General features: G+C 41.5%; 12 protein-coding genes and 3 long non-coding RNA genes across 23 annotated transcripts; 6 read left to right on the top strand and 9 right to left on the bottom strand.

Annotated features, from left to right (window-relative positions):
• Positions 1 to 1,224: 1,224 nt before the first annotated feature.
• LOC121176794 (up-regulator of cell proliferation-like) lies at positions 1,225 to 24,369 on the bottom strand. Of its 3 annotated transcripts, XM_041030877.1 has the most exons (8): positions 24,264 to 24,369; positions 22,505 to 22,565; positions 22,339 to 22,417; positions 21,901 to 22,173; positions 21,286 to 21,543; positions 17,460 to 20,495; positions 16,066 to 16,072; positions 1,225 to 1,384 (listed from the first exon to the last, which is right to left on the bottom strand). In XM_041030877.1, the coding sequence occupies exons 2-8, from the start codon at positions 22,514 to 22,516 to the stop codon at positions 1,360 to 1,362; spliced, it is 3,690 nt and encodes a 1,229-aa protein (XP_040886811.1). In that variant the 5' UTR covers positions 22,517 to 22,565; positions 24,264 to 24,369; the 3' UTR covers positions 1,225 to 1,359. The 3 variants fall into 3 exon arrangements, with proteins under 3 accessions (XP_040886811.1, XP_040886809.1, XP_040886810.1); XM_041030875.1 differs by lacking the exon at positions 1,225 to 1,384 and having other exon boundaries at positions 15,033 to 20,495; XM_041030876.1 differs by lacking the exon at positions 1,225 to 1,384 and having other exon boundaries at positions 15,033 to 20,495; positions 22,378 to 22,417.
• On the bottom strand, positions 11,399 to 12,773 carry LOC121176803. Its single transcript, XR_005893072.1, has 3 exons — positions 12,714 to 12,773; positions 11,649 to 11,709; positions 11,399 to 11,507 (listed from the first exon to the last, which is right to left on the bottom strand). It is a non-coding gene; the product is annotated as an uncharacterized LOC121176803 (long non-coding RNA).
• Positions 24,370 to 26,556: 2,187 nt separating the features above from the next.
• On the bottom strand, positions 26,557 to 35,393 carry LOC121176800 (interferon-induced very large GTPase 1-like). The gene is made up of 6 exons (XM_041030883.1): positions 35,280 to 35,393; positions 34,084 to 34,144; positions 33,825 to 33,942; positions 33,491 to 33,697; positions 31,861 to 32,070; positions 26,557 to 31,800 (listed from the first exon to the last, which is right to left on the bottom strand). The coding sequence occupies exons 2-6, from the start codon at positions 34,087 to 34,089 to the stop codon at positions 27,404 to 27,406; spliced, it is 4,938 nt and encodes a 1,645-aa protein (XP_040886817.1). The 5' UTR covers positions 34,090 to 34,144; positions 35,280 to 35,393; the 3' UTR covers positions 26,557 to 27,403.
• Positions 35,394 to 37,569: 2,176 nt separating this feature from the next.
• LOC121176797 (up-regulator of cell proliferation-like) lies at positions 37,570 to 44,894 on the bottom strand. The gene is made up of 4 exons (XM_041030879.1): positions 44,832 to 44,894; positions 44,327 to 44,389; positions 44,126 to 44,216; positions 37,570 to 43,063 (listed from the first exon to the last, which is right to left on the bottom strand). Exons 2-4 carry the CDS (start codon positions 44,330 to 44,332, stop codon positions 38,382 to 38,384), a joined length of 4,779 nt encoding a protein of 1,592 aa, XP_040886813.1. The 5' UTR covers positions 44,333 to 44,389; positions 44,832 to 44,894; the 3' UTR covers positions 37,570 to 38,381.
• A 523-nt stretch (positions 44,895 to 45,417) lies between these two features.
• On the top strand, positions 45,418 to 47,442 carry pop7 (POP7 homolog, ribonuclease P/MRP subunit). Its single transcript, XM_041030882.1, has 2 exons — positions 45,418 to 45,553; positions 46,501 to 47,442. Exon 2 carries the CDS (start codon positions 46,559 to 46,561, stop codon positions 47,012 to 47,014), a length of 456 nt encoding a protein of 151 aa, XP_040886816.1. The 5' UTR covers positions 45,418 to 45,553; positions 46,501 to 46,558; the 3' UTR covers positions 47,015 to 47,442.
• An 884-nt stretch (positions 47,443 to 48,326) lies between these two features.
• Positions 48,327 to 55,432, bottom strand: epoa (erythropoietin a). Of its 2 annotated transcripts, none has more exons than XM_041030880.1 (5): positions 55,354 to 55,432; positions 50,657 to 50,787; positions 50,475 to 50,561; positions 50,095 to 50,259; positions 48,327 to 49,522 (listed from the first exon to the last, which is right to left on the bottom strand). In XM_041030880.1, the coding sequence occupies exons 1-5, from the start codon at positions 55,430 to 55,432 to the stop codon at positions 49,370 to 49,372; spliced, it is 615 nt and encodes a 204-aa protein (XP_040886814.1). In that variant the 3' UTR covers positions 48,327 to 49,369. The 2 variants fall into 2 exon arrangements, with proteins under 2 accessions (XP_040886814.1, XP_040886815.1); XM_041030881.1 differs by lacking the exon at positions 55,354 to 55,432 and adding an exon at positions 54,890 to 55,015.
• On the top strand, positions 55,351 to 57,288 carry LOC121176804. The gene is made up of 4 exons (XR_005893073.1): positions 55,351 to 55,476; positions 56,315 to 56,411; positions 56,763 to 56,958; positions 57,232 to 57,288. It is a non-coding gene; the product is annotated as an uncharacterized LOC121176804 (long non-coding RNA).
• A 2,532-nt stretch (positions 57,289 to 59,820) lies between these two features.
• On the top strand, positions 59,821 to 61,456 carry LOC121177199. The gene is made up of 3 exons (XR_005893190.1): positions 59,821 to 60,090; positions 60,284 to 60,410; positions 60,931 to 61,456. It is a non-coding gene; the product is annotated as an uncharacterized LOC121177199 (long non-coding RNA).
• Positions 61,457 to 62,505: 1,049 nt separating this feature from the next.
• On the bottom strand, positions 62,506 to 64,716 carry LOC121177501 (zona pellucida sperm-binding protein 3-like). The gene is made up of 8 exons (XM_041031827.1): positions 64,453 to 64,716; positions 64,095 to 64,222; positions 63,833 to 63,936; positions 63,549 to 63,726; positions 63,346 to 63,466; positions 63,014 to 63,105; positions 62,754 to 62,869; positions 62,506 to 62,594 (listed from the first exon to the last, which is right to left on the bottom strand). Exons 1-8 carry the CDS (start codon positions 64,714 to 64,716, stop codon positions 62,506 to 62,508), a joined length of 1,092 nt encoding a protein of 363 aa, XP_040887761.1.
• A 328-nt stretch (positions 64,717 to 65,044) lies between these two features.
• Positions 65,045 to 66,131, top strand: ufsp1 (UFM1-specific peptidase 1 (non-functional)). Its single transcript, XM_041031236.1, has 2 exons — positions 65,045 to 65,145; positions 65,242 to 66,131. Exon 2 carries the CDS (start codon positions 65,248 to 65,250, stop codon positions 66,004 to 66,006), a length of 759 nt encoding a protein of 252 aa, XP_040887170.1. The 5' UTR covers positions 65,045 to 65,145; positions 65,242 to 65,247; the 3' UTR covers positions 66,007 to 66,131.
• A 730-nt stretch (positions 66,132 to 66,861) lies between these two features.
• On the bottom strand, positions 66,862 to 68,341 carry si:dkey-85k7.10 (endonuclease domain-containing 1 protein). Its single transcript, XM_041031235.1, has 2 exons — positions 67,907 to 68,341; positions 66,862 to 67,541 (listed from the first exon to the last, which is right to left on the bottom strand). The coding sequence occupies exons 1-2, from the start codon at positions 68,228 to 68,230 to the stop codon at positions 66,960 to 66,962; spliced, it is 906 nt and encodes a 301-aa protein (XP_040887169.1). The 5' UTR covers positions 68,231 to 68,341; the 3' UTR covers positions 66,862 to 66,959.
• Positions 68,342 to 69,405: 1,064 nt separating this feature from the next.
• Positions 69,406 to 70,528, bottom strand: LOC121177500 (endonuclease domain-containing 1 protein-like). Its single transcript, XM_041031826.1, has 2 exons — positions 70,180 to 70,528; positions 69,406 to 69,999 (listed from the first exon to the last, which is right to left on the bottom strand). Exons 1-2 carry the CDS (start codon positions 70,471 to 70,473, stop codon positions 69,406 to 69,408), a joined length of 888 nt encoding a protein of 295 aa, XP_040887760.1. The 5' UTR covers positions 70,474 to 70,528.
• A 1,331-nt stretch (positions 70,529 to 71,859) lies between these two features.
• On the bottom strand, positions 71,860 to 73,072 carry si:dkey-85k7.11 (endonuclease domain-containing 1 protein). Its single transcript, XM_041031825.1, has 2 exons — positions 72,779 to 73,072; positions 71,860 to 72,483 (listed from the first exon to the last, which is right to left on the bottom strand). The coding sequence occupies exons 1-2, from the start codon at positions 73,070 to 73,072 to the stop codon at positions 71,860 to 71,862; spliced, it is 918 nt and encodes a 305-aa protein (XP_040887759.1).
• A 2,487-nt stretch (positions 73,073 to 75,559) lies between these two features.
• On the top strand, positions 75,560 to 96,242 carry gigyf1a (GRB10 interacting GYF protein 1a). 3 transcript variants are annotated; one of them, XM_041030831.1, is made up of 26 exons: positions 75,560 to 75,790; positions 79,703 to 80,341; positions 80,433 to 80,496; positions 82,712 to 82,841; positions 83,082 to 83,177; positions 83,369 to 83,486; positions 84,166 to 84,274; positions 84,709 to 84,908; positions 85,550 to 85,779; positions 85,974 to 86,094; positions 86,259 to 86,444; positions 86,791 to 86,945; positions 87,128 to 87,293; positions 87,501 to 87,667; positions 87,955 to 88,055; positions 88,199 to 88,299; positions 88,405 to 88,478; positions 88,690 to 88,827; positions 89,135 to 89,353; positions 89,488 to 89,705; positions 89,872 to 90,029; positions 90,207 to 90,370; positions 91,091 to 91,135; positions 91,343 to 91,487; positions 92,226 to 95,512; positions 95,651 to 96,242. In XM_041030831.1, exons 3-25 carry the CDS (start codon positions 80,462 to 80,464, stop codon positions 92,291 to 92,293), a joined length of 3,144 nt encoding a protein of 1,047 aa, XP_040886765.1. In that variant the 5' UTR covers positions 75,560 to 75,790; positions 79,703 to 80,341; positions 80,433 to 80,461; the 3' UTR covers positions 92,294 to 95,512; positions 95,651 to 96,242. The 3 variants fall into 3 exon arrangements, with proteins under 3 accessions (XP_040886765.1, XP_040886764.1, XP_040886763.1); XM_041030830.1 differs by having other exon boundaries at positions 87,501 to 87,724; positions 88,205 to 88,299; XM_041030829.1 differs by having other exon boundaries at positions 87,501 to 87,724.
• Positions 96,243 to 98,272: 2,030 nt separating this feature from the next.
• wrap53 (WD repeat containing, antisense to TP53) lies at positions 98,273 to 110,845 on the top strand. 4 transcript variants are annotated; one of them, XM_041031382.1, is made up of 11 exons: positions 98,273 to 98,459; positions 98,943 to 99,401; positions 99,570 to 99,753; positions 100,594 to 100,689; positions 101,157 to 101,265; positions 102,292 to 102,380; positions 104,569 to 104,792; positions 106,085 to 106,296; positions 107,803 to 107,906; positions 108,154 to 108,297; positions 109,080 to 110,845. In XM_041031382.1, exons 2-11 carry the CDS (start codon positions 99,113 to 99,115, stop codon positions 109,303 to 109,305), a joined length of 1,677 nt encoding a protein of 558 aa, XP_040887316.1. In that variant the 5' UTR covers positions 98,273 to 98,459; positions 98,943 to 99,112; the 3' UTR covers positions 109,306 to 110,845. The 4 variants fall into 4 exon arrangements, with proteins under 4 accessions (XP_040887316.1, XP_040887315.1, XP_040887317.1 ...); XM_041031381.1 differs by having other exon boundaries at positions 98,938 to 99,401; XM_041031383.1 differs by lacking the exon at positions 98,273 to 98,459 and adding an exon at positions 98,554 to 98,633 and having other exon boundaries at positions 98,938 to 99,401.
• Positions 110,846 to 117,277: the final 6,432 nt, after the last annotated feature.

Here is a 117,277-nt window from a genome sequence, read left to right as displayed (position 1 = left end):
CAGGAATATCAGCAGGCTGTGCATCAAATTCTTCTGCAAACTCCCTGTTGAACCTTGTCAGTATATATTTCCAGTAGTCTGATGCCTGAAGGCTTATGTCTGGAGGAATTTTCCAGTCTGGGAAGATTTTAGTGTAATCCTTGTAAGGGTGAGGTTCATAGTTTGTAGCATGACATTGAAAATGTTTCTCACTGATCACAGAGGATGAGCAAATGTCAGTGACAAGTTTTTTTGTGTCAAGCCTCCTGTATGTACCGAGAGCCTGAGGCCGATGCAGTGAAGCCCAGTGCTCAGTATGGGCTTTTCCTCCTGCCTCACAGGGCACTGCACAGAACGGACACTGTTTACCACATCCAATCACTCTGGTGAAAAGCTCGTTCTGGGGATTCACATGGAGATTTCTTAGTTTCACCTGGATGTTTGTTTTTTTAAACTTCTCCCTAAGAGCTGCTGCCATCTCCTTCACACACTCTGTGATCCAGTGTGCAAACTGTTCCTGGTTTGCGTTGTTCAGGATCATGAAAGCACCAAGATCATCCTGGGGAATGACCAGTTTATCTCCAAGTTCCTGACAGACATGTTCAACAAATGTCTTCAACTTGTCACTCTTTTCTGTATTAGCTTTGTTGATAGCATCATTTATACTTGTGATACTTGACTGAAGATGTCGATTCTGAAACTCAGATGTCATTGAACTGTCTGAAAGGTGTTTTACTATTCGCTCATGTATCCATTCCCTGACATAATGCTCGTAGTTCCGAAAATAATTCACATACTTTTCAGAGTCATCCTTTGAGAGCAAATCCAGTAAAACTGAATACTGGAAAAACATTCTTGTGCTGAATTCTTTTCTTGTCAGCATTTCACCAATGATATCAGGACCCAGGCAACGGTTGACAAAGTCTTCAACTGCAGGCTTCAAGCATCGGTCTGTGAATTCTTTTGCTTTCTTCTGGCACTGGTCTCGTTCATAGAACACGTCTTTAAAATCCGCACGAAACTTTTCTTTGTTTTCAGTCAGACATCTGTAAGGATCATTCACATGTAGGAAATCTTTGTGCATTTCCTGAAAGTGTCTGGCTGCAAATCCACAGATGCGCTGTTTCAGAGAAACTTCGAACTTGATGTCTGTCTTAACATCCTGATTGTTTTGCAGCCTTTCATCAATGTAGTGTAGGATCTCCAAGATGTAGGTGTCATGATAATTGTTTTTTCTTTCCATTTTTTCTGTCACACACTCTGTACAGCTAGTAATGATGCTGTCAGCCATGTTTTCTACAGACGTTACACGATCTTCAATGTTAAAAAGTTTCCTCATAGAGTGTGTAAATCGTCCGACGACTCCTTTAGCTTTATACTTTAAAGGCACCTGTCCACAATCTTTCAGGCTTTGTTGACTCAGCAGTTCACATGCATGACTCCCCTTACGTGACAGGTTTTCTCTCAGGTGGAAGGAAACACTGCTGAAAACATCTGTTGGTTGCTGTTTAATAAAAGACAGTTTCTTCACTGTTTCATTCCACATCTTATCAAATTCTCTGTCCAGCTCTTTGTCGGTCATCTCAACTTCTTTTTTCCGACATTCATCAATCAGTGCACACACTGCTTTTTCGATTTCTTCTGTGTGATTTCTCTTGATTCTTTCGAGTTCTGTCATTCCCTGTTTGATTTCAGCTGCTGCTCTGAGCTGATTGAGTACAGAGCTCTCCATCTCTTGACGAAGGCTCTTTGCACTATTGGCAAAGTCCTCTCTGTATTTTTCAACCAGATAGACATGACCCCCTGTTTGCTTGAAGTACTGTGTCAGATTGTCAAGAAGTTTCTTCTCCCATTTAGTCAGCTCTGTGCAGGCTTCTCTTTTCAAACATGTGACAAGTTCTGTCAGGTCAGCTATTTTAGATTTCGCAGCAACTGTACCAAAATTTGAAATTCTTGTTTCAGCATTGGTAACCCATCTGAACATGTCTTTTTTGAATTCCCATTCCCATCTGTTGAATTCTGTGCAGAGCCTCATGTATGCATCGGCCACCAGACTGTTTCTGAAGCTGAAGATGAAGTTTTCATGCTTTACTGCATTCCACAGGCTTGTTATCCACTCTTTAAACTCCAAGATGTCATTAGCAGATGATGCAGAATTTCCAAGTAGTTGGATGATGTTTTTCTTGAACTCATATACAGCTTCACTGTACCCTGCATTGACTGGTGCCATTGGTGGGTTTCCATTCCAGAGTCCAGGAATGTACCAGTTCCCAGTGTCTGGACTGTACTCCATCACATCAGTGAAACTCTTGTTCTCCTCTTTCTTTTCCATTTTGGCTGCTGCCTGCGTCATTTCATTTAACTGCTGCAAGAGCAGTTCCCTGTCTCTTAAGTTCTTTTCATGGGCTGAAACATCCGACACATTCTGGTGAACAAACTGACATTTAGGCTTTTTGCCCACCTCTTTCATCCTGAGAAAAGCATGCACAACTATCTGTAGGATGTCCTTCATTTCTGTTGAATTCTCCATCGCAATATTGATGATGGTGATATCACTCAGCCCCACAACAAGTGTTGCGAGTTCATTGTCATGCTCATGGCTATCATCCAGTTGTGCAAGCTCAGGTGACTTTAAGCCCTCAGTGTCAATGATCACCATGAAGTCACAGTTGAGAACCTTTCTGACGTCTTCATTGATCCTGATCAGCAACATAAAAGCACCTCGAGTGCATCGACCACTGCTGACTGCAAACTGCACTCCAAACATGGTGTTAAGGAGAGTGGACTTTCCTGTGCTCTGAACTCCAAGAACTGTGACCACCAGTATCTTGCTCTTTGGAGACACCAAGTCACTGAGCTGAGACAGAACGTCACTCACCCATGTGAGAGGTATGTTGGATGCATCTCCATCTACAAGCTCAAGGGGAAATCCATCAAGCAACAATCCTGCACACAGTCTGGGCAGATGTTGTAACTGTTGACGTGACGAGTGTGTCTCTGGAAGGTAAACTGAGGCTTCATAGATTTGACCCATTTCACGGAAGAAGTGTTCAGTTCCCAATGATCCGTTGGAAAGTTGTTTGTCAATGTCTTTGATCTCGTCTTTATTCTCAGAATTCTTGCATTTTTCTTTGTACTGCTCCCTGAGGCCAGACAGTTTTTCTCGAGACAGGTTATCGAGGTTGATTCGCATCCATTTCAGGAAATAACACCTCTCTATCCCTGGGCTTGATATTGCATTGATAAAGCATATCATTGCATTTGATATGTCATAAGAGTTCTGTTTGCTCCGAAGTTTTTCTTTCTGTCTCCGAAGATCACTTTTGTAGTTTTCTATGTTTTCAGATCCAACTTTTCGAAGTCGAAATTCTTCCTTCTCTAAGCTCGTCAGTTCTTTCCATATTTGGCCTTGCAGGGGAAGCTGAGCCTCTTTGAATTGAAGGGTGTTTTGAATTTCTGCAGTAATATCATCTGCATGTTTCTTGGCAGTCTGGCACTCTGGACAGTCCTCATCAACCAGGATTCCCAGTTCATGGGCAATGTCCGCCATCTGTTCAATGGGCATCTTCATCTTTGGGTTCTCAACCACATCCCTCACTATCTTCCTCAAACTTTTGACAAAGTCTGCATCATTTTTCTCCTTAGTCTTGAGAATAATATTGTTGTTGGTCAAACCCAACTTAGTTGCTTCCGTCTTTAGAGCATCCAAACTGAAGGTCTTACTCTGATGGTTACCCACCAAGAAGATCTGTGCCTTATGGTGCTGGTTGGTCAGTAGTCTGCACTCAGATTTTAGATCATCAAAAAACACAAAAACTGCTGCAGATGTTTGACACAAAAAACAAAATTGTGTTTCAAATGAAGCAATGTCTCCACGAAGGTTAGCTATAGCTACTGGCTCACTGAAAATGTCCATGTTTTTGTTTCCACAAGAGAGGTACCAGGTAATTTCAGTCAGTCCATCAGATATTTTTCTCTGACTGTTACCACCCTCCATGTTGCTGTGAACAAAAGTGTCATGGTACTGCTCAGAATTGCTCAGAAGCTTATTGAGAATCTCTGACTTGGACAAAGAGCACTCACCCAGTCTCACAAAAGAGATCATTGGAAGTTCAGAGAGAACAATTCTGTCTTCAATAAAGCCCTTTGACTGTGAGAGTGACTGAGGTCTGTACTTTTTAACAATGTCTCTCATGGCCCAAAGCATGAGTGTGCACTGCTGTGTGTCACAATTAGGAAGCAGCAGAGGCACAGAGAATTGACACATAGACATTTTCAGTGCTATTTCCTGCTGTACAAAAGCATCAGAACACAGAAAGAGAGCAGTGATTATGTCGAGGGGGTTTAGAATGTCACCTGAGTTTGGACAGCAGAGCAGATTATCAATATCTAACTTTGTATCCTCTGACAGATCACCATCACATTCTGATGTACATTTCACATTCCTGGCTGTCACATTAACCATCATTAGTTTCTTCAGAAAATACAATGGGAGATCTGAGTTACACCTGGCAGGTTCGTCAGTGATGGTCCTCTTATCGATCTGAAGTATTTTGCTCAGGGATAGCTTCTCTGTGTAGTGCTGCTCCAAGCCCAGATCCTCCAGAAAGCTCTCTTGTTTCTCTGTGGACATGAAAACAATATTGATTTATCCAGTCTCTCGTAATTCACATCTGGTGATGCTTTGGCACTGCCCTTTTTTTGTACTTTGCTTAGTGGCTCCACCACCTGAGGCTCTTTGGTGTGTATGTCTTTGAGGGAGTGTCAGTGCATAGCTGTAGCCTTTTGTTCATTGCAGTTAACGTTAAAGTTTATCAGCCCTAAATATCTTGTTAAGTTCACAGTTATCAGTGGTTCATGTGTTGTGGATACTGCTGGTGCAAGAAAAATACATCTCTATGTATAATGATGTTTTTCAGCACTTTTTAGATTTGCTAACTCTACCAGTTTCTATGTGTTAGAGGCAGAAACTGGGGCTACAGTCTGCTTTTCATCCTTGGTGTGGTCACTGCTACTCCAGTCAAAGTGCAACATAGACCTTGGAGTTTCGCATATTTCATCACGGTTGGTGAGAGGTGAGAGAATTCATCTGAACTGAATCCAGAATTTCTTTTTGAACTCCTTGTGCTTTTGATCAGCTGTGTCAGGAAACAATTTCTGGCATTACATCATCTTTTCTAATTTCAGCAGCTTTTACTCTTGGTATATTTCACTTAGTTAATGGTATCACAAAAAATATCCTTCAGTGCAAACCCACTATAGTCCTGAGAAGATCTCATCAGGAAAACCAACTCACCTATAATATCAAATCATTCACTTACATCAGCTTCATCTTTCTATTTTTACATTGAGGTCTGTGTTTGCAACCATTCCCTGAGTCAGTGCATCTGCAATTTTAGAAGAATGTGTGACTTTTTGCTTCATTTTTTAATGAGATGTTTTTCCTCTGCTTACTTGTGTGTGCCGATGTTACTTCAGGTGTGTTTATACTTTCATTCTTCTCTTCTGAAGCCTCGGAGGAGGTTTGCATCTCTGGCCCTGGGTCCTTTGCCTCTTGCACAATTTCTTGCTCCTTGCAATGAGTCAGAATGTAGCTCTGCACTTCACCAGCAGGGGTCTCCAAATACTGAGACACTGTCTCGCTGCTGACTTCATAGACTGTCATCATCACAGGAGGGCAGGGAACTGTGGAAATAACAATAATAATGTTGATAATGATGATAATGATGATTTTACTTAAAACTACACATCATTTAGTTTCTTTCTGATAAACAATTGATTGCATAAAACTGACCTTTATCACCTGCATCAGTCTGTTGACAGTCACCCTTGCTGTCAAACCATGGAGTGGATGTAGGTTCCTCTACTTCCTCACAGTGAAGCTCAACAAATGAGTCTTCATCACTCACTCCCTTAATAAATGAGAAAAACAGACATTTGCAAATGTGATGAATCAATTTATAATCCCACACACATTATGTATACACATACAGTATTCCCACTGCATTTTGATTTTTATGTATCCTTCTGAGATGTATAAACAAGCTGTTTACCTCCATTGTGGGTTCACTCTGCTGTCCCACACTTGGTCCAGATTGTTCAAACAGCTTCTCACTGAAAGTAATGACAGACACGTTTATAAGGATTGATCCATCAAATACTATAAATATCCCACAAAGTTGTCCAGTGCAGTTATAATACAGCTGCAGTTTAGAGAAACATTCTGCAGACACAAACAAATTAGACAATGTGACACATTACATGATGCATTTATTGTTCATTCCTCCTTTCAAAGGGGAGAAAGAAGGAACGAGCAACAGTTTACAGCCACTGTGAGCAGAACTGCAGCTGCTCTGCCTGGCAATGTCAGCCATTTGTTCAATGCACATCTTCATCTTTGAGGTCTCCACCACATCCCTCATTTTCTTCCTCAAACTTTTGACAAAGTCTGCATCATTTTTCTCCTTAGTCTTGAGAGTAATATTGTTGTTGGTCAAACCCAACTTAGTTGCTTCCGTCTTTAGAGCATCCAAACTGAAGGTCTTGCTCTGATGGTTACCCACCAAGAAGATCTGTGCCTGGTTTGTCAGTAGTCTGCACTCAGTGTTTAGATCATCAAAAAACACAAAACTTGCTGTAGATGTTTGACACAAAAAACTAAATTGTTTTTCAAATGAAGAAATATCTCCACGAAGGTTAGCTATAGCTACTGGCTCACTGAAAATGTTCATGTTTGTGTTTCCACAAGGGAGGTACCAGGTAATTTCAGTCAGTCCATTAGATATTTTTCTTGGACTGTTGCCGCCCTCCATGTTGCTGTGAACAAAAGTGTCATGGTACTGCTGAGAATTGCTCAGAAGCTTATTGAGAATCTCTGACTTGGACAAAGAGCACTCACCCAGTCTCACAAAAGAGATCATTGGAAGTTCAGAGAGAACAATTCTGTCTTCAGTAAAGCCATTTGACTCTGAGAGTGACTGAGGTCTGTACTTTTTAGCAATGTCTCTCATGGCCCAAAGCATGAGTGTGCACTGCTGTGTGTCACAATTAGGAAGCAGCAGAGGCACAGAGAACTGACAGACATTTTCAGTGCTATTTCCTGCTGTAGAAAAGCATCAGAACACAGAAAGAGAGCAGTGATTATGTCGAGAGGGTTTAGAATGTCACCTGAGTTTGGACAGCAGAGCAGATTATCAATATCTAACTTTGTATCCTCTGGCAGATCACCATCACATTCTGATGTACATTTCACATTCCTGGCTGTCACATTAACCATCATTAGTTTCTTCAGAAAATACAATGGGAGATCTGAGTTACACCTGGCAGGTTCATCAGTGATGGTCTTCTCATCGATCTGAAGTATTTTGCTCATGGATAGCTTCTCTGTGTCGTGCTGCTCCAAGCCCAGATCCTCCAGAAAGCTCTCTTGTTTCTCTGTGGACACAAAAACAATATTTATTAATTCAGTCTCTTGTAATTCACATCTGGTGATGCTTTGGCACTGCCCTTTTTTTGTACTTTGCATAGTGGCTCCACTACCTGAGGCTCTTTGGTGTGTATGTCTTTGAGGGAGTGTCAGTACATAGCTGTAGCCTTTTGTTTATTGCAGTTAACTTTACTCTTTATCAGCCCTAAATATCTTGTTAAGTTCACATAGCACAGTTATCAGTGGTTCATGTGTTGTGGATACTGCTGGTGCAAGAAAAATACATCTCTGTGTATAATGAGGTTTTTCAGCACTTTTTAGATTTGCTAACTCTGCCAGTTTCTATGTGTGAGAGGCAAAAATGGGGCTACAGTCTGCTTTTCATCCTTGGTGTGGTCACTGCTACTCCAGTCAAAGTGCAACATAGACCTTGGAGTTTCGCAGATTTCATCACGGTTGGTGAGAGGTGAGAGAATTCATCTGAACTGAATCCAGAATTTCTTTTTGAACTCCTTGTGCTTTTGATCAGCTGTGTCAGGAAACAATTTCTGGCATTACATCATCTTTTCTAATTTCAGCAGCTTTTACTCTTGGTATATTTCACTTTGTTAATGGAATCACGAAAAATATCCTTCAGTGCAAACCCACTATAGTCCTGAGAAGATCTCATCAGGAAAACCAACTCACCTATAATATCAAATCATTCACTTACATCAGCTTCATCTTTCTATTTTTATACTGAGGTCTGTGTTTGCAACCATTCCCTGAGTCAGTGCATCTGCAATTTTAGAAGAATGTGTGACTTTTTGCTTCATTTTTTAATGAGATGTTTTTCCTCTGCTTACTTGTGTGTGCCGATGTTACTTCAGGTGTGTTTATACTTTCATTCTTCTCTTCTGAAGCCTCGGAGGAGGTTTGCACCTCTGGCCCTGGGTCCTTTGCCTCTTGCACAATTTCTCGCTCCTTGCAATGAGTCAGAATGTAGCTCTGCACTGCACCAGCAGGGGTCTCCAAATACTGAGACACTGTCTTGCTGCTGACTTCATAGACTGTCTTCATCACAGTAGGGCAGGGAACTGTGGAAATAACAATAATAATGTTGATAATGATGATTTTACTTAAAACTACACATCATTTAGTTTCTTTCTGGTAAACAATTGATTGCATAAAACTGACCTTTACCACCTGCATCAGTCTGTTGACAGTCACCCTTGCTGTCAAGCCATGGAGTGGATGTAGGTTCCTCTACTTCCTCACAGTGAAGCTCAACAAATGGGTCTTCATCACTCACTCCCTTAATAAATGAGAAAAATAGACATTTGCAAATGTGATGAATCAATTTATAATCCCATACACATTATGTATACACATACAGTATTTCTACTGCATTTTTATTTTTATTTATCTTTCTGAGATGTATAAACAAGCTGTTTACCTCCATTGTGGGTTCACTCTGTCGTCCCACACTTGGTCCAGATTGTTCAAACAGCTTCTCACTGAAAGTAATGACAGACACGTTTATAAGGATTGATCCATCAAATACTATAAATATCCCACAAAGTTGTCCAGTGCAGTTATAATACAGCTGCAGTTTAGAGAAACATTCTGCAGACACAAACAAATTAGACAATGTGACACATTACATGATGCATTTATTGTTCATTCCTCCTTTCAAAGGGGAGAAAGAAGGAACGAGCAACAGTTTACAGCCACTGTGAGCAGAACTGCAGCTGCTCTGCCTGGCAATGTCAGCCATTTGTTCAATGCACATCTTCATCTTTGAGGTCTCCACCACATCTCTCATTTTCTTCCTCAAACTTTTGACAAAGTCTGCATCATTTTTCTCCTTAGTCTTGAGAGTAATATTGTTGTTGGTCAAACCCAACTTAGTTGCTTCCGTCTTTAGAGCATCCAAACTGAAGGTCTTGCTCTGATGGTTACCCACCAAGAAGATCTGTGCCTGGTTTGTCAGTAGTCTGCACTCAGTGTTTAGATCATCAAAAAACACAAAACTTGCTGTAGATGTTTGACACAAAAAACTAAATTGTTTTTCAAATGAAGAAATATCTCCACGAAGGTTAGCTATAGCTACTGGCTCACTGAAAATGTTCATGTTTGTGTTTCCACAAGGGAGGTACCAGGTAATTTCAGTCAGTCCATCAGATATTTTTCTTGGACTGTTGCCGCCCTCCATGTTGCTGTGAACAAAAGTGTCATGGTACTGCTCAGAATTGCTCAGAAGCTTATTGAGAATCTCTGACTTGGACAAAGAGCACTCACCCAGTCTCACAAAAGAGATCATTGGAAGTTCAGAGAGAACAATTCTGTCTTCAGTAAAGCCCTTTGACTCTGAGAGTGACTGAGGTCTGTACTTTTTAGCAATGTCTCTCATGGCCCAAAGCATGAGTGTGCACTGCTGTGTGTCACAATTAGGAAGCAGCAGAGGCACAGAGAACTGACAGACATTTTCAGTGCTATTTCCTGCTGTAGAAAAGCATCAGAACACAGAAAGAGAGCAGTGATTATGTCGAGAGGGTTTAGAATGTCACCTGAGTTTGGACAGCAGAGCAGATTATCAATATCTAACTTTGTATCCTCTGGCAGATCACCATCACATTCTGATGTACATTTCACATTCCTGGCTGTCACATTAACCATCATTAGTTTCTTCAGAAAATACAATGGGAGATCTGAGTTACACCTGGCAGGTTCATCAGTGATGGTCCTCTTATCGATCTGAAGTATTTTGCTCATGGATAGCTTCTCTGTGTCGTGCTGCTCCAAGCCCAGATCCTCCAGAAAGCTCTCTTGTTTCTCTGTGGACACAAAAACAATATTTATTAATTCAGTCTCTTGTAATTCACATCTGGTGATGCTTTGGCACTGCCCTTTTTTTGTACTTTGCTTAGTGGCTTCACCACCTGAGGCTCTTTGGTGTGTATGTCTTTGAGGGAGTGTCAGTACATAGCTGTAGCCTTTTGTTTATTGCAGTTAACTTTACTCTTTATCAGCCCTAAATATCTTGTTAAGTTCACATAGCACAGTTATCAGTGGTTCATGTGTTGTGGATACTGCTGGTGCAAGAAAAATACATCTCTGTGTATAATGAGGTTTTTCAGCACTTTTTAGATTTGCTAACTCTGCCAGTTTCTATGTGTGAGAGGCAAAAATGGGGCTACAGTCTGCTTTTCATCCTTGGTGTGGTCACAGCTACTCCAGTCAAAGTGCAACATAGACCTTGGAGTTTCGCAAATTTCATCACGGTTGGTGAGAGGTGAGAGAATTCATCTGAACTGAATCCAGAATTTCTTTTTGAACTCCTTGTGCTTTTGATCAGCTGTGTCAGGAAACAATTTCTGGCATTACATCATCTTTTCTAATTTCAGCAGCTTTTACTCTTGGTATATTTCACTTTGTTAATGGAATCACGAAAAATATCCTTCAGTGCAAACCCACTATAGTCCTGAGAAGATCTCATCAGGAAAACCAACTCACCTATAATATCAAATCATTCACTTACATCAGCTTCATCTTTCTATTTTTATACTGAGGTCTATGTTTGCAACCATTCACTGAGTCAGTGCATCTGCAATTTTAGAAGAATGTGTGACTTTTTGCTTCATTTTTTAATGAGATGTTTTTCCTCTGCTTACTTGTGTGTGCCGATGTTACTTCAGGTGTGTTTATACTTTCATTCTTCTCTTCTGAAGCCTCTGAGGAGGTTTGCACCTCTGGCCCTGGGTCCTTTGCCTCTTGCACAATTTTTCGCTCCTTGCAATGAGTCAGAATGTAGCTCTGCACTTCACCAGCAGGGGTCTCCAAATACTGAGACACTGTCTCGCTGCTGACTTCATAGACTGTCTTCATCACAGTAGGGCAGGGACCTGTGGAAATAACAATAATAATGTGGACAATGATGATTTTACTTAAAACTACACATCATTTAGTTTCTTTCTGGTAAACAATTGATTGCATAAAACTGACCTTTATCACCTGCATCAGTCTGTTGACAGTCACCCTTGCTGTCAAGCCATGGAGTGGATGTAGGTTCCTCTACTTCCTCACAGTGAAGCTCAACAAATGGGTCTTCATCACTCACTCCCTTAATAAATGAGAAAAATAGACATTTGCAAATGTGATGAATCAATTTATTATCCCACTCACATTATGTATACACATACAGTATTTCCACTGCATTTTGATTTTTATTTATCTTTCTGAGATGTAAAAACAAGCTGTTTACCTCCATTGTGGGTTCACTCTGTCGTCCCACACTTGGTCCAGATTGTTCAGACAGCTTCTCACTGAAAGTAATGACAGACAAGTCAATAAGGATTGATCCATCAAATACTATAAATATCCCACAAAGTTGTCCAGTGCAGTTATAATACAGCTGCAGTTTAGAGAAACATTCTGCAGGTACAAAAGAAATTAGATGATGTGACACATTACATGATGCATTTATTGTTCATTCCTTTTTTCAAAGGGCAGAAAGAAGGAACGAGCAACAGTTTACATCCACTGTGAGCAGAACTGCAGCTGCTCTGCCTGAAGCTGTGGCTGTGGATATGATATTCTCCTATTTTAAACTATGTGTTACTGCCAGAATAACAGCAACAGAAGCAAAACTCAACCCCCACATTACATGAATGTTTTTTTTTTCAAATACGAAACAGTCACATCCTGCCAAGTTGATAACTCAGGAAATGAACCGTTAAACCAAACATGAGCATCAATCACAAACAGCTCCTCTCCACCGTTATCAAGCAGTGTTCTATACCCAGAAAAATATGAGGGTGTTTGTGGATCCTCTTAGTGAAAACCTGACAGTTTCTAATTCTTCTAACAAAGACATGAGAGGTAGAAGAAACACGTGTCACTCTCAGCTGAGCTTGGTTCAGGTCCATCGTACTTCACAGTAATATCCAACAACAATAAAAAAATATATATAATAATAAATAGATATAAATAAATAGAACACTAAAGTCACTGCTATAATGATGACAGAGTTTTCTTTTGCTTCTCTGACAGAATTCATGAATGTATCATGAAATATGTGATACACTTCCTGGGTCTGGTGATATGACATAAGTAATGAATATAAATAACAACATAACTCATCTGTCAATAAAAGTAAAACACTGAAAACAGTAAAACATTTCCCTGTGGCAGGCTCATATTGCCAGGATTGAATAAGAGCTTCTGTGGAGGCCATGAAGGTCCTGTATTATCAGAACACATTAGTCATCACTTGTCCAAATAGAACCTGTATTGTTCACTCACAAAACAAAAGCATTTAGTAACCCACCTTTGCAGAAGAGAGTTTACCCACTGAAATACTGCATTCTTCCATCCAGGAGGTTTTAAGTTACGTGGTGTTTGTAGGTAAAGTATTTGTCCTGTTGCTGTAGAGAAAGCACCAAAGTGCCCCAATGCTGCTCACACCCCTCCTTTTATTCTGCAGGGTGAAGCCACTTTTACTTTTGGTTCAGTGATCACATGGTTTCCGAGAAAAAAGGACTTCTACTTAAAGTCGATCAGATAAATCAACTTGATAAAAGTCACCTCAGACGGCTCAGTGCATTAAGATGCTTTCTTCATTGCATTGTTAGCAAATCTGTGAAGCCACAGAAATCATAGTGTTCATTCCACATTTTCACCATAAAATAAAGCAAAGACCAAGTTTTAATGAAAGGTCATTGTCACATACACATTCACATTTTACCCGGATCTAAGTGAGCAGCGTGTGTGTGTGTGTGTGTGTGCGTGCGTGCGTGCGTGCGTGCGTGCGTGCATGCGTGCGTGTGTGTGTGTGTGCGTGTGTACAGGATGTGCATAAACCATTACATGTGTGGCAGCTAAGACGTTATGTCTCTCTTCAAAGTCAATGATTTCAACTTTATTTGTAGCATAACTGGACAGCTGTAATTTCTGACTGATGAGAGAGAGACACAGGTTGAAGATGTTTATTTTAGCAAAGCCATAATCTTAACTCAAAGCAAATGAAAAATACAGTGAGCTGTCAGTACAGTCAGTGCTGATGGTGTGTGTGTGTGTGTGGATGAGTGAGGTGTGTGATGATAGGCAGTGATGTTAAATGGCATAGGTCAAACAAAGATGTGCAGGAGAGAAGGGCTCTCATTTCTAAGACATTTCTTCTTTGTAGTTCCTGTAAGGCAGAGGAGTCCAAACTGTCCCACAAAGGGACGTGTGGCTGCAGGTTTTTGTTTCAACCAATCAAGAGCACACAGTTTGACCAATCAACTGTCTGAAGACTGAGATCAGTTGATTAAATGAGTAAAGTCTGGTGTGCTGCTGCTTTGGTTGGAACAAAAACCTGCAGCCACACAGATACCTCTGCTGTCAGGTTTTATTCAGGCCCAGGTACGTCTGAAACATGAACTGAAGATCCTGTGCCAGGTCAGCGATGCACTGAGCACCAGATTAACACCCAACAATGGTAAGCATCCACAAATACTGACAAATCACATGTTTAAATGCCGAGCTTTACCTGAGATCACCACACCTACAGACGAGTGAGAAGTTAAAGGAAAAGACCTGAATAAATGAGTGGAGAAACATAACCAATGCAGATGCTTCCACACAGGTGCACTACATGGTACAATGAAGCAGCTAACATCCACTCAATGCCTCCATCCATGAGGGACCAGGGGTCAGTGACTGGTTTGATGAGTATGAAAATGATGTGAATCATATGCTGTGGTCTTTGCAGTCAGCAGATCTCAACCCAGCTGAACAAATATGGCAGCTGTTGGACTGACGTGTTTGTCACCTGTCTGCACTGCAGAGTCTGTCACCCTGCTCAACTCACCCAGGCAGTTATGTAACCCCACCTTTTTGACCCTTTTCCCTCCAAACCACCACAACAAAGAAAGAGCCAGTGTAAGTTCACTTTCTAATCTTATCTGTTATTTTACATAGTTAACATTTCATGTATATGAATGTTTCATGGCTTTTTTTAATGTTTATTTGTATTGCATTACATTAGATTCCTGTGTTTTATACCCTGAAGATAATGGAAATACCAAGATGGTGGATACATGAATGAAGTAAGTTGAAGTAATTTCAGCCTAATTTACTTCATTTATTCAACTCTTTCTTTACATTTTAATTTGATATGTAATTGTATTTATTCTGAGCTTCATGTATTGTGATATCTTTTTTCAGGTGTAGAAAAACTCATCCATCCATTTTTCCACCTGATGATCTGAAAGTGTGACAAATAACTTCCACTTTCAGATTCTGGCTCCTGTGTTGAAATGTGCACTCCACATCAGATGTTCAGTGAGTCAACTCCACCTCCTTCACTGTAGTTTCTTCAGAGACAGTGACACATATACATTGAAATCGTCAGCTTGCTCTCCATTGTGAAGTTGTACCTGTTGTCTTGTTTTCAGATTCTTTGTTTGAATTCAGAGACCTGAGACTTGAGATGAGGAAAAAAACATAGTAAAGAGTTAAATAATGAAACTTTAAAAAATGATTTCAAAATAGTTAAAGGTGATAATGTTTCTGTTTACTGTATGCTGTGATTGTGATCTGGGAAACACTGAAGACATTCACAGCCAGACTGAATATTTAGTTTCTTTATTGAATCAGGGAACAGAATGAATGATGTTAATTCCTTTAGAAGTGTTAGAATTTGGCACCAGATACTTTGGCACCACTTTGTCACATAAACTACATGTTAGACATACAGACTGATCTTTTACTGATTTGAAGATTTCAATATTTTGCAGCAGATATTTCACAGAAGCAACAACAAATGTTTAAACATTTGCTAAACAAGTTTCTGCTCCATTATGATAATACCACATGCACACTGAGTAATATTTTAAAAAGAAATAAAACCATACATTTAGATATTTGATATCAGATACTTCACAGGAACAAAAACAAACATAAAAAACTTCTCTGACACTTTGTTGCTCTGATTATCTGCGTACATCTTTTCAGTGTCAATATAATGACGTTCATCTGTCTCACAAAATCCTCAAATCAAATGTAGATTTAACTTGGCATGTTTCTTACATGTGATCCTAGCATGTACATGCACTCAGAGTATCATGAAGCATTTAAACATGCTCTCATCATCAACATAGAGCTAAAGCTGATTATTTTTATTAAACACATTACATCTCAAACAAAGGTGAGCACTAATGGCAGAGTTTCTCTCATAGTTTCCTATTGTAAGTCACAGTGGTAAAATACAGTATCTCTGCTCTAAATATCATCATCCTTGTTATCTTGTCAACAGCATGTTACTATTTGTGATTTTCTTATATGGCAAATAAAACAAGTAAGATCAAAATATCCTTGAGAGGATAATGAATGAATCAGTGTAATGAGGAGAATGTGCACCTCTGTACCACAGAGCATGTCGTCTCTCACTTGATGCTAAATGACTCTTTGAGACTCTGTTTTGCCTTTTCAGGTGTGATTCCTTTCCAGGATTCAGGAATATCAGCAGGCTGTGCATCAAATTCTTCTGCAAACTCCCTGTTGAACCTTGTCAGTATATATTTCCAGTAGTCTGATGCCTGAAGGCTTATGTCTGGAGGAATTTTCCAGTCTGGAAAAATGTCAGCGTAACACTTGTAGGGGTGCCATTCATTGTTTGTAGCATGACAGCGAAAATGTTTCTCACTGGTCACAAGAGAAGAGCAAATGTCAGTGATAAGGTTTCCTGTGTTATGCCACCTGTATCTACCCAGAGCCTGTGGCCGATGCAGTGAAGCCCAGTGCTCAGTATGGGCTTTTCCTCCTGCCTCACAGGGCACTGCACAGAACGGACACTGTTTACTACATCCAATCACTCTGGTGAAAAGCTCGTTCTGGGGATTCATATGGAGATTTTTTAGTTTCATCTGGATGTTTGTTTTTTTAAACTTCTCCCTAAGATCTGCTGCCATCTCCTTCACACACTCTGTGAGCCAGTGTGCAAACTGTTCCTGGTTTGCTTTGTTCAGGATCATGAAAGCACCAAGATCATCCTGGGGAATGACCAGTTTATCTCCAAGTTCCTGACAGATATGTTCAACAAATGTCTTCAAGTTGTCACTCTGTTCTGCATTAGCTTTGCTGATAGCATCATTTATGCTGTTGATACTTGACTGAAGATGCAGATCCTCAAACTCAGACACTGACCTGTTTGAAAAGTGTTCTACTATTTGCTCATGAATCCATTCCCTTACATAACGCTCGTACTTCTGAAAATAATTCACATACTTTTCAGAGTCATCCTTTAAAAGCAAATCCAGTAAAACTGAATACTGGAAAAACATTCTTGTGCTGAATTCCTGTCTTGTCATCATTTCACCAACGATATCAGGACCCAGGAAACGGTTGACAAAGTCTTCAACTGCAGGCTTCAAGCATCGGTCTGTGAATTCTTTTGCTTTCTTCTGGCACTGGTCTCGTTCATAGAACACGTCTTTAAAATCAGATTGAAACTTTTCTTTGTTTCGAGACAGACACCTGTAAGGATCATTCTCCTGTAGGAAATCTTTGTGCATTTTCTGAAAGTGTCTGGCTGCAAATCCACAGATGTGCTCTTTCAGAGAAACTTCAAACTCGATGTCTGTCTTAACATCCTGATTGTTTTGCAGCCTCTCATCAATAATGTGTAGGATCTCCTCGATGTAGGTATCATGATAATTGGTTTTTCTTTCCAGTTTTTCTATCACAAACTGTGTGCAGCTAGCAATAATGCTGTCAGCCATGTTTTGTACACACATTACGTGATCTTCAAAATTAAAAAAAATTCTCACAGTGTTTTTGATTTGTTTGTGGCGTCTTTTACCTGTATACTTGAAAGGCACCTGTCCACAATCTTTCAGGCTTTGTTGACTCAAGAGTTCACATGCATGACTCCCCTTAGGTGACAGATTCTCTCTCAAGTGGAAGGACACACTGCTGAAGACATCTGTTGGTTGTTTTTTAGAGAAAGACAGTTCATTCACTGTTTCATTCCACATCTTATCAAATTCTCTGTCCAACTCTTGGTCGGTCATCTCAACTCTTTTTTCCCAACATTCCTCAATTAATCCGTGCACTCTCTTTTCTAATTGTTTTGTGTGATTTTCCTTGATTCTCTCAAGTTTTATTATTCCCTGTCTGATGTCTGCTGCTGTTGTGAGCTGCTGAAACAAAGAGCTCTGCATTTCTTGTCGAAAACTTATTGTGCTATTTGAGAATTCCTTCTTGTGTCTTTCAACCAGATTAACATGACCCTCTGTTTGCTTGAAGTACTGTGTCAGATTGTCAAGAAGTTTCTTCTCCCATTTAGTCAGCACTGCGCAGGCTTCTCTTTTCAAATATGTGACAAGTTCTCTCATGTCAGCTTTTTCAGATTTTGCAGCAACTGTACCAAAATTTGAAATTCTTGTTTCAGCATTGGTAACCCATCTGAACATGTCTTTTTTGAATTCCCATTCCCATCTGTTGAATTCTGTGCAGAGCCTCATGTATGCATCAGCCACCAGACTGTTTCTGAAGCTAAAGATGAAGTTTTCATGCTTTACTGCATTCCACAGGCTTGACATCCACTCTTTAAACTCAGAGATGTCATAAGCAGATGATACAGAATTTCCCAGTAGTTGGATGATGTTTTTCTTGAGCTCATATACAGCTTCACTGTACCCTGCATTGACTGGTGCCATTGGTGGGTTTCCATTCCAGAGTCCAGGAATGTACCAGTTCCCAGTGTCTGGACTGTACTCCATCACATCAGTGAAACTCTTGTTCTCCTCTTTCTTTTCCATTTTGGCTGCTGCCTGCGTCATCTCATTTAACTGTTGCAAGAGCAGTTTCCTGTCTCTTAAGTTCTTCTCATGGGCTGAAACATCCGACACATTCTGGTGAACAAACTGACATTTAGGCTTTTTGCCCACCTCTTTCATCCTGAGGAAAGCATGCACAACTATCTGTAGGATGTCCTTCATTTCTGTTGAATTCTCCATTGCAATATTGATGATGGTGATATCACTGAGCCCAACAACAAATGTTGCAAGTTCATTGTCATGCTCATGGCTATCATCCAGTCGTGCAAGCTCAGGTGACTTTAAGCCCTGAGTGTCAATGATCACCATGAAGTCACAGTTGAGAACGTTTCTGACGTCTTCATTGATCCTGATCAGCAACATAAAAGCACCTCGAGTGCATCGACCACTGCTGACTGCAAACTGCACTCCAAACATGGTGTTAAGGAGAGTGGACTTTCCTGTGCTCTGAACTCCAAGAACTGTGACCACCAGTATCTTGCTCTTTGGAGACACCAAGTCACTGAGCTGAGACAGAACATCACTCACCCATCTGAGAGGTATGTTGGATGCATCTCCATCTACAAGCTCAAGGGGAAATCCATCAAGCAACAATCCTGCACACAGTCTGGGCAGATGCTGTAACTGTTGACGTGATGGGTGTGTCTCTGGAAGGTAAACTGAAGCTTCATAGATTTGACCCATTTCACGGAAGAAATGTTCAGTTCCCAATGAGCTGCTGGAAAGTTGTTTGTCAATGTCTTTGATCTTGTCTTTGTTCTCAGAATTCTTGCATTTTTCTTTGTACTGCTCCCTGAGGCCAGACAGTTTTTCTCGAGACAGGTTATCAAGGTTGATTCGCATCCATTTCAGGAAATAACACCTCCCTATTCCTTGGCTTGATATTGCATTTATAAAGCAAATCATTGCATTTGATATGTCATAAGAGTTCTGTTTGCTCCGAAGTTTTTCTTTCTGTCTCTGAAGATCACTCTTGTAATTTTCTATGTTTTCAGATCCAACTTTTCGAAGTCGAAATTCTTCCTCCTCTAAGCTCGTCAGTTCCTTCCATATTTGGCCTGTCAGGGGAAGCTGAGCTTCTTTGTATTGAAGGGTATTCTGAATTTCTGCAGTAATATCATCTGCATTTTTCTTGGCAGTCTGGCACTCTGGACAGTCCTCATCAACCAAGATCCCCAGTTCACGGGCAATGTCCACCATCTGTTCAATGCTCATCTTCATCTTTGGGTTCTCAACTACATCCCTCACTGTCTTTCTCAAACTTTTGACAAAATCTGCATCATTCATGCGCTTAGTCCTGAAAATAATGTTGTTTTTAGCCAAGCCCAATGTTTTTGCTTCCTTCTTTACAGCATCCAAACTCAAGGTCTCATTCAGATGGTTACCCACCAAGAAGATCTGTGCTTTGCAGGATTTGTAAGCAGTAAGCAGCTTGCAGTCAGATTCTGAAGTGTCAAAGAGCACAAAAACTGCTGCAGATGTTTGACACAAAAACGAAAATTGGGTTTCAAATGAAGCAATGTCTCCACGAAGGTTTGCTATCGCTACTGGCTCACTGAAAATGTCCATGTTTTTGTTTCCACAAGGGAGGTACCAGGTAATTTCAGTCAGTCCATCAGATATTTTTCTCTGACTGTTACCACCCTCCATGTTGCTGTGAACAAAAGTGCCATGGTACTGCTCCGAATTGCTCAGAACCTTATTGAGAATCTCTGACTTGGACAAAGAGCACTCACCCAGTCTCACAAAAGAGATCATTGGAAGTTCAGAGAGAACAATTCTGTCTTCAATAAAGCCCTTTGACTGTGAGAGTGACTGAGGTCTGTACTTTTTAACAATGTCTCTCATGGCCCAAAGCATGAGTGTGCACTTCTCTGTGTCACAGTTAGGAAGCAGCAGAGGCACAGAGAACTGACACACAGACATTTTGAGTGTTATTTCCTGCTGTACAAAAGCATCAGAACACAGAAAGAGAGCAGTGATTATGTCGAGGGGGTTTAGAATGTCACCTGAATTTGGACCGTGGAGCAGATTCTCAAAATCTAACTCTATATCCTCTGACAGATCACCATGGTTTGACTCACACTCTGATGTACATTTCACATTCCTGGCTGTCACATTAACCATCATTAGTTTCTTCAAAAAATACCATGGAAGATCTGAGTTACACCTGACAGGTTCATCAGTGATGGTCTTCTCATCGATCTGAAGTATTTTACTCAGGGATAGCTTCTCTGTGTAGTGCTGCTCCAAGCCCAGATCCTCCAGTAAGCTCTCCAGTTGTGTCTCTGTGAACATAAAGAAAATGGTTAGTGTAAAATCAAGATTTTTAATTTACTAAATCCTGCATCCAAACTTAAAGGTTCCCTGTGGATCTTCTGACCCCTTGTACAGCTATGAGGCAGATTTATTTTGAGAGATGGTTCATTATGGAATGTCATTAGTTTTGCAGGTATTTGGTCATGAAGCTAATTAAAATTCAGCCCTGATGATGATGCTAGAGGAAAAGTAAAGGGACACAAATGGCTGTTTAAAATTTTAATTACAATCCATTCAATACCTGTTCAGATATTTCAACCAAAAATCTACAATTTCGACCTGCTGGTGGCGCTAGATGTAAAGTCAGGATCAGCAAAAATGAATGGGATCCTCTGGGAATTTGTAGTTGAGATTTTATTTTTCAGTCTGGACCAAAGTGGTGGACTGATGGTTGGACAGAATCCCTAGAGCCTTGCATTGCATAAATGAAAATAATAAAATATAGAAACAAGCCCGTTGACACATTCTTTTTGTTGTCCTGCTGGTCATACCTTTAATGGACAGCAGGGGGTGTAGTTTTACCCCCCTGAGCTGTTTGTTGCTGAGAGGTCAGGAGGCACCAGGAAATTACAGATGTCAAATTAAAACAATTTGCCTTTGTCTTTTCAATTGCTCTGTTTTGTTGTTGTTGTTTTTTTAAGTAATCCTGTGCTGAGTCAGGGTGTCAGTATAAGCATTTTGCCCTAACTTGACCAACTTTGTGATTTTATTTGGAAAAGTGCTTCATTTTTTTCATAATAACATTTTTCTTTCTCTTACTTGTGTAGGCAGATGTTACAGTTGGTTTGCTTAGTCTTTCATTCTTCAGTGCAGAAACATGGAGGGAGTAACACACCCCTGGCCTCAGGCTGCTGAAGGTAACACTGGTTGTGTCTGTTTTCAGCTCTTCCACAATCTCTCCCTCACTGCAACAGGTCACAGTGTAGCTCTCCACTTCGCCAGCAGGAGCTTCCCACTGCAGAGACAGTGACTCACTGCTGACGTTACAGACTGTTACCCTCACAGGTTGGAGAGGCTCTGTGAGAATAGCAAGAACAAAATGTTTCATTCAAACCTGGAAATGTAATTTCTCTCTGCATGTGTCAACATTTTAAAGTGCTGTGTAACTGCCAGACTTAAAAGGTGTGATAGACAACAAGGCCACAATAAGCAGAGCACAATTGTGCAATGTACAAATACACTTGAGCACCTCTGTATTTTGGCACACACCTTTCTAACAAACTGAGAGCATACCTCTATGTAAGAAGTATATATTCTTATGTTAAGGCTCTGTGGAAGCTTTAATTGTGCTCAGCAACTATTCAGCCAATGCTTTCCTGCACTGATGAGCAATTTGATTTCAGTTCAAGCAGCATTATGTTATTTTCTATTTACCTGTAAAGACGGATACTGAAGCTGCTTTGCTTTGATTTCCATTCTCTGCTGTCCTTGTGATCCTGAAAGTATACTCTGTCCCAGGATTCAGTCCCTCAACATCTACAGTGCTGGAGTCTTCCACGATCACACTGCCTCTCTGTGTGTCACAGGAATAATCTATTTGAAGTTTATACCTGACAGAGGAATCAGTTTGTGCCAAAGGTGCCAAGCCAAGAGAGACAGTCTCACTGCCTGAGTAGAGAACTGTTACTTCTCCTGGTGGAGGAACATCTGCAACCAGAGAAACACGAGTCAGTCTCTGCACATTACAACATGTTTTCATTACAATATGTACAGTTTCCTGACACTTGAATATTGTATTTGTTATTTCTGTGTTTCTGCTAAACAACAGATTGCCTCAGGCTGCACCTCAACACTTGGATCAGTCACACTTACAGTCAGAGTGTCGTGTTACAGGAGATTCTCCTTCCTCACCGTGATGCTCAAGGAAGGCGTCTGGTGCATCATAGAACTCCTTATAATGAGAATAAGGTATGAATCTTTAATGTAACGAGTCCAATCATAAACTGAAAGGACAGTAATGTAATGTACTTGTACTTACCTCTTCCTCCATCGTGGGTTCACTCTGTCATCTTGGTCCACATTATTCAATCTGCTTCTCACTAAATGTAATAAGAAACAAGTTTATACTGTAAGTTTAGAAAACCCTGCAGTCAGAAACACACCAAAAATACAACAGTACTTTGTCTTAAAGGCCACATCAAAACAAAGGGGAAAATTCTGCTGATTCATTCTTTCTCCATTCAAGTGCATACATATCATTTCAACAGAACATCTTACAGTGGAACCCCTGAAACATGATAAAAGACAAGTGCCAGTTATATTTTTTTCAGTGGTGGAAAAAGTATTCAAGTATTCATTTACTTAAGTAGAAGTTATACAACAGTCTAAACAGTTTTTTGCTGGGCCGCTAAAGTAGATGATGAAAAAAATTTCACTGTGATTCTTCAGCGGCTCAGTGATAAATATTTGGCTTTGGCGACTCCTAGTGTCACATTTAAAAAGAAAAGAAGAAGAAAGAGAAAGAAAAACAAACCTCCACCCCCACATTACATGAACTTTTTTTTTTTAATTCGAAACAGCCACATCCTGCCAAGTTGACAACAACTCAAGAAATGAGTCGTTAAAACAAGGTGTGTGATGATAGGCAGTGATGTTGAATGGCATAGATCAAACAATGATGTACAGGAGAGAAGAGCTCTCATTTCTAAGACATTTCTTCTTTGTAGTTCCTGCTTGGTTAGAACAAAAACCTGCAGCCACACGGCCCTTTGTGGAACAGTTTGGACACCTCTGCTGTAAGATTTTTAACAGCTTCTCACTGAAATTAATTATCCATCAAATACTATAAATATCTCACAAAGTTGCAGTTATGATACAGCTCCAGTTTAGAGAAACACTCAGACACAAAGAAATTAGACGATGTGACACATTACATGATGCATGTATTATATATATCATTCCTCTTTTCAAAGGGCAGAAAGAAGGAACGAGCAACAGTTTGCAGCCACTGTCAGCAGAACTGCAGCTGCTCTGCCTGGAGCTGTGGTGCCTGAAGCTGTGACTGTGGATATGATGTTCTCCTATTTTAAACTATATGTTACCGCCAAAAAAAGCAACAGAAGCAAAACTCAACCCCTACATTACATTAATGTTTTTTTTTTCAAATACGAAACAGCCACATCCTGCCAAGTTGATAACTCAGGAAATGAGCCGTTAAACCCAACATGAGCTTCAATTACAAACAGCTCCTCTCTACCGTTATAAAGCAGTGTCCTCAGCCCAGAAAAATACATTTGTTTGCGGATCCTCTTAGAAAAAACCTGACAGTTTCTAATTCTTCTAACAAAGACATGAGAGGTAGAAGAAACACTTGCCACTCTCAGCTGAGCTTGGTTCAGGTCCATCGTACTTCACAGTAATATCCAACAAAAATAAAATATAAAATAAAATAGATTTGTAAATAGAGAACTAAAGTCACTGCTATAATAATGATAGGGTTTTCTTTTGGTTCTCTAACAAAAATCATGAATTTATTATGAAATATGTGATACACTTCCTGGGTCTGCTGATATAACATAAGTAATGATTATGAATAACAACATCCACTCATCTCTCAATAAAAGTAAAACACTGAAAACAGTAAAACATTTCCCTGTGTCAGGCTCATGTTGCCAGGATTGAATAAGACTTGCTGTGAAGGCCATGAAGGCCCTGTATTATCAGAACACATTAGCCACCACTTGTCCAAATAGAACCTGTATTGTTCACTGACAAAACAAAAGCATTTAGTAACCCACCTTTGCAGAAGAGAGTTTACCCATTGAAATTCTGCATTCTTCTGTCCAGGTTTTTTTTTTAAGTTACGCAGTGTTTGTTGGTAAAGTATTTGTCCTGTTGCTGTAGAGAAAGCACCAGACTGACTGAATGCTGTTCACACCCCTCCACTTTCACTTTTGGTTCAGTGATCACATGATTTCCCAGAAACAGTACTTCTACTTAAAGTAGATCAGATAATTCAACTTGATAAAAGTCACCTCAGGCAGCTCAGTGCATTAAAATGCTTTCTTCATTGTATTGTTAGCAAATCAGTGAAGCCACAGAAATCACATAGTGTTCATTCCACATATTCACCATAAAAATAAGCATCAAGTTAAACTCAGGGTTCAAGTTTCACACTGACCTTTCATTACAACTTGATCATTCAAACATATACACAAACATTCATATTTTACAAGGATCTAAATGCGCAATGTGTTTGTGTGTGTGTTGGAAAGAGTACAGGATGTACATATGTGCATGTTATGTCTCTCTTTAAAGTCAATCCTTCAACTTTATTTGAAGCATAACTGGACAGTAGCTGTAATTTCTGACTGATGAGAGGGAGACACAGGTTGAAGATGAAAAAAACAACTAGTTTATTTTAGCAAAACTATAACCTTAACTCAAAGCAAATGAAAAATACAGTGAGCTGTCAGTACAGTCAGTAGTGAGGGTGTGTGTGTGTGTGTGTGTGTGTGTGTGTGTGTGTGTGTGTGTGTGTGTGTGTGTGTGTGTGTGTGTGTGTGTGTGTGTGTGGATGAGTGAGGTGTGTGATGAAAGGCAGTGATGTTGAATGGCATGGATCAAACAAAGATGTGCAGGAGAGAAGAGCTCTCATTTCTAAGACATTTCTTCTTTGTAGTTCCTGTAAGGCAGAGGTGTCCAAACTGTCCCACAAAGGGCCGTGTGGCTGCAGGTTTTTGTTTCAGCCAATCAAGATCACACAGTTTGACCAATCAACTGTCTGAAGACTGAGATCAGTTGATTAAATGAGTCAAGTCTGGTGTGCTGCTGCTTGGTTGGAACAAAAACCTGCAGCTACACGGACACCTCTGCTGTCAGGTTTTATTCAGGCCCAGGTACGTCTGAAACATGAACTGAAGATCCTGTGTCAGGTCAGTGATGCACTGAGCACCAGATTAACACCCAACAATGGTAAGCATCCACAAATACTGACAAATCACATGATTAAATACCGAGCTTTACCTGACATCACCACACCTACAGACGGGTGAGAAGTTAAAGGAAAACACCTGAATAAATGAGTGGAGAAACATAACCAATGCAGATGCTTCCACACAGGTGCACTACATGGTACAATGAAGCAGCTAACATCCACTCAATGCCTCCATCCATGAGGGACCAGGGGTCAGTGATTGGTTTGATGAGTATGAAAATGATGTGAATCATATGCTGTGGTCTTTGCAGTCAGCAGATCTCAACCCAGCTGAACAAATATGGCAGCTGTTGGACTGACGTGTTTGTCACCTGTCTGCACTGCAGAGTCTGTCACCCTGCTCAACTCACCCAGGCAGTTATGTAACCCCACCTTTTTGACCCTTTTCCCTCCAAAGCACCAGAACAAAGAAAGAACCAGTGTAAGTTGACTTTCTAATCTTACCTGTTATTTTATATAGTTATCATTTTATGTATATGAATGTTTAATGACTTTTTTAAATGTTTATTGGTATTGTTTATTGCATTAGATTCCTGTGTTTTATACCCTGAAGATAATGGAAATGGCAAGATGGTGGATACATGAATGAAGTAAGTTGAAGTAATTTCAACCTAATTTACTTCATTTATTCAACTCTTTCTTTACATTTTAATTTGATATGTAAGTGTATTTATTCTGATCTTTATGTATTGTGATATCTCCTTTCAGGTGTAGAAAAACTCATCCATCCATCCAAGTGTGACAAATAACTTCCACTTTCAGATTCTGGCTCCTGTGTTGAAATGTGCGCTCCACATCAGATGTTCAGTGAGTCAACTCCACCTCCTTCACTGTAGTTTCTTCAAAGACAGTGACACATATACATTGAAATCGTCAGCTTGCTCTCCATTGTGAAGTTGTACCTGTTGTCTTGTTTTCAGATTCTTTGTTTGAATTCAGAGATCTGAGACTTGAGATGAAGAAAAGTCATAGAAAAGTGTTAAATAATAAAAACTTTAAAACATGATTTAAAAATAGTTAAAGGTGATAATGTTTCTGTTTACTGTATGCTGTGATTGTGATCTGGGAAACATTGAAGACATTCACAGCCAGACTGAATATTTAGTTTCTTTATTGAATCAGTGAACAGAATGAATGATGTTAATTCCTTTAGAAGTGTTAGAATTTGGCACCAGATACTTTGGCACCACTTTGTCACATAAACTACATGTTAGACATACAGACTGATCTTTTACTGATTTGAAGATTTCAATATTTTGCAGCAGATATTTCACGGAAACAACAACAAATGTTTAAACATTTACTAAACAAGTTTCTGTTCCATTATGATAATACCACATACACACTGAGTAATATTTTAAAAAGAAATAAAACCATAATGTAGATATTTGATATCAGAAACTTAACAGGTACAAAAACAAATAGTAACAGATTGCATATCACATTTAATTTGATAAAAGAAAAACATTTCTCTGACACTTTGTTGCTCTGATTATCTGCGTACATCTTTTCAGTGTCAATATAATGACGTTCATCTGTCTCACAAAATCGTCTAATCAAATGTAGATTTAACTTGGTATGTTTCTTACATGTGATCCTAGCATGTACATGCACTCAGAGTATCATGAAGCATTTAAACGTGCTCTCATCATCAACATAGAGCTAAAGCTGATTATTTTTATTAAACACATTACATCTCAAAGGTGAGCACTAATGGCAGAGTTTCTCTCATAGTTTCCTACTGTAAGTCACAGTGGTAAAATACAGTATCTCTGCTCTAAATATCATCAGCCTTGTTATCTTGTGAACACCATGTTACTCTTTGTGATTTTCTTCTATGGCAAATAGAACAAGTAAGATCAAAATATCCTTGAGAGGATAATGAATGAATCAGTGTAATGAGGAGAATGTGCACCTCTGTACCACAGAGCATGTTGTCTCTCACTTGATGCTAAATGACTCTTTGAGACTCTTTTTTGCCTTTTCAGGTGTGATTCCTTCCCAGGATTCAGGAATATCAGCAGGCTGTGCATTAAATGCTTCTGCAAATTTTTTATTGTGCTTGTTCATCACATATTTCCAGTAGTCTGATGCCTGAAGGCTTATGTCTGGAGGAATTTTCCAGTCTGGGAAGATTTTAGTGTAATCCTTGTAAGGGTGCCATTTATTATTTGTAGCATTGCAGCGAAAACTGGTGTCACTGTTCACTGAGGACGAGCAAATGTCAGTGACAAGTTTTTCTGTCTTATGCCACTTATATGTACCCAGACCCTTTGGTCGATGCAGTGAAGCCCAGTGCTCAGTATGGGCTTTTCCTCCTGCCTCACAGGGCACTGCACAGAACGGACACTGTTTACCACATCCAATCACTCTGGTGAAAAGCTCGTTCTGGGGATTCACATGGAGATTTTTTAGTTTCATCTTTGTATTTTTAAATTTCTGTCCAAGAGCTTGTCCCATGTCCTTCACACACTCTGTGAGCCAGTGTGCAAACTGTTCCTGGTTTGCTTTGTTCAGGATCATGAAAGCACCAAGAGCATCCTGGGGAATGACCAGTTTATCTCCAAGTTCCTGACAGACATGTGACACAAATGTCTTCACGTTGTCACTCTTTTCTGTATTAGCTTTGCTGATAGCATCATTTATGCTGTTGATACTTGACTGAAGATGTCGATCCTCAAACTCAGATATCATTGGCCTGTATGAAAAGTGTTCTGCTATTTGCTCATGTATCCATTCCCTTACATAACGCTTGTACTTCCAAATATACTTCAAACACTTTTCAGAGTCATCCTTTGAAAGCAAATCCAGTAAAACTGAATACTGGAAAAACATTCTTGTGCTGAATTCCTGTCTTGTCATCATTTCTCCAACGATATCAGGACCCAGGCAACGGTTGACTAAGTCTTCAACTGCAGGCTTCAAGCATCGGTCGGTGAATTCCTTTGCTTTCTTCTGGCACTGGTCTCGTTCATAGAACACATCTTTAAAATCAGCACGAAACTTTTCTTTGTTTTCAGTCAGACATCTGTTAGGATCATTCACATGTAGGAAATCTTCATGCATTTTCTGAAAGTGTCTGGCTGCAAATCCACAGATGTGCTGTTTCAGAGAAACTTCGATCTCGATGTCTGTCTTAACATCCTGATTGTTTTGCAGACTCTCATCAATCATGTGTAGGATCTCCTCGATGTAGCTGTCATGATAATTGTTTTTTCTTTCCATTTTTTCTGTAACAGACTGTTCACAGCTAGCAATGATGCTGTCAGCCATGTTTTGTACACACATTATGTGATCTTCAGTAATAAAAGATTTGCTCATAGTGCATTTTAATTGTTTCAGGAGTCCTGTACCTTTGTACTTGAAAGGCACCTGTCCACAATCTTTCAGGCTTTGTTGACTCAACAATTCACATGCATGACTCCCCTTACATGAAAGGTTTTCTCTCAGGTGGAAGGAAACACAGCTGAAGACATCTGTTGGTTGTAGTTTAGAAACAGAAAGTTCATTCACTGTTTCATTCCACATCTTATCAAATTCTCTGTCCAGCTCTGGGTCGGTCATCTCAACATTTTTTTTCCGACATTCATCAATCAGTGCACACACTGCTTTTTCGATTTCTTTTGTGTGATTTTCCTTGATTCTTTCGAGTTCTGTCATTCCCTGTTTGATTTCAGCTGCTACTCTGAGCTGATTGAGTACAGAGCTCTCCATCTCTCGACGAAGGCTCTTTGCACTATTGGAAAAGTCCTCTTTGTATCCTTCAACCAGATAGACATGACCCTCTGTTTGCTTGAAGTACTGTGTCAGATTGTCAAGAAGTGTCTCCTCCCATTTAGTCAGCATTGTGCTGGCTTCACTTTTCAAACATTTGACAAGTTCTGTCATGTCAGCATTTTCAGACTTCGCAGCAACTGTACCAAAATTTGAAATTCTTGTTTCAGCATCGGTAACCCATCTGAACATGTCTTTTTTGAATTCCCATTCCCATTTGTTGAATTCTGTGCAGAGCCTCATGTATGCATCAGCCACCAGACTGTTTCTGAAGCTGAAGATGAAGTTTTCATGCTTTACTGCATTCCACAGGCTTGACATCCACTCTTTAAACTCCAAGATGTCATTAGCAGATGACTCAGAATTTCCCAGTAGTTGGATGATGTTTTTCTTGAGCTCATATACAGCTTCACTGTACCCTGCATTGACTGGTGCCATTGGTGGATTTCCATTCCAGAGTCCAGGGATGTACCAGTTCCCAGTGTCTGGACTGTACTCCATCACATCAGTGAAACTCTTGTTCTCCTCTTTCTTTTCCATTTTGGCTGCTGCCTGCGTCATCTCGTTTAACTGCTGCAAGAGCAGTGTCCTGTCTCTTAAGTTCTTCTCATGGGCTGAAACATCCGACACGTTCTGGTGAACAAACTGACATTTAGGCTTTTTGCCCACCTCTTTCATCCTGAGAAAAGCATGCACAACTATCTGTAGGATGTCCTTCATTTCTGTTGAATTCTCCATTGCAATATTGATGATGGTGATATCACTCAGCCCCACAACAAGCGTTGCAAGTTCATTGTCATGCTCATGGCTATCATCCAGTTGTGCAAGCTCAGGTGACTTTAAGCCCTCAGTGTCAATGATCACCATGAAGTCACAGTTGAGAACCTTTTTGACGTCTTCATTGATCCTGATCAGCAACATAAAAGCACCTCGAGTGCATCGACCACTGCTGACTGCAAACTGCACTCCAAACATGGTGTTAAGGAGAGTGGACTTTCCTGTGCTCTGAACTCCAAGAACTGTGACCACCAGTATCTTGCTCTTTGGAGACACCAAGTCACAGAGCTGAGACAGAACGTCACTCACCCATCTGAGAGGTATGTTGGATGCATCTCCATCTACAAGCTCAAGGGGAAATCCATCAAGCAACAATTCTGCACACAGTCTGGGCAGATGTTGTAACTGTTGACGTGACGGGTGTGTCTCTGGAAGGAAAAGTGAAGCTTCATAGATTTGACCCATTTCACGGAAGAAGTGTTCAGTTCCCAATGAGCTGCTGGAAAGTTGTTTGTCAATGTCTTTGATCTCGTCTTTGTTCTCAGAATTCCTGCATTTTTCTTTGTACTGCTCCCTGAGGCCAGACAGTCTTTCTTGAGACAGGTTATCGAGGTTAATTCGCATCCATTTCAGGAAATAACACCTCTCTATTCCTGGTGTTGATATTGCATTTATAAAGCATATCATTGCATTTGATATGTCATAAGAGTTCTGTTTGCTCCGAAGTTTTTCTTTCTGCCTCTGAAGATCACTTTTGTAATTTTCTACATTTTCAGATCCAATTTTTTGAAGCCGAAATTCTTCCTTCTCCAAGCTCGTCAGTTCCTTCCATATTTGGCCTTGCAGGGGAAGCTGAGCTTCTTTGTATTGAAAGGTGTTTTGAATTTCTGCAGTAATATCATCTGCATTTTTCTTGGCAGTCTGGCACTCTGGACAGTCCTCATCAACCAGAATTCCCAGTTCATGGGCAACGTCCGCCATCTGCTCAGTGCGCATCTTCATCTTTGTGTTCTCAACTACATCCTTCACTGTCTTCCGCAAACTTTTGACAAAATCTGCATCATTCGTGCGCTTAGTCTTCAAAATAATGTTGCTGTTAGTCAAGTCCAATTTGGTTGCCTCCTTCTTTACAGCATCCAAACTGAAGGTCTTGCTTTGATGGTTTCCCACCAAGAAGATCTGTGCCTTGTCTTTCTGGTTTGTCAGTAGTCTGCACTCAGAGTTTAGTTCATCAAAAAACACAAAAACTGCTGCGGATGTTTGACACAAAAAACAAAATTGTGTTTCAAATGAAGCAATGTCTCCACGAAGGTTAGCTATAGCTACTGGCTCACTGAAAATGTCCATGTTTTTGTTTCCACAAGGGAGGTACCAGGTAATTTCAGTCAGTCCATCAGATATTTTTCTCGGACTGTCGCCACCCTCCATGTCGTGGTGAACAAAAGTGTCATGGTACTGCTGAGAATTGCTCAGAAGCTTATTGAGAATCTCTGACTTGGACAAAGAGCACTCACCCAGTCTCACAAAAGAGATCATTGGAAGTTCAGAGAGAACAATTCTGTCTTCAATAAAGCCCTTTGACTGTGAGAGTGACTGAGGTCTGTACTTTTTAACAATGTCTCTCATGGCCCAAAGCATGAGTGTGCACTGCTGTGTGTCACAATTAGGAAGCAGCAGAGGCACAGAGAACTGACACATAGACATTTTCAGTGATATTTCCTGCTGTAGAAAAGCATCAGAACACAGAAAGAGAGCAGTGATTATGTCGAGAGGGTTTAGAATGTCACCTAAATTTAGACTGTTGAGCAGATCATCAAGCTCTAACTCTGTATCCTTTGATGGATCACCATCACATTCTGATGTACATTTCACATTCCTGGCTTTCACATTAACCATCATTAGCTTCTTCAGAAAATACCATGGAAGATCTGAGTTACACCTGGCAGGTTCATCAGCGATGGTCTTCTCATCGATCTGAAGTATTTTGCTCAGGGATAGCTTCTCTGTGTAGTGCTGCTCCAAGCCCAGATCCTCCAGTAAGCTCTCCAGTTGTGTCTCTGTGGACATGAAAACAATATTTATTAATCCAATCTCTCATAATTTACATTATTGGTGTAACAGGGGTATTCAGTTTGCTCTCATAAAAATCGATGTCATAAAATCAGTCTCATATATGTCTCAATACAAATGCAATACAATACAAGCAATATACCCTGGGATTGTGAGAGAATTAATGGCAAGATGAATTTTCCTTAGTAACTTTGTTACTCGGTTTGTAATTGTTCACTAGCGGTGTGATAGAAGTTCATTGTTTCAGTTATGAAACAACAGAATCCAGCATGACTGGCAACAACAGAGACTCAGGACAGTGTCAAAGCTTACACTGAATCTGTTGTACTTGGCATAGTGGCTCCACTGCCTGAGGCTCTTTGGTGTGCATGTCTTTGAGGGAGTGTCAGTACATAGTCGTAGCTACTGTTTGTCATCCATAAATATGGGTTTTTTATTGGTTAATTCTTCCTCTGTCATGCCATTTTCAGTGTGTTATTATAATGTGTTTGGCTGACATAACCTTACAGTGCAGTCAGGAAGATTTACAAGATTGTATGTTGGGCACCACTTAAGAAATATTCAATTCCAAATCCACAAGAGTCCAGAACTGTCATGTCTAGCCCTTAAGTCCGGTCTGATGACTCTATTCTCTGGTGTTACCCTTTATATTTGGTTCATGTCTTATTTTTAAATCTTTTCCTGTTTAGTTCTATATTCACTTCCTGCCCTCCTGTGTTTTCCCTCCAGTTCTGATTACCTGCCCTGCCTTTATGGATTTCACCTGTGTTTAATTGTTCTTTCTGCCCCCTAGTGTATTTAAGTTTGGTCTGCCAATTTGTCTGTGCCAGGTCATTTTTGTCTGTAGAGTCAAGTGTTCCAGCATTTGTTCCTTGTGTGTTTTGACCTGGTTTGTTCTCCTTGCGATTTTTGCCTTATTGCTTCACGATTTTGATACCTCTGCCAGACTTTGGACTGACTTCCTGTGCATCAACGAGGTTTGTATTAAAGACCAGCCTTTGCCTCCTATCCTTGTGTCCTGGAGTCGTGCATTTGAGTCCTTTTCTGAGCCGCCTCCCTGACAAGAACATCCTTTCAGCTCCATGTGCTTTTGATCAGCTGTGTCAGGAAACAATTTTTGACATTACATCGTCTTTTCTGATTTCAGCAGCTTTTGTTTTTGGTATATTTCACTTTGGTAATGGTATCACAAAAAATATCCTTCAGTGCTAACCCACTATAGTCCTGAGAAGATCTCATCAGGAAAAACAACTCACCTATAATATCAAATCATTCAGCTTGATTTTTCTATTTTTACACTGAGGTGCAACCATTTGCAACCACTCACAGAGTCAGTGCATCTGCAGTTTTGGAAGAACGTGTGACTTTTTGCTTCATTTTTTAATGAGATGTTTTTCCTTTACTTACTCGTGTGTGTCGATGTTACTTCAGGTGTATTTATACTGTCATTCTTCTCCTCTTCTGAAGCCTCAGAGGAGGTTTGCACCTCTGGCCCTGGGTCCTTTGCCTCTTGCACAATTTTTATTTCCTTGCAATAAGTCAGAATGTAGCTCTGCACTTCACCAGCAGGGGTCTCCAAATGCTGAGACACTGTCTCGCTGCTGACTTCATAGACTGTCATCATCACAGGAGGGCAGGGAACAGTGGAAATAACAATTATAATGTTGATAATGATGATTTTACTTAAAACTACACATCATTTAGTTTCTTTCTGGTAAACAATTGATTGTATAAAACTGACCTTTACCACCTGCATCAGTCTGTTGACAGTCACCCTTGCTGTCAAGCCATGGAGTTGATGTAGGTTCCTCTACTTCCTCACAGTGAAGCTCAACAAATGAGTCTTCACCACTCACTCTCTTAATAAATGAGAAAAATAGACATTTGCAAATGTGATGAACCAATTTATAATCCCATACACATTATGTATACACATACACTATTTCCACTGCATTTTGATTTTTATTTATCCTTCTGAGATGTGTAAACAAGCTGTTTACCTCCATTGTGGGTTCACTCTGTCATCCCACACTTGGTCCAGATTGTTCAAACAGCTTCTCACTGAAAGTAATGACAGACACGTTTATAAGGATTGATTCATTAAGTATGATAAATATCCCACAAAGTTGTCCAGTGCAGTTATAATACCTATAATATCACCCTGCAGACACAAAAGAAATTAGATGATGTGACACATTACATGATGCATTTATTGTTCATTCCTCCTTTCAAAGGGCAGAAAGAAGGAACGAGCAACAATTTACAGCCACTGTGAGCAGAACTGCAGCTGCTCTACCTGGCTGTGGTGCCTGAAGCTGTGACTGTGGATATGGTATGCATGTAGATAGTGTTACTCCAATTTTAAACTACGTGTTATAACAACAGTAACAACAGAAGCACAACTATTGCTGGGCCACAAAAGCAGATCATGAAAAAAGTTCTGCTGTGATTCTTCAGTGGCTCAGTAATAAATGTTTGGCTTTGGTGACGCCTAGTGTCACAATTAAGAAATAAAAGAAGGAGAAAGAGGAAGAAAAGACCCAACCTCGACCTCCACATTACATGAATGTTTTTTTTCTCCAAATACAAAACAGCCACATCATGTCAAGTTAATAACTCAGGAGATGAGTCATTAAAGCAAACATGAGCATCAATCACAAACAGCTCCCCTCCACCATTATCAAGCAGTGTTCTATACCCAGAAAAATACATTTCCTTGGGGAGCAAATGTATTAATCTATAATCTATTTCTAACAAAGACATGAGAGATAGAAGAAACATGTCCCACTCTCAGCTGAGCTTGGCTCCAGTCCATCGTACTTCATGGTAATATAAAACAAAAATACAAAATAAAATAAAGAACAAATAGAGCACTAAAGTCAACTGCAACAAGGTTTTCTTTTTTGTTTCTCTGATAAAATTCATAAATGTATCATGAAATATGTGATACACTTCCTGGGTCTGGTGATATAATGCAAGTAATGAATATAAATAACAACATAACTCATCTGTCAATAAAAGTAAAAACACTGAAAACAGTAAAACATTTCCCTGTGTCATGCTCATGTTTCCTCGTTTGAATAAGAGCTGCTGTAGAGGCCTTGAAGGTCCTGTATTATCAGAACACATTAGTCATCGCTTGTCCAAATAGAACCTGTATTGTTCACTGACAAAACAAAAGCATTTAGTAACCCACCTTTGCAGAAGAGAGTTCACCAACTGAAATACTGCATCCTTCCATGCAGGAGTATTTTAAGTTATGCAGTGTTTGTAGGTAAAGTATTTGTCCTGTTGCTGTAGAGAAAGCACCAGACTGACTGAATGCTGTTCACACCCCTCCTTTTATTCTGCAGGGTGAGGCCACTTTCACTTTTGGTTCAATGACCACATGGTTTCCCAGAAATCAAGACTTCTGTTTAGCCCAGATAATTCAAACTGATAAAAGTCACCTCACCCTAACCCGAATCAGTACATTAAGATGCTTTCCATTTTGTGCTGCAGAATTAAAACAGTTAGCTTTTATTCTGCAGTATGAAGCCACTTTTACTTTTGGTTCAATAACCACATGATTTCCCACAAAATAGGACTTCTACTTAAAGTAGATCAGATAATTCAACTTGATATTACAATACATTTTCACCATCAAAAAAATCATCAAGTTAAACTCAGGGTTCAAGTTTCATACTGACTTTTCATTAAAACTTGATCATTGTCACAATATGTGATGTGTGTTGGAAAGAGTATGTGTGGCAGCTTAGACTTTATTCCTCTCTTTAAAGTCAATGGTTCAACTTTATTTGAAGCATAACTGGACAGAAGCTGTAATTTCTGACTGATGAGAGGGAGACACAGGTTGAAGATGAAAATACAACTAATTTATTTTGACAAACTATAATGTTAACTCAAAACAAATGAAAAATACAGTGAGCTGTCAGTACATTCAGTGGTGAGGGTGTGTGTGTGGATGAGTGAGGTGTGTGATGATAGGCCGTGATGTTGAATGGCATAGGTCAAACAAATATGTGCAGGAGAGAAGAGCTCTCATTTTTAAGACATTTCTTCTTTGTAGTTCCTGTAAGGCAGAGGTGTCCAAACTGTCCCACAAAGGGCCGTGTGGCTGCAGGTTTTTGTTTCAGTTAATCAAGAGCACACAGTTTGACCAATCAACTGTCTGAAGACTGAGATCAGTTGATTAAATGAGTCAAGTCTGGTGTGCTGCTGCTTGGTTGGAACAAAAACCTGCAGCCACACAGACACCTCTGCTGTCAGGTTTTATTCAGGCCCAGGTACGTCTGAAACATGAACTGAAGATCCTGTGTCAGGTCAGCGATGCACTGAGCACCAGATTAACACCCAACAATGGTAAGCATCCACAAATACTGACAAATCACATGATTAAATACTGAGCTTTACCTGAGATCACCACACCTACAGACGGGTGAGAAGTTAAAGGAAAACACCTGAATAAATGAGTGGAGAAACATAACCAATGCAGATGCTTCCACACAGGTGCACTACATGGTACAATGAAGCAGCTAACATCCACTCAAAGCCTCCATCCATGAGGGACGAGGGGTCAGTGACTGGTTTGATGAGTATGAAAATGATGTGAATCGTATGCTGTGGTCTTTGCAGTCAGCAGATCTCAACCCAGCTGAACAAATATGGCAGCTGTTGGACTGACGTGTTTGTCACCTGTCTGCACTGCAGAGTCTGTCACCCTGCTCAACTCACCCAGGCAGTTATGTAACCCCACCTTTTTGACCCTTTTCCCTCCAAAGCACCAGAACAAAGAAAGAACCAGTGTAAGTTCACTTTCTAATCTTACCTGTTATTTTACATAGTTAACATTTCATGTATATGAATGTTTCATTGCTTTTTTTATGTTTATTTGTGTCTCATTGCATTAGATTCCTGTGTTTTATACCCTGGAGATAATGGAAATGCCAAGATGGTGGATTCATAAATGAAGTAAGTTGAAGTAATTTCAACCTAATTTACTTCATTTATTCAACTCTTTCTTTACATTTTAATTTGATATGTAATTGTATTTATTCTGATCTTGATGTATTGTGATATCTCCTTTCAGGTGTAGAAAAACTCATCCATCCATTTTTCCACCTGACGATCTGAAAGTGTGACAAATAATTTCCACTTTCAGGTTCTGGCTCCTGTGTTGAAATGTGCACTCCACATCAGATGTTCAGTGAGTCAGCTCCACCTCCTTCACTGTAGTTTCTTCAAAGACACATATACATTGAAATCATCAGCTTGATCTCCATTGTGAAGTTGTACCTGTTGTCTTGTTTTCAGATTCTTTGTTTGAATTCAGAGATCTGAGACTTGAGATGAAGAAAAGTGATAGAAAAGTGTTAAATAATGAAACTTTAAAAAATGATTTCAAAATAGTTAAAGGTGATAATGTTTCTGTTTACTGTATGCTGTGATTGTGATCTGGGAAACACTGAAGACATTCACAGCCAGACTGAATATTTAGTTTCTTTATTGAATCAGTGAACAGAATGAATGATGTTAATTCCTTTAGAAGTGTTAGAATTTGGCACCAGATACTTTGGCACCACTTTGTCACATAAACTACATGTTAGACATACAGACTGATCTTTTACTGATTTGAAGATTTCAATATTTTGCAGCAGATATTTCACAGAAGCAACAACAAATGTTTAAACATTTACTAAGCAAGCTTTTCCATTATGATAATACCACATACACACTGAGTAATATTTTAAAAAGAAATAAAACCATACATGTTGATATTTGATATCAGATAATTCACAGAAACAAAAACAAACATAAAAAACTTCTCTGACTTTTTTGCTCTGATTATCTGCGTACATCATTTCAGTGTCAATATAATGACATTCATCTGTTTCACAAAATCCTCAAATCAAATGTAGATTTAACTTGGTATGTTTCTTACATGTGATCCTAGCATGTACATGCACTCAGAGTATCATGAAGCATTTAAACGTGCGCTCATCATCATACATAGAGCTAAAGCTGATTATTTTTATTAAACACATTACATCTCAAACAAAGGTGAGCACTAATGGCAGAGTTTCTCTCATAGTTTCCTATTGTAAGTCACAGTGGTAAAATACAGTATCTCTGCTCTAAATATCATCAGCCTTGTTATCTTGTCAACAGCATGTTACTATTTGTGATTTTCTTCTATGGCAAATAAAACAAGTAAGATCAAAATATCCTTGAGAGGATAATGAATGAATCAGTGTAATGAGGAGAACGTGCACCTCTGTACCACAGAGCATGTTGTCTCTCACTTCATGCTAAATGACTCTTTGAGACTCTCTTTTGCCTTTTCAGGTGTGATTCCTTTCCAGGATTCAGGAATATCAGCAGGCTGTGCATCAAATTCTTCTGCAAACTCCCTGTTGAACCTTGTCAGTATATATTTCCAGTAGTCTGATGCCTGAAGGCTTATGTCTGGAGGAATTTTCCAGTCTGGGAAGATTTTAGTGTAATCCTTGTAGGGGTGCCATTCATAGTTTGTAGCATCACAGCGAAAACTGGTGTCACTGATCACAAGAGAAGAGCAAATGTCAGTGACAAGTTTTTCTGTCTTTTGACACCTGTAACTACCCAGAGCCTCTGGTCGATGCAGTGAAGCCCAGTGCTCAGTATGGGCTGTTCCTCCTGCCTCACAGGGCACTGCACAGAACGGACACTGTTTACCACATCCAATCACTCTGGTGAAAAGCTCGTTCTGGGGATTCACATGGAGATTTTTTAGTTTCATCTGGATGTTTGTTTTTTTAAACTTCTCCCTAAGAGCTGCTGCCATCTCCTTCACACACTCTGTGAACCAGTGTGCAAACTGTTCCTGGTTTGCTTTGTTCAGGATCATGAAAGCACCAAGATCATTCTGGGGAATGACCAGTTTATCTCCAAGTTCCTGACAGACATGTGACACAAATGTCTTCAAGTTTCTGCTCTTTTTCATTTTGGCCTTGTTTATTGCGCAGTTTATGCTGTTGATGCTTGACTGGAGATGTTGATCCTCAAACTCAAATGTCTTAGATCCATTTGAGAAGTGAGCCACTGTTTGGTCCAGAATCCACGTCTTTACATATTCCTCATATGAGCTAATATAACTCAAATACTTTGAAAAGTCGTCCTTTGAAAGCAGATCCAGTAAAACTGAATACTGGAAAAACATTCTTGTGCTGAATTCTTTTCTTGTCATCATTTCACCAACGATATCAGGACCCAGGCAACGGTTGACAAAGTCTTCAACTGCAGGCTTCAAGCATCGGTCTGTGAATTCTTTTGCTTTCTTCTGGCACTGGTCTCGGTCACAGAACACGTCTTTAAAATCAGCACGAAACTTTTCTTTGTTTTCAGTCAGACATCTGTAAGGATCATTCACATGTAGGAAATCTTTGTGCATTTTCTGAAAGTGTCTGGCTGCAAACCCACAGATGTGCTGTTTCAGAGAAACTTCAAACTCGATGTCTGTCTTAACATCCTGATTGTTTTGCAGCTTTTCATCAATGTAGCGTAGGATCTGCTCGATGTAAGTGTCAGAGTAATTGTTCCTTCTTTTGACATTTTCAATCACAAATTCAGTGCAAGTAGCAATGATGCTATCAGCCTTTTTTTGTACAATTGCTGTGTGATTTGACAAGTTAAACAACTTCCTCACATTGTGTTTAAATTGGTTGAGGAGTCCTTCAGCTGTATATTTGAATGGTGTTAGTCCACACATTTCCAGGTTCTTTGCATTCAACAGTTGAGATGCATGAGCCCCCTTGTTCACCAGATTTCCTCTCAGGATATGGTTCACCCTGTTGAAGACATCTATTTCCTTTTGTTCAGAGAAAGACAGTTTCTTCACTGTCTCATTCCACATCTTATCAAATTCTCTGTCCAGTTCTTCATTTCTCATCTGGACATTCTTCTTCCGACATTCATCAATCAGTGCACACGCTGCTTTTTCGATTTCTTTTGTGTGATTTTCCTTGATTCTTTCAAGTTCTGTCATTCCCTGTTTAATTTCAGCTGCTGCTCTGAGCTGATTGAGTACAGAGCTCTCCATCTCTCGACGAAGGCTCTTTGCACTATTGGAAAAGTCCTCTTTGTATCCTTCAACCAGATAGACATGACCCTCTGTTTGCTTGAAGTACTGTGTCAGATTGTCAAGAAGTTTCTTCTCCCATTTAGTCAGCTCTGCGCAGGCTTCCCTTTTCAAACATGTGACAAGTTCTGTCAGGTCAGCTATTTTAGATTTTGCAGCAACTGTACCAAAATTTGAAATTCTTGTTTCAGCATTGGTAACCCATCTGAACATGTCTTTCTTGAATTCCCATTCCCATTTGTTGAATTCTGTGCAGAGCCTCATGTATGCATCAGCCACCAGACTGTTTCTGAAGCTGAAGATGAAGTTTTCATGCTTTACTGCATTCCACAGGCTTGACATCCACTCTTTAAACTCCAAGATGTCATTAGCAGATGACTCAGAATTTCCCAGTAGTTGGATGATGTTTTTCTTGAGCTCATATACAGCTTCACTGTACCCTTCATTGACTGGTGCCATTGGTGGGTTTCCATTCCAGAGTCCAGGAATGTACCAGTTCCCAGTGTCTGGACTGTACTCCATCACATCAGTGAAGCTCTTGTTCTCCTCTTTCTTTTCCATTTTGGCTGCTGCCTGCGTCATCTCATTTAACTGTTGCAAGAGCAGTGTCCTGTCTCTTAAGTTCTTATCATGGGCTGAAACATCCGACACATTCTGGTGAATAAACTGACATTTAGGCTTTTTGCCCACCTCTTTCATCCTGAGAAAAGCATGCACAACTATCTGTAGGATGTCCTTCATTTCTGTTGAGTTCTCCATTGCAATATTGATGATGGTGATATCACTCAGCCCCACAACAAGTGTTGCGAGTTCATTGTCATGCTCATGGCTATCATCCAGTTGTGCAAGCTCAGGTGACTTTAAGCCCTCAGTGTCAATGATCACCATGAAGTCACAGTTGAGAACCTTTTTGACGTCTTCATTGATCCTGATCAGCAACATAAAAGCACCTCGAGTGCATCGACCACTGCTGACTGCAAACTGCACTCCAAACATGGTGTTAAGGAGAGTGGACTTTCCTGTGCTCTGAACTCCAAGAACTGTGACCACCAGTATCTTACTCTTTGGAGACACCAAGTCACTGAGCTGAGACAGAACGTCACTCACCCATGTGAGAGGTATGTTGGATGTGTCTCCATCTACAAGCTCAAGGGGAAATCCATCAAGCAACAATCCTGCACACAGTCTGGGCAGATGCTGTAACTGTTGACGTGATGGGTGTGTCTCTGGAAGGTAAACTGAGGCTTCATAGATTTGACCCATTTCACGGAAGAAGTGTTCAGTTCCCAATGAACTGCTGGAAAGTTGTTTGTCAATGTCTTTGATCTCGTCTTTGTTCTCAGAATTCTTGCATTTTTCTTTGTACTGCTCCCTGAGGCCAGACAGTTTTTCTCGAGACAGGTTATCGAGGTTGATTCGCATCCATTTCAGGAAATAACACCTCTCTATTCCTGGGCTTGATATTGCATTGATAAAGCAAATCATTGCATTTGATATGTCATAAGAGTTCTGTTTGCTCCGAAGGTTTTCTTTCTGTCTCTGAAGATCACTCTTGTAATTTTCTATGTTTTCAGATCCAACTTTTCGAAGCCGAAATTCTTCCTTCTCTAAGCTCGTCAGTTCCTTCCATATTTGGCCTTGCAGGGGAAGCTGAGCTTCTTTATATTGAAGGGTGTTTTGAATTTCTGCAGTAATATCATCTGCATTTTTCTTGGCAGTCTGGCACTCTGGACAGTCCTCATCAACCTGGATTCCCAGTTCATGGGCAATGTCTGCCATCTGTTCAATGGGCATCTTGAGCTTTGAGGTCTCAACCACATCCTTCATTTTTATCCTCAAACTTTTGACAAAGTTTGCATCATTTTTCTCCTCAGTCTTGAGAATAATATTGTTGTTGGTCAAGTCCAAATCAGTTGCTACCCTTTCTAGAGCATCTAAATTTAAGCGCTTACTTTGATAGTTACCCACCAAGAAGATCTGTGCCTTGTGGGGTTTGTTAGTAAGCAGCTTGCAATCAGATTTCAAAGTGTCAAAAAACACAAAAATTGCTGCAGATGTTTGACACAAAAAAGAAAATTGTGTTTCAAATGAAGCAATGCCCCCACGAAGGTTAGCTATAGCTACTGGCTCACTGAAAATGTCCATGTTTTTGTTTCCACAAGGGAGGTACCAGGTAATTTCAGTCAGTCCATCAGATATTTTTCTCTGACTGTTACCACCCTCCATGTTGCTGTGAACAAAAGTGTCATGGTACTGCTCAGAATTGCTCAGAACCTTATTGAGAATCTGTGACTTGGACAAAGAGCACTCACCCAGTCTCACAAAAGAGATCATTGGAAGTTCAGAGAGAACAATTCTGTCTTCAATAAAGCCCTTTGACTGTGAGAGTGACTGAGGTCTGTACTTTTTAACAATGTCTCTCATGGCCCAAAGCATGAGTGTGCACTGCTGTGTGTCACAATTAGGAAGCAGCAGAGGCACAGAGAACTGACACATAGACATTTTCAGTGCTATTTCCTGCTGTACAAAAGCATCAGAACACAGAAAGAGAGCAGTGATTATATCGAGGGGGTTTAGAATGTCACCTGACTTTGGACTGCGGAGCAGCTTACCAAAATCTAACTTTGTATTCGCTAACACAGAATCACATTCTGATTGACATTCTGATGTACATTTCCCATTCCTGGCTTTCACATTAACCATCATTAGTTTCTTCAGAAAATACCATGGAATATCTGAGTTACACCTGACAGGTTCATCAGTGATGGTCTTCTCATCGATCTGAAGTATTTTGCTCAGGGACAGCTTCTCTGTGTAGTGCTGCTCCAAGCCCAGATCCTCCAGTAAGACCTTCAGGTGTTTCTCTGTGGACATGAAGATGCTTGTTATTTCAAACCAATCATAGATATTTTAAGACTAGCAGAGCAAGCTGTCAAAACATGCCAGCAAAGTAACGCATCCTTCCAAAATATTATATTATATAATGCTGATAAAACTCCTTAAGGCTTTTACTGCACTAAATGTCTTCAGTGACTTGTATTTGGGCATTTGATATATGATCTTTACAAGTGTTAATATTTAAACACAGCCCTGTCCTATATGCCCCACTTGTTTGTTGAGCTGTGTAGCTTCTCTGTTAGCCTGCAGTGATGTTGTCAGTCTGCCAAATTTTCACTTTGCCTGTTGGTAAAGGCTACTGCACCTGCCTTCTGTCTGCACTTGGATCCTATTCACAAGTCCCATTAAGGTGTTACTTGTCATTATGATTTCGCCTTCATTAAGTGTGGTGCTTGTAAATCAACAGAAGAACTTGTATTAGGCATATGATGCTTGAGAATGAATTTTAAATGCCAAGCATCAGCACATTTGTTCATTTGTTTCAAACTGCACAGCCCTACCAATTAATACTTTCATACTTAAGCCCCTTACAACGCCAGCAAGAGTAATTCTCTGGTCTGCCTGTGCACCTCAGCATCTGCTGTCATGCATTCACATGTAAAAAAAAACATTTTGAAGACAATGGTAAAATGGTAAGCAGCAGCAGCATTCTGTCAAGTACATAAACAGATTTCAAAAGACATCGTTTTCTTTTTTTTTTACTTTCTTAGAAGCTAAGACAAACATAAACTCAGAAATAGGAGCCCAATCTGTGAATCCTCAGGAGGTTGGGCACAAATGGGCAACTGTGTGCACCCACCACAGGGAAACAATACTGTCATGCGACCATATCAGGAGAATATGGCACAGGAAAAAATAGTGCAACTGAGCTCTGTGAGTGGACCATGTGTGCAGAGGAAAAATCAAATCACTGAGTTTCTTCTTGTACATATAAGTTTGTGTTTGATTTTCCCACATTATCCCTATTTTCACAGACTACACAGCAAATAGTACATTTTTTTCTGAATAATAAATTGCATGAAACTGACCTTGATCACCGTCACCCTTGCAGTCAAGCCTTGGAGTTGATGGTGTCTCCGCACAGTAAAGTTCAACAAATGAATCTTCATCACCGCCTCCCTTGATGAATGAGAAAAATATACATTTGCATACATTAGCTTATAGAACAGTACTTCCATTTCATTTTTATTTTTATTTATCCTTCTGAGATGTATAAACAAGCTGTTTACCTCCATTGTGGGTTCATTCTCCGTCGTTCCACGCTCGGCCCAGATTGTTCAAACAGCTTCTCACTGAAAGTAATGACAGTAATGGTCCCAGTAAGAATTTTGTTTAAATGCGTCTGTGAGTTTTGAGTTCGGCGACTTCTAGTGCAAGCATTGCGAAATGAGCTGTTAAACCAAACAAGAGCATAAACCAGAAACTGTTATCAAGCAGTGATTAAAACAAATTTGTTTTGTGGATCCCCTTAAATAAAACATGAAACTTTCTAATTTTAGCAAAGTCATCCGAGGTGCCACAAAGGGTCTGCAGAATCCCATTACATTCATAATCACTTTTCCAAATAATAATGTTCGTTTAGTTTTCAACTTCATCTCATAACCCACATTTTTTTTTTAGATTTAACCCATAGAAATTCTGCATTCTTCTATACAGGAGTTTTTTTTTCAGTTACGCAGGATTTGTAGATAAAGTGAATTTGTCCCGTTGCTGGAGATAATGCATCAGACTTACCCGCAACTGCCAGAGCACTCCCTCGGTGCAGACCATAGCGCAGACCCAGTCTTTTATACTGCAGGTGACATCACTTTTATTTTTGTGATCGTCTGGTTTCTTGGCAAACGAATCTCGTATTAAGTAAATTGCGCAGTGCGGTTGGATCAAAGTCACCTCAGATGGCTCAATTTTTTTTGCATGTGTTGCAGAATTGACTGTTAAGAAAGAGATGTTGAGGCCATAGGAATCACAAAATGCTCACCCCATATATATATATATATATATATATATATATATATTACCATGAGATTAAGCATCAAGTTAAACCCCAGGGTTGAATTTTAGGTTCAGTTTTCTAATTGATATTTCATTAAAACTTGATCACTGTTGCATATGCATAAACACTTATTATTAAAGTAATAGGATCTGAGTAAACAGTGTTAGAAAGTGTCATGAGGTGATTCTTAACAAATCATATAAAATATTCAAATAAAGCATTAAAAAGAGCTGTTCATTCATCAGTCTAAATCTGAATTGTTTCTGTGAGGTTTCCATGTAAGAGGATGCCTTTGCTGCGGCGGTGAAGGCGACATACAGTTATCCCGCGACCCCGCGATATTACTTCCGGGGCACACAGAGAAAACAAGCAGCCAGTGTGGCTACAGGGAAAAGAAAAGCGTGCACTTCGGACATTAGCAATGCGAAAAGGCGGCTGTGTCTCTTGAATCCATCCTCCGACGGTAAGGGAGCTTATCACGTACACGAACTGGTCGTAGTGTGGACGCGTCGCCGTTAAGGGTTTACTAGCTTTTATGTAGCTAGCTTTAGCTAATGTCTCACTAGCCCCGTCCCCGAGGTTCACTCACTATTAAACTGGGCTTAAGCAGACATTTTTTTCTCATTCCTGTAAAACAGGAGACTTGTGTACATTTGAAGATGCCACCGGCTATAGGGTGACATGCAGGGGTTAGCCGGGGCTGTTTACAGCTGTTTACTGCCAGGGTCACAAGTAAGCTAATGTGATGAATGACTGTCAGGTCTCTACAGCTCGGTTACACCAGGACACAAGTCTTCTCTATTTCTGAAGAAACAGTAATAATCACCTTTTAGTCTTAAGTTACCACCTGCTGCTGATGTCCTGTAGGTTATTGTAAAGCGTATAAATATTAATAAAAGCCAGTAAGTGCTGTAATGCGATTTGTATGGTGCAGCACTTTAATTTTCTTTTTCATTTGTGCCCCTTTAGTAGCATGAGTCAGCAACTACCCTGTAGCATGAGTCAGCAGCTACCCTGTAGCTTGAGTCAGCAGCTACCCTGTATGATAACTTATGAATCGTTTGTCATTTTTCAAGCAGAAAATACCAAACATTAACAGGATGATTCTCAGGTTCTGTTGTTTTCCTTTGTCCTGTGATTGTAAACTGAATATTGTGGCAGTTTTGGACTTTATGTCAGATATTGAAGATGTTTGATTGGGCTTTGGGATTTTCTTTTAACTATTACTTGCATTTTTTTAAAAAACCAAACAGTTAATCATGAAAATCTGCAGATTGAGATAAAATGAAAATAATAGTTAGTTGGAATCCAAATATAGTATGTGTTTACTCAAAGGTATCATGTTGTAAACATGATACAAATAATCTCACCACATTTCATCAGTTTCTTTGAATAACATTGTTTCCGTAGCTTCATCATTTGGCCCCAGCTGCTGCCTGAACATATATAACAACTGACACAGAAAAACATGACAGAACCACGCAACCCAGGGATGTCCTCAATCCCTCAGACAGCCCCAGTGCACACCGACTCCTCCTCCCCGGCTGTAGAGATGGACCCAGTGGAGTATACCCTTAGGAAGCGCCTCCCCAGGAAACTCCCAAAGAGGCGGAACGACGTCTATGTCAACATGAAGACTGATTTCCGGGCTCAGCTGGCACGCTGTCAGAAGCTTCTGGAAGGTGGGGGTCACAGGGAGATCTGTGTCCACGGCCTGGGCCTTGCCATCAACAGGGCTATCAATATTGCCCTTCAGCTGCAGGCCAGCAGCCAGGGGGCGCTGCAGCTGGCAGCCAACACCTCTACAGTGGAGCTCGTGGACGACCTGGAGCCTGAAGATCCAGATGAGGCCGGGGAGCCTATGACGCGAACTCGCAACAACTCTGCCATTCATATTAAGGTTTTCTACCCTGACCCTCAGTGACTTGAACAGAGGTGTACCCGGTGTGTCAGGCAGTTTCTCAGTTAGTCTTCACATCCTGTTTCCTCATAATCCAGTAGACCAGAAAACATTGTCTGTTTGGACTGTTTATGTGGAAACTTATAATGACAGCAGCAGAGGACTGCAGAAAGGAGCAGTGCGTTGTCTGTATCACTGCGTCAGAATGGACAGGCCTTAGTTGACCGGGTATATTGTGCTGTTACTTTTTGTCGTGTGTTGTGTACTTGTGCTTTTTAAGTTTGCATGTCTTGAAGGAGTGGTGGCGTTTTCCCGGTGAAATCTCAGTGTAATTTAATACTTGAAGTCATGGCTGTGCCAGATCTGCACGTACAAGCGTCTTTAATTTTAAGGCCTCTGAGTCTGTGCAAGTGTTTAGATTTATGTCTGCGTTTTCAAAGATACAAATAAGCCAAAAAAAAAACTGTTGTTGTTGAAGATGTCCACTAGATGTCAGCAGACGGCTGCACGTAGTCATGCCAGGATGTTATCCCCCTGCAGTCTCAACCTCTGTGGCACCACGTCTCAACAATCTATTCTGCAAACTGGTTTATAGCATGGGTTCAGCTGAGGGCCAGAGGCTGTTTTATATCAGTGAACTGCTGGTGTTTACTTTGGTCAGAATGGATGTAGTAGACATTTTTCTGAAAGATGATGTATTCGATATCTGGACCAAAAAAAAAAACAAAACAATAAAATTTGCTGGAATGTTTCTTTCTTTAACTATCACTTCTGCATCAAAGGCAGGAAAACCTGATCAGGATGTATTTAAGAGCAGTAAGGTCTGAGATAGCAGCTTGTATTCAGCGTCTAAACGAAAGAAGCTTGCTTGTTAACTCTACTGACCTGACCAAGGCTTAAGGTAATGAATGAAATGGACGGACTTCCGCTTGTTGTGTTTCCATCTATCCTTTCTTTATCCAAGAATAATATTTTGTATTTAAATAGCAAATTATACAGTGATGGGACAAAACAACACAAACATAACAGGAAAGAAAACATGTACAAACATCCTTAAAAACATCTTGCACTTACACAACAAGATATAAAAATACGGAAAAAAACAAGGAAGAACACTTAACTAGTCTGAAATAGTTGAGCTTCCATTTGATAGAAAGCCTCAGGTTCCCAGGACTAACTGATTGCCTGTCTGCCGTTTGATGATGAACAATAGTGGGAGGGAGGAGGCTGTTAGCGTCAGATTCTGGAAAACTGTTTGCAATTACAGCCTCACAGGATGTTAATTGTAAAAGCCAAACAGCATTTTTCCAGGCAGTGTAGCTATCAGTGTGTAGAGACTGGTTGAGTGTAGGTTAGGAAGCAACAAAGACACAGATAATGACGGAACCGCTTCACAGTTCTCATGTAACCCTCCTCGCTGACCTCTTGCTCCCTCTTGCTTCACTGTAACTGAGCTTCTGCATCAACTTTGTAGTCTTTTGTTGCGTTGTTGGGAAGGAACATGCCGTGTGAAACTGTAACAGCTAGTCGGTAACATACAATCTTTATAAAAAGGAAGACAGCAGCGTGCCATTGCAAACGATGTCGGCAAACACCTCTGCAAATGTGTTCAGTGTTACACAAGAGAACAGGGTAAGGAGAGCCCAGCTAAAATCCTAAAGATCCAACACTAAAAAATACAAAGACTTGAGCTTTAAAGTAGAAAATCTGTATAAATAGTAATTACACAACTTTTAAAAATATATTAAAATATTCATTGAAAAAAAAAATCCAAGAGAAGAGACTAGTTTTTTTTCTGTGAGGCATAGTTGAAAAATGTTAAAAGACTTGTGGGGTGAGGACTCATTCATTTTTGACTATTTGAAATGGGATACCCTGTCGCAACTTCACAGTCCTCCAATTTCCAGGTGCAATCAATATTTTCTGGGTGTTTCACTCCATAATTCACTCTGAAGAGATGAGTGTAGGGGTCAAACGCACTGGAAACAAACACACGCACACACACTACGTGCAGATTTAAACTTGCAGTCTTACCTCACACACACACACACGCAAAAGTACATCCACACACAAAGTGCAAGAGAGTGCCAGTAAAACAGCTATTGGAGCAGTGCTTCCCAAAGGCCTCATTTTGGTCTGTGTGTGCTTCACCATGTCCATGTGTCACATCTACATTCCAAGGTGCAATCATCTCCTGTCCATCCACAGCCCAGCTCGGACCGTCCTTTCCTTTCTGCTTCCTCCTCCTGTGTGAGGATGGCTGTGTCTTTTCTTTCCGCACCGCTTCCACCAGCCAGGGCGCAGGTCAACAGTGTCAAGTCCCTCCTCTTGCCTTTGGAAACACAAATTAGCTTCGCCTGGAGTCGGTTGATCAGATGATCAGCTGACATCTTGCTGACAAGCCTGTGCATCCAGAAGGAGGAGGCGCACTTTGCCTCGCAAGAAATTGACATGGACTTGGAGCAGATCTGTTGCCGAGGACACCCTCCATGTTCCCTCGAGCCCCGCTGCACTTGCTGGTGGGGTAAATTCCTGAGAGAGAATACAAAGAAATATGGTGCTCTCATATTGGAAAATGTATATTTTTTCAGCAATCTTATCATCTTGAAAACTACTAAAAGTAGTCTTACGTTGATCACCTTGGCATTCCAGGCTTAGCAAAGAGGTTTTTTCTCTTTTTAATTAAATTTTTTCTGGTTTTTCGAGGGTGTACGTTGAGCCTGGACACAGACTGCTCATTCATATTTAGTCTGTTCACAGGGCCTCAGCGTGGACCTGAATCATTTCAAAGGCTGTGCTGTCATAACTTCAGCAACCTAAGAAGCTTGTGCAGCAGCTTCAGTGCCCACAGCCCTGTCACAAAAGACTTATGGTTACACTTCTGTCCCGTGACACTCCTCAGTTTCTCCATTAGCAGAGAAAAAACATTATTTCATTACAAGAAACTCAACTTGAGCTCAAGTATTACCACTATAATTTAAAGAGAAGAGAAAAAATACATTAGTTGTAACTATTTTATATATTTTAATCTGAAGCAGTCACGTGAGCCCAGCTGCTGGCCTGTTGTGTTTTGAATTTGTACCTCTGAATCTGCTGCAACTCACCTGGATGTTGAGACTACGCAGCACAGCATTGATGCTGAGCAGGTTTCTAATGGAGTTATCTATGTGGTTGTGCAGTGCTGTGTTGGTGACCGAGCTCCGTAGCGAGCTGAGGGCCTGCTGTAAAAGCCACAAGCCGGACTGCACCTCCTGGGCCTGCTCCAACGCCTTCCCGAAAACATGAAGAGTCTCATCAGTTCAGCTCCAATTACAGATTAACAGAAAATGACATCTAGGAATATGTGAAAAGTTTGATTCTAAGAAGGTGTTTGTGGTTAAAAGATTACACATTAAAAGGTAGAAAAATTTCTATGAACTTGTTCTATATTTGCTTTATAGCTAATCTATAAATGTGCTGTCAGCTGTTTTCAGAGGTTACTTACATTTTTCTTCTCCCAGACGTCAAAGTCAACTCTGGTTTGGGGAACAGTGACAGAGTCCAACAGGCTACACCCTTCTCTACATGACTTCTAAGAAAAAAAAAAAAAGGAGAGTAACAACACTGATAAATGTACAGTATGGGTGATCTCTCCAGTGGCCTTAACCTGCTCTTATGTCCTCTTACCATAGCGACTTCTGCGTCTCTTGCTTCTTGAATGAAATGGTTCAGGACCCTCAGGTCACAGATTGGCCTCAGCGGGGACAGAAGGCCTGGCCGGGTCCACTCCAACACTATCAACAGCAAGGCAAGCAGTCCTGCCATCACAGGTACACAAACACAGTACACAAACAAAATTGAGACCCCTTTGAACCATGGGTATTTATAAGTCTAAGTCATGAATATAGACTGATGCAGTCTGATATACAGAAGCAAGACTTAGGAGTTTAAATTATACTTAATTGCATAATTTAAACTATTTGTCCAAAGAGGTTTGTTTTAGTTTCTGGATTCACACATGATCTTACTTATCTGTATGACTGTATGATGTTGAGCTTTAACAACTGTCCCTTAGAGACCTTCTTCCTCTAACATGTTTCACTTCAACAAACTATTTTAAAGATCACCTTCCCAATATAGTGACTGTAGTGATGACCACACATCCATTTGTTTTACTGGACAAGAAACTAGAACAAAGGTAAATCAGTCTAAGGAAAGGTTTTTATTTTCACTTTCATTTAGACACTACTTTCATATTCATACAGCTATAATTATTCACAGACCAGCTACTGCACATCTGACCTAAGTGACATTACAGTATTGGCTCACATTCAGAAAGTAACATTACCATTATAAAAAAAATGGAGATTAATTTAAATTCCAGCAACTTGTGAAATCTGTGTTTCTCTTTCAGTACAGTTTATATCCAGCAACCAAAAAAACTCCTATTCATTTATATTCACAGGATAAACTATTGGACTGGGAACTATAAAAAGCAATTCACTTATTATTAGTTATGGTTTATTTTCTTTCACATTTTAAATGTATGAAATTCTCAAGACCTTTTGGAACAACTGTTTCTTTTGTTATGCGTATGACCTGTGCGAACCCCCATCATCTCGTGACGTCAGCGTGACGTATGTATGTGAAAACACATCTGGTGACTCTTCCGTGCGTCTTATGCACGGTCTGCCGAGAGCTTCAGGGGGAGTGACATATGATTTTTATTTTTAATATCATTTCTCTGCAAATGCTCAACCATTGCTGTCCTATGCTGTTCTCAGAGCCTGGAGTTTATCCAGTAACCTAACAGCATGTATGAGAACAAATACCAACGCTGTAAGACTATTGATCTTCTTATTTTGTGTTCACCCTCTGTGAGGGCAGAGGTCCGTGTCAGTTGCAGAACAAAGCTCTTTGAGTAGCTAGGGATACTGAGCCTCGTTAGAATGAATTCCTGTTGTCTTTCATTGCTGTGTCATGTAAAATCCTCACCATAGCATGATTCAGCATGATTAGGCAGCGTCTGATTCATTTTGTTTCATTCTTGCACATGACGCCTAAGAAACCATGTGTTGTCCTGGATACTGAACAGAAACCTGCAAATATAATGACAACGCAGAAACGACTGTGTTCGTGTTTAACCCTTCCTTATCACAGGGCTGTTCGTCAGCCTTATTCTGAAATTACTTTTAACCAGAAACTTTCTAACTTCCATTGAAAGCCTTGCACACTCTAAACTCCTAAGGATAGACTTGGCAGTGAGAGTGGTTCTGCTGTTGTGGGTCATGTGGGCATCCAGCCTCGTTCCCCTGTGCCACATGCTGAATGCACCCTTTCACAGCAGCCTGGGTGTGTGACGCAAAAGGATGATAGAAAATACACACGATCTTCCCAGGCAGACAGGTCAGATACAGGCTAGACTGAGTTCCCAGATTTCTAGATAACTAGCACCAACTTGCAAAAAAAAAGGTTTGACTAATACTAGGTAGGCAGGTTTGCTACCACTGAGGGATACAGCGATAAGATAAGCCATAAGGTTAAGAATTATAAAACCATTATTAGCAGTACATGAGTAGTGGTCCTTTAAGAGGTCAATAGTATAATCAGCTTAACCTCCATGCCCCCTTTTCTGCAATGCCAGCGTCATGGATTAGACTGTCAATGACACGCAGGATCAGTCTGTGTCTATAAAACTGTACATCTGACTCATACCACTCTCGTGTTCCACAGGAACTTTCTCTATGTACATAGCATTGGTGGTGCACAGTGTTCCACGGCGGCCCGAGCTAGTAATTGCTCCATGCCCATGAGTAACAATATTGCTGCCTCCTTGTTCCCCTGAGCAAGTGCCTGTAATTAATCCCTGCTGATTTACAGTCCAGCAAATATGAACACACACACATTAATACACATAAATGGTGTCATCAGGTGCATAACGTTCAATATTCACTATGGATGTGCACTTTCAAAGAGCCATTCAATGGCTCGTTGAAAATCACAGTTTACTCATAATGAATACAGGCTGTAAGCACAGCAGGAAATAAATACTGAATGGGACTAATTACAAAGCATTTCACACACAGAGTAAATCTTACTGCACTATTTTCATCCTGCTGGCTGTTAAGTGGCTTTTCCACTTTAGTCAGACACTGGTAAATTTACCAGCAGAGTCCATTTGTTATCTAAACTTTAAATCTTTGGACATATGGTCCCTTTCAGACCTCCTATGATTCTTTGAGTTTATACAACACTTAGAGGTCTTTCTATATTATTATTCAAGAGGAAACATTCAGATCAGCACTGTGGTCCTGAGTGCATGTCTGAGCCATGCGGGCTTAAATAATCTTATATCAATGTATTTAGAAGTTTCAAAGGCAAAGTGACGCCTGCACAGACACACTAATGGCCCCCTTTCTATACACTTTGACATTTGTCACTTCCCAAAACGCGGCCGCTTTGTTAAATAAGTGTGTGTGACTCGGCTTGAGGATTATCGGTGACCTTTTCACCTCCGCCATTGCCTACGTGAGAATGCATCAATCTAAACTGCGTATGCATGCACACACACACTCTCACGCTCTAACTCTCTCTCTCTCTCTCTCTCTCTCTCTCTACATTCTCACAGGGGTGGTGGAATTTGCAGTCCAGGACTGTGGCCAAAACTAAAAGTTAACAGCTTTGTCTGCTAACATCAGCTGCCAAAACCATGTTGCTATTTTGAATTGGAAGCAGTAGTCCACAAGTGGCAGTGCTTTGGATAATGGCAAGCTTCAATCCAGGTATGTGACAGATGCTTTGGAAAGGTGGCCATGGATGCTCACGTGAGATGATGCCTTTGACATGTGCTATTTTAACTAACTCATGTCAAACAGGTGCACCGAAAGAGCCCCGCAATTTAAACCAACTAGATCAGCACAGAGGGCTGATGAGGAGATACTATTTAAAGTGCATCTCAGTGAGGGGATGGTTGAATGCTCTGCCACCTCCTCTCTATTTTCAACGGGTCTTCCCCATGACAAAGTGCAGAGTTGTAAATAAGTGGCTGTCAGATGACACAGGTGTGACATAATTTCCTGTTCAGCTCTGCTGGAATCCCTTATAAGCTGTCAGTCTTTAATAACCGTTTGCTCTTTTCTGCTGACATAAGTATGCAGCCACTGTGCCAAAAAGTGCAGATTCAGCTTTCGCATTCAGTACCCTCAACTTTCCGCTCTGCTGTGTCATGCTGGAGAAGAAGTGACTGGAGACGTGTTTTTTCCAGTGAACGGGACAGAAAAACAAACCGGTCATCGATTCTCACAGACTCCTCAGCAGAAGCATTTTATCTTCAGTGGCTTGCAGTAACAGGAAATAATGCATCTGTAGCATGTGTGGGAATAAACCCTGCAGCTCCAACAGATTTAGTGCCTTGCTCTACTCAGGAAGGTACAGGACCAGCATGATGCCATGCATCAGCTTCATCAGCAGCTTCAGAAAGACTGAAGTGTCTCTTCCCCCCATGATGAAGTTTGGTCAATGTCTTCATTTAGGAGATAAATTAGAACAGCTTAAATGATCAGTGGCTATAGAGACCATTATATCCTAATGTACAGCAGTCTTCTAAGAAGTGCCATTACACAATTTCCATGAACTGTGTTAAATAAATATAAGTACACAGCATTTCAGAAACAGGTCTCAGAACTCGTAGGATGTGGAGTTTGGCAGAAATCAGAGGACAACAGGAAAAGAAACCCCGACCTCCAGACACGCTTTAAATCATCTCAAAACCCGTACACATATAGGACACGTGAATACAGAACAGCTGCAAGCTACATCCATAAACGTGCTCTGAAATACCAAGCATATAGACTGCTGCAGAACACAGGTACTGCACACAAAGTAACGCACCGGACTGGATAAGATTACAAGCGCTCTTACCTCTACCCGTTTTCTGCAACATTCGCAAACTGGTGCCGCATGTTTTAAAAACATTGTGAAATGATTAAATATATGCACAAGCTTCTCGGCTCAGGTTAAAGGCACCGGTCAAATCCAACGAGTCCAACATACAACCAAGTGCGCGGGGGGGACCCAGCTCTGGTCCGACCAGCGTGTAGGTCCGTGTCAAAAAAAAGAAAGATCTGTTGCCGCTGGTGAGAGCAGTCACCTACCAGGCTTTGCATCACTGCTGTGCTTTGGCAAAACCTTTTATTTACCTCCCCTAAGGACACAGCGATAACGTGATAGCCCGCAAGGACGAGGACGCGCCTTTGACGCTCCACAGGGAGCGATTAAACATCGACCCATGCATGCAGTCTCCCTTTGCGTAAAGCGTGAAAATAGACTAACGACTAAAGCCAGTGTACAGAGAAAAAAATCATGAAGGCATGTCCATAACTCACTAGGAAACTCCATAGCGGTATCCGCATAGCCCTTCACAGGGTCCTCGCGGTTTGGCCCATTGGTCCGTCTATTGCCCATTAATTGGAAACGAAGCTCTTTTGTGGATCTCTTGCACTTATCCGGTAGGTGTTTCTAAAAACTGATCCTGTTTGATTTTTTATTGATGACTTTGAAAATAAAGTTGTTCATTGTTTCTATGATGGCAATCTAAACTACCTCCTCCCTTAAGGCAAAAAATGTTTTCTTTCATTGTTATCTAAATAATAGGAGATCCCTGTTTAGAAAACATTTGGCCTAAAAGGTAAATACTGTCTCAAAAAAGCCGAGCGGAGACTTCCCATCCATTGTTCGGATGATTTTCAGAGACGGTCATTACAGTAGTATTTCTTTTTTTTTTTAGGATCCTGTTAATATTGATACTAAATATCAAATGAGTTATTTAGTCTTGATTGTCAAAATCGGAACGTTTTTAATGTAAGACAATCACAGGCATCTGTCATCAGTGCCATGGCGCATTCAGTGACCACAGAGGTCCTAACGATGTGACACACAAACCCAGGTTTGACATAAATCTACCTCATAATTGCACTTTTCAACAATCTGAAACACAATTACGAGATTCAGGTTGTTTATTTAACTGTACAGAACCTGTGCAGACTGATAATGATGTGTAGGTTAGTCGTGGTGCAGTGGGCATCCTGCAACCGCTGAGATGCCAACTTGCCAGTCCAGTCAGTAGACGGTACAGTATAAGACGCACAGGTATAACTTTAATCCGCCCCCCCCCCCCCCCCCCCCACCTTTCCCACAGTGACACACATCCTCCAATGTTTACAGCTTGTGATCATCCAGAACTCCCACCTGAATGTCCGTACCCATCAGGTGTCAAGGCCATGGAAACATTTTTTAAAGGGACAAGATTAGTTTATTATAGAGCAGTTATTGTGTTCATCTCTCCAGTAGGTTTCAGAGAACTGGACAATCCATGTCAAGGAGCACTGAAGCTGGAGGCCGGAGACTCGTGGCAGAGCAACTACTGAAAAACTCAAGGCTTAAGGTTGGTTTTTACTTTAATCAGTAACGGTCCTTTATGTTACTAATACTGAAGATAAACTTCTCTGTATTTGTTGCATCTTCCTTGTATCCATGTATTCTGTACCTGTGGTTACAGCCTGTGTGAGTGATTGCACTGCACAAAGTTTGTCAAAAGAAAAAACATACAAATAGATATAGATTCACTGATTCACCTTTTTTTCCAGTTGGTATTTCCTGCTGTGTGTTGAACACCAGCTGTGCAAATTTAAATGGAAAAGGGGGTGAAAACAAAGATCTCACTCTGTGTGTGTGAAAAGTCAAGTATTTGTTTTTGTGATCAGGAAAACACAGAATAAGATTTTTTTTTCTTAAGTCTGATTTTAGCTCCTCATCTTTCACACATCACTGTGGTCACTATGGAGACTCATCACTTCTCTGCTGCGAGCGCTTCCCACCCGTGACCTGACCCAGATACATGGAGCAACAATGACTTATCTGTGCCATCATCAAAAGAAAGCATCTGCCACAGGAGAAGGCAAGCTATTGCAAGGAATCTGCCCGTGTTCAGTGTGAGTGTTGGAGGCCATCCATGGCTGTAATCAATAGTTTCCTCTCAATATGGCTTTCATGTGATAGAATTAAACAAATAGGCTTAGGATAAACACATCAGGCATGGTGGCCTTACTGATTCACTGCACAATACTGCAATTGATTACACTTATAGATGTTGAAATTGAAATGATTAACAGTATGTATTGTAATGTAAATTGTAAATATCCAGTTTGGACTACTTAACAGTTCAGAGAAAAAGCGTTAAAAGACGTCTTCTTTTCTCTAAACAGGCACATTTATGTCCCATGTCCTGATCCTGACCCTTGACAGCCCCTTTGGAGCCAGAGTAAAGGAAATATATTGAAATTTCCTGGAAGTCTCCTCTGTGTGTCACACAGGGGGGGTGTCCTCCTGGGGCTGCTGGAGGCTTTTCCATCAGACAGGAAGTAAAAGTATGTTTGCATATGCATTATCAGACGCCAGCATGCAATGTCAAGTGATACACTCCTCTCTCACAAATACTTGGGAACACTGATAAAAGTTACCAAGCTTACACATTAGCATTGCTGTTTCATAAGCCTATGTGACCCTATGTATGGCACGCACACATGCATGTGTACATGAGTGCACACGTGATCAAACAGCTAGAAAGTACAACAAAAAATATTTGAATTGCAATTTGATTGACAGTATCATATTGTGACTTATCAAAAGTATGATGCCAAAATGCCCCTCCCAAAAAACGTGATGCCATAAACAAAGGACAAATAAGGCTTTAATATGAATTGATTGCAAAATTTTTAGGCATTTAAATATGTTTTACACATTCTCCCCATAAATGATGGTCATTTTCTAGACATTCTTTTCTAGATTTACATGTTTATGTCTGTATTTCTTCTGATATGAGTCAGCTTTAATACTACACAGTTACCGCAGTACTAAGCGAAAGACAATGTTGACAGATTGTTGCACTGTTTGCTCAAAGGGCTGTTTGCTTATGTCTGAGCCAACATGACAGAGAGAGAGGAGAGGGAGACAAGGTACGTGCTGCGAGCCATGCTTCGTGACCAGGGCAGGGGATTGGGGAGGGAGGTGAGGGATGTTTGGGGAGTGCGGGGGCAGGGGAGTCCAGTCACACTGACTCCTTGGTTGGAATGGTTATTGAATTTAAGGTGATTTAAAAGAGGAGGGGGCGATGTAAAGTTGGGGATGAACCCAAATGCTCTTTCCCTGTACCACACTAGTTAATAAACAAATATAGCCATGGGTGTTTAAAAGAGCCTAACGAGGGAGAAGCTTTATCGTACTATATAGAAGGCAGTGAAAGTGCACAGCTGTTACGTTGGAGTGTGTGTTTTTGTGTTTGTGCTTTTCACTTTCTCATCCAGGTTTTGGGCTCGCAGCCAGCTAGGTCTACTCCTCTGGCGCGACACAAGACAGGAAGCTGACATAAAAGAATGAGGGGACCCGACTATAAGAGACACAGGAGCCAGGGCAGGAGCCAAGACAGTAGCCACTGACGAGGTCGGAAGTTATTGTTTCAGCTTGCAGGCGTCCACAGTGACAAGAATCTTATCACTCTATTGAACTTATGGTGATCCCATGGTGATGGCCACAAGTGTGGAGAGCATTCCAGGACGGGAGCCTCATCACTGGAGTTTTTCCCTGACTAAATGCTGTCATTTGGCCCATGAGTAAAGGATTTAACCCCCAAATACTCTAGTTGAGCTACCTGCTGGCCAACAACACGATGCTGTGGTTGCAAAAGAAAAAAAAAAGACAAGTGTGTAACTATAGACCACTCCTTTTAACAACTACTCCTGAAGAATGTAAAGACTAACAAAGCTAAGGGTCTGTCCCAGTACCTACACTTGCCATCTTGAACACTGAACACTTTTACAAATTCCCCCTGACAGGGAAATGTCTGTTCCAACTTTCAAGAAATATCCATCCAACAGCGGCTGAGACATTTCCATGAATGTCTGTACAAAGCTTTGATCTGCTAGTGGAGCTAGATGACAAGTCAGGGGATCACCAGATTCAATAAGATTCTGCTTCTGGACACCAACGTTCATGACAAATATCACCAAAAAAAAAAGTCAATCTGCTGGAGGCACTAGGGAAAGTCAGGGGATTACCAAAACTGGTAGGTTTCATCCTTTTACGAAATTTCATGGCCATCCATTTAATAGGTGTTGAGAAATTTCAGCCTGAATCAAAGCACTGGACCGACTGCCTAACAACAACATCACATCTTTTCTCTGACTATGCTCCCTCCTTTTTCACCTTTACCACCCTGAATGTGTCCCCTTATGTCTTCGGTCTTCAGATATTTCTCTCTCCTGTTGCTGCCCTGTGAGCAGTACTCTGGCTGTTATCATCAGGGGGGTTTTTTCTCGCTCTTCTGGTCTGGTATTCTTCCTGTTGCCAAGCTGCCTTGTGTGGTATTTTTTCTGGCCTAGCTGCCCTTAGCCTCACACCTTCTGTAATTCAATGGGCCTCTCATCACTTGTCATTTCTTCACGACCACCCCCCCCCCTCCCACCCACCCCACCCCTTTGGCTGTCCTGTCTGCTATTTCCCTGACTTGCGAGCCCTGACTGTACGCCCTGTACTGCTTCAGACTGCAGGTTTTACATTCCAACTCAGCCTTTCACCTCCATTTGGATTCTGTACCATGTGGTTATAAATATATATATATATTAGAGAGTCTCCTTAGATGCGTGCACATTCATTTTGACTTTCTCTTAGTTTGTCTGGTTGGGTTATTTACACTTTCTTGCTGAAGAAAAAAGAAACAGACAACATAAGCCTGATAGACAATAGGACAATTGTCTAACATTTGGCAATAATCTGATTACTCTAGTATATGTGGGCTTTCGAATTTTACAGCCATAGTAAGTTGAGTAAAAACAGTAGAGCATTATTCTAGGCTCAGCCCCTCCCTCGTTCCTTGCTCTTATTTACCTTTCTCCATTTGCACCAAAAGGAAACAACAAATACTGTATACTCTAATGTAACCTCACTGTTTGGATTCACCTTGTGTCTTGTGTTGCTTCCAGTTAAAGTGCCACTTGCTTTCTTATCTAACCCACCTTGAATTTTTCTCTTACCGCATCAGCTTCACACAACTGCCTGGCTGCCATTAGGTATGTTATCTCTCACTGTGCTAATCTGTGAGTGTGCATGTCATTCTGGCAGCTCAATCAATTCTAATAAAACTGACAGCTCTGGTTACAGTTAGCACCACACACTAATCCAAATCTTGACTCTTGCTGTTACAAGTCTGCTACATGTCTCCCTCCTCCATTTGAGTATTCAGAATTGTAGTTTTTCTTATAGGAGTGTGTTGGATAACATGGTCTCAGACACTCAACTGTTCAGCAAAATTGTTGGGACTTCTGCCCAGAATAGGGACACTGTGGACCACTTTTTGAAGCAAGACCTCAGACAAGCAAACACCGGAGAGGTGAGTGACCCCAGTACAAGAAACAAGACATTTTTTCTGAATGAAGAAAGTGCTACATGTACAGGTGTTTTAGGAACATGGCTGGGTGGATGGTAGGCATACAAACCCAGGACTTTGACACCAGAGACACGGGCTCACATCCTGAGTGTGGCATGTTGTCAGATTTAGGCAATAAAAGTACTTTGGTTAAGGTTGGACAAAGATCTGTTTTTGGTTAAATGTTAATAAACACAGTTCTCATGATTCAAGTCACATTTGACTCTTTCAATATTTAACCAAGAGTGTGATCTTTCCCAAGCCTTGACAAAGTGCTGTGAGCGCCCAAAAGTAACCATAAAAAATATCCATCATGTTTCAGTTGCTACTTGTAAATATTCTAGTGCGAGGGAGGAGATTATACAAAACAAATGAGATGCATTGTCAGTGTCATGCAGATTAATTCTGCATCAACATTGTTCCATGTGACAGATATGTTAATTGACAATATCCCCTCGTTATGTTGATTAAAAACATAATCCAGGTTACATCCTGTCGGCAGTGGAAGGATTGAGAGGCGCCAACAAAGGGACACATCAAACAACAGTATCTGATGGGCTATGCCAAGACCAACGCTTGCATCACACACTCCAGTGTAACACATTAGTCAGAACATTTGACACAGCAACACAGGGAAGCATTAACCACACTGGTGCAATGAGGGTTAGGTAGGAGGTAAACATGCCAGATGTCTTAAAGACGATTAAGAAACTATTATTAACTATTTCAACTGGCCACTCAAGGGAGGCCCCAACAGCCAAAACACTGTACCACTGAATTTGGATGGCTGAAACTAGAATTGGTATACCTGGATTTATCTGCAGGAAAAGCTTTGACATGCCTGTCACACTATGACTAATAATTCAAAATAGATTGTTTTTTTTTTTGTTTTTCTTTTAACAGTTTTCTTCATAAATACATCAGACAAACTTAATGTGGAAACAAATTCATTTTTCACGCCCTGAGCATAATCAAAAGCATGATGGCATGATAACATATAATGTAATCAAGCTCCCCACTTTCATCTAAGTGAAAGAAGCTGTCAGTTCTTGTGCGAGATGCTAATTTTACAGAAATATTAAAACTGAAATAAAGTGTCCAAAAAAACCTACAATGCACAGGATTAAATTTTTCTGCTATAAACATAACTAATCACAGAGCCGTTCAAACCACAAAATTACAACATTATACAGCAAAGCCCTGACACGTTTCAGCTATTCCATTCACAAAATTTCAGATCTCTGATTGAAAATCTTTATTCTTTGCTGATCTGTGGAGCAAATTTTAAGAGAATCATTTTGGCTGAGAGAGAGGTCAGCACACTCTAGGTCCAGAAAGATCCTCTTCAAAACACAATTGTTAATTAAATTAATACAATGGCTTGTTTTTAGGGATAAAGATCAAGACTGACTGTAGACCTGATGTCATGGAATAAGACACTGCGCCATGAAATCTACCAGGTTTCCCATTTGGTCTGTCACATTTCCTCTCACGGGGACAAGTGTTCCTACTGCGTGTTTCTACACGACAGAGGACACAAAGCACATAGAGTGCATGGCTGCGAAGCTGTCCCATTCTTACCCCGGTGTCTGTTTATTCTAGTATGCTTGTTGCCTCTGAGATATTTTAAGTTCCATTGTAGTTCTTCGACCTCTCTGTGGAAATTCCTCCTGGGTTTGTTTTCATGGCTATCAATTTTAATGGCTGAATGAAAAACTACCCATTCTTCAGTCAGGATGAAACTACTACTCGTCTGTCTCAGATGAGACACACATTTATAAACAGAGCGTCTATGAACTCATCTCACAGACATTTAAATGTGCTGCTCTACTGAAAGAAAAACAGGATAAGTAAGTCCCTACTGTACATGAATAATAGTAACTTCAACATATCCTTTGGGGTTAAATGACAGTTTATAGTATAATACACAGCATCATCGTTCAAAAAAGGAGCAGCTCTGGCTGTCAGGAGAAAAACGTTGTGATGGATGCTTTATTGTTAAACTCCCCTGGTCGTGGTCCCATTCCCCCAGTCCATTTCTAAATTGAAAAAAGGCTCTTTAGTGATTGACTGACAGGCGACCTGTCCAATGGGAGCGTGGCAGGGTGTGAAGTGGCCCAACGATTGTGTCGGCCTCGTGCTTCTTTTCTGTCAAACACACACACACACACAGCTAGTTTAGTGACCACGTAACTGCATGTGCTATGTATGCATAAAATAAGTTGCTGTGGTATCACCGTCTCTTGTATTCAGCACATCTGGTTAAAAAAAAAAATAACATAAGAACTGTGTACACGGCTGAGGAACCTGTGTCTGGTCGAGTTGTGTGTTCAGTGGAGCCACTATTCTCCTCTGCAGACTGCCTCAAGCAGTCAGAGTCACAGCATTCACACAGGGCACTGTCTCCCTCTGTGGCACGCCAGCTGAATGACAGAGAAACATTATGAAAATACACCTCAGCTGTGATAAAATACAGTTACCCTCAGTGGATGTCAAGCTAAGCTACACACAAAAATGGCATAAGACCAAATCATGATCTTCACCAATGAACAGTTTGGGAGCCTAACCTGAATGTGGGCCTATGGAAGAAGCAGGCTTTATAAAGATGGTCATGTGAGGTTTGTTTTAGTGTGGCCCTGAGGTGGCAGCTGATGAACATCTACAAGAAGAAAGACAATTTTTAAAAAAAGTACATTTGATCCAGTTTCCATTTCAGCAATATCACAAGTACATTTAGGCATGATCAGCTGAAATGTATATGGGAAACGCATGACAACCGATACCCTGCAAGAAGAAGAGTAATACAATAAGTGCAATGAATTGCACAAATAGCACCCCAATGACAATTATTGTTATCATTCAGAAAGTAATTGTCTGCTGTCCAGTGAGGTGTTGGCACCTGTTCCCCAGACTCCTGCTTGAAGTGGAAAGCTTGGACACTGAAGCATAGTCTGTCTGTCTCTTGCTCCCAAGGGAGGAATTTAGATGAAGACCCTGGTAATACACTGTCCATAAGACATCTGTAATGGAAGAGCAAGTGAGTAAGTATTATTTTATTGAGCTACATATTTTATTTATTTTTTCTTAGCAGGAAGGATTGACCCATGTTTGGCGATAAACTTGTAGCTTGGCACAGAGAGAGGGTCAGGCTTCAACGTTGCAACACAGTAGTCCACATATACAGTGAGAGGAGGGTGCAGAGGAGCCTCCACACTGGCCTCCAAAAACACTGCCTCCCCCTGCTGGTACACAGAGGAACTCCGCTGAGAGGTACAGCCATCTGTAGAGGAACAGACAATTTTTGAAGTTCATATTGATTAGGAAAAAAAATAGTGCCACCTACTGCTGTTAGAGAAATCTTTCATTGATACAGATAGTAGCCTCACCTGCCATGGTACGAAGGGAGAAGCGCAGAAGGCCAAAGACACTGACAGTGGATGTCATAGGAAGCCAGGTTGGGGTTAATGGTTCTGCATTTACTGTCTGTTTTCTGTGCATACACAGAAATAAGGCCCAGGTAATTACAAAGAGCTGGTGGCAGTGTTCTACTCCAGTAAAACAGGACATAATAGCATAAATGTGAGTTAAGGAAAGTTTTCACTTGGTACACACATGAGAATTCATGGAATAATACGGCATCAGCCTTACCTCTTATAATGGCACTCAACAGGTATGACAGTAGTTGTTTCTCTAACTATTACACTGCCTGAAGAGGTAGGAACCACAGCAGGAGACAGTAACAGCTGGTTGGAATAGACAAGCCACTCACCATGGACCTGAATGGAAGCCATAATAAAGAAATCAAAACAGAAGAAGACAAGGATTAAACTCTGCTGGCAGTGTGCAAGGAATTCATTATTCAGTTTTCCACACACCTGGCTACCAGGTGCACATTAGACTACATTTAGTTGTGTTAAATCAGTTAGTTCATGGAGCATGTCTTTACACATGAGAAGCGTTATTATCTGAGTTTCCTTTCCTTGCTCATCTCTCCCTCTTTTCTTACACTGGACTCAGTCCCACATTCCTGTAGCCCTGCAGAAATGACCATTTCACGGCCAGGTATCTGCTCCTTTGGTCCGCATGATCTCTCCTGCGTTGACCTTGCTCCAAGTCTCAGATGCTCCGGTTTGAACGGAATCCGTTTCTCCTCGAAAAACTGTCTCTTTACGGTTATTCTCACTGTGACTTCTTCGCATTTTATTTCAAGTCCTACGTTCTCCTGAGTTTTCTCAGCAGAGGAAATGCGGCACAAAGATGACACAACCATGAAAAAAGAGACGAGTCGTGCGTAATTTATCAGGGTGGCCATGTTTCTCGGACAAAACAGTAGCAATTTGTTAATTAATTATTGTTTTTATAGCCAGGTGTGTCGAAATGTGTCACGTTTGACTGTCAAAACATTTTAAGTCACAAATATTCAGAAAATCAATATCAGTATATTAAGCTACGTCTTTCATTCAATACATAGATGGAAGGCATTTATTTTCTGCTCTTCATTACTGTAGCTTTATCTCCACAATTAAATAACTAACATTTAACAGTTCAAAAATAAACTTTAAGTTAAGTTTACATGATGAAACGGCGCCACATAAAGGCTCTTGAAGGCATCACCGTCAGTGGGGGCAAGGCGGAACTCAAAAGTTTTGGCCAGTGCGTCGCGGGGACAGCAATTGCAGTTACACCAGGCGACTGTCGGGTGAGTAATACCTGTAATATAGAGCTGGCAAGTTTTTTTTTTTTTATTATTGTTATTCAAATGCATTTGGTTTCAAGCGAAATGTGTGCTCTGTAGAAGTCAATGGTAAATATGGATGAGACGGTTGTAGCAGCGGGATCTGAAGAGATTGACTGGGGAGGAAGTGGAGCTGAAGAGGGGAGGATTAAGAAGATGGACCAAACCTTATCAAAGAATGTCCACACTGGTCTTCCTAATCCACTCACACATCCGGTGAAGTGTACTCTGATAAAAGGAGACTATCTCTACTTCCATTATGGCTGTGATGGACAAGATGACAGAGGCTGGGGATGTGGCTATCGCACCATTGAGACAATGACTTCCTGGCTTTGCCAGAACTGGTGTCCACCAAAGCACCAAAACAGACCCCCACCCAGCCTCCCAGAAATTCAGCAGGCCTTGGTTGCCATGGGGGACAAGCCTAGCTCCTTCTCAGGCTCCAGGGATTGGGTAGGAACTTTTGAGGCCTCCCTGGTCCTGGACTACTTCTATGATGTTCCCTGTAAGTTGGTACATATTAGAGGTGGAGAGGCGGAACTGGAGCACGCTGCAGTGGAAGAGCTCCATCAGCACTTTGAGAAACATGGGTCTCCAGTCATGATGGGTGGGGACAGGGACAATTCCTCTAAGGGGATATTAGGGGTGTGCACTGGGGACAAGGGCAGCTACCTGCTAGTTGCTGACCCTCACTACTATGGATGTCAACTGGAGAAGACAGAGCTGCAGAGGAGAGGGTGGGTGGCATGGAAACGAGTATCATCTCTGGATCAGACTTCATTTTATAACCTGTGTATGCCTCAGACTGCCAGAAAAGGAAAGTAAATTAAGTGGCAGACTTATTTTTGCTTCAGACAAATGAATCTTATGTGTCCTATAGCAAACTGAGGGATTTTCTCATTGTCAGTGTCCTGTATGGACAGACAGCCTTTGTTTTGCATTGTCAGTATGTATTTTTATGATGATCTGTAGTGCCATCTTGTGGATGAAATTAATCATTACAAAGTGTCTGAATAACAAATTGACTAAACAACCTGATGATCAGTTTCCTCATAACTGTTCAGTTAAAATCCTGTTTGAATCTCAAAGCTTCTTTGACAAACTTTGAGTTTTTCCCTCAGTAGTTTCTTTCCTTGCTTCAAAACTAAAGGATTTATTTTATATTTATTTGTATAACAGCATGGTGTGAACATGCAAATGAAGCTAAATGGTCAAAAACTGTGGATTAAGATTTAAATAGGACGTGATTGTTAGTGAAAGCTGTTGCAGCACTACGTGTTTTGAAGTATTGTGAATATTGTTTATAAGAAATTTAATTCACTTCAGGCAAAAAAAAACTTTTGCGACAGTATCTTTTATCATTCACTGGATTTTATTGGGATTTTATTAACCAACAATAATTGTTTAATTCATTTTTCAAGCAGGAAATGCAAAGGATTCTGTGGTTCCAGCTTTTCAAATGTGAAGATCTGTGGCATTTATTGGTCATATGTTGTAATGTAAACTGAATATCTTTTTCGTTTTAACTGTATGTTTGACAAAACAAGCAATTTACATCCATCACCTTTGGTTTCAGGGATATTGTAACATATTGTTTGTTTGTTTGTTTTTTACTGCTCTGACATTTACAGACCAAACGATTAATCAAGGAAATAATCTACAGAGTAATCACTGATGAAAATAATAATTCTCTTCTTTCTAAAAATTTCTATAGTCTAGTACTAAATTTCTTATTCACTCTCATTTTTAGTTGTATGAGAGCTCACACCCATTTTATTTTAATTATCTGGCACACAGTCATTATAGAAAATCTGGAAGTTCTTGTCCACATCCATCCTCCCCTTTAGGAACTTCTCTAGGTTCTTGAGAGGAACCTCCACCATGTGGTTGTTGACACGATCGTTCAGCCCATAAGCTGCAAACACAGGGAACTTGTAGCGCACAAAGTATGGTGCATTTTGGTCAAACTCTGTACAGCAGTAGGCCGACCACATGTATTCGGGTACAGCCACGCGCTCCAGGTTGTTGCGACGGATGGTGTGCCCGGAGGTGGTGACCCCAGTGACCACAAAGGCTTTGCCGCGGCAATAGTTGTTGAGGCGTTTGCGGATAAGGTCCTGGTGTTCTGCCCAGGGACCCAAGTTGAACTCCCTGGTCTGAGGTACCACATTCGTCAAGCTGTAGGTGGAGGCTTTGTCCAGAGGGTCGGCCTGATGCTCGTCAGGATTTAGTTGTCCTCGTTCGTACTGAACCACGTCGGCATAGTCCTCTAGGACTGCTTGGGTGTCCTCAAAGTTCATGTGCATGCTTGAAGATTGTGGGAATGGCTCCATGTTACTGCTGGCTTTTTCTGAGGCTAACTGAAGATGGGGAGAAAGAAGGGAAAGGCACAGTGTTGCTGACAGTTTAGTTCAGTTTTATAACTTCTCTGAAGTTAATTGTTTACTCACTTCACATTCAGCCAATTTGCCTTATTCACAAAAAGCATTTGCAATTGCATAACTACGCACTAGAGCATTAAACACTATCTCACTGGAATACCATTCATAGCCAGTAAAGTAGCTTATCTCAGGCTTACTGTGTTGCCTGCAGCGATAGTACTGTTGTGGCCCTGGCTCACTAAACTACTTGTTAGGTGAGAATAAATGGAATGTTTAGTATATTGTATCTACATGCACAAGCACAGTTTACAACGGATTTAGATTCATTTTGAAAGAACACTCACTTGGGGCTCAAACATCCAAGGGAAGTCCACCTTCTTCTCGCCGTCTGACTTCTTGAATGTGTAGGCAGAATAGATGGGGATGTGTTTGTGGGGGTCGTAGAGAGTGACGTAGCGCGGTTTGTCCTCGTACCTCTGGCAGATCTTCTTAAAGGAGTTGCCAAGGTAGCCTCGAGGTGGAGTCCCCATGTACAGAGAGTCCTTACAGCGTTCCACATGGTTAAAGTCCCCCACCACTCCTGCCTGAGCCCCCTGTAGCAACACACAGGCCAGCAGAGTCACGACAGCTGCCACGGGTAAGGCACAGTTTGCTGATGCAGGTATCATCCTTGCAGCTCTTTTTCCCCACAATCTTTCAACTTGAATGTCGTTGCAGACGTCTCTTTTCCCTCTCGTACGTCTCTTTCTAAGACACCAGTGTGAATCCTCTATGTGTAGCAAGTACAGCCTCTGTCCCAGCTCTATCAGTATTCTATCACTATTTCCTTCCGTGTGTCGTCCGTACTTGGAGCAAACTGGTCTCCCATTGTAAAGTATTTTCCATATATTCAAAACGCCACAAGTGCCGTAGCAGTAATTCAGAAGCGGTGAATGTTATCTATCATTAAGAGCATTTTATTGCTGTGAACTGCAGCAGAAAGAAAAATGACTGACTTGATACTCTCTCATGAAAAATAAGACTTTCCTCAAGCTGTGGACGTGTAGCTTTAGTAAAGATGTTGTGGGTTCAGGTTTGGTGTTTTTTTGTGTGTGTTCAGACAGAGGGCTACAGTGATAGAGTGAAAATAAAAGAAAGGAAAAAAAAAATCCAGGTCAGGAAGAAACTGAATGTACTGCCATGTAAGTCCATGTGTCAGAGAACAGAAGGAGATCAGGTGCCCTGGATTTACTCTGTAGTACTATGAGATTGTTTCATGTAGGCCAGTAGTAAGGATCAAACTGTATGGTGAGAAATATAAAAACAATCCTATGAGTGGCTTTAAAGCACTAATTTTAAAGCAGGTTTCAACAGTAGTGGCTAATCAGCAGTGTGTATATTATCATAAAGCTGTTCTCGAATGTGTCAAAATAAAGCTCCACACAGTTTCATAACACTTTGCAGGTTTATTGCTGCAAGTTAGACAAAGTGTGTGAATTTTGCTAATTTTCACTGATTTTCAGTGAGACCAATGTCCAGTTATTTCTGAATCAATTTATTTCCAATCCAGTTATTTCAAAATGCAGTAAGAACACTGTTAAAATAATTCTCGATGATAGAATGAATCATGGCTGGATTCCATTTAGTGTCTTCAGTTTCAGGGTCGTGGTACGGTGCATGCTGGCTCACTGTCACATTGCCATGTCTCACTGGGACACCTGAACTGAGCCACAGTGGAACCTTTAGTTAAACCTTTGCTTTTTCGTACTGTGACAGGTCAAAATCTCTGTCTGTGATAAATTGTGCCTATTGAACAAGAAGAAAAAGAACATGACAGTGGCACATAGCTGCCAATTATTTGTTTTTATTCAGTTTTACTCGATGCAGGCGGGACACAGTCACTGACAAAGATCTGAAAGTTCTGGTCTACAAAGGTGGTCTTCCTGAGGAACTCCTTCAGCTTCTGGACAGAGATTTCAACCACCTCGTTGTTCTCCTCCTCATTGAGGCCATAGTGAGCAAAAGACGGGAACTTGTAGCGCTCATTGTAAGGTGCGTTGTGGTCAAAGTCCACACAGCAATAGGCTGACCATAAGTATGTGGGTACTGCAATGCGATTGATGTTTTCCCGGCGGATCATCTTCCCCGAGGTGGTGATACCTGTGACGACGTAAGCTGTCCCGCGGCAGTAGTTGTTGAGCCGTTTGCGGATTGTGTGCTCTTGTTTGCTCCAGACCCTGTTGTTGAAGTCGGGCACCACAGGCACAACGTTAGTGAGGGTGTAGGTGGAGGCCTTGTCGTCAGGCTCGTCCTGATGCTCATCCGGGTTGAGGGTACCACGCTCGTAGAGGATGGCGTTTGTATAATCATCCAGAACAGCCTGGGCATCTTCAAAATTCATGTGCATGTAACCACGTGGGAAGGGCTGCATCTCGTCTGTGTCAGAGGATGTAGATAGCTGTGTGGGCAGACCGACAGAGCCGGTGCACATGAGAGGATGATGATGACAGAAAAGTAGAATATGGTTTTACACCATCTGCATGTTTTAAAGCTTTGATCTCAATACAGAAAAAAATGTGCATGCTTTTCATGTTAAAAGGCTTCTGGACCTCAGGTCCAACCTTCTAGTTTTCTTTACCTGAGGTTCATACATCCAAGGCACATCCACACATTTCTCCCCATCTGTGCGTTTGAAGGTGTAGGCAGAGTAGACAGGTATGTGGTCCACAGTGTTGTACAGCGTCACATAGCGTGGCTTCTTGTTGTAATGTTGACAAATGAACCGGAGGGAGTGGTGCTCCAGCCCGGCTGGCGGTGTTCCCATATAGAGGAATTCTCTGCACTCTGGAGACAGCTCTTTTTCCACTCTCCCTCTTACCGCTGATGTTATGATGTTGACAAGCAGGAAAGCTGTCTGCACCCAAAACGCCATAATCAGGAGGTCTCTGATGTGGATGAGATGATATGTCAGGTATGCTTCTGTGAGCCGTTACAAATGATTGAGTGTGTCTCTGTATCAGCCCATGGAGCTCAGTACAACGGCTAACACGGGTTTCACACTCTGCTTTCTGTAATCTGGACTCAGTATGCAAAACATCAGCAGATCCACCCACAGCTGGAGGAACAGCCACAGCATACAGCCATGAAGTCAAACATTACCTGTATTTCATGCTGAGCTACAAGTTCTTTTTTTTTAAGTACTGGCATCTTGGATTTAAATATGTACCTCGTTATAAATCAGATATAGCTTCAATGAGTCAGTAGAATACACTGATATCATTCAGCAATGTGGGAAAATGTATCAATATTTGAATTTACTTCAGAAAATTTTAATTTTCTGCAGTTTCTGTAGGAATGCAGCAATTTATAAGTTGCAGAGAAACCAACGATGGGTCAGCAGTTAGCTGTGACAGTATATATGCCAGCTTGCCAGTGGCTGTAACCAAATGTTTTACAATCATGGCAGCTTAGGATGCACTGAGAAGTAGTGTCCAGGGGTGCATTGGTCAGAGTGTAGATGGAGGCCTTATCCCTGAAGCTGGATTGATGCTGGTCATTGTTTAGCTGGCCCCATTTAGCATCTTAACCACAAACCACAATGTGCATGTAACAAAACAGTTTTTTTTTCTTATTTCATCTAGTAAATGTTTTTTTTAAATGTGTTATTGATCTGTAACATTGTCAGTGATCTTTACAATCTTTTCAGTTTTTTTTAGACTTAATTATTTTTCATACTTATTCATATTCCGTTCAGAAACAAGCACCCCAGCTCATTTCACTGTTTTCAAAGCTCTCTAGCGTCGTGTGTAAAGGAGCAGAGTGTAGTGAAAAAGAAAAGACAGTTTCTTATGTGATATATCGGTTCAGCTGTTCATGAAATGCAAAAGACTGACTGATTCAGGGCGAACCACAGAATGTCAGAGGTTCTTGTGGGTTTCATGCCACTGTGTGAGCTTAGCTCCTGTTAAAGAGTATGTCTTCATGGCTGCTTTTTCTTCTTCTTCTGGTCTGTTTGTGCTGCATGGTTTTTTAAGTTTTAGCATCTTTTTCATATTCAGTATTGTGTTAGAAATAATTCATACTTCTGACAGATACACTTTTATTTTCACTTAGTATTTTCATAACTACACATTGTTCAGAATTGTCTTATACAGTATACAGTAATGGGCATATTTCTTCGAAGCAGTGAGGTAGAGCATTTCAGGAGCATAGTTTACATTTGTTTTGAACACATAGACCATGAAAACCAGTAAGTTAGGCCCACTGGTCAGAACCATTTAGCATACAGTTAAGTCTTATCCATGCTGTGCATCCAGTTTCATACTGGAACGCTGGTCAGGTCTCTCCTCTTCTTCTTGAAGGAGTTTTCTGACACACAGCCCTTATAGAAAAGAGTCATGTCGCTATCTATATCTGTCTGGCTCTTGAGGAAGCTCTCCAGAGTCTTCAGAGGGACTTCTACCACACTGTGGCCAGTCTGTCCATTCAGGGCATAGCCCCCATAACTAGGAAACATAAACCTCACCTCATATGGTGAGTTACGGTCAAACCGAGGGCAGCAGTACGCCAGCCACAAGTGTTTTGGGATTGCTAGCCGTTCCCTGTTATCTCGCTGGATGACCGCCCCCGACAGAGTCACCCCTGTCACCATGAAAGATTTTCCATGGCAGAAGTTATTGAGGCGCCGGCGAACGGTGTCCAAGTATGGGTTCCAGGAGGTATCCAGGAAGTCTGTGATTAATGGGACTACATTAGTCAGGGTATAGGTGGAGGATTTGTCATCTGGCTCAGCTTGGTGCAAGTCGGGATTCAGTGGGCCACGTCGGTACTCTACAGCATCTGTGTAGTCCTCCAGCACAGCCTGGCTGTCCTCAATCAGAGGGGGGGTGTCTGCAGTAAGGGGAAGTGCTCGCATGTTTCCAGTCTCATCATCAGAAAGCAACTGGAGGGAAAAGCCGAGAATAAAAAAGAGGTATTATTCATTCTGAAAGTGCTGAATGGTGCTTGCTGCTTATTAGTCCTGTGTGAGCTCTGTACAGGCTTTGTTTTCTTTACAGAATTCTCCAGTACAAACCCAAGCTTCAAAACATTCAGTCATCAATACAATTTCTATTTTTTTAATGTGTTATTAATGACAGACATGGAAGATCAAGAGTCACTTAAGTAGAAAAAAAGCTTGTCTTAGGAAAAACAGTCATGGACAGCTGAACCAAACAAAGCAGTGTTACTCACTGTACCTGAGGTTCATACATCCAGGGTGTGTCAATCCTCCTCTTTCCATCAGATTTCTTAAAGATGTAGGCTGAGTAGCGGGGGAGGCGGTGACTGCTGTCATACAACGTGGCGTAGCGCAGTTTGTCTGCATACTTCTGGCAGATCCTCCTCAGGCTGGTTCCTCTGAACCCTGCAGGTGGTGTCTGCATGTAGAAAAAATGGCTGCAGTCTTTGAAGCTGTTTGACACAGTGGCTCTCACCAGGGGGGACGCCATCAGCAGGGAGAAGGATAAGACGGAGTTGCAAAACAGATGCATCCTCACTCAGCTGGAAGAGATGGAAAAAGGAAACCAGGTTATTTTCTCCTCATAGGGGTTTAACATGTCCTGCCAACAGTATGAATGAAGAAATTTCACGTGGTAATGAGGAATTTTCTGTTTCATATGTCGTCCTGTTGCCCTCATAATCCAGTACAGGACTGTTGGACAGAGACTCGGTATGCAAAGCAGCAGCAGCAGCTCAGAGTGAATCCATTGGCTGGATAATTAACTTATCTGGTTGTACAGTGTCTGTGCAGCCATGCATCTCTGCACAGGCTTCTGTCAGGGTGTGCTCACGTTCTAACTTATCTCCTAAATTCACTCTGTTCGCTGCATTTTCCTCATTTAAGACAATAAACGAATGCACTAGTAGCCATTCCTCTCTGTACCTTTATGTATCGTACACACTTTTTTTTTGCAGGCACGCTCATGTAGTGTGTACTGTATATCCGACCAGATGGTTCCTCTTAGAGAGCAAACCACAGACAGAGGTGGTTCCTCTTGCAGCCACATTGTAGTCTTTGCAACATAGACACTAATTACTGCTTGATAAATATAACTGCATTTTCTTGTACTTTGAAAGCATTAAAGCCTACATTGAAAATACAGTATTCAGTTTAAATTTCTGAGTAAAAGTATTCTTCTGGATAACCATGTAATCTGCTGTCAGAAGCACGTTACCAGCCTCAGAGAGTCTAAACATATTCAGCCAGGTACAGTTTGCAGGCTGATGTGTCAAATTAATAAAATGTTAGACCAATTTTTTGCAAATAAAATGCATGTACCATTAGATATGATTTTGTCATTGAGGTCAGATTTCTTTTTTGGGTCACAATGTAGACATGTTTCCTGTTTGAAGAACTGACGTCAGTGGTGTTAATTCAGATCTTGTCTTCCTGTGCAAAGTGCTTTTTGCATCTTTTTACTCACTTGACCTGTAAAGATTAAATCTCTTTCATCACAGTTTAATCATATTTAATCATTATTTATTTAGAAATTTGCTGTTTTATGTGGCTCCAAATCTTTTATCTATCAGTGGTATGGGAGATAAAAATTGGTGATTTTGTTTTCGTGAGCTCTAAAGTGTAATTATAGCTTAGATTTAATTCCATTTAACACTGTCCAATAATTAAATTGTGCAGAACTGATACTAATTTTACGATCTTAATTTCTTTTGGTTACAGTGTATGTTGTGCTTTCTCTGTGAGGCTGCTTTCTTTCCACTTCAGTTACAGTGTAAAAAAAAAAAAAACCCACCCCTCGATCCTCGTTTGTTCAGTCTGTTATGAACCTACAACTGCCGTACAACAACCAGACCAAGCCAGATTGCATTCAGTTCCTGGCCACCTTTTCCTGGCACACATTACTTGCACAAAGTTAATATGGGTTGGCAGAGCAGAGAGTGTCACCCCTGTGCAAACGTGCAAGGTGGTGTTGGATGGCTGTACTGCGATGGAGGTGAGAAACTGTCAAATGCTGAGGCAGCCACAAGAGTGTGTGTCAAGAGGGCTGAAATAAAAGCCCAGGCAGAGTATTGCAAGAAAGTGCTGAAAAGGCATCAAAACATTAACGATTTTAGCAGCATCTTCAAGCAGACGTTCACTCAGGCGGTGGTGGGCCACAAAGGTAATACAACTGACCTCATTTTCTCTGTCAAAGCCAAACCCACTGCATTCTGCAACTGAAAGAAGCCTCAAAATCAAACCAGACAGTATCAGCTACGGCCTGAAACACCCCCGATCACCCAAACTAATGACTTCTTGGGGTCATTAATAAGAAGCCAATAATGTAGGCTGTTATCACTTAAGTTGGTGTTGAGGTTGCATTACAATTAATACAATTAACAGACAGAGAAACTTGGGCTTTTGGGGCCCCCGGTTGGTAACAGTTCCAGTCTAGTAATTCTAATTAGAAATCTAATTTGAATGTATTTTAAATGCCATGTGGACATTCTGACTCACTGACTACTGCTGTTCACATGGTGCCGCTGTTGTCCAACAGCGCCCTCTGCTGACTAAACCCCGCTGCTGCCTTCCACACACGTATTGCACATGCTCAGTTGGTTATAGCCGTTAAACATGCTCTGCTACTCATTCAGTTCACTTTCAAGGGTATGGATGGCCAGTTGCTTGAATTATCTCAGTATGCATCTCAAGCTTGAAGCTACTGATTGAAAAGTGTATGAAAACAACTTTGTAGGAAGTAAGTTTAGTCATTGTGTGACTGCACGTTGCTGCCCTGCGAGTTTTTATCGAGCTAGCTGTTTTCGATGTATGCCTTTAATACAATCTCACGCTGCTTACTGGCTCATTAAACTCATGCAACTAAGACGCTGTGCGTTTTTAAATGCCGCTGCAAAGTGCAAAGTGAACACCATCAAATCCAAGCTGGTAAATAGGGGTGTGTTTGCCCTGCTACAACATTGGTTAGCCGCTTGTCAATGTGAAGTCACGTGGTGTCACACGGACGGCCATGTTTCCGAAACACAAACAACAAGAAGAGCAGCGACTGGGAGCCAGCAGACACATACTGATACGCAGCAGCGACCGTTGGAGGAGAGGGAAAAATAATAAATAAAATACAGAGCACGACTTTCTGAAAGTACGATTCTGTCGAATGAATACGTTTACAGTGTTTAAAGAGACCAATGCATGCGATATATTGGCTGTAGACACGCCGTGCAGACAACCAGTCTGGTAGCTATAAACAGTGAAGGTAAGCCATGGTTCCTCTTTGCAGCTTGTCTTTTAGCTAGCTGGCTAACGTGAGCTAACAAGCTAACCTCGGCTCTTGCAGCTCGAATGGTTTGAATTTATCTGTCGCCAGAAACGCATTTTCACCTAGGTGTTTAACAGCCAGGACTCTGTCATTTTCTGTCATTGTGTTTGTTGTGTTTACGTCGCATTGGCCTTAGCTTAGCACCGACAGCGGAGTGGGGGTGGTCGTCCGCACATTGGCGGAGCAGGCCGGGGTAGTCGGATCCCAACACTCCGCCCCCTCCGCCATCATATCTGGTGTCATTTGAACCTACAAGCCAAGGCCTTTACGATCAACGCATACCTTGTGCTAAGTTAGATAGCAAGCTAGCTAACCCATCTTAGTTATGCAACAGAAATATGATAGTGTGGGCAAAATACTCTTGTAACTATTGATTTATCTCCCCCTTTCCAACAAAACGATTTTCTGTTATTAGCTGGGAACACGGACTATGTGTATATTAACTCAAAAGAACATGTACCGTCATGTTAACCACTGACGGTAGCCAGTGTCAGCTCGAGCTGTTTTGGCCATACGTTAGCCATCTTTACGACCAAACAATTAGCATTGTTCAGGTTGTTAAAGTTACAAATTAGCGTGCGTGTAAAGTCAGCTTTAGCATGGCTGTACAGTCTGCTTTCCCGCAGCTTGAAACCCCGCCACGTTTTGAAATACATTACATTTGCAAATAATTAGATAATATATAGATATATAAATATCTGTTTGCAAGCAGCGTTGTTCCTTCGCGACACTGCTTCAGTTTTCTCAGAGGTTAGCGTTAGACATCAAACGTTAATTCTTTTCCTGTTGTGGCCTGAGGTTACGAGCCAAGTATTGAAACCAAAATAACTGCAAGTGATCTAAAGACGTTTAGAATAAAGTTATATATTCTTAATTGTTGCGGTTCTTTGTTAAATTATGTTCTTCCATTATTTATATTATACCAGAGCATAACTGATAAAACTGAAATGTAATTAATATCAATGGACAATGGTTTCTTACTTTGCTCCCTTTAAACAATAATTGCAGATTGTACCTGGTTAAAGTCATGATGCTCACTTAATTACCATTACTTTCACTGTGATTGCTAGTGTCAGATAATTCCCAGACATGAATAAGACATTCTTATCAGTAGCCTAAAAAAGTTGTGTGATGAAAATTGTATAATCTGTTTTTCCAGCAGATTATTTTCCCAGTTTGACTTTTGTCATTTAAGTTATTGTAGAGGTTGACATACCTTCAGGTCACACACAAACTTTGTTTTCTGGAGATGAACCCTAAAGGAACATTAATAATTTACACCCAGACTACCCTGGGATGACAACTGGACCTGTCAGCATCTAGTTTTCCAGTTGTCTTAAATATGTGTATATTGAAGTATTGTTAGCTATGTTATTGATTGTGCTTTGAGCTTCCTAGAAGGTAGACTGTTGCAGTACTCTAATGCAATTTTGGCATACTGGATTTTCTGTAGTTACATGTTGTTCACCAGTTGCAATGAGGCATAATGAGCTGTAGAAGTTTCAACATTTGTAGAAAACAGCTATTACAGGTATTAACAGCTCGGACTGTCACATTCAATTACAAAAAAAAAAAAAAGAATCAAAAATAGAAATAAGAATGTTTTGTTGTGTTGTGTTTAAAATTATTTCTTGCAAACAGTGAACTTACAAACCCTCAACCATAACAGAAGGCCTTCCTCTAAAGTGCACAGTGATGTGTGAGCAATGCTTTAAAAAAAAAGTATTAAAAATAGCATCAAATGGAGTAAAGCAGTCAGTTTAAAGTCGTAACAGTTGATTTATGTCCTAAGAGACCACTAACTGTAGTGTAAGTGGTGCTGAGGCGGGTGATTATGGACAAAGTATGTCTCAATATTTTCTGGCATTTTGACGTTGTTGACATTAGACTCTATTTTTAAGAGGGCACAACTGAGTGACATGTGAGTCATTTAGAGTTATATTTTTGTTGTTGATTCAAACAGTGTGCTTTTGAGTGATCACTTGTCAGGCCTATTTCTTTTTTTAAGATAAGAAATCCTTTATTAGTCCCTCAGTGGGAAAATTGCGTATTTTTTAATCATAATCTGCTTTACTATGGCCAATAAGTAAGTTATAGCTTGTTTCTGCCATGGACTTCAGTCATCAGATACATAAACACGACATAGGTCTGCATCATCAGAAATGAATTGTTCTATATAATAGAAATTTTAATCAAATGGAAAATGGTACTTAGCTGACACTGAAGGGCCGGAGGCTTCTCCTGTGCAGCCACAGAGAGGTGATACTCATTTGTAGGCAGGAAAGTTATGTAATCCTTGAAAATAGACATATCTGGATAAAATGAACTAGATATTGATATTTGCGTTCATTAAAATTGAAATGGCGTGCGTTAAGTGTATCGGTATAAATTCACTTTATGCAGTTTAACTTGGTGCCACCAGGGGGTGCCAAAGCACTAGTTACCCTTAGGTCCTGTCGCTTTCGCTTAACTAGCCGCTGTTCCTTTAGGATTTTGCCATTTCTTTCAGCAGTCTAAGACAATTATTTTATTAGCATTCAAAAATTACTACTCTTAAAAGGCTTTGACTGTGCGCCAGTGGCTAAGATTTACAGTAGAGGTAGGCTATATGAATTAAATCTTCTGTCGATACCTGACATACCTGAATTAAGGTGTGTTGGCCCACTGATGCGAAAAAAAAAGAAGTATTATATATCCACAAGGAGTTCTGCTAATTTACAAAATTGCACACAGTGCATTAATACAGCTAGTGAAACACATAGATACCTCTAGGTAAGTGTTGACAGAATCACTGTAAGTAAACAATCACCATATCACCCAACCCTCAGTAATGGGATATTTTATCAACTTAAAAAGCGGTTGTATTGGGTACAGCTTATAGAATCTGTGGGTAATGTGTTACTTAACTGGAATTTATGGTTGCCTGATAGTATCTAAACATTGATCCTAAGGACAAAGACGCTTAAGTTCAAATAGATGTGAACATACGCTTAGCTTGTGAGTTTTATGGTTCATTTATAATATAGACTATCTTGATGATTGGACCACTGTGCACAGAATCCAGAAGCCTGACAAACAGCATAAGGTAATTCCAGATAGTTCTTGGAAAACATAATATCAGTGTCGTTGCCTATGATGGCATATCCCTCCCTCCAACAGCATTAAATCATATCTTGCGTTCGGCTAGTTGAGGGGGTGTTTGCAGAGGTGGTTGTGTAGGAAAAGAAGGTATATGTTCAATATGTTCACAATTATCCATCAAATTACACTGGTGTAACATTTTTTATTAACTGTACTTGAACGGATGTGGTGTTGTATCATGATATTAACATCAGCAAGGAAAAAAACATAAAACTTCCTAAAAAGAATGTGATTCTCATATCATATGGGTTCTGTCTGCACGTATAAGCATCAACTGTTGTTTCCCTAGTCATTGGTTCAGTTGCCTTGACATTTTCAGGAACTATCCCCAACCAGCTGCATGCATTTAGAAGCAGCTGATTCAGAGAAACACTGGCCCATGATGGAGCACTAAACTAGGAATAGTTTGTCGTTTCATTTATTCAGTGAAGGAATACCAGTGTTGCTGTAACGCATTGATCAAATTTGGCTGGTACCTTTCAGTGAGTCCGAGGCATGCTGCCTCAAATAGTATGTCAAGGCTATGCAACACAAAATCAAATTACATTTTTTTTCCTATAACAACGGAGGCAGACTGCCAAGCTGTGAAAATGCATCATACCAGCAGCCAATAAAATAGGTGTACACATCTAACATTATTCTTTTCATCTTTCCTTTAATTGTCCACTTTCTCTGATGCCATCGCTCCAACTCTCTTTTTTTTTCCAGTGGTGCAAAGGGAGGAGGACAGGAAATAAAGGAGTTACCTGGAGGGTGTCCGTCAATCCACATTTCAGTTGGAGCGAGAGAAAAAGGCACGGAGGGAGAGAGAGAGAGAAAGGAGAAGCGGAGTGCGAGTCGCGTCTGCTCTTGGCAGCTGTTCCAGCAGCCTGTTTCATTATTTTGGCTGTTATTTCGTTCCTGCGTTACCTTTTTTGATGAATCAGTTCATATTTTTAACTTTAATGTGAGATATAACTGCTGTAAAAAAAAAGAAAAAAAAAGAAAAAAAAAGCAAGAAAACAGAAAACATTATTACTAGCAAGAGTGTTTTTATTTTTGTTCCATCATTAATTTCCAAGGTTCTTTTTGTTTCTTATTTTATGTTTAACAACCTTTTTCGGCTGTGAGTAGCAGGAGCTTCCATTCTCCAAACGAACCCCCTTCCTTACCTAGTTAGGACCTGATAACCTGGTATTCCTCAAGCACCTGAAACTGGCAGCTATTCTCTTTGTGTCTGTGTGTTTGGGGAGCCCTGTGACCACAGCTTAAGCACCACTCAGCCTTCTAGTCACCTAAGCCTAACTAAAGCCAGCCAGCTCTAGCCTGGTCCAGCCCAGTCCAGCCTGCTCCGATCTTCTGGACAGGGTAAGGCAGTTGGGGCACATTTATTCCTCTGCCGGTACATTTTTATCCCCCCCAGAAAAAAACCCCAACTAATTATTATTTTTCTCCTCAGATACTCAGTTCTGTGTGGACGTGAGGAATATGACTGCTGAGACTCTTAACTTCGGCCCAGAATGGTAACTTATTTCTTTACAGTAATTCAGCATGGTTTTGAAACACTTAGAGAAGCATTTTTCGCAGCTCAATAGTTAGCTAGATTTTTGGCAATGATTTAAGCATGTGAAGACTTAATTGAGTTAAATAAGTTTGTTGTGTTAAAGCTACTCAAAGCCTACTCGCATGTTTATTTTGAAGCTTTTTACCATATTGCATCAAATTTCCATTATTCTGAGCATGCTTGGGATTTTTCTTCCATGTTGGTTTAAAGTAATTGCTTAAGACATTTTGGCCTAATGGTGGCACTGAAGGGAAAGTCGGTGTGTGTGTGAATGTTATGGAGTTTTGGTCTGAATTGTTGAGTTAGCTTTTCGTACTGAATGCCATGGAAAACTTGCTTGTATTTGTGCATGTTGGAGCCGAAAAGATGAGTCAATTAGTCAATTAGTCATGTGACAGAGAATCAATTGGCAGCTGTTTTCATGACCAATAAAAACTAACCCTTTTAACTGTTGGTTGGACAAAGCAACACTGGACTTGGGAAACTGACTATACTTACTATAACTATAACTGTCCACATGGTAGTAACATAAGAGTTTATAGGGTTGGTATATTCATTTTAGTGTTTTTGTTTTTAGCTTTCTGGGTTTTTTTTTTCTAAATAGTCACTAACTGTGGAAAAGCTGTTTGTACCTGAAGTCAGAATGTAGGTTTCATCACAGTGGTGTCCTGTCCACCTCTGTCTGTTTCGCTGCTGTTTCTCCTCCTCCTCCTCAGTGAATGTTTGTGTAGCGATTAATGGAGGGGGGAGGGCTTAGTCTCCGGTTTGGTAGCTCTCCATCTCTAACGGCCTGTGACTGCTGTGTGCATTCTTGGTGCGGTGCCAGCCTCGCAGAATATTTCTCTCTTTACACATCTGCAGCTGCTTTCCTCTCAATGGCCCTTCCAGCTCACTTTTATCCTTGTGCCCTTTTAATAGAGCTATAGAACGGCCAGTTCATGTGCTCACCGCATACAGCTGTCTGGCCAGCATGTTTACAAGACTTTGAAAGTCTGTTAGCGTTACAAAATTATTTTTACCGTTTGAGGTTTTGTTGGCAGTAGAGTCGGCAAGTATGTTAGTCGTCATGATAGAAAAGTGGGAACAGTCTGCCACTCGTTTAGATTGATGTAACATATATTAGACTAACCATTGCTCTTTAAGACTCTGACACATGAATATATAGATTTAAGTGTGTGGACGTTTCTTTAGATTTCTCTAGGGGAAGGGAAGGAAGCAAGGGAGGGAAGCTAAATTTGGCTAAGGAAAATACAAATGAAGTGGAAACAAATATGCAAAAATAATTCTTAGTACCCCACCCACTGGCATGTTTCCTCAGCCCTCCTCTTATTATGCGTATCAGTTGCTGCTCCACTTATTTTTACTCTTTGATACGCCACATGCTACAAGCTGGTCTTTCGTGATGCTTTCCCTTACCTTTTAAACCCCACACCCACCTCCACATCTCTGAGTTACATATGGTTTTGATGTGGGGCTGTGAGTCAATGACACACTTTGTAGAGGCATGTGAATGGAGCCATTGTTAAACAGCAGGCTTTGGAAGCTGGCCTCCTAGTAATAGCTTTTTAAAATGAAATCTTGGGATTGGAAAGCTAATATATCATCTGTGTTGGGCCAAGTGTGTTCAGGGGGACCTGCGTAGGAGGATGGGTGATTTGTTACAGAACATTTAGTAAATTCTTTTTTTTTCTCTGCTGCAAGATGGATGCTATTAGATTTCTTTTTTCTCCAATTTAGATTAAAAGGAATTCTATTATGGTTACACAATAGCTCGCTCTCTTTTTTTTGTTTTACGTGCCAACAGGGGAATTAACACCAAGTTATTTATAGGTGATATTTCTACAATGTATGTCAGCTGAAATCAGTAGTCAGGAAAAAGTACTTCAAACACGTGGCTCTATTGGTTTAGTCTATAATTCCAGAGTAACACTTAACTGTTGAAAACACTGACATCTGATCTGTAGCTGTGGTCACTGGTTTATTAGATTTTTTCATGTGCCGATGTTAAATATTTATACACATTATCATTTTCTAAAGTTGCAGCAAAACATTCCACTCAGTTCCTACATTTTGAATCCAACTGAGACGGTCTGTTTGAGATTCATGCAAGAAATATTGATGTAAAAAAAAAAAAAATACATTATACTGATTTTTAAGCACTCTTCCTCACACAGGCTCCGTGCACTGTCCAGTGGGGGGAGTGTGACGTCCCCCCCTCCTTCCCCCGCCATGCCAAAGTACAAGCTGGCCGAGTACCGCTACGGCCGAGAGGAGATGTTAGCACTTTATATCAAAGACAACAAGGTTAGTGGGAAAACTACCAAGTTCCTCTCAGGACTATATGAGTCACAGAATAAGAAATAATGTGTCATGTTTTGCGGCCTTGAGGAAGTCGTTGGTGCTGAAAGTGAACAAGTACTTTTTAAAAGCCAGCATGTATATAAACCTCAGTTTATTTCTCTGTCCTCAAAATTGAGAACTTGTTTGTAGGTTGTTTTTTTATATCATGTTAAAATTATTGCCCCTTGTTGTTGCTGTGTTTAGGTCCCAGAGGACATGCAGGATAAGGAGTTTGCTGCTATTCTGCAAGATGAGCCCATGCAGCCACTGGCACTGGTGCCTCTCACTGAGGAGGAGCAGGTCCGCCACAAACACACACTTACAGAACCACTGATACCTGCTAATGTAGAACTGTTTCAGCCTGTCATGTGATATTTCACCATAATGCAACCTCGACTCCAAAGCGAGCGGTTGAGTTCGTTGAAAAATGTGGCTGTGAGCTCACATGCCTCACATTCCTCCCTTTTGCTCTTTCCATTCTTTCCCCGCAGAGGAACTTCTCCATGTCTGTGAACAGTGTGGCGGTGCTGAGGCTCATGGGAAAAGGGGTGGGAGGGGCTGCCCCAGCCGGAGTGGTCCGAGGACGAGGGGCCACACGAGGTGGTCGAGGTAAAAACTAAAGACAAAAAAAGAAATAAATACACCCATTAGAAGAGAAGAAACAGACCCAAATAAAGAAAAGCATTGATTCAGCCTAAGTGCACTCATGATAAATCCACAGCCACTTGCGCTGAAACTAACATGAGTCCAACAGCAACAGAAATGCTGCCCAGGCCCTTGGCTGAAACTAAAATGGCTGTTATCCAGGGCAAGTAAAACAGTTTATTCAAGCCAACCACTCAAGTGTTTATTTCCCCCTTTTCTTCCACCATCTTGATGCAGCACACTTCCTCTTGGCCTGTCTAAATAATCCTCCTTTTCTCCAGCCACACCTGTCTCAAACCACTGGGCTTATGAACTCACCTTGTGCACACACATCACTCCGCGCATATGAATAGCCAATGTAAACACTAGCCGTCCGGTTGAAGACAGCCAAGGAAACGACTTAGAAGAATAATGCTGTGCGGGTTTCTGAATTCGTGCATGTGTTGATGTGTGTGGCTGTGTGCAACTTGAAGGGAGTATAAAGTGTTTGTTAGATTATTTAAAATAGAAAAATTATCAGGACTTGAGAACGTGTTAAACTGAAGTGAGTGAAACAATCCCAAATGGCTGATCACGAGTTCTCTCATTCAGATGATGATTGTATGAAATATAAACACCCTCTTCTCTGTGTGGATACAATCAGGACGAGGTCGTGGTGAAGGTGGATTCTACCAAAGAAGTATTGAAGATGTGGAGGTGGGTTTCGGCCGCAGCGTCCGAGAGATACACCGCAGCCAGAGCTGGGACGACCGGTAAGAAAAAAAAAAACAGCACACACTGCTGAACCAAGCAGTGTCCTTAGAAGGGCTGGCAAAGTCAAATAAATCTGGCTTCATTCCACAGTAAAAAGGTATATACTCACTGCTGAGAGGAGCTGTCATCCAGTGCAATAAACTTTATAATCTGCTGTGGTATTTTTACTCTAATGGGGTAATTTATCTCACTTTTGTGGACGTCTTATCTGCCTTGACTGAACTAAAGTATCTGTTATATTTCTTAAGTAGTGTTTTTTTTTTTTTTTTAATGGCCCTGGATAAAATGCATCAGTTGGTATCTGCCCTAACAAGATGCAGGTTTTAGCAGGACATATTTCTCAAGTATAAAAATAATTCCATGTTTTGGGCTTGTTTTCCTCTGTTTATCACTTAACTGATATAATTTCTCTCCATTTCCCTCCTTTCCTCAGGGGTGAGCGTCGATTTGAGAAGCCACTGCGGCGGGAGGTGGGGCGTCCTGGCTTTGAGGAAGCTGGAGGTCCCGGGGGTCCGGGTAGGAAGGAGTACACAAGGGCTGACAGCGATAACTGGCGCACCCTCCGTGAGGAGCAGGAGGAGGACGAGGGGGAGCCGGGCAGCAACTGGAGACTGGCTGGACCCCGCAGGGATGGTACGATAAATACAAACATTTATTTATTGTAGCCTCAGAATCATGTTTGTGTTGCACATGAAAAGTTGCGTTCCATTAATCCTCTGTTAAACAGTAGCCCCTGTTCAAGGCGGGAACGCTGCGCCTTTATTCTTCCTCCCTGTATAAGGGGTACAAACACAGAATTTGGCGGGGGGGGGTTGTTCACTGTAAACCAGCGAATATGGCAGATCTGATTTCTGAAACAGCAGATATCCTGACACCTAGTGGCAGTGAAGTGATTTCTACAACACACAGTAGCTGGAGTTTGGCTGAAACAGAGTTTAATTATAAGCTTCCACAGTTTCTAAGGAACTAACAGATTTAAGCGGCTACATGACTTTCTGCAAACATCAGGTTTAAACTTGTTTTAAACTCCAAACTGTGGCTAGGTTATTGACGGTAACAGCCCCAGGGGGTGAGATATAACAGATCCCAAGACTTAACCACATGACTGTCTGGGCAACAGCCGTAACTAGGCAATGTTTTTCTCTTACTTAGTTTTTCTTAAAAACCTTCTTTTTGTACCTCTACTGTAGGGACCTACTCAGTTTGATTTATGTTTTGATGACTCCTCTGATTGTTGCTTTCCATGGCTGATGGTGGTGAATGTCTTCTCTCAGATGGTGGTCCTCGCTCAGCAGGCTGGCGGGACCATGGTGGTCCAGGCGAGAGCCGTCGCAGGAAGTTTGATTTTGACTTCCGGGACTCGGAGGGTCATGGTGGTGGTCGCCGTCGTGCAGGCAGTGAGGGAATGGAGGACGACAGGGACGGCCTGCCTGAGTGGTGTACAGATGAGGAGGATGGGGAGATGGGCACGTTTGACTCCTCTGGAGCTTTCATGCCTATGAAGGTGTGTATAGAAATCCTGTTTGAAGGAGAAGAATAAGTTGTATTATTTTCAAACCCACAGTAATTAACATAAACTGTATTTATACACTCTATTGTATTTTTGCCAGTATATTTCTTGTATCACCAGCCCTCATGAATGTCTGAGCGTTTGTTCCACTTTGATTTCTTCTACTTCTGCTTGTCTTTCTCCTTCAGAAGGGTGGCAAGGAGACAATCCTGGAGGAGGAGTTGGAGTTTAAGGGGATAGAGGAGGAGGAAGAGGAGGAGAGTCTTGCTGACACAGAGAGGAGCAGTGCTGAAGGAGACAAAGACAAAGGTAAACAAGTATAGTTCTTTATGATGATTTACAGTTTGTTTGCACCTTGCTCCATAAAGTTGCGACTAGTGGGTCACTGGCCCAGAAGTGATTTAATTACAACTTTTGACATTTATTTATTTATTTATTGTTTTGTTTTTTGCCTTTCTATCCTCCACGGTCAGAGAGCAAAGAAAGCGGCTCTGCTGTGGTTGACGGTGAGGTAAAGCCAGTGTCACCTTCTTCTTCTCCTCCAACACACTGTACTCCTCCATCTCTGGAGCTCCAACCAAGCAACGCAGGCCCATTGGTGGAGAACACTCAGCTGAGCAACAGCCACCCTGTCAAGGCCAACAGCACGCCTGGTGAAGGTATATCTAGTTCCAAATCCCCCACGTACTTTCCTTTGTTGAATGTAGCCTTTTGTGAGCCCTTTTAGTCTCAGGAGTGTGTTTGTGTGTGTTTGAGAGAGGGAGAGAGATGGGGTGTGGGGGTAGAGAGAGAGGAATTTCAGCCATGTTGATATTTTGGTTTGATATACAATATGTTTAGCCCCAGTCATTTAATATCTTGTTTACTGAACCCGCCGTTCCTGCTGTATCAGATACAGAGCCAGTAGGTGGCTCTACCCCCTACATCCCACTCCGTTAATAGAAAAACTAAAAATAGAACCCATTGTTTTACTGTTTGTTCTTACTGTTGTTGTTTTTGTGTCAGATGTGGCTCCAGTAGGGGGCTCCAAGGCCCAGCTCAGCCCTAGCACCACCACCTCTTCCAGTCTGCCTCCCCCACCTCCTTCCTCTGCTGCTCCTCTCCTCCCTCCATCTGGAGGAGACACTGAGGACGATGAGGGCATGAAGCACCTGCAGCAGGTATGAACAACAAGAAGCACATTTCAAGCGTGAACCTGGTTTTAACAACACAAGCATTTAACACAGCTGAACTCTCTTTTACTCAGAGGAGGACTACAGCTACTGAATATATTTTTTACAGACTATTCTAGGATCATTACATTGAATATTCATTGAATTTGCATGTTTGTGTGTTTGTGTAGGAGGCAGAGAAGATGGTGGCATCACTGCAGGACACCTCTTTGGAGGAGGAGTGTTTCACCCAGGCTCTGCAGCAGCAGGAGAGCAGGAACACAGCAGCCGCTCTACCGCTGTCTCATGAGGCTGCCATGAAGTGGTTCTACAAGGACCCACAGGGAGAGATCCAGGGTACACACACACACACACACTTTGGAATTTACAGTCACTTGTACACTCATAGGAAGGCATATAAGCATATTAATTCCTAAATATCGCTGTGCTGGATTACAGCCGTCTGTCGTCTGAAATCATTTAAATGTGGTACGAAAAGTGAGGGACATAATCACAGGCTTTGCACTGTAAACTCATCCCTCTGTCTCTCTCGCCCGTTGCCAGGTCCTTTCACCACGGTGGAGATGTGTGAGTGGTTCCAGGCTGGCTACTTCACCATGACCCTGCTGGTGAAGCGGGGCTGTGACGAGGGCTTTCAGCCCCTGGGGGACGTCATCAAGATGTGGGGCCGCGTGCCCTTCGCCCCAGGGCCCTCACCGCCGCCCCTGCTGGTGAGACAGCCACCAACAACGCAGCGCCCGCAGCCCACCCGGGGGCCCGCTGGGACTGTGAGTCAGAACTCAGCCAACATAGAGGGTGGGGAGGGGGCATGCAGAGGAAACTATAGACTGTGATTAAAATGAATGTACAATTCCCTGTTAAATGGTTGTGTGTATATAGGCCACTGGAAAAAGTTATTTCTCAGATCTAGCCCACTATGTCAGGATAATTGTGTTTGGTGTCCTGGATCTTCAACAGCAATGTACTGACTGGAAATCTCCCTTTCTCTTCTACTCAGGGAAACCTGGACCAGGAGCGCCTGAAAAAGCAACAGGAGCTGGCAGCAGCAGCTCTTTATCAGCAGATCCAACAGCAGCAGCTATTCCAGCTCATTAACAGGTGGGCCTATGGGGGAGGGGTGTGACAGTTTCACCTCACATGTCTGGACTGGTTTGTGTTCCTGTTTGTGTCTTTTTACATCAGAGGAAATTGCGGCTCTTCACTTAAATGTCCGTGCTGGGTTTTTGCTGTGTGTGTCTAAGGTGCAGTGAGCAGGGTATGATGCCTTCGATGAACAGGTCGATGTCAGTGCCAGATACAGGGTCCATGTGGGACATGCATACCTCAGCTTCACAGCCATCAGGTACTTTCTAGACAGCACCTGGTTGCGCAAACACACATGCGTGCAATAAAGAAACATAAACAAAAGCTCATGGGCTAAAAATAATCTGATTTAATTTCCCTGTAGGCGGTGAAGCCAGTCTTTGGGACATAACAATGAATCCTTCTACTCAGGGTCCAACTCTCGAACAGCTTCAAAAGGTGGGTAAAGTCATGAGTGTTTCAAGAACATAAATACACAAGTTCACTGCCTGCATTTTATTGTATCTCACTGTCAACCCGAAACATTTCAACTGGAAGCATATGTTATGCAACCAGAGATTGTTAGCGCTGCTAGCAAGCACAAAAACTTTAGTAAAATTGTAGCGATTACATGCTGTGGTCTCAGTTTGTGCCTGTTTGTCTCCCTTAGCTCCAGCAGGAGAGGCGAGACGCTGAACTCAGGGCGAAGCGTGAGGAGGAGGAGCAGCGCAAGAGGAGGGAGGAGAAGAGGAGGCAACAGGAGGAGCAGAAGAGGAGGGAGGAGGAGGAGCTCTTTAGACGCAAGCAGGTGAGATGAAGGAGAGAGATTATTTTTCCATCTTCTCTTCCCCTTTTATATTGATTTTATAGTAACAGCCAATAATACGCTCAAATCCTGAAAAATCCCCTCAGCTCTCTCTGTTTGGAAACTCCATTGTGTTGAGTTATTAGTTGCTTTAGCTAAAACAGGCAGTTTATCTTTAAAGTGGCTAGTAACAAGAAATACATTTCATCATCATACTTTAGCATATTATAGCCTGGTCCAAGGGTACATCAGTTGGCAGGTGCCAGGTTCCACCGATTCTGTGTTGACATGGTGCCGTATCTTCCTATAGTGTCGTCAGCAGCAGGAACTGATCATGAAGTTGCTGCAGCAGACCCCCCAGCAGCAGGGTCCTGGGGCAGGCGGCTCAGGCTGGAGTGGGGGCCCCTCCTCCGGGCTCACCAAAACAGGAAAGTCCCCGGCTCTCACTCTGCTGGAAATGCAGCAGGAGGCAGAGAGGCTCCTGAAGCAGCAGCAGCAGCAACAGAGAGCCCAGCAGCAGAGAGACCGCGTGAGTTTTAATTATACAATACTGACGTTTCATACAGGGATAATGTTAGAATGTAGTTGGAATGCAAATAGAAAATTACGTGTTTTTGTTCGTAATAATCAGACTGATTTATCTCTCTCTTCATCTGTTTCCAGCACCCCGGCATGTCGATGGGGAGCTCCTCCATGGGAGGCCAGTGGGTGGAGGGTGTTGGCATGTGGGGCGGGCCTGGTATGGAGGGCAAAAGTGGCAGTGGAGGCTCTTCAGGCAGCATGGGCATGTGGGATGAGGCTGTGAAGAACCAGGCCGGCCTGCGTGGCAACAGCAACAACAACATGGGCTTGAAGAACAGCCGCAGCAGCCCGTCACTCAGGTACACATTATCAAATTAAATAAACTAAAAGTGAATCGACGCCTCGATTAAAAATAGTGCAACTTTTACACCTACTGCTGCAGATGGCATTGCAGAACTTATGTGTGTCTTTCAGTCGATCACTGTAATTGATATGCTTTTTTTTTTTACTGTGTGTCATCTGCAGTGATCAGTACATGATGCGTCGTAAGCGGACTGAAGAGGAGGAGAAGCTGCTGAAGCTGCTGCAGGGCATGAAGCCTCAGGATGGCTTCACCACTTGGTGTGAACAGATGCTGCACGCTCTCAACACCTCTGCCAACAACTCTTCCTCCTCTCTGGATGGTAGGCTGCTCAAGTTTTATATATTTAGCAGTGGCAAGGGTGAGGAAAGTTCCCCTTCAACTTAAACATATTTTCGTATTTGTGTGTGTGTATATATATATATATATATAATCAAACTAACATAAACCTCTGTCCCCACAGTTGCAGCATCTAATTAAACTGTTTGTCTTTATTTAGTTGCCACAATTGTGGCATACCTGAAGGAGGTGGAGTCTCCCTATGCAGTGCTGGACTTCATCCGGTCCTACCTAGGGGACACAGTGGAAGCCAAAGAGTTCGCCAAACAGTTTCTGGAGCGACGTGCCAAACAGAAAGCCAACCAACAGAGACAGCAGCAACAGGTAGGCCTGAGCTCGAAAGGATTTTAAGTGAAGCATATGTGAAAAAACTTAACGTGTGGAGACACAGCGGTTAGTCCGGGATCCAAAACTAAAAACAGCCACTTAATGGCTGAAACTTCAACACAGACCTCCTGCTGTGTGTGAAGGAAGGGGAGTTATTATGTCCTCTGATGGCTGCTGTCAGTGCACACTTACTAAAAGTCTGACCTTTTCATAAGAAGCTAAAAATTGCAGCATTTAATAAGTACACTGTTAAATTGTAGTTTTTTACTCTGAGTTTTTAATTTTACTTCTTTAATGGCTGCTAGAGACTTTTTTATTTTGATTAAATAAAGGTTTGCGGTGGGAGTTATTAAACCAGTACAAAAGTTAATTTGCATCGGTCAATCGGAAAATCAAGAAGGGAATGAATCCAGCAAGCAAGGTTCCTGTCAGCATTTCAACCTGCACCTAATAACAAACTGACTGGGAAGTACTTTGTACTTAGTATGTCTTGATTTACAAATTTAGTGAAAGTATCCTGTTATATTTTGTGGTTAATGAAGTGATATGTATGTAAGTATATTGACTTGACCTGAGTCAGTCTAGCAATACTCAGCGGTGATGAAATATGATTGAAAATACTACAAATGGGCTTAAAATTACTACGTTGGAAACCTTTGAGTGTGTTGTAACAGTGTGACATGTATAAACTTTAGCTCGTCTTCTTCTTATTCCCAGTTATCAAAGGAAGTGGCTGGACTGAACATGAACTTCCCTCTGCAGGTAAACATATGTCTGTATACTGTTCAAACAAACACCGATGGGATTAGAGTTGTGATAAATACGCCAGGGCCTTGGCGTATTTTGACGTGTCCATTAATTCAGCCATTATCATTGACACTGTAGTGTTAGTTAAAATGTTGAAGTTCAGCAGATAGTTGTCCAGCCCCATAATTCACTCTGGCTAAATCTCCTTCTCTCTTCTTTTAGGACTCAATGCGAGGTATGAATCCAAGCACCCTGCAGTCCATGTTTCAGGCCAACCACATGGGCAAGGCTGGTCTCTACGACAACCAGGGGGGAAAGATGAAAAAGAAACAGCCCATGATGCTGCACTCTGACCCCAGCATCTTAGGTACGTGACCTCCCTGTAATTTAATGATTCTTCTTCGACTTGATTCGTCTGGAAATGTTAAAAATCGAAAAAAAAGTTGCTTGACGACAGATTAGCATTACGATTATACAAAACACAGCCTGCCAACAAAGACACGAGCCACACACTCCCACATCGGAGTTACTACACAAAACAAAACAAGCCGAAATGGAATCATAGACATGAATCAAATGGAGTCAAAGAGAAAGCAGCAGAAAGTATTACATCTTCTTGATGACTCGTTTGCACCCACTCCAGGTGGTGAGTAGGATGTGCTCATAGGGTAGGCTTATGTCTGACGTTTATGTCCCCATGAACAGCATGAACACAGAGATGCACACAGCCCTTTATTTTCACTGTAAAACACTGATTTTGTCCAGTACATTTTATCTACCCAGTGTAGATGTGTGTACTATCTATGTTTTCTGCCTTTTAATACTAAAAAATGGTGCATGAACAGACAGAAGTAGAACCTTATTTATGTTATGAGTTACTGTCTCAGCTGCTTCTTACTTTTACTAATACTGTTTAAAATTTCCAAAACTGAAGGGCTCCTCCTAAACTGATACGATCAGATCATTTCTGGATTTCATCGTTATCTCCTCCCTGCACTTTTTAAGCCAGCCCTTCAGACTCCCCCGTGGCCCTCCCTCCTCTGATCTCACTCTGCTCTCTCCGTCTCTTCTCTCTGCCCTCCCTGCCCTCCCCTCCTCCCTGCAGGGTACTCATTCCACAACACGGGCGAGTGTCTGAGCCTGAATGAGATGGAGATGGTGGAGGATTACTGATGTGACGCAGCGCAGCAGCAATAGCTACCTGAGGCCTTCTGTCTTTTAATCAGACAAACCTGATGACGAATGTGCACTGCTGGGGGAACCAGGGGTGGGGGTAGGAAGGGAGCGTGCGTGAGGGGAGGTGCAGGGTGGAGGCGCCTGGATCTGCGCCTCCCATTCTTTCCTTCCCTCTGGATAGAAAAAAGGGCTCCCTGCTGCACCAGTTGATCACTTGAGCAGGGGAGAAGGGGGTGAGGAGGGGTGAGGTTAAAAAGGAAGATGGGTATCCTCTGGCACTCAAAAGATTAAGCACCTTATACTGAACTAATGCACTTTATTGAGATGGGATTTGAATAGTTTTTTTTTCATGTGTGTGTATGTATGTGTGAGTGTTTGGAATCAGTGCGCATACAGTATGTGTACATACACATCCTCTGTGTGCATGTGCATCGGAACTGGAAGGGGGCGGTGAAACAGTCGGTGGGGTGAATGGTCGGGCTGTTAGGTTTTCAAAGTCAGGGGGACCTTTAGTTGAAACCTTATCAGAAAGCAAATCCTTTCTCGAAAGACAAACACTGTTGATATTGCTCTTGTTTAGCATTTTTTTACGTTTATATAAAAAGTAAAGCTATTGAAAAATGGATTATAAAAAAACTTGAAGATTTGCACTTGCCTAAAAAAGAAATAACAAAAACAACAAAAAAAATCAAACAAATGGGGTTAGTTATAGAAGTGAATATTTTTTTGTGAATGTGTTATGAATGACTGTGAGAGTGACTGATGTGAGATGGTTGGTTTGTGTCAGTAATATACCAGTCTGCACAATGTTTTTTTTTCTTTGGTTGCTTACCAAGATGTATGAAACATAAGAGGCCATTTTTGTCTTTTTTTTTTTTCTTTTGTTCGAATGGTAATTTTGTATTCTCATGTTCAGAGAGTGTGTGTGTGTGTGTCCCTTCTCCAAACAGGGACTTGATCTCCATGTTTTGAGAGAGTGAATGAATGAGAGAGAGAGAGAGGGCAATTGCACAACACATCCTTTCTCTCACCAGCTCTTCATCCCCAGATAGACGAAATAGAAATGCATACATTTGTAAATGTCAGCTTTTGCGCTCATCACATGATGACCACCACTAGTTTATTTCCCTTGGCTTCTCCCCATGGGGAGCTGTCTCTAGATCTGTGTGGACTAGTAGACAGGGCGAATCATGAGGGACATTACTGTGTGTGCATCTGAGTGAGACTTTGTGTTTGTGTGTGTGTGTGTATGTGTGTTTTCAGAGTGCATGTTCATTTACTGTTCATAGAAATGAGTTAAGACTACAGGTACTCATTTTGAATACATGTGCTTTTTTTGTATGTGTATGAATGCACATTTGTGCCTAAGAACTTGGATAGGGTGCGTGGCCATTGAGACATTAACTCTTTTTTGAGAGCAAGTGTGACGTGTGTCAGTGCTCAGCACAGTGTATGTAAAGTATGTAAGTTTATATCGTAAATATTTCTAGTTCAGTCTAGGGGTGATCCATCGGAAGGTTAGTCCAGTCTGTTTTCCTGGGGTGTGATCACGTTGCCTTTTGTCAGCTCTCGAACTTGTGAATGAAAGGTGTCGAGTTTCTGACTCTGAAAAAAAAAAAAAAAAAATACAGCATCTTAATGTGCAACTGCACAGAACGGTGCATGAAATGTTAGCATATTGTGTTACTTATTCGTTGTTGCAATTTGATAATGACGAGTTTTCTTTTTTTTTAATGAAAAATATATATGAATATATACATTATATACAAAGTTTAAAAAGTATTTGGACTAAGATAATGAGCACTTGGGGCTGCTATTTTTGTTGTGTTTTTAATTTTTTTTTTCCTTAATTTGTTTTTCATTTTTGGTTCGCCATGTGAAGTGTGTGTATTATTTCTTTCTTAAGAAAATATTGAATGTATTCCAAAAAAAATGACAAGAAACCCTTGCTGATACCAGATATTATTTTTTTTTCCTCAGAAGATTTCAAAAATGGAAACAAAATACAAAAAAGCTTCAAAGAGTTTAGCGAGGTCTTTTTTTTTTCCTATTTTTTTTTTCCACGGTGGAGAAAAAAAAAACTCGGGATGGATACAGTTGAACACACTGCCTCTACAATCCTGGTCGTACAAATAGTGACTAAGAATTCAAAGAAAGGACTCTTTCTATTCCATACTGGAGCTTTGGTTGTTTACAAACCACATGGATATCTGTGGGTGCAGTTTTGTTTTTTTTGTTTTTGTTTTTTTTGAATTTTTTTTTCCTTTTTGTTCTAAGAAAAGACGGGTGGGGTTTGCAAGTGCGCTTCTGCCATATGGACATTGAGTGGGGTTGTTTCTTTTTTGTTTTGTTTTTTTTTTGAGGAAGAGTGGCAGGCATCACAACAACATGGACAAGATCCTCTAACTGGACCATTGTGTGTGGTTGTGGATCCTGAGGCTCGATGATCAACCGTGGAGCGAGGCGGGAAAATCAAGGATTGGCTGTGTTTTGTGGAGAACGGAGTGCAGGGCTGCATAACCCTAGAGGGAACTGAGAGGGCGATGAGTACACCTGGTCCGTGCACTTGTCTTCACCTCAACCCTCATGAGCACTCACACCCTGCCCTCACCAACTCACCTATGCACTTTTGTTCATTCAAGCTGTGAGGTACCATTTTGGGGATGGGAGCACAATTACAACAGGAGGATTGCTACGACTTTGACAAAGTCACTGAAAAGATATTCCCAAACTGAAATAAGAAACTCGAGAAGCACGTCTTCTCCCACCTCCTGTATATAACCATATTTTTGTATCACCTTTGAGAGTAGAAAGAAAATTTGCAAATGGATGAAGGAAAATTCATGAGACATTGATTACATGGAGTGAATGTTCTTCAAGAAAACCAATCTTTTGGAAAATAGTTTCAGATAGACTCGCTGTGAGTTTCCCATAGTTTGCCAGTACCCCTGAAAAAAATCGGGCATGGAAGGGAAAACCACATGGACTGGTGCTGGACATGCTACAGTGTCTCCGAGACTGACTGATAGTTACTTATCACAGTGGACGTTGCAGTGGCTACAAAGCTCCGCCAAGAGTGTTTGATCAACATACTCAGTAAAGAACCAGACATGGGTTAGAAGAACTTTTGGCAAGGATGCTTCCACTTCGTCTCCCAATCTGGTGACTGCCATGAGAGCTGTAGTGTGACTGCAGGAGGACAAATCCTTGGCATTGGTAAGATACATGGGCCTCACTTCTTCTTTGCTTGTTGTTGCTGTATATATAAGATAACGTGGCACTTGGTTTCTAACGGGGGTGTTTGGACCATGTGGTGATGACGGTCTTGTGCCCTTTCTTTTTGTCTTCTCACAGGCGTCTGGCTGTGCTTTATTTGCTGCCCTCTACAAGGAGGATCTAATCTACAGCCAACCCATGAACCAGTTAACCCTAAACCTGTCCTTTGAACTTAAACCCTAAGAAACTTTTCTGTCTTGACCTCAGACTGGGCAGGCCATTGACATTATCAGTTGGACAGTTACCAGATGAAGTTACAGGTTTATCGACCATGGATCCCATCTGTGTTGGAAGTGTTAGGTTCGGGCATTTGATCAGGCGCTCTCCGACGAGGAAGAGGATAAAGAGACACAAATTGCCCAGACGTCATCATCCACCTCAGCCTGAAACTCTCGGTTGGGCGCGTGGAGGTTTTCTACCCAGCGTGATAGAGAACCTGCCCTCCTGCCCAGACGTCAGAGACAGAGAGCTGGGTTGGGTTTCGGTGGATGTGGCTGGATTACATCTAAGCCAATAGAAATCCATGCAGCTGTGGAACTGGATGAACTGAAAGAATTGTACAAAAAAAAAAAAAAAAAGACTTTGAAACATAACAAAACACAAACACGTAGCTACATGTCACATAGATTCTAGAGTCCAAAGGAGTGGCAGACACTACATGCAAAAGAAAGAAAAGCAACGTACACTCAGTTACATTGGCTCTCCTCTGGAACCACGTCTGCACACATAACAGGGCTTCATCAATATCAAATCACACAAGACACGTACAGACACACACAAGCATCAACGCTCATCACTATAAATGCTGAGCTGTGTAAATAATGTAAAAGTTTGTGTTTTGATTTTTCTCATAGTGGGTTTTGCTTTATTTCTCTGTTCAACATGCCTTAAATTGTATAGTTCAGTCCTGGACGGCTAACTGAAAATGTTCTCTAAATGATGAATTTGAGTTGGAAACCACCTTGTTAACTGTAACGAAAAGGTAAAGAAGGAAAGGAGCTTTCAACAAGACTGTCTTCTGTTGGCTAACAGAACTGTCTGTTCTGTATTAACCTCATAAATGTACATCTGATCACCACAAAAGTTACTGGTTAGCTACAGAATAGAGCAGCAAAGCGGTCTTTGATTAATCTGAGTTTTGCTGGTGGTTGGCTTATGTTGCCCTTTTGGTTTCCTTAAAATGAAGAGTGGGTTTGTTTAGATTTTCTTTGTAGATTCTTGCAAAAAGTGCAGGCTGAAGTCTGCACTGTCTGGAGCTGAGCTGAGGGGGTGGGATGCACAGCATTGGCTTAAAGCACAGACTTGTTGCTGTGTGATGACTATTGTTGGTTACACTGCTCTAGGCAAAACTGAACCAGAGCGACAGGTCATCCTCAAATTGAGATACAAGTCGGGGCTTTTTGGTTTATTTTTTACACTCCGGGGACATAAATGATTTGGAAGTGAGTAAGAACTTTTTACAGTTTTGAGATGACGACTCAGGCTTGTATGAGAAACATGATTGTTAGAGCAAGCTTGCATGATTTGTAATATTTGTAGGTTTTGACACTAAAACTTGTGACGGGTCACGACTTGGCCCAGGTGGCTTCTGCTCTGTCTGTGTTCCTGGTAGTGCTGCTGACCGTCTTGGGTGGCATCAAATAGAGAAGGATTCGACCAGTCAGTTGTGCATTACCTGAAAGGAAATTCCATGTCTTGAAAATTCGGATAGTGTCTTGTTCTGTGTATGTATATCTAATTGGATTTAAGAGATTAATGCTTTTAGTCAACCAGTAGGGTTTTTGTATCCTTGATAACTAAACAGTATGCAGTTTTTAATTGAAATGGCAACTGTTATTCATTAAATACCATCAGCTTAGGCTTGTGAAACACTTGTACATTTTGATGAGCTGAAGTTTTGGTGGATAGTTACCTGCCATCACTGACTGTGTAAACTAAGGTAGCCACAGTAGACTCCAGTATGTCATAGCTGTTGAATTAATACTAAATGGTTTTTGTGTTTAAAATTGTTGCAGTTAGTTGCCAAAACAGAATAACTGACTTTAAACATGCAAGTATGATATCAGGTTTTCATTCTTGCGGATGACTTTAAAAATACCAATGTTTGACATTTTTAAAAGCTGATACTGTGTGGTATTAGTTGTTGGTCAGTCAGTCTTAAAAGAGTAAGCTGTAGTTATTTGCAGTTTATTTTACTGAACTACAAAGGCTTTTATAATTAGATAACCTGCAATGTTGTCAAAAAGCCCTGGATGTTTGGTTGTAGCCTTTGAAAAGATCCTGTCACAGCCTGTCCTCTCATGGTATGAAGTTGATCATCTGGTTCATTGTATCCCTGGAAACTGTCGTTCCAACAATAACGGTCTGAAAGATATAATGATAGTTACACCCCAGTCAGCTCAGCTCCTTTGCTTCATAAGTCATTGAATGTTGTTAAAATAACAGCATATGTAATGAAACTGTTTTGGAAAAGAACAACTTAAAGATGTGTAAATAGTTTGGCTTTTGTTTGTTTGAAGAACAAAATAAATACTAAATAAATAGCATTTAGCAGTGACAGACTCACTATTTCTTATTTGCTCAAAATCCATAAATTGTGTATCATACATGTCATAAACCCATCACTGGGCAGAAAGCCAACCATGAGTGTTGCCCAGCGTTATTAGCGCAATTCTCGCGATAGTTTGAATCACATGGCCGCCCAGAGTGTTTACAACTCGTAATGAGCTGGTGAATGAAAAGAAAGTCCTGAAGTAGAAGGACGTCGCGTAGTCTCCTATGTCACTCGTACTCTCCGGCTTTAGATGAAACTTTAATACCGTCGAGGAGAAGCGTGTGTACAGACAAACTGCGAGCGGAACCACCGGACAAGCAAGCCACAACACAGGTATGTAGCATCAGAAAGCTAGCTTAGGCTAATGCTAACATGAGCTAACGTGAGGTGGTTGCTGTGTCTGTGGTGGACGGGCGGTTAAAGGAAATTGAAGCATTTTGTCAGTCAGTTTCGAGCGTCGTTCAGCAAGTTAGATAACGGGAGCAGGGCATGCGAGGAGTAAAGCGTGTAAGGTTTGGTGGTGTAATTTGTACCTCGCAAACGTTAACTTAGCAAAATCAGCATTAATGCTAGTTTGGAGTGGTTTGCACGTCACGACTAGCTACAGGTGTTTGTTGAGTGTCAGTTAATTATTCCTCCAATCAGGCAACGTTATGTTCACTTCTTTTAAATGATGCATGTGCTTTAATATGTGCAGAAGTGCTCGTATACGTTTACATTGTTTTGATGTTTTTTTCATCTTCTTTTGTTTCATATCATTGCTCTCACCTGCCCTGTTCCCCTGCCTCTGATGGCCTCACTGTTTTTTTAGACTAGTGGGTGCTGTGATGTCCTCGACCCCCAGCAGACTCAAACACCCACATTGCAGGAAGAAGCACTATCCTAGTAGCACTTACCTCACCCACGTCTGACAGCCAACCGCTGGACACAAGGGACTTAGACCCCAGGTAGAGGACTTGACAGAAGAGACTGATACACACAGAGAAATGTCTGACTCAGCTGGAGGTGGTGAAAGTGGAGGTGTGGCAGGTGCGGGGCAGGATGCAGAAGCGGATAATGAGCCCCCCCAACGGGCCCTACCTTTACCTGAAGGTGACTGCTTAGAGGTTGGACAGACCTCAGAGGAAGGGGCCCCTCCTGCTGCCAAGCGGCTCAGGATGAGCGGGAAGGAACAGGGGCTGGGACAAGTTGCAGAGTCCGTTGAGATGCATGGAGAAACACCAGCACAGGCTGGCTTGTTGCTGGAAGACCCAGACCCAGCCCCACCAGCACAAAGTAAAGTACCTGTTTCCGTGGAGCTGCATGTGTTAAATTAAATGCCAGACTGGGAAAAAATAATCTGTTCGTTCAAGTAATGAATTTAAATGTGTGTCAGAGATTATGATTTAGGATTAACTTGGAGATTAATTCGTTAATCTGCACAATTTTATTCTTTCATGCAAGGTACAGGAGAGCCACGACAATGTGGGGAGAAAGGTCAAGGAGAGGAAGAGGTGCCTGTCAGTCAGGAAGCTGCAGAAGAATGCCACGAGAATGGAGATGGAGGGCACGATGAAGAAGGAGAGACAAAACCAGAGGAGGAGCGCAACACTAACGGATCTGCAGACAGTCCCAGTGAAGGGCAGCAGTGAGTGAAGGAAGAAGCCAGGTTTATTTTTAACCTCAGGGTCCACATATCTTGGGGTAAAGATACAGCAGGCAGACCATTAAGTGAGCTATTTCGAGCAGGAATTTGTGGGGGGTGGTGATGTTATGCAATCACTGTGTAGATGAGTTAAGCAAATATGTTTGTAAAACAGAGAAACAGTCTTTTGTGAATGTACTCCACACACCCAACCGAATCCTCTTAAAAGATGATTCCTGTTCTGTTTAGCCATTATTTGTCTCTTCAGTTTAATAGCACTACCACTCCTCAGTACACACTCAAAGTAGAAAACAGTGGCAGCCATGCAACTTCACAATTGCAGCATTGGTTGTTCTTTTAATATTAATAAGAAGTACAGCTCATGCACCATAATGTAGCGTGCATTAAAATGTCTCCGGTCTGTTAACAGTTAACTTAGCAGGCTATCCTCTGCCAAGTCAGGTTATTAAAAAAAACCAAAATAATTCACTTAAGTCACCCAGATGTAATCAACTCAAGCCCTTTTGAAAATGAAACTAACGGTGCTGCCATGTTTAAAAAAGGCCCAGTCAAAAGCAGAAAGACCTATTTTCAGTTTCTTCAGCCAAACCCCAGCAGGAAATTGCAAGGAAGTGTGGGACCATCTTGTTGTAATCCAAATATTATGATAATTGACAAAAGACAAGATTTTGTTATATTTATTCAGAAGCCTTTATATCCTCAACACGAATAGATGGAAAGTCAGTTTTTCAGCTGAATGGATGAGTTTGTTGTGTGAATTACATGTTCTGTGATTACAATTCTTTGATCAAGGGTCTGTCTTTCTCTCTATCCCGTCCTCAGCCTTGGATTAGATTTTACCCAGAACCCCCAGATGCTGACAGGTTCCTGGACTGATTACTCCAGCCTCCCAGAGAATTACCTTAAAGGCTGCAAGTGGTAATTTGATCTAATATCAACATAACACAAAATACATCATGGATGAGATTTTTAAGGTGCTAAATATTTTTCTGATTATCATAAATGACTAAGAGTACTGCAGGGACGCCTACACTGCATTTTACATTTTGTGCCTTGTGGCAGATCAAGGACAGTTATTGATCTGCTGGATTACAGGGAGAAAATAACTTTCTGTCCAAATGAAATTAAAACAATCAGTTCCTCTATGTTTATCTTCCTTATTAAGGTCAACGTGGGGACACTAGCACTAACACCGCACCAGATATAAAAGAGGCTACCAGTTATCTTGATCTTGTGGTCAAGATAAATCAGTATCTCAGTTGTGTATATAATAGTATTTATACTATATTTCTATTCTATATATTTTTATGTTGACTTACTCTCTTACTTGTCTTCAGCTCAAAGAGGTTAATGCACCATCATCCTTTTCTCCTCTCCTAACCTAGGGCCCCTGATGGTTCCTGTATCCTGACCAACAGTGCAGACAATGTGCTCCGTGTTTACAACCTCCCTCCAGAGATTTACAGCTACAACTGGGACTTGCTTCCAGAGATGGTGAGCGCAGAGATAGCCTGCCGTCGGTGCCTAATGTTTGAGCAGAGGACGGAAAAAGCAGCTGCCCTCTGAACATTGATAGAGGCCGGTTTTGAGCAAAATTGCTCAGTAGATATATTTGCTCTAGTGCCCCCTTCAGGTCCAAGTTGAAGTCACTTCATGTCTGCAGTGTTGGAGCACTCGCACATACAATCCTCTGTAGGACAGAAGGGACATAAATACATTCTGTTGAGTCTCAGTAAATGAAATAAATCACCATCAAAAACTCCTCTTTTGCATCTACAAAGTTGATCCAATCATGCGATCATTTTAATTGAATTTAATTTTTATTGACCATCTTACATTCAGAATTCACACATTGTTTGTGTTTAATGTGTGGGACTAAATTTAGAGCTAACGAGTATCATCTTGGAGTTAGAATTTGTCTAGTTTGTGTATGCAAGCTTTGTGTTGTGCCGCGCAGTAGATATTTTTTTCAATATCTTAATCACATTTGAGATATTTGATATTTCTTTCAATTGCTGTCTTGTGTTTGTGAAATCATTCCAGTTAAGAAAAGGTCAACAGCCTGTTGTGTGTTATCTAACCTTTTATACAAAGACAGACAGTTGTTGGATGTATGCTGTGTTACGGCATCAGCTAAGAATACAACAAACCAAAAAAAGTCAATTTAAGGCAACCGCTTGAGAAAATACATTATTGAAAATTTAACAGCCAGAATAAAATAAGCCTTCTGTCTTTTAGGTTTTGGGAAATACCAAGTGGTGAGCCAGTCTTTTAATTGTATTACAGGCTGGTAGATTGGGATCACTGAGCAAAAATAATTGAAATATAATCCATTTTCCTCCATTACTGAGATCTCACAGTCATCGCCAAAAGAGTAGAAAATTGAGCTTTGATTGCTCTGTGTCTCACATTGTGCCACTGGGTTTTGATATCAAATTTCACTACAAGGCTGTGTGTGATAGTGTCTATGTATTGCATTGGTGAGCCTGATGATCTTTTCTGCTGGTCCTTCTTTGGCAGAGTCCAGTGCTGAGGATGGCGGAGGGAGACACCATCTACGACTACTGCTGGTACCCCAAGATGAACTCTCTGGATCCTGACACATGCTTGTGAGTTGAACTTGATCTTTGCCAGACTATTCCCTGAGCTTCTGCTCTTAACAGGTGGATAGATGAGACATTTAAAGTTCACTGCGAAAGGTCGCCTCGCCAGATGGTGAAGAATGTATACACAGAAAAGGTACTATGTTGTCTATAGAGGCTAGTGTCAGTCGGTGATTGATGTTTTTAATCTAGATCTGAGATGGTTAGACTAGGACACTGTGTTTTCTGTGTGCGAGTAAAAATGTTCTGTATGCTTGAGCCTGACTAAGAGACTATCTGAATATAGAAGATATTGTTGTATGCTTGTGACTCATTCTTTGATCCCTGTGGTATTTGCACTCGTTGTGGGAGCCAGCTGCCAGCATGGAGAGAAGCTGTAAAAGCTTTCTGATGTCTCTCATTATGAGTGAAGAGTTGGCCTTCGTCTTGTCTGCCTCTGCCTCCGTCGCATTCCACTCGGCTGTTTGAGACCCACGGTGCTTTTCAGCATGATTCAGCCCACTAACAGCACTCCAGAGCCCAGACAACACCTTTAAAGGGCTTCATGATTCCCCGACTTAGGGCTTCTCCTTTCATCTTGTTCTCATTTTTTGCTGTGTATGTATGTGTGTGTGCGCAGGCGCGCTCTCTAACAGGCTTCTACAGTGTGCTGATTATGACATCACTGTGTATTTGTGCGTGCGCTGTGAAGCAGAGCCAACATCAGTTACACCCAGCCGTCACCGTGGACAATGCACATCGTCTGTGGCGAGGAGAGAGGTAGAGCCGCGCTAACGAGCTGAGGTCAAGTTGCCAGCAGTTTTCGCCATGCATACCACTCCTCCCCCAGCTCCCATCATCCTCCAGCTGTAGCCTCCACCTTCCGACATATTCCTCTGATCAAGGCCCAGTGTTGGCGCTGCTTCACCCCAGCACCGGACAGCCCTCACTGAATAAGAGGAGGGGCTGGGGGGGGTCAGGATCTGGACGTCCAGAGATGAGAGTTGTGTAAACAGCAGAACGATCAACAAAGGACTCAAGTGGACAATGAACCACTTCAGGAGCCTGTGTGTGTGTCTGCCAAAGCCATGCAAAGACCTGCCTGTCAAGAAGATAAGGATGCCAGTTGGAGCTGACAGCAGATACTCTTCATGTTTTTTAGATCTCTGCCACATATCAGAGAGGAACTCCTGCAGAGCACAGCCAGGTGGTCAGACAATCTCAGTGTAGACTGTGCAATGCTGAGACAGCCAGATAAAAGGTTATGGTCGTGATTATTAAACACATCCACAGGAAACCTGTTTTGCTAGTACCTTTTCTGTCTCCTTCTCCCCCTCTTTTTACGTCCCCCATTTTGTTTCTTGTTCCTCCCCCAGCACTCCTTGAACTCTCTGTCTGCCAAAAGCCATTTGTTGTTGATGCCCCTCCTGTAGAGAGGGAATAAGGGCCCCTGTTATGGCTCGGTTAAGTTGCACTGAGTTCTAGGCATCGCTCCAAGCTAGCAGCAGTCTAGCATTATAATTGGGCATTTCCCTGCTCTGGAATAAAGCTGCGGCTCAGAGGGGCCATAACAGAACACAGCAGCAGCGGTAGGGGCTAATTTCCTTTGTCTAATTGAGCCGCAGTGATGTTTCGGCATTTGTTCAGTGGCCAATAATTAGAGTTAAAAAGGCATGCCTCAGTCTTTGGCCCTGATTTGAATCAATAAGAATGCGCTGTGGTCTTGTCTCCATAATGAGGCACAGCACAGTGCTGTGTGTTTGTTTTGATGTATTGGTACGTTCAGGTGGACGTGGTGCAGCTGAGGCTGGAAACGGGAGAATGAATCAAACAGAGTTTTTTGGTCATACAGCCTGTTTCATTTGAGTCTGTGTCCTCTGGGATGAAGGTGTAACTCTATTTTATTCCACAAGCTGCTTTGATAGAAATGCTGATAATCACGTTACGTTCAGTCACTGCACACTAAATATATTCTTTTGGTTTGAAACTCTAAACTGAGTCATCTGTTAATCGCAAGCTGTAAAGAAAACAAAATGCCCTTGGGGACAATAAAGATTGACTCAGTTAAGTATTCACCGCATTTATTCACCCTTGTTTCATAATTTGCATCATTCCCTCCCTATTCCCTGTCGCCTGTCAGTCCTTCTCTCATTGCTCACCCGCTTTCCTTCTTTCCCATTCTTTTTGTCTGGCCTCCCTCTCTCCTGTTCCGCAGCTTAGCCAGCAGCAGCCGTGACAACCCAGTCCACGTATGGGATGCATTTTATGGGGAGGTGCGAGCCAGTTTCCGACCCTACAATCACCTGGATGAGCTGACGGCGGCGCACTCCCTCTGCTTCTCGCCCGACGGCACGCAGCTCTACTGTGGCTTTGACAAAACCGTCAGAGTCTTCTACACTGAGCGTCCCGGCAGAGACTGTGAGGAGCGGCCCACAGTAGGTCAGTTATCAGCTGCTCTTGTTTTGGCATAACACGTCATATTGGTGGTTTATACATTACAGTACAAGCAAGTAAACTTGAAGACATGTTAACCTTGGACAGTGATTCTTTTACAAAAGTTTATAACCATTTAAACAAACTACGTCTATTCCCTTGCATTGTTATGGATTAATGTTAAAAGCATCTTTAAAATCATTTTAAAATTATTATTAACAGTTTATCTCAATGTGAATTATTTTTGATAAATAATTAGAACAAATACAGAGTTAGGAGTTTCATAAAATGTGTGTTACTATTCAGGAGCAGGGATTTTTTCGTAGGTTCTCCGTGTTGTTCAAGGATGCTCCAAACTTAGAGTAAAAAACAAAAGAAAGAATTGCATTCACAAGATATGTTCCTGGAAAATACAGCACACAGGAGAAACAACAAGTAAACAGGGACATTGTGAAGAGGATAATGTGAAGTCGGTTGTTTCTTGTGTTCAGTAAGTTGCTGTCTGACGACTGGCTGTCAGATCTAATAGGCTGAAGTCTCCTTGAACGAACCAACGTTTTATAATGTGCTTCTGACATGAAATAAAGGAAAGTAAATGTTTACGGGAATGAGTTCCTTATCTCGGTCACACACTTCAAACAAGTTTCAGTTCGCTGGAAGGTTTTTGAAATGTACTGAAATCAACTGAACCAATTTCTTCAGCTTTCTTTTGGTTCTACAAATAGTTTTTTTTCCCCCAATAAGATTTTTTCAGTTATTTGCTATATAAAGTAACAATGTATGCAGGATGACCTTAACCCTGCTTTTCAGGTGGCAACAGGCAAACATGGTAAAATATGCAAGTGCATGAAATAAAGATTTTTCTTGAGTAACACTCAGCCCTGCTGTGCTGGCAACTCAACATCCTGCTGTGGTAGATCACTGCGGATGGTTTCCTGTGTGTTTGGCTCCATCGGCTCTGCTTGATAACTAATAGCTGCAAATTATGCAGAAATGTATGGTCAGTCTCAAAAACAAGTTATGTGATACGTGCGCGGGCTGTGCCAAACCCTTGCCTCTGCTGTTAGGTGCCAAAATGTGCTCGAAATCTTTTCAAAAAAGCGAGAAAGAGGATGATGTGGAAACCATAAAAAGAAACAGATGACACAAATGTGACTGTGTGTGTGTTTGTGTGTGTAGTGTTGAGGAGAGTTTTTCTCTCAGAGATGTAAACAGGAATGTAGGAGCTGTTGTGTCCTGTGAACCTTTTTTTTAAATTCTGAAAGCCCTGCCAAACATCACTCCTGTCTTCACTGCAGTGAAGAAGCAAGGCCAAAGTGGCATCATCTCCTGCTTTGGCTTCAGCCCTTGCCAGTCTGTTTACGCCTGTGGCTCTTACTCCCGCTGCGCTGGCCTCTACTCCTGCCAAGACGGCACCCTGCTGGCTCTGCTGCCGACCCGCCACCACGGAGGCCTCACCCATCTGCTCTTCTCCCCTGACGGCAACTACCTGTACACTGGCGGGCGCAAGGTGAACACATGCACACACACACACACACACACGGACATATGACAGCATGCAGAGAAGAAGTAATAATGCTGCTTCGTTGGGCTGTCACTTTTTATTTAAAATTCTTTTAACATGGGGAGAAAAAGTTAATATTCACTCTGTAATGACCTTTTTGAATTCAAAATATCCAGTCTGAAGGAGCAACAGACTTTAAAGTAGTTTTCCTTGTAATCCAGCAGAGGGCACTCTGAAACTACACTCAGCTTGACCTATGGCATGCCCCATTGACCTATCAGTAAACTAAACTAGTGCTGTTACATCGTTTGCTGTAAAAAATGGAGGACACTATTTTGGCTCGGCAAAGTAACTAACAAAGAAAATCAAACTGCGATAACGTGCACGTTCAAATTCATCTGAACAAACTGCACGTCATCTCACATTCGTTCGAACTTGACTTTTGGAAAAAGAGGCAGCTCTAGATCTCACACACGCCGTCAGTGAGCCTTGTGCGTTAAACAGGTAACAAATCACTTTGGTCTGTTGCACTGAAGAATTGGTTTACACAGGCATTATCAAAGCTTTTGGATAAGAGCTTTATGTGCTGAACTCCCATCTTGATGATATGAGTCAGCATGTTCTGAATCTGATTAGGCATCGAGGTGTTTCCCCAAAAATCAGCAGCTGAAGGATTCGTTGTATTGCACAAAGGTGCTGCAGAGGTTCGTTGTCACAGGAGCTGCAACTATCACGTTTAGATTTTTATATTCAGTTTTACAGTTTTTTTTCCATTAATAGATAGTTTTCACAAGTGTTAAACTGCCATTTAACTGATAAGAATTTGATGATAATATGATTTATTAGCCAGTACATTACAGTAATGTGCACCTTTTCTATAAAAGCCATAGGTTTGGACAGTTTTCTGGTTATACATCATACAAATTGTCTAGAATCATCTGTTGACGACTTGGAGTGTACAGACTCTGTAGCCACCAACCTCTCTGTGATTCAGTGCTTTCCATTCATTTCTGTTACCTTATGCCACCCTGGTCAGATTAAATATACACTAGTTTTGTGTTCCAGTGTCTGTAAAGTTGCTCTGTAGCGCAAGTCACGCACTGCCAGTTATCTAATCTACAGTTTGGCAGCATGTACAGAGGCACACATCTGGTCAATATGGAAACAATATCAAGACAGCATCACAGCAAAGTGAGACTGCATCAGTGTGTTACTAGTTTTCATTGTTGTTTTGATAGTTTTACTCTGATTTCAGTTTTTTTATTGTATTTTATTGTTTTTTTTTTTTTTAAAGAAATGTTCAGTTTGGGTTTATTAATTATTCAGTTTCAGGGAAACAGATGGTATTTAAAAGATGTGATAGTGATTTACCTGCACAAATGATTAAACAAAGGAATCTGATAGCTGCTGGCCTGTCGAGCACTGGTAAATTGTGTGTGTTTGTATGTGTGTGTGTGTGTGTGTGTGTGTGTGTGTGTGTGTGTGTGTGTCTGTGTCTGTGTGCGCGCGCAGGATCCAGAAATCCTGTGTTGGGATTTAAGAGAGCCGGGAAAGGTTGTGTTTTCACTTAAGAGGAACGTTGCCACTAACCAACGCATCTACTTTGACCTGGACCTGTAAGTTGACTTTGCTAATTAGAAGCCTGCTCATTGATACATGCTGTGAGCTTTAACAGTGACACAGCCCTACAATCCACATGATACAGGATGATCATCCTGTCATTCATCTGGTTTCTCTGCATCCTCTCTGTCGACTTGGTTTGACAGTTTTATTGAATTTTAAGGATCATTTACCTCTGACCTCTGTTGGCACTTGCATTGTCCTGTGGCTGTTCCGTGTGTGTGTGTGTGTGTGTGTGTGTAGGTCAGGCAGGTACCTGCTGAGCGGGGACACAGAGGGAGTGGTGTCAGTATGGGACACCCAGACAGCTCCTCCTGATGGTAATGAGGAGCTACTGCAACCTCAGATGAGGTTCCAGGCTCACTGGGACTGTACCAATGGCATCAGGTATGATTTCTAAAAAAAAACATCTAACCCATCCCACTGGCTGTTGACACAAAATCAGTGGGTAATGTTGCATATTGCTATATCCTATTAAGTGAACAAAATAAATTTATAAAATATAGAAACCAAAGACTTACTATTATTCAGGTCACAGGATATTTTGTTGTCAGAAGTTAAGTATAACAACAGAAAGTCCGTTAGCCCTCAACTAACTACTGTTAATACAGTCACAGACAATAAGCATCCTAATGGAAAAGCATCACACTGAATGTGGTTACAAACATAAAAGGAGAATAGAGGACAGAATGGAAGCAGTCATAAAATACAGGTATGTGTTGCTGTTTTTCTGCCTGATTGTCCTGAAATCATATCAAATCATCCAGAATATTTTGGATAAGAGAAGAAGCAGCATCCAGTGTCACAGCTGGAATACTGCACAACATACAGTGAGAACAGAGAGAGTATGTATTTATGAAAAACCCAGGAAATGGCTCTGTTGCTAAGTAGCAATTCACAGAATCGAATGTTAGTGCAGTCTCTATAGAAGAGATGAAGGTAACTGATGAACTAAAAGTTGAACTGCCATGGCTGTGAATGAGCTATAGTTATGGATAGAATCTTAAAATTTCAGTCACAGTTAATTCAGTCATTTAAAGACTGAAATAAATCATATACTTAGTGTTTATCGAAGTGTCTGTAAATATCAGAAATGTCAGTTATCTCAGATTCCTACAAACACTCCTCATTTTCTCCCTGCTCCCCTCTGTTCCTCCATCCTTTTACAGTATTCATCCCTTCATGCCGTTGTTGGCGACCTCCAGCGGCCAGCGGCAGTTCCCGTGGCCCGGCGACAGCGAGGGTGACTCGGCCTCCGACGGCGAGGGAGGTGAAGCGGTGATGTCACCGCAGGAGATCCGCCAAGACAACACCCTGTCTCTGTGGTGGGCCGGACCTCTCAGCCCCGCCACGGAGGGGGACCAGGAGCCGAGCACAGTGGGGGTGGAGGCCTGAGGCTGTCTTAGTTCAGCCAGCTTACACAAATTGAGTTACACCTGCCATGTGATGTTTATTTTGGGAATGTTTGATGTGGATAAAACTAATTATAGGTCAGTCAGATCCTTTTTCCATCAGCAACATAAAGTCCTGAGGTGGAGAAGCATTGTTTTAAACAGCCGGTTTACTTAAACATTACACATTTACACACACACACACACACACACACACACACACACAGTCCAAATAAATTTCTGAAATTGAATCTTAACATATCACCTGCAAGTTTACAAGTAGTACATTAGTCAGCAGAGTTCATTTGGTAGGATGATGAAACACTGCACAGCAGGTCAGTTCAGAGCAGAATTTCAGGATTCTGTGTTTGAAGACCTTGTTGTTTTAATGCCAAATAGAATTGGGAACCGTATGCTAAGACTGTGGTCGATGCTAAAAGCAAGGTTTTCTTTGGAACCTTACTCAGGTTGAGGCGAGAAGTAGATTGCATAAGAAGTAGATTGGGGCTCAAATCTTGTTGTGGAATTTGTGATTGAACTTTTTTTTTTTGTTGTTGAAAGATGACGTAATGAGTCTTTAACAAAGCTCGTGTTTACCTGCTTTTTAATGCAGAACCCTGTCCTAATTGGAATAATCTGGTGAAATTTACAGGCTTGACTGAGGTATGATCGCACCTCCAATCTGAGCTGTATTTGTGGGAGTGTTAGTTTACGTGTGTGTGTGGCTGTAACGCTGCCCTGGAGATTCTTAACTGCTATAGTTACAATAAGTGCCATTTGTTCTTGAGCTTTGCTTTTGTAAACTGATGGGATCTCCTGTTTTTACCTTCTTTTTTAAACTACTGGACGCACCAAGTCGTTGTGTCTCTCTGTGCATGCCCACAAAGTGTATATTTTTGTAAAGCCATGACGTCAATTCTGATTTTCGAATGTACACTCTGTAAGCAGCTAGCTTGATTACTGTAACCTCATAATCTGTGAAAGTCTTTGATTAGTGGGTGCACCTGGGGAAACAATACAATGTCTTACTTTTTTTTTTCTACAGGATGTGCTCAGATTGAATTTGGACCTGTGTGAGTGGTAATGTGGCAGCACAAAACAACATTGTGTTTGAATAATTGCATTAATAATGTACTGCAGTGATTTGCTAAATGCTTTTGTTGCCGTCAGTGGGGAATTCATTCCCGTCAGCTTTGCTGCAGGGTTTCTTTGCAGGTTGGTCGGAGGCTCAGCACACTCTAACCAAAGCCTTGTTTCTTTAGACACTGATAAATCTCTTTGAGTTCGATGCCTCTGCTGATTCAGGTTTCACTTCTTGGAACTCAAATTTGTTGCCAAGCAATAGTGGCTGCAACCTGGTGGCTATTATTACACAATACTATACAAATTTAGGCTGTACCAGGAAGTATTAGGAACCATGTAGGCCTTGACGATGTCACATAAGTCTCTAGGTAGCTGTGTCTGCAACAGGTGTCTCTCTGGTGGTTTTATTGAAGCGGGAGTGAATTAAAAGCATATCTCTTCACATATTCACGCTCTTATTCATTTTTGTCCTTTCTGTTAAAGGCAGTTCAGAGTTGGATGCCCTGTAATAAATCCGCCATGAATGCAAGATGATGTACACTCGAGTCGAGAGGCAGCTCTTAAAAGCTGAGGGGACTATTGGCTTTCACTTATGAGATGGAAACTATTCATAGCTTTCACCTTTCCCCACACACATTCTGTATGAATGTGCACACACTCGTGTATTTGATTGTCTGAAACCACAGGGGTACACTGAGCAGAGAGCCAAGTTGGAGAGCTGCACTGTTGTGTTGTGCACGTTGCTTAGCGACCGTCTCCGCCTTGGGAGAGGGAAGTAGGTAGAAAGACAAGAAGAAGGAAAATTGGGGGCAGAGAAAGAAAAAAAAAAAAAGGCAAACAAGTGTAATAAATAATCCAGTGGTGTAGTGATTGCTACTTGTTTGTCTGATGGGCTGGTCTTAATCTTAGCTCCACCAGAGACTGAAGTGTGTTTGTGATGATGACGGAGCTGTGAGTTCTCATCATCTCTAGGTGTCTGCTGTCGGCCATTAGGGACAGGAAGTGGTAATGACGCAATTTGATCTATGGACAGCTCCCAGGGCTTGATGTTTATGTAGTGTCATTTAATATGAACTGCGAGACATTTTACAGACAGATGTGAGATTTTTTTTTTGGTTAATGTGGATCATTTAGCAGCTAATAAGCCAGATAGTGCTTTGCCCTCAGGAGTTGGTGGAAAGCAAACCAGATCTAACAGGAGAGTCAGCACTGGACTCATATTTTCTTTTTTCTGGTGGCCAGAAACACAACTCCAGATGAATGCTAATGTGTCTCATGGCTGTGAAATCATGAGACAGTGCCAGTTTTTAGTGTTTGTTGTACTGCCCCAAGTGGCCAAAGCAAACAAACTAAAACTCCTTTAATATAGTTTACTGAAAACTTGTTTGCTTTTGGAGATATGGAACGTAGATTGACACTAAAATGTCTGGACTTTAATGTGTTCATTTCACAGGAATGATAATGTCCTCTTCGCATTCTTTGGGCCGGTGCTGGCCAGCTGCAGTATGACAGTATACTGTTTTTATGGATCGCTACAAGATTTTGTTCCTATCAGATTCTTTGCCTCAAGGATAACCGTTGTTGTACCGTCAACGATTCTCTACACCTTATGCTTTGCCTTTTTTTTTTGCCATAGTGGGTCGAATCTCATGACAAAATCCGTTACTGTGTACCTCTGCAATGTATTCCTATATGTTAACCTAAGATAGTATTCCCATTGTCAAAGCACCCCCCCCAGGCTACAGCCACAAATTGCACATGATAGATATTGATTTCAGTATTTACGTTTTCCCATTATCTTTTGAAGCCTATATGCCCTGCCAACAGTGAAATTGCAGGGGAAACACTGAACAATTGTCATCTTTAATTAACTTCAGAATATATGTCAGATGTGTAGAAACCGGTGTCTTCAGCGGCTGCCTTCTTAAAGCCGTGTCGGCCAAACCTTAGTGCTGTCACACAGATGACAGCGAAGCCATTATCTTCATCCCAAGGTGGCTGCAGTGTAGTCTTTCCACTTGTGCAGTTAATGAGCCAATCCACATCAAGTGTTCTGTGTTCTGTTCTTCCATTTATGTCGCATCCTGAGTGAGTCTCCATGGCCTTGCATAAGTGCCTTCCATTAGACTGGCACACACACAAACTTAACAGTCCCAGCACTCATCACCAGAAAGTGTGCAGAATAGTAAGTAATGGGATCTTGATATTAAGAAAGACATTTGAAAACAATTATTCAAATGGCTGTCTGCGTGTTGAATCTCCTAATCCCACAGTGAAGCATTCAAGCAAACACTCAGCGGTGTGACCCCAGCTGAATTAGCATGGAGGAGAAAGAGAGCGCACACAGCTCTGAAGCCGGAGATGCTAAAATGTCTAGACTGCTCTCTGGTTTGTCACTCTCATGCTGCCTTTGAAAGGAAAAGGCTTTGTAGAACATGAAGCAGAGGGAACAGATTTCCTGTAGCTTTTAGAGGTTGTCATACATGGCATTTCTCAAAATGTCAAAGGGACGGCTCCTTTATCTCCGAGAGACTTTTAATGTGTTTGGCAGGCGCTTAGCACAGGGCTTCACTCTGACCCGGCTCTGACACCCAAGTGTAGAAGAGTTGTTACATCCAGTTTTCTTCAACCTTAATAGATTATCTGCTGCATATACACAACTGCCACTTTATTGTACACCTCTCAGTTTGCTGCTCTGGCTTTTAGGATATGTGTCACTTAAGCCTGAAGCATGCAGACACATCTCAGTCAGATCAAATCTGGGCAGTGGGACACGATTTACAGCCAAGGTGTACCACAGTGCATTACCTGTAGGTGTAGCTACAGGTAATGCACTGGCTACTCACTGTACACATTTAGCTAAAACTAAATCAGTCATCAGCCCATTTCAGACACCCAGAGGAGGAAGGATTATCTCGCAGTAACATCCACGGTGCTCTGCCTGGGGCTCATGCCTAATGACTGCTTCATTTCCACACTGGAAGTACATTTCTGTACCTCCAGTCAAGTGAAATTATGAATGCAGGACTTTTTCCTTGTAGCGTAATATTTAGTCTTACTGGCAGCATGGCTCTCAGGGTGGTAGTGTCAGCCTGTTGGCATTAGTGGGTTTAAGTGAAATGTGGTAACAACTATTCCACATTTCCCTCAGTATGTAACTGTAGTAACACTGAGTGCCAGTTTGTCAGTTTGTGTCCAAGCACAGAGGTGCTGGCATGGCTTGTGGACAGTCTTGTTTCAGCAGTGTGTTGTTGTTCCTTGGATTTCTGTAGTGCCAGGTTACATGCATCTCCTATCTGCAGATGATCTCTTCTTCTGTTAACATTAGTTAGCATGGGAGCTGAATCCCAAAATAAAAAGAGTGTCTTCATTAGGAGTTATCAAAAACTGAATTACCTTATTGTTCACAGTCAGAGGTAGAAAGTAATCTTCACATCCCCACTTTTTCGGCTCATTATAGATGGACCAGTCTGAAGTTCAGATGACTTGAGTTTTTTTCTTTACAAAGTCTGAATCTGCAGGGATATTTTTGTAAGTCCCAACCAACCCATTTCGTGGGCTGCCAAAATAGCCGCGTTCCTATGAATACATCCCATTTCCATTCCAAAAAGGCTGCAGCGGTGATTGACGCGTCCTTGTTCTCTGGTTTATATTAGATGTGAAAATAATTGGCACCTGTATTCCTGCACATGCTCTGAAGCCAGGGAAAAGCACAGCACCAGAGGTTTCATTTCACTCTGGAGCCTGATCCCTTCCTATTCACTCCAGATGTGGAGGCACACACACGGATATCTATCTAAAGTAGCTGGGAAGATTAACACGGAGCAAAGATCCGTCGTATCATCATAATCTGCTGTTGCTGACACGTCGTTCTGCATTGATATTTCTCTCATTGATGTATAAGCCCTCATACATATAGAATATCAACTTAAGCCCACGTACTCGCACGTGTGCTCCTGCCGTCCCTCTACCCTTCACCTCATCCTCTTCTCATCATCTCATCCTCTCCCAATCTCCTCTGCCTGCTCCCCACACTTTCCCTCTGGCGATCTCTGTAGCTAGTTATCATGAGGGTGAGCCTATTGAAGTACATTAAGCATCCAGTATCCCAGCCGGCCCTGACAGATTGGATGTGATTTTGGCGGTTTAGCAGGGTGTGCGGTGCCCAAGGAGAGTAATTGCTTGTGTAATTGCACTCTGGGGAAAGGTAGAGCAGTAGGGCCTAAATTCATCCTTCTACCTGCCCTCAGGCCGCATGGACAACTCTTGTCCCAGCATCTGTCCATTCTTTACACCTTTCCACAGCCACCCTCCCTCCCTCACCCCCCCCCTCTCCAGAGCGGCTGGAGGGGAGGTTTATGGAGGAGTCAGCGGTTGAGAAGGCTGGAGGCAGAGTGGTGTCAGGGGGAGCAGGTGGAGCAGTGGGCCAGGTCAGAGGAGCTCTGCAAGAGGCTGAGGAGACAGATGGAGGAGGAGATTAGGAGGAGCAAGGAGGCGCCCTGTGGATAAAATGAAAAGGGAGGCAGAGAAGACACGCAGAGGATATAAAAGCAAAAGTCCAAGTGCTGGGAGATGTGTGTGTTTGTGTGTGGTGATACTGTGAGTGGACTTAAAATGAAAGGTTACAGCAGATTGAGTTAATATAAACTACAGTGTCTATGTTCATGGCCTCTAACACAAACCAAGAGTTTCAGAGGATGGTCTCTGGCATCAGATGTAAATGTCCTGTTTTATTTTTCTTGACTCTTCCAAATGCTGGTTTAATCCCTTCTCGGTCCAAACAACAAACAAACAAAACAAACGTGTGTAAAGGTATAAGTATGTACTGATTGATGCCAAGCAGACTGAGATTTTAGAATGTCATTTTCAATAAATCTTCACAGAGAGAAAGCCTGAGGACTGAAAATGAAAACTTACTGCATCTCACGCTGCCACCAAACTAAGCTGCACGCCTTTAACTAGAATATATTTTTCTTAGTAGCTGGAGCAAAGTTGAACATAAGGCTTCCAGCCAATAACCATAGAAACGGCTACAGTGAAACAACCAAATGACACAGATGAGTGTATGTAGCCCTGTGAAGAGCAGCTTTAAGGTTATTTTCAGGTTCAAATTGGAACTAGATTTGGGTAAATTTGAAGAGGGGCTGGCATCGGTGGATGGAGAGGGATTGAAGTCAAAGGAAAATCCTCATAAATGTGGCCAAAGTAGCACAAACAGAGACTGCTTAAGTATGCAAATGGAAGTGGGTGTGTGAGAGAGATCAACCGTCAGGTACAAATTGTTTACTGATGCAGAATCAGCGAGTCGCTGTGAACGATCCATATGTGTGATCTGCACATCACATGTTGCACAAACCCCTCACCTCTCCTCATTTAATCCCCCCACCAGCCGTCTGTCTCTGTCGTACAGAGATGTGAGGAGGGTGTGTGTGTGTGTACGTGTGTGTGCTGGCAGCAGAGGGGTGTTTGCGGCAGCAGTGTGTGTGTGTGTGTCAGGAGGAGGAAGCTCACAGAGACAGACAGATGCTGAAGGATAAAGATGTGCAGCTGAGATCTATCACCTGCAAGGTGGGCGAGGGTGCTATGCTCAGACACCGACCCACATCCTCACACACACACACTCACTAACCCTAACCCTAACCACACAATTCTGTACCACCCTCAGTGTGAATTTCATGCCCATCAGGGTGCATGTTTTCCTGTCTGAGGTTTTTGTATTGCCTCCACCCTGGGTGTCTGTGCTGGTTTGTGAGTTTGTGTATGTGTCTGTTGTTAACCTTAACCCTTACACTTCCATGCATAACTCCATGCATGCAGTTTCAAAGTGATGTGTATGCTTGATTTTGTGTAAATATATGCGTATGTACATATGTGTGTGTATGTATAGCACTTTGTGTGTGTGTGTGTGGTGAAATCTGGCAGCTGGAGCAGACTGTAGTCAGAGTCATCAGGGAGAGGATGTGGTTATGAAGAAGAGTTGAAGGTCGGTGCAGTAAATGAGGTCAGCGTGAATAAATGAGCTCTAATAAACACAGGCACATCAGCTATGAGAGGATGTTCTGCAGGCGAGTACATCTTCAGCCTCCCTCCCTCCACTCCTATATCACTCCAGAAAGTACATTCAGTTATTCGGCACTATGGCGGGTTCCGATGTAGGTGGTATCTTATAGCTCTGCAGTTTTAAAAACTGAGTCATCCTCAAGGCGCACACAAACAGAGCGAGAGCCACAAACCAGCCAGTTTTCCCACACAGATAGATTCCCAGACAGAGCAGAGCATTTGTTTTTCATGCCAGCTCCACCTCTGAACTGCTGTTGTCTCTAAACCAGTCTGCCTTCCTCCACTACATTTAGCTCTGTCATCTGCCCTGCCAAGGTTTCTGGAGGTCAGTGCAACAGAAACAGCTCCATCTCTGCTCTCTTTTTCCCTTTTTCTTTCTTTCTCTCTGCCCGGTTCTATAAAATCTCCCTGCCGTATGTTGTTTCTTGTTTGGATCTCGTAACCTGCAATTACAATTCTTGTTGAAAGCATGCTGTAATTTCGCAAAGCAGAGGAAATGTCTGAACTTTTGCCTTACTTGCAGATTATCCTTCAGCCTGCAGATCCTGGTTTTAGCCCCTGTAAAATCACTCATCTGCTCTGCTGAGGTACCCCTGAGCAAGACAGTGAATCCTTGCCAGCTTCAGGTCGGTCTGCTGTTCATGTAGAACGGACTTTTCTATAATTTGTTATCCTCCCTCCCTGTGCTCCCCTCTATCTCTGTCTTGCTTTCATTTATTTCCTTTCTCTCGCTGGCTGTGCAGAAACAGCAGGAGGTGTTTGTGGCACATCGGATTTTTCCTTGCTCTGTTATTTTTAAGTGATATATTTTCAGTGAAAAACATTAAAACTCT

The sequence above is a fragment of the Toxotes jaculatrix genome, chromosome 23 (assembly GCF_017976425.1).
Source record: "Toxotes jaculatrix isolate fToxJac2 chromosome 23, fToxJac2.pri, whole genome shotgun sequence".
Taxonomy (NCBI): domain Eukaryota; kingdom Metazoa; phylum Chordata; class Actinopteri; family Toxotidae; genus Toxotes; species Toxotes jaculatrix.
Note: the sequence above shows the minus strand (reverse complement) of the source record. Positions and strands in the feature narration are given on the sequence as shown.

Excerpts from the sequence above, each read along its gene's own strand:
- gigyf1a (XM_041030829.1), top strand. The coding sequence starts at position 80,462 with ATGACTGCTGAGACTCTTAACTTCGGCCCAGAATG. Across the intron at positions 84,275-84,708 it reads AGCCAGAGCTGGGACGACCG|GGGTGAGCGTCGATTTGAGA; the intron begins GTAAGAAAAAAA and ends TCCTTTCCTCAG. Across the intron at positions 90,030-90,206 it reads CTCTTCCTCCTCTCTGGATG|TTGCCACAATTGTGGCATAC; the intron begins GTAGGCTGCTCA and ends GTCTTTATTTAG.
- ufsp1 (XM_041031236.1), top strand. The coding sequence starts at position 65,248 with ATGGTAAATATGGATGAGACGGTTGTAGCAGCGGGATCTGAAGAGATT.
- si:dkey-85k7.11 (XM_041031825.1), bottom strand. The coding sequence starts at position 73,072 with ATGCATCTGTTTTGCAACTCCGTCTTATCCTTCTCCCTGCTGATGGCG. Across the intron at positions 72,484-72,778 it reads CCTGGATGTATGAACCTCAG|TTGCTTTCTGATGATGAGAC; the intron begins GTACAGTGAGTA and ends TTTTCCCTCCAG.
- LOC121177500 (XM_041031826.1), bottom strand. The coding sequence starts at position 70,473 with ATGGCGTTTTGGGTGCAGACAGCTTTCCTGCTTGTCAACATCATAACA. Across the intron at positions 70,000-70,179 it reads CTTGGATGTATGAACCTCAG|CTATCTACATCCTCTGACAC; the intron begins GTAAAGAAAACT and ends CTGCCCACACAG.
- wrap53 (XM_041031382.1), top strand. The coding sequence starts at position 99,113 with ATGTCTGACTCAGCTGGAGGTGGTGAAAGTGGAGGTGTGGCAGGTGCG. Across the intron at positions 101,266-102,291 it reads GGGACTTGCTTCCAGAGATG|AGTCCAGTGCTGAGGATGGC; the intron begins GTGAGCGCAGAG and ends CTTCTTTGGCAG. Across the intron at positions 104,793-106,084 it reads TGAGGAGCGGCCCACAGTAG|TGAAGAAGCAAGGCCAAAGT; the intron begins GTCAGTTATCAG and ends TCTTCACTGCAG.
- si:dkey-85k7.10 (XM_041031235.1), bottom strand. The coding sequence starts at position 68,230 with ATGATACCTGCATCAGCAAACTGTGCCTTACCCGTGGCAGCTGTCGTG. Across the intron at positions 67,542-67,906 it reads CTTGGATGTTTGAGCCCCAA|TTAGCCTCAGAAAAAGCCAG; the intron begins GTGAGTGTTCTT and ends CCCCATCTTCAG.
- LOC121176797 (XM_041030879.1), bottom strand. Across the intron at positions 43,064-44,125 it reads CAAGGGTGACGGTGATCAAG|AGAAACACCTGAAGGTCTTA; the intron begins GTCAGTTTCATG and ends TCATGTCCACAG.
- LOC121176800 (XM_041030883.1), bottom strand. Across the intron at positions 32,071-33,490 it reads AGTAACATCGACACACACGA|AGACACAACTGGAGAGCTTA; the intron begins GTAAGTAAAGGA and ends TCATGTCCACAG. Across the intron at positions 31,801-31,860 it reads ATGTACATCAGAATGTGATG|GTGACATTCTAAACCCTCTC; the intron begins GTGATCCATCAA and ends GTCTAAATTTAG.
- pop7 (XM_041030882.1), top strand. The coding sequence starts at position 46,559 with ATGACAGAACCACGCAACCCAGGGATGTCCTCAATCCCTCAGACAGCC.
- LOC121177501 (XM_041031827.1), bottom strand. The coding sequence starts at position 64,716 with ATGGTTGTGTCATCTTTGTGCCGCATTTCCTCTGCTGAGAAAACTCAG. Across the intron at positions 64,223-64,452 it reads AATGTGGGACTGAGTCCAGT|GTCCATGGTGAGTGGCTTGT; the intron begins GTAAGAAAAGAG and ends GCTTCCATTCAG. Across the intron at positions 62,870-63,013 it reads TTCCATAGGCCCACATTCAG|CTGGCGTGCCACAGAGGGAG; the intron begins GTTAGGCTCCCA and ends TCTGTCATTCAG.
- LOC121176794 (XM_041030875.1), bottom strand. Across the intron at positions 22,174-22,338 it reads TGTAACACGACACTCTGACT|ATGTTCCTCCACCAGGAGAA; the intron begins GTAAGTGTGACT and ends CTCTGGTTGCAG. Across the intron at positions 20,496-21,285 it reads TGTAACATCTGCCTACACAA|AGACACAACTGGAGAGCTTA; the intron begins GTAAGAGAAAGA and ends TTATGTTCACAG.
- epoa (XM_041030880.1), bottom strand. The coding sequence starts at position 55,432 with ATGGGCAATAGACGGACCAATGGGCCAAACCGCGAGGACCCTGTGAAG. Across the intron at positions 50,562-50,656 it reads GAGACGCAGAAGTCGCTATG|AAGTCATGTAGAGAAGGGTG; the intron begins GTAAGAGGACAT and ends TTTTTTTCTTAG. Across the intron at positions 50,260-50,474 it reads ACGTCTGGGAGAAGAAAAAT|GCGTTGGAGCAGGCCCAGGA; the intron begins GTAAGTAACCTC and ends GTTTTCGGGAAG.